Source organism: Mustelus asterias, chromosome 17, assembly GCF_964213995.1.
Source record: "Mustelus asterias chromosome 17, sMusAst1.hap1.1, whole genome shotgun sequence".
Classification (NCBI taxonomy): Eukaryota; Metazoa; Chordata; class Chondrichthyes; order Carcharhiniformes; family Triakidae; genus Mustelus; species Mustelus asterias.
Window position 1 is genome coordinate 10,748,427 of NC_135817.1, and position 144,179 is coordinate 10,892,605.

General features: G+C 48.3%; 2 protein-coding genes across 7 annotated transcripts in view; one reads left to right on the plus strand and one right to left on the minus strand.

Annotated features, from left to right (window-relative positions):
* Positions 1-16,676: 16,676 nt before the first annotated feature.
* pir (pirin) lies at positions 16,677-114,928 on the minus strand. 6 transcript variants are annotated; one of them, XM_078232273.1, is made up of 11 exons: positions 114,752-114,878; positions 106,660-107,058; positions 104,953-105,051; positions 101,553-101,645; positions 93,374-93,454; positions 89,177-89,383; positions 42,388-42,472; positions 36,719-36,763; positions 29,647-29,729; positions 23,294-23,360; positions 16,677-17,050 (listed from the first exon to the last, which is right to left on the minus strand). In XM_078232273.1, exons 3-11 carry the CDS (start codon positions 105,043-105,045, stop codon positions 16,926-16,928), a joined length of 879 nt encoding a protein of 292 aa, XP_078088399.1. In that variant the 5' UTR covers positions 105,046-105,051; positions 106,660-107,058; positions 114,752-114,878; the 3' UTR covers positions 16,677-16,925. The 6 variants fall into 6 exon arrangements, with proteins under 6 accessions (XP_078088399.1, XP_078088401.1, XP_078088397.1 ...); XM_078232275.1 differs by lacking the exon at positions 106,660-107,058 and having other exon boundaries at positions 114,752-114,928; XM_078232271.1 differs by lacking the exon at positions 114,752-114,878 and having other exon boundaries at positions 106,953-107,251.
* A 10,625-nt stretch (positions 114,929-125,553) lies between these two features.
* LOC144506248 (cytoplasmic tyrosine-protein kinase BMX-like) overlaps positions 125,554-144,179 on the plus strand; it is a 77,962-nt gene continuing 59,336 nt past the window's right edge. Inside the window, exons 1-5 of the mRNA XM_078232108.1 lie at positions 125,554-125,636; positions 132,310-132,451; positions 134,734-134,838; positions 137,914-137,995; positions 140,367-140,489. Of these exons, the coding sequence (XP_078088234.1) occupies positions 125,554-125,636; positions 132,310-132,451; positions 134,734-134,838; positions 137,914-137,995; positions 140,367-140,489 (535 nt within the window). The remainder of the gene's footprint in view (positions 125,637-132,309; positions 132,452-134,733; positions 134,839-137,913; positions 137,996-140,366; positions 140,490-144,179) is intronic.

Below are 144,179 nucleotides of genomic sequence, written 5' to 3' on the forward strand. Positions count from 1 at the left end.
ACATCACCCTAATGCAGCACAAATCCACACATCACCCGAATGCAGCAAGAATCCACACATCACCCTAATGCAGCGAGAATCCACTCATCACCCTAATGCAGCGAGAATCCACACATCACCCTAATGCAGCGTGATTCCACACATCACCCTAATGCAGCGAGAATTCACACATCACCCTAATGCAGCGAGAATTCACACATCACCCTAATGCAGTGAGATTCCACACATCACCCTAATGCAGCACAAATCCACACATCACCCTAATGCAGCGAGAATCCACACATCACCCTAATGCAGCAAGAATCCACACATCACCCTAATGCAGCACAAATCCACACATCACCCGAATGCAGCACAAATCCACACATCACCCGAATGCAGCGAGAATCCACACATCACCCTAATGCAGCGAGAATCCACACATCACCCTAATGCAGCGAGAATCCACACATCACCCTAATGCAGCGAGAATCGACACATCACCCTAATGCAGCGAGGATACACCCATCACCCTAATACAGTAAGGATCCACACATCATCCTAATGCAGCGAGGACCCACACATCACCCTAATGCACCGAGATTCCACACATCACCCTAATGCAGCGGGATTCCACACATCACCCTAATGCAGCGGGATTCCACACATCACCCTTATGCAGCAAGGATCCACACATCACCCTAATGCAGCAAGAATCCACACATCACCCAAATGCAGCGAGAATCGACACATCACCCTAATGCAGCAAGAATCGACGCATCACCCTAATGCAGCGAGAATTCACACATCACCCTAATGCAGTGAGATTCCACACATCACCCTAATGCAGCGAGAATCCACACATCACCCTAATGCAGCGAGAATCCACACATCACCCTAATGCAGCGAGGATCCACACATCGCCCTAATGCAGCACAAATCCACACATCACCCTAATGCTGCGAGGATCCACACATCACCCTAATGCAGCGAGAATACACCCATCACCCTAATACAGTAAGGATCCACACATCATCCTAATGCAGCGAGGACCCACACATCACCCTAATGCACCGAGATTCCACACATCACCCTAATGCAGCGAGGATCCACACATCACCCTAATGCAGCGAGATTCCACACATCACCCTAATGCAGCGAGAATCGACACATCACCCTAATGCAGCGAGAATTCACACATCACCCTAATGCAGCGAGGATCCACACATCACCCTAATGCAGCACAAATCCACACATCACCCGAATGCAGCACAAATCCACACATCACCCTAATGCAGCACAAATCCACACATCACCCTAATGCAGCACAAATCCACACATCACCCGAATGCAGCACAAATCCACACATCACCCGAATGCAGCAAGAATCCACACATTACCCTAATGCAGCGAGAATCCACACATCACCCTAATGCAGCGAGAATCGACACATCACCCTAATGCAGCGAGAATCCACTCATCACCCTAATGCAGCGAGAATCCACACATCACCCTAATGCAGCGAGAATCGACACATCACCCTAATGCAGCGAGAATCCACTCATCACCCTAATGCAGCGAGAATCCACACATCACCCTAATGCAGCGAGAATCGACACATCACCCTAATGCAGCGAGGATACACCCATCACCCTAATACAGTAAGGATCCACACATCATCCTAATGCAGCGAGGACCCACACATCACCCTAATGCACCGAGATTCCACACATCACCCTAATGCAGCGGGATTCCACACATCACCCTAATGCAGCGGGATTCCACACATCACCCTAATGCAGCGGGATTCCACACATCACCCGAATGCAGCAAGAATTCACACATCACCCAAATGCAGCGAGAATCGACACATCACCCTAATGCAGCACAAATCCACACATCACCCTAATGCAGCGAGAATTCACACATCACCCTAATGCAGTGAGATTCCACACATCACCCGAATGCAGCGAGGATCCACACATCACCCTAATGCAGCGAGAATCCACACATCACACTAATGCAGCGAGGATCCACACATCGCCCTAATGCAGCACAAATCCACACATCACCCTAATGCTGCGAGGATCCACACATCACCCTAATGCAGCGAGAATCCACACATCACCCTAATGCAGCGAGGATCCACACATCACCCTAATGCAGCGAGAATCCACACATCACCCTAATGCAGCACAAATGCACACATCACCCTAATGCTGCGAGGATCCACACATCACCCTAATGCAGCAAGAATCCACACATCACCCTAATGCAGCGAGAATCGACACATCACCCTAATGCAGCACAAATCCACACATCACCCTAATGCTGCGAGGATCCACACATCACCCTAATGCAGCGAGAATCGACACATCACCCTAATGCAGCACAAATCCACACATCACCCTAATGCTGCGAGGATCCACACATCGCCCTAATGCAGCACAAATCCACACATCACCCTAATGCAGCGAGAATCCACACATCACCCTAATGCAGCGAGGATCCACACATCACCCTAATGCAGCAAGAATCCACACATCACCCTAATGCAGCGAGAATCCACACATCACCCTAATGCAGCGAGGATCCACACATCACCCTAATGCAGCAAGAATCCACACATCACCCTAATGCAGCAAGAATCCACACATCACCCTAATGCAGCGAGGATCCACACATCACCCTAATGCAGCGAGAATCCACACATCACCCTAATGCAGCGAGAATCCACACATCACCCTAATGCAGCACAAATCCACACATCACCCTAATGCAGCGAGGATCCACACATCACCCTAATGCAGCGAGGATCCACACATCACCCTAATGCAGCACAAATCCACACATCACCCGAATGCAGCACAAATCCACACATCACCCGAATGCAGCACAAATCCACACATCACCCTAATGCAGCGGGATTCCACACATCACCCTAATGCAGCGAGAATCGACACATCACCCGAATGCAGCGAGAATCGACACATCACTCTAATGCAGCGAGGATCAACACATCACCCTAATGCAGCGAGAATCGACACATCACCCTAATGCAGCACAAATCCACACATCACCCTAATGCAGCGAGTATCCACACATCATCCTAATGCTGCGAGGATCCACACATCACCCTAATGCAGCGAGAATCCACACATCACCCTAATGCAGCGAGGATCCACACATCACCTTAATGCAGCAAGAATCCACACATTACCTTAATGCAGCAAGAATCGACACATCACCCTAATGCAGCGAGAATTCACACATCACCCTAATGCAGTGAGATTCCACACATCACCCTAATGCAGCGAGATTCCACACATCACCCTAATGCAGCGAGAATCGACACATCACCCTAATGCAGCGAGAATCGACACATCACCCTAATGCAGCGAGAATTCACACATCACCCTAATGCAGTGAGATTCCACACATCACCCTAATGCAGCGAGATTCCACACATCACCCTAATGCAGCGAGAATCGACACATCACCCTAATGCAGCGAGAATTCACACATCACCCTAATGCAGTGAGATTCCACACATCACCCTAATGCAGCGAGGATCCACACATCACCCTAATGCAGCACAAATCCACACATCACCCGAATGCAGCACAAATCCACACATCACCCGAATGCAGCAAGAATCCACACATTACCCTAATGCAGCGAGAATCCACTCATCACCCTAATGCAGCGAGAATCCACACGTCACCCTAATGCAGCGAGATTCCACACATCACCCTAATGCAGCGAGAATTCACACATCACCCTAATGCAGCGAGAATTCACACATCACCCTAATGCAGTGAGATTCCACACATCACCCTAATGCAGCACAAATCCACACATCACCCTAATGCAGCGAGAATCCACACATCACCCTAATGCAGCAAGAATCCACACATCACCCTAATGCAGCACAAATCCACACATCACCCGAATGCAGCACAAATCCACACATCACCCGAATGCAGCAAGAATCCACACATTACCCTAATGCAGCGAGAATCCACTCATCACCCTAATGCAGCGAGAATCCACACATCACCCTAATGCAGCGAGAATCCACACATCACCCTAATGCAGCGAGAATCCACACATCACCCTAATGCAGCGAGAATCGACACATCACCCTAATGCAGCGAGGATACACCCATCACCCTAATACAGTAAGGATCCACACATCATCCTAATGCAGCGAGGACCCACACATCACCCTAATGCACCGAGATTCCACACATCACCCTAATGCAGCGGGATTCCACACATCACCCTAATGCAGCGGGATTCCACACATCACCCTTATGCAGCAAGGATCCACACATCACCCTAATGCAGCAAGAATCCACACATCACCCAAATGCAGCGAGAATCGACACATCACCCTAATGCAGCAAGAATCGACGCATCACCCTAATGCAGCGAGAATTCACACATCACCCTAATGCAGTGAGATTCCACACATCACCCTAATGCAGCGAGAATCCACACATCACCCTAATGCAGCGAGAATCCACACATCACCCTAATGCAGCGAGGATCCACACATCGCCCTAATGCAGCACAAATCCACACATCACCCTAATGCTGCGAGGATCCACACATCACCCTAATGCAGCGGGAATACACCCATCACCCTAATACAGTAAGGATCCACACATCATCCTAATGCAGCGAGGACCCACACATCACCCTAATGCACCGGGATTCCACACATCACCCTAATGCAGCGAGGATCCACACATCACCCTAATGCAGCGAGATTCCACACATCACCCTAATGCAGCGAGAATCGACACATCACCCTAATGCAGCGAGAATTCACACATCACCCTAATGCAGTGAGATTCCACACATCACCCTTATGCAGCGAGGATCCACACATCACCCTAATGCAGCACAAATCCACACATCACCCGAATGCAGCACAAATCCACACATCACCCTAATGCAGCACAAATCCACACATCACCCGAATGCAGCACAAATCCACACATCACCCTAATGCAGCGAGATTCCACACATCACCCTAATGCAGCGAGAATCGACACATCACCCTAATGCTGCGAGGATCCACACATCACCCTAATGCAGCACAAATCCACACATCACCCTAATGCAGCGAGTATCCACACATCACCCTAATGCAGCGAGAATCCACACATCACCCTAATGCAGCGAGAATCCACACATCACCCTAATGCAGCGAGAATCCACACATCACCCTAATGCAGCAAGGATCCACACATCACCCTAATGCAGCGAGATTCCACACATCACCTTAATGCAGCGAGAATCCACACATCACCCTAATGCAGCGAGAATCCACACATCACCCTAATGCAGCGAGAATCCACACATCACCCTAATGCAGCGAGAATCGACACATCACCCTAATGCAGCGAGGATACACCCATCACCCTAATACAGTAAGGATCCACACATCATCCTAATGCAGCGAGGACCCACACATCACCCTAATGCACCGAGATTCCACACATCACCCTAATGCAGCGGGATTCCACACATCACCCTAATGCAGCGGGATTCCACACATCACCCTTATGCAGCAAGGATCCACACATCACCCGAATGCACCGAGATTCCACACATCACCCTAATGCACCGAGATTCCACACATCACCCTAATGCAGCGAGAATTCACACATCACCCTAATGCAGTGAGATTCCACACATCACCCTAATGCAGCGAGAATCCACACATCACCCTAATGCAGCGAGGATCCACACATCGCCCTAATGCAGCACAAATCCACACATCACCCTAATGCTGCGAGGATCCACACATCACCCTAATGCAGCGAGAATACACCCATCACCCTAATACAGTAAGGATCCACACATCATCCTAATGCAGCGAGGACCCACACATCACCCTAATGCACCGAGATTCCACACATCACCCTAATGCAGCGAGGATCCACACATCACCCTAATGCAGCGAGATTCCACACATCACCCTAATGCAGCGAGAATCGACACATCACCCTAATGCAGCGAGAATTCACACATCACCCTAATGCAGTGAGATTCCACACATCACCCTTATGCAGCGAGGATCCACACATCACCCTAATGCAGCACAAATCCACACATCACCCGAATGCAGCACAAATCCACACATCACCCGAATGCAGCACAAATCCACACATCACCCTAATGCAGCACAAATCCACACATCACCCTAATGCAGCACAAATCCACACATCACCCGAATGCAGCACAAATCCACACATCACCCTAATGCAGCGAGATTCCACACATCACCCTAATGCAGCGAGAATCGACACATCACCCTAATGCTGCGAGGATCGACACATCACCCTAATGCAGCACAAATCCACACATCACCCTAATGCTGCGAGGATCCACACATCACCCTAATGCAGCGAGAATCCACACATCACCCTAATGCAGCGAGGATCCACACATCACCCTAATGCAGCGAGAATCCACACATCACCCTAATGCAGCACAAATCCACACATCACCCTAATGCTGCGAGGATCCACACATCACCCTAATGCAGCAAGAATCCACACATCACCCTAATGCAGCACAAATCCACACATCACCCTAATGCAGCGAGGATCCACACATCGCCCTAATGCAGCACAAATCCACACATCACCCTAATGCAGCGAGAATACACACATCACCCTAATGCAGCGAGGATCCACACATCACCCTAATGCAGCAAGAATCCACACATCACCCTAATGCAGCACAAATCCACACATCACCCTAATGCAGCGAGTATCCACACATCACCCTAATGCTGCGAGGATCCACACATCACCCTAATGCAGCACAAATCCACACATCACCCTAATGCAGCGAGGATCCACACATCACCCTAATGCAGCGAGGATCCACACATCACCCTAATGCAGCACAAATCCACACATCACCCGAATGCAGCACAAATCCACACATCACCCGAATGCAGCACAAATCCACACATCACCCTAATGCAGCGGGATTCCACACATCACCCTAATGCAGCGAGAATCGACACATCACCCTAATGCAGCGAGTATCCACACATCATCCTAATGCTGCGAGGATCCACACCTCACCCTAATGCAGCGAGAATCCACACATCACCCTAATGCAGCGAGAATCCACACATCACCCTAATGCAGCGAGAATTCACACATCACCCTAATGCAGTGAGATTCCACACATCACCCTAATGCAGCACAAATCCACACATCACCCGAATGCAGCACAAATCCACACATCACCCTAATGCAGCGAGAATTCACACATCACCCTAATGCAGTGAGATTCCACACATCACCCTAATGCAGCGAGGATCCACACATCACCCTAATGCAGCACAAATCCACACATCACCCGAATGCAGCACAAATCCACACATCACCCGAATGCAGCGGGAATCCACTCATCACCCTAATGCAGCGAGAATCCACACATCACCCTAATGCAGCGAGAATCCACTCATCACCCTAATGCAGCGAGAATCCACACATCACCCTAATGCAGCGAGAATTCACACATCACCCTAATGCAGCGAGAATTCACACATCACCCTAATGCAGTGAGATTCCACACATCACCCTAATGCAGCACAAATCCACACATCACCCTAATGCAGCGAGAATCCACACATCACCCTAATGCAGCGAGAATCCACACATCACCCTAATGCAGCGAGATTCCACACATCACCCTAATGCAGCACAAATCCACACATCACCCGAATGCAGCACAAATCCACACATCACCCGAATGCAGCAAGAATCCACACATTACCCTAATGCAGCGAGAATCCACTCATCACCCTAATGCAGCGAGAATCCACACATCACCCTAATGCAGCGAGAATCCACACATCACCCTAATGCAGCGAGAATCCACACATCACCCTAATGCAGCGAGAATCGACACATCACCCTAATGCAGCACAAATTCACACATCACCCTAATGCAGCGAGATTCCACACATCACCCCAATGCAGCGAGGATCCAGACATCACCCTAATGCAGCGAGATTCCACACATCACCCCAATGCAGCGAGCGTCCACACATCACCCTAATGCAGCGAGATTCCACACATCACCCTAATGCAGTGAGGATCCACACATCACCCTAATACAGTGAGGATCCACACATCACCCTAATGCAGCACAAATCCACACATCACCCTAATGCAGTGAGGATCCACACATCACCCTAATGCAGCACAAATCCACACATCACCCTAATGCAGCGAGATTCCACACATCACCCCAATGCAGTAAGGATCCACACATCACCCTAATGCAGCACAATTCTAACATCACCCGAATGCAGCACAAATCCACACATCACCCTAATGCAGCACAAATCCACACATCACCCTAATGCAGCGAGAATCCACACATCACCCTAATGCAGCGAGAATCCACACATCACCCTAATGCAGCGAGGATCCACACATCATCCTAATGCAGCAAGAATCCACACATTACCCTAATGCAGCGAGGATCCACACATCACCCTAATGCAGCGAGATTCCACACATCACCCTAATGCAGCGAGATTCCACACATCACCCGAATGCAGCGAGAATCGACACATCACTCTAATGCAGCGAGAATCCACACATCACCCTAATGCAGCGAGATTCCACACATCACCCGAATGCAGCGAGAATCGACACATCACTCTAATGCAGCAAGAATCCACACATCACCCTAATGCAGCAAGAATCCACACATTACCCTAATGCAGCGAGAATCCACTCATCACCCTAATGCAGCGAGAATCCACACATCACCCTAATGCAGCAAGAATCCACTCATCACCCTAATGCAGCGAGATTCCACACATCACCCTAATGCAGCGAGAATCCACACATCACCCGAATGCAGCGAGAATCGACACATCACTCTAATGCAGCGAGAATCCACACATCACCCTAATGCAGCAAGAATCCACACATTACCCTAATGCAGCGAGAATCCACTCATCACCCTAATGCAGCGAGAATCCACACATCCTCCTAATGCAGTGAGAATCCACACATCAAACTAATGCAGCGAGATTCCACACACCACCCTAATGCAGCGAGAATCGACACATCACCCTAATGCAGCGAGAATCGACACATCACCCTAATGCAGCGAGAATCCACACATCACCCTAATGCAGCAAGAATCCACACATTACCCTAATGCAGCGAGAATCCACTCATCACCCTAATGCAGCGAGAATCCACACATCCTCCTAATGCAGTGAGAATCCACACATCAAACTAATGCAGCGAGATTCCACACACCACCCTAATGCAGCGAGAATCGACACATCACCCTAATGCAGCGAGATTCCACACATCACCCTAATGCAGCACAAATCCACACATCACCCTAATGCAGCGAGAATCCACACATCACCCTAATGCAGCAAGAATCCACACATCACCCTAATGCAGCGAGATTCCACACATCACCCTAATGCAGCGAGCGTCCACACATCACCCTAATGCAGCGAGATTCCACACATCACCCTAATGCAGTGAGGATCCACACATCACCCTAATGCAGCACAAATCCACACATCACCCTAATGCAGCACAAATCCACACATCACCCTCATGCAGCGAGATTCCACACATCATCCCAATGCAGCGAGGATCCAGACATCACCCTAATGCAGCGAGATTCCACACATCACCCCAATGCAGCGAGCGTCCCCACATCACCCTAATGCAGCGAGATTCCACACATCACCCTAATGCAGAAATGATCCACACATCGCCCTAATGCAGCGAGAATCGACACATCACCCTAATGCAGCACAAATCCACACATCACCCAAATGCAGCGAGAATCCACACATCACCTGAATGCAGCGAGAATCCACACATCACCCTAATGCAGCGAGAATCCACACATAATACATTTTATTTTCAGTGAAATGCAGATTCATTGAAAAATTATGAAATATTTATGTAAATATTCCCCATTGCTCTTCTTCTGTAATACCTTTCATTCTGGATTCCCAATCTATCTTAGCCAGCATCCCTCCCACCACGCCCCACCCCCCGCCTCCCCCCCCCACCGCACCATATAAGTATGTATGTCTCCATAAGTAGACTATCTCTAAGTATATGTCTGTATACTTGTCTTTGTTGAATTTCAATACACTGGTTTTGGACTTGTGTTTATCACTCTCACACTCAAGATGAAATTCTATCACTTTATGATCACTTTTCCTATGGAATCATTACTATGAGATGAATAATTAACCCTGTCTCATTATACAGAACAGGATCTGAAATAGCCACTTTTCTGCTTGAGTGCATGACAGATTATTCTCGGAAATTGCCTTGAGTGCATTCCCTGAACTCATCCTCCAAACTACTTTCGCTAATTTGCTTTGTCCATACTGTATGGAGATTAAAGTCCACATGATTGTTTTGTGTTGTAAGCTTTGTCATGAGTTCATCTTTCTTCCTGATATGTATCGTGTCATCCAATACAACTAATGTTCGGGAGCCCCTAAACTACTCCTATCACTTTTCTGACCCTTGTGTCATGGCTAGAAGACATGAAATAAAAAAATACGTATACATCCAAAAAATCCTGGCTCCTTCATAAAATCATTTAACATAATATAATATATATATATATATCTATTGCACTGACTGAAAGCAAGACTGGTTACGAGTCACATAAAGGAAGTTCAGAAAACCACAACAATCATGTTACCTCTAAAGAGGCACTAATGCTCCCCATGACTGTAGGAATCAAATTTCAAGGACATGCACAAAGTCCCCTTTATGTTTCTGAGGCAAAGTCCTGACGAATGGAGACGGCCTGTCTGCAAAGACAAAGGACTTTGAAAACTCCGGTAAACATATGAATGGATGAAACATTAAGCATCGGAAGAATCCAGACCAGAATACACATACTTTGACCAAAACAAGGGAAAGAAGTAGGTTATGTCACATGGCTCCTTCCCCTCCATCCCAAGCTGCTGGAACCTGTAATATTACTTTCTGAAGCTAAAGGAGGAAGTCTCCCATCTTCCATCAACCACCAACTCTCACCAACCTTTACAGGTGCAGCATGGAAAGCAGTCTTTCTGGTCGTATCACAGCTTGGTATGGCTCCTGCTCTGCCCAATATCGCAAGGAACTACAAAAGGTCGTTAATGTAGCCCAATCCATCACGCAAACCAGCCTCCCATCCATTGACTCTGTGTACACTTTCTGCTACCTCGGCAAAGCAGCCAGCATAATTAAGGACCCCACGCATCCCGGACATTCTCTCTTTCACCTTCTTCCTTCGGGAAAAAGATACAAAAGTCTGAGGTCACGTACCAACCTACTCAAGAACAGCTTCTTTCCTGCTGCTGTCAGACTTTTGAATGGACTTACCTTGCATTATGTTGATCTTTCTCTACACCCTAGCTATGACTGTAACACCAGATTCTGCACTCTCTCGTTTCCTTCTCTATGAACGTTATGTTTTGTCTGTATAGCACGCAAGAAACAATACTTTTCACTGTATGTTAATACATGTGACAATAATAAATCAAATCAAATCAAATCAAATAACAGCAGGACAAGAGGTCTGTACAGGTTTAAATTGTCTGGCCCTCATGCCTGGTATGGAGGGTCTTAGCTATGAGGAGAGATTGGGTAAACTGGGGTTGTTCTCCCTGGAAAGACGGAGAATGAGGGGAGATCTAATAGAGGTGTACAAGATTATGAAGGGGATAGATAGGGTGAACGGTGGGAAGCTTTTTCCCACATCAGAAGTGACGTTCACGAGGGGTCACGGGCTCAAGGTGAGAGGGGCGAAGTATAACTCAGATATTAGAGGGATGTTTTTTACACAGAGGGTGGTGGGGGCCTGGAATGCGCTGCCAAGTAGGGTGGTGGAGGCAGGCACGCTGACATCGTTTAAGACTTACCTGGATAGTCACATGAGTAGCCTGGGAATGGAGGGATACAAACGATTGGTCTAGTTGGACCAAGGAGCGGCACAGACTTGGAAGGCCGAAGGGCCTGTTTCCTGTGCTGTACTGTTCTTTGTTCTTTGTTTGTTCTCATCTACACTGTTTCCACTGTAACATCTTGACTTCTGTACCAGCACTTACTACAAGTCTAATTCATTTCTGCGTACTTCTCCTATTGTCAGCACTACTGGAAAAGTGGATTACGCCATATCAACTTCACCTTGCTAACCTCTCTGAATGATTACACCATTGGATTTACACTTAGGGCATGGCTGAGGTGTTAAATGAATACCCTGTATGTGTCTTTATCATGGAGGTAGATGGTACCTCATAGCGACAGATGGGGAAACTCTATCCCTAGGAGGTTTCGAAATCAATAAGGAGGTGTTGAATAGACAGTCGCTACTGAAAGTTGACAAGGAACCAGGACCACAATGAGATACTTCCAAGGATGTTGAAGGAAGTGAGAGTGGAAATTGCAGAGGTGCTGACCTTAATTTTCTCGTTTTCCCTAGACTCAGGGGAGATGCCAGAGGACTGGAGAATTGCAAATATTACACTCTTGTTTAAAAAAGGTTGTCAGGATAGCCCCAGCAATCATAGGCCAGTCAGTTGGTAGTGAGCAAGCTTCTAGAAGCAATTATTCAGGATAGAATTGGTAGTCACATGGAAAAATGTGGCCTGATTAGGAAAAGCCAGCATGGATTTTAAAAGGGGAGTTTTTGAGGAGGTAACAGAAAGGTGTGACTGTTGATGTGGTGTACATGGACTTTCAGAAGACATTTGATACAGTGCCACAAAATGGACTTGTGAGAAAAGTTAGAGCCCATGGAATAAAAAGGACCGTAGCAATGTGGATACAAAATTGATGGAGTGACAGGAAACAGAAATAATGGCCAATGAATATTTTTTGGACTGGAGGAAGGTTTGTGGTGGAGTTCCTCAGGAGTCAGTGTTGGAACCCTTGCTTTTCCTGATACATATTAATGATCTCAATCTTGGTGTGCAGGGAACAATTTCAAAGTTTGTGGATGATATGAAACTTGGAAGTATTGTAAACTGTGAAGTGGACCATGTAGAACTTCAAAGGACAGAAACAAGTTGGTGGAGTGGGCAGATAGGTGCAGGTGGAGTTCAATGTGGAGATGAATGAGGTGATGCATTTTGGTAGTAAAAACACTGAGATAATATAAGAGGTAAAATTCTTTAGGGACCTGGGTTTATATGTGCACAGAGCAATGAAGGTGGCAGGACAGGTGGAGAGAGCAGCTAATAAAGCCTATAGTATTCTGGGTTTTATTAACAGGGACATAGACTATAAGAGCAAGGAGGTTATGTTGAACTTATACAAGACACTAGTTGGACCTCAGCTGGAATATTGTGTACAGTTCTGGGTGTTACACTATAGGAAGGATGTGAACATATTGGAGAGAGAGTGCAGAAGAGGTTTGCAAGAATGGTTGCAGGGATGAGAAACTTCAGTTATGGGGATAGATTGGAGAGGTTGGGACTGTTCTCCTTGGAGAGAAGAAGGCTAAGAGGAGATTTGCGAGGGATGTTCAAAATCATGAGGAGGCTGGACAGAGTATAGATAGGGAAAAGCTGTTCCTGCTCGTAAAAGTGTCAAGGATGAGAGGGCACAGATTTAAAGCGATTTGCAAAGAAGAAAATGTGATGTGAGAAAAAACTTTGTCACACAGCAAGTGGTTGGGGTTTGGAATTTCTCCGCTTGGAAATGTGGTGGAGGCAAGTTCAATCGAGGCATTCAAGAGGGCATTGGATGATTATTTGAATAGAAACAGGCATTATGTCATGATGCTCCCTTGAAGAACCTGTGCAGATACGATGGGCCAAGTGGCCTTCTTCTGCGCCATAACAATTCTGTAATTCGTGACTTTTGATTCTAGACCCTGAACTCACACGAAACAATACTTGGTATTTTGTTAATGTTCTTTGCCCCATTACTCCCTATTTTCCTTATCCCTCTTTTATCATGTGAATGCAAAATGTGGGTGGCGGTGGTGGGGGCGACATTGCAAATACTCTCTTTAACCGATCTCGAGTTTTCTGGAGGGTTATTAATAGAGGACATGGTCATTCCAGAACTGAAGGTTTGAGGAAAATACCGCTATTCATAAAGGGGAAAATCAAAAAAAAACACGTTTCTGTTTTTGGTGATGAGGGGAGAAATCAGCTTTAAATTAAATCCCCTCCTGTCTGTAATACTTGCTATTTCTTATCATCAGACATACAGGTTCTACTTTTGTTCTTCTGAGTCAAAATCCTTCCTCATTGCTGTCCTTAAATCATTCTTCATTATCAGGGCTACCCTTCACACTCCTGTGTGCCCTGGAATATTAATTCCCCAAATCTTGGTCAACATGTAACCATGTCTCTGCAATTACGATCAGACAAAGCCCACTTATCTAGATTTGTGTCATGTATTTATCTATCCTGTTAGGAATCTGTATGAATTCTGATGATGTGTTTTTAATTTGAACTATTTTCCATGCTTCGACCTTTCCACCAATGCGCTATTACTGATAAACCTTTTGCCCCCTCCTGCCCCACTATCTTTACCCAAATTGCTACACTGTTCTGAGGCCTTGACTTTTCTCTTGAGATTTATAATTTTGCTCTCAGTTGAACTCTCCACTCCCACCTTCACCTGCCACCTTTGAAGCTTACAGCCTGATCCACTAGTTACATGAATATCCAGATCACCGCTCCCAGCACGATTAAAGTGGAGCCCATTCCAACGGAACAGCTATTTCCCCAATATGGATGCCTGTGCCCCAGGAATTAGGGAATAGATTCTGTTCTCTGTAGCCATGACCAGGAGTTTGAAAGGCTATTCTTCCATCACTCTATGAGTCATGCATTTAACTCTCTAATCTATTCAACCCTATGCCAATTTGTATGTGGCTCAGGTAGAAATCCAGAGATTTTTGAGGTTCTACTTTTTAGTTGGGACCCTGGGTGGGTTGGGGCCTGGGTGGGATGGGGCCTGGGTGGGATGCTCTGTTGGGGAGAAGTTGCATTCGATGAGCTGAATGGCTTCCTTCTGCACTGTAGGGATTCTATGGTTCCTCAAACTCAGCAGAACCTCATTCCGCATTCCACCAATGCCATTGGTTCCTACATGGACCAGAATAATTGAATCCTCTCTCTCTGACTCCAAGTCCTTCTCCAGGCTTGAGGTGTCCTTCACCCCAGCACCAGGCAGGCAACACAACCTTTGGAACTCCCGGTCATGGCTACAGAGAACATTGCTGTTTCCATCCCACTGACTATACTGTTCACTGTCACTACCGCACTCTTTCTCACCCCATCACTTGAATATCTTCTTGTTCTTTGATGCTGCAGTCAGATTGACCGACTGCCCTGTAATCCTTGTTCTTGTCCGCACAAGCGGCCAGAACATCAGACCTGTTGGATAAGGGAAAAAGCCAAAGCTTCCCCAGTGCAGCTCCTGAGGTCCCCTTACCCAGCCAACTCACATTCACACCCTTCTGTCCCTGACAATTAACCTGACCTGTACCGCTAACTAACCTAAGGGATTTGACTCTCTCCTGGATCAAATTGTCCAGCTAACTCTTGTTATCTTCCTGATAGCCAGTTAGTGAAGGAAGAATACAAAGCCATCTTTACTTTGGATAGATTTATTCACAAAGTGAAACAATGCAGGTATAAATCTCTTGATTCCACTCAACTCTTTTGTCGGTAAGTGTCTGCTTATGCTCTTTCGACAAAACAAAAACAAATAAATTAAGCAAAAGAGCAAAAATGAGCGTGGGTGGCAGCCCCTGGTGGGGCACTGTAACAGAAAAAGCCAAAGCTTCAAAGGAAACTTACAAAATCAAGTTAAAAATCACTCACGATGCATCCCTGCCTCTGTGGAGCCCACTGGTTGTGGCAGGCTTGAAGCATGCCAGTGGACAATGATGGGGCACACTATCAGGTTGGCCAACCCCCTCCACTGCCTGTTGAGGCCATCTTGGCCCGGCCCACGAGCAGCCTTATCAGCCTCCTCCCTCCCTACACTGGTGAAGAGTCTCCTTACTTCTTTGTCTGCAGAGGGAATTCCAGCAGGCTTGGAAAAAGTCCCTCCAGCTCCCAAGTCCTACATCTCAGGTGCCCTCAGTCGAGGTTTCCAGCTCTATGACTGAACAACAATTAAACTAAATTAGACAAACTGAGGGACAAAGTATAAGAGACAGCCCCTTAAAGGGATACAGCCCTAAATAAAAACAAATCACAAATGAAACTTAGAACATCAAATCAAAATGTGATGAAAAGGGTCAATAAGGCACTCCAGTCCCTGCGGTGCCCAATGGGCACGGAAGGCCTCGAGAGTGCTGGTGAACACCGCATGTTCCCTCATGTGGGCCACACAGCCACTAACATAGCCACGCTAGAGGGGCAGTCAGTTGGGTCGGCCAACTGTTGAGGCCATCTTGGCCAGGCCCTGGAGCAGGCTTAGCAAGAGGTCCTTCTCCCCCCCCCTACACCTGGTGAAGTGTCTCTTTACATGTGTTCAAGCGCCATCCAATCAATGCCCTCACCTCTCTGTACTTATCCCTAATTGATACAATTAGCTCCTGTTTGGCTTCAAGTGTCTACAGCTCGGCCTCCAGCTCAACAACTCTGAGCCTCCTCTTTGAACAGTAAGAAGTCTCCCAACACCAGGTTAAAGTCCAACAGGTTTATTTGGTAGTTTTATTTACTTAATATTTATTTGGTATCCTCTTTGGAGCAGCTTTCGAATTAACCAGAGGATAAAATACTCTTAATAGATTGGGAAATATTGAACTTATAATCAGATATTAAGCTATTAAATAAAAGTATATTCTGATACAGATATAGGCTTTAATCTAAATGTCTTCTTCATCAGGTTAGTAAGCGTCTTGCGTTTCGTCATTTATTTTTTGTTCTGATTTTATGTCTTTCTCTGAGACACAGTTTTCGACCTCCAGTCTCTTGCTTTTTCAAATCCGTTTTTGCCAGTTCTGTAGTCTTCTAAAGCTTCAGCAATTTCCTCTTGAGAATTCATCACAAATGGACCTAGGCACAAAAGGGGAAATGCTTGAAGTGCACGTTATCCATTCTTTCATTGATATGGAATGTTAAAACAAACCTGTTGTTGCTGAAAAAGACATGCTCTCGAAGCTGACCATCTTGCAGTCATTAGGACAGTTCACAAGAATGCCAGTCGTAAAGGGATCAACAATTTATACTGCATGAGAAGAGAGTGTTGATTGGTTGGCCAGTGGACTCTAATTGGTACAGGGTGTTATTGCCATAGGGAATGTACCAAAAAACAGTTAACTGCCAAGATTTTGTTCAAATTCAAACAAGGCAGGTGAACGCCGGTTGGTCAAGGCATTACCATACAGGGAATGGCTTTCCTGAAAACATTTGTTCAGTTGAAAAAGGCACAATGCATGGACATGCTCCTTCTGTCTTCAAAAGATAGCCCCTGTGCGTGAATATATGAAGCCTCTAGCGTGTATAAATGAGTCACACTGGAAACCCGACTGATAATCTTATATTGATTGTCAGCATAATTCTAAGCACAATCAGGATTGTTTAGCAAGTGTTTCCCAGTTGCGGAATGACATCTAATATCGAACTCTAGTTTTCACTTTTGCAAGCATGGGCTGGTTGGGTACATCTGTAGTTTGCCTGTTACGAACAGCCAAAGCGACATGTTGTTTGATACAATCCGCCAGTCAGTGGGATCGCACTGGCACTGAAATTTCTCTACCACATTATTCATTGGTGTGATGAGCAGAATGGCTTTTCTTTGGCTTGATGAGCAGCATCCTGTTAGTAGTGAATACCTGCGGAGTGGCAACACGAAACAACTAGCTTCACCTGTTGCTCAACGTTTCCAGATACCTTGCCCTTCTGAGGTAGACTGGGCACTTTTCAGGACCAAAGATTTGTGTGCCTTTTGTGTGATACATAGTGAGCAATTATTTGATAAAGGTGACCATTATCCTATTGATGCAAGGTATTTCAGCATCAAGCTTGCATGGTGAGCAAATGGCTTGGGTCCGATTTATGAGGTTATCATAGAATCATAGAATCCCTACAGTGCAGAAGGAGGCCATTTGGCCCATCGAGTCTGCACCAATAACAATCCCACCTAGGCCCTACCCCTGTAACCCCACATATTTACCCCACTAACCCCTCTAACCTATGCATCCCAGGCCACTAAGGGGCAATTTAGCATGACCAATGCACCTAACCCACACATCTTTGGACTGTGGGAGGAAACAGGAGCACCCGGAGGAAACCCACGCACACACAGGGAGAATGTGCAAACTCCACATAGACCGTGACCCAAGCCGGGAATTGAACCCAGGTCCCTGGCCTGTGAGGCAGAAGTGCTAACCACTGTGCCACCGTGCCGATGAAGCCAATCCTGTAGCGTGTGGAATCCCAACACATATATTGGCCAGTGAAGGTAGAGAGTGGTAGAAAACCCACTGGCAGGTGTCACATCAAGGAAAGGGAGTTCATTTGACTGCTCCATTTCAAAGGTGAATTTGAGTGCAGGATGGAGCACATTAAAGTGTGTAAAACCGGTAAAGATGTCATAGTCCCAGTTGACCGTAGGCTGCTCTCCCCTTTCAGGGGAGGAGCTGACTGGTGGTATTTTAACCTGAGGGTCACCACAACTAAGGCAAGGAGCAATGTTGGGAAGGTGGGGCCTTCGTGAATAACTTCATGAATTGAGGTTGCATGAAATTCTTGCATGCAACTGCGGATTCAAATATAGCAAACATATCACCCACGTATCAGAAATATGAGAGGGGTAGGAGGTTAGGTGTCATTCCATCAAAGGCCATGACTGGAAAGTGCCCAGTCTACTTCAGAATACCATGGAAGGGTAAGGTGTCACAAAACCTCGTGCAACAGGTGAAACTAGCTATCTCACATTGCTACTCTGTAGTAGCAACCACACCATTAACAGGATGCTGTGCCAAGCCAAAAAGATGTTCTGCCTATCACACCAATGAGTAATGTGGTCTATGAGTAAGGATATGTCTCAATGACTGGCCGATTGTATCAAACAGCACATCCCTTTGGCAGTTCGTAACAGGCAAAGTACAGACTGTAACCAACCAATGCTTGCAAAAATCAAAACATAATGCCCAATATTACATGTGATTCCACGGTTGGCTAACTCCTGCTAAACAATCCTGAATGTGTTAAGAATTACACTATAAACAATTTAAGATTCTCAGTGAGGCTCACAGTGTAACTTATGCATGCTAGAAGTTAAAAATATTCACACAAGGACCCTGTCCTTTGCAGACAGAAAGAGCATGTCTACGCATGGAGACAGCCATTCCCTGGTTCATTTCCCATGGCAATGCCTTGGCAGAGTTGACCTGCCTGGTTTGAATTTAAACAAAATTTAAACAAAAGCTTGGAAGTTAACTGTTCCCTGGTGTATTCTTCGTGGCAACATCTCTACTGGTCAGAAATCACTTAGAATCATAGAATCCCTACAGTATAGAAGGTCCATCGAGCCTGCACTGACAGCAATCCCACCCAGGCTCTATCCTCGTATTTACCCTGCTAATAAGGAGCAATTTTTGCATAGCCAATCAACCTAGCCCACACACCTTTAGAGTGTGGGAGGAAACCGGAGCACCCGGAGGAAATCCACGCAGACACGGGGAGAATGTGCAAACTCCACACGGACAGTCACCCAAGGCTGGAATTGAACCTGGGTCCCTGGCGCGGTGAGGCAGCAGTGCTAACCATTGTGCCACTGTGCTGCCAACTAATTGGCAGTTTCTTCTCAAGCAGTATAATTTGTGGTTCCCTTTGCCACTTATATTTTTGCAAATTGCCCTGATGAGTGCAAGACGAAAAGCTTCAACAGCATGTTTCTTTTTTTTTACACCCAAGTTCTGTGTACCAAATATATTTTTATTTCTATACAAACATGGTATATGATGGTTTCTTCACTAATGTTCCCTTTCAGTTTAAAGAAACATAGATAAGGTGGCTCATTCCACATGCTGAAAAAGGAGTGATTAATGAACAAGCTACAGGCACCATGATTATCTAAAACCTATTGGGATGTAAATCATTTGGAAATGACTGCATGTGTGTTCAGTTTGGAGGTAAACTTGTCCTGTTTGCCTTGTGTTGGGATTCATTTTGCATTTCCTTTGTTACATTGCATCATTCTATTTGCACAGTTGTTTAGAACGGCACAATATGGCTTCTGTCAATTGTTTTACTGTCTACCAAGATAGAGATCTTCAATATTCAAAATACTTGTGCGCTTGAGATAGCAAACACTTTGTGAAAAAAGTCTGGTTTCTAATTAAAGATGTATTTTCTTACTTATCACTCCATCCACTCCTCTACTCTCCCCATTGCTCATTAACTGAAGTTCAATACAATAGTTATGCAAACAATTAAGGAGTTTGTGTGACTTTTTCCTCCTTTTTGCCTTGATCCCACAAGGCGTCGACCTATTTTTTAAAGTCTCCCATTAAAACAGCAGAGAAAGACACTTCTGATGAACATGTTAAAGATTCATATCCCAGCATCCCAGAGCAGAATTTCAAGGCAGTTGATTCCATAAGTAGTATTTATTGGTCGGATTATGCTGACAGCTATTTCCTCCGAGCTGACTGTTGCCATGAGAATGGATCATCTGTCACATCGGAGCACAGTGAAATATATATATATGTATCCAATTTAATCTATACTGGCTTATTAAAAAGTTTTTAAAGCCATAGAATTTCCTGATTGGCTTCATAGAGTTGCAGCACTCATCAATACTCAAAAGAACTGTTATTCCTGCTTTACTTTGACTATGCTGTCTTAGCTGCCCCACCAACCAAAAATAGCCTCTTCATATTTTCCTAGGTTTGTTTTTATCTGCCTCCTCTCAATCCTCTCTCTATTGTATTTTTCCTTTTTGAAAACAGGGATTTCACAGGAGAGAGAGCTGGGCAACGGCACAAACTTTTACAGCTGCACTGTAGAAAGCGTCCTTTCTGGTTGTATCATAGTTTGAAGTCTCACAACACCAGGTTAAAGTCCTACAGGTTTATTTGATATCACGAGAGTGCTGCTCGCACCTGATGAAGGAGCAGTGCTCCGAGAGCTTGTGATACCAAATAAACATGTTGGACTTTAACCTGGTGTTGTGAGACTTCTTACTGTGCCCACCCAGTCCAACACCGGCATCTCCACATCGTGGGTATCACAGGTTGGTATGGCTCCTGCGCTGCCCAAGACCGCAAGAAACTACAAAGGGTTGTGGACGAAGCCCAGTCCATCACTCAAACCAGCCTCCCACCCATTGACACTGTCTACACTTCCCCCTGCCTCCGAAAAGCAGCTAGTATAATCAAGGACCCACGCACCCCAGACATATTCTCTTCCACCTCTTTCTGTTGGGAAAAAGATGCAAAAGTCTGAGGTCACGTACCAACCGACTCAAAAACAGTTTCTTTCCTGCTGCCATCAGACTTTTGAATGGACCTACCTTATATTAAGTTGATCTTTCTCTACACCCTAGCTATGACTGTAACACTACATTCTGCACCTTCTCCTTCTCCCCTGTGTACTCTATGAATGGTATGCTTTTTCTGTGTAGCGCACAAGAAACAATTCTTTTCACAGTATCCCAAAAAATGTGACAATAATAAATCAAATCAAAGTGAATTGCTCATTTGGAGAGCTGGTACAGACATGATGGGCTGAATGGCATCTGTTTGCACTGTAACAGTTTTGAGTGATGGTGATGGTGGAGAGGAAGGCAGGGCCAAGGTTACAGCGTTGCAGGCGAGAGAATGGGTAAAATGTTTGGTGAAAAATCTTCATTTTCAGTAGTCACAATGCAAAGTCTGGCCCACTGGGAGTACTCGTCAGAATTTTAATGTGTGTTCCAAACCCCCCATGGGTTTTCTGCCCCTTGTCTATTCAACCAAGACAAGGACCTTCTCAAAACATCTCCCAAGGATGTCACTAACTTTCTTCCTTTCAAAAGAAGGTCACCCTCAATTCCAGACAGAAAGGCTACCCGTATTCAGTAAGAAAGTGTAAAGGTCCATCACAGGCAGGTAATGGTCCTCCCACAGTCCAAAGATGTATGGGTTAGGTTGATTGGCCATGCTAAATTGTCCCTTAATGTCAGGGGATTAACAGCATAAATACGTGGGGCTATGGGAATAGGGCTTGGGTGGAATTGTGGTTAGTGCAGACTCAATGGGCCAAATGGCTTCCTTTTACACTGTAGGGATTCTATGAATTCTATTCTAAGAAAATTAGGGGATAAATGGAAAGGCATTTCCTTAAAGGGATGTTGCAACAAGGCAAACAGAGCCTCAAAGGAAACTTAAAACATCAAAACAAAACATGATTAAAATGGGGTTGATAAATGCCCCAGTCCCTGCGGTACCCATTGGGCATGGAGTACCTCGATCCAGGGATACCCAGCACTGAACATAGCTGCAGAAGAGGGGCAGGCAGTCACAACGGATAACCCCCTTGACCACCCAGTGAATGGACCAATGGGCAGCTTGGCCAGGCTCAGGAGCAGGCCTACGAGGAGGTCCTCCCCCCAACCCCTGCCACGCGCCCCCACACCCCCATCCCCCTCCACACCGGATGCCCGAAGATCAAGAGTGTGGGGTTGAAGTGCAACCTAAAAGAAAGTAACATATTTTAATTTAAAAAGGGGATGCAGCCTCGGAGAACTTACATATGTGTGGCGCACAGACTCTACAAGGCTGCAATGGGCTGTGTGTGTGTGTGCACGCAGTGGGGGAGGTGTGGACAGGCAGCGCATTGAGTGTGTACAGAGGTGGGCTATGTGTTTGGTGGGTGGGCAGAGCATTGAGTCATTGGCTGAGCCGTCTAGGGAAGGGCTTTGATTAAGCACTGATGTTGGTGACCTTTGAAGAAACTGGCAACTTTCACTGCATTTCCCACAATGCCGCCTGATTTAGTTTTGAGGGCAGTAAACAGTGTAAGACCCTAAGCACCTCCCACAGCTCGTGGCCAATATGACAGAACCCAAAGGCTTTAAACACCTAAATATTGGCCATGCCGGAGAGACGTGGGCCCGAACTCTACCACCTCGCCCGCCATGGAATCGGCGCGGGTGAGGGTCTGACAACGGAAATCTTTGTGGGCCTCGGGCGGGAATTTGCAGTCTCGCCCGAGCGAGGCCATAAAATCTCGTGAGTCACTCTTAAATTACTTCAATACGCACACTCTTCGTTGAATAATAAATACACTTAAACTCTCTTTTGTACTTACCGTGTTTCACAACTGGTTCATTAATAGGTTCACCCGCAATCAGAACAAACCGAGCAACTTCATGGTCCTAAAGAATGAGTGAACAGTGAGCAAATTGCACAGGAATCTCTCTCAGGACTAAATGGATGAAGCAAGCTTGAGAAATATGAGCAACGAATAGTCCAACGTGATGCTGATTGAAAATACACAGGCAGGCACTCTTGGCAAAATTGCTTTTAAAAATACCGGATTATAAAGGATATTCAGGACTAATCTTTCAAATGTTGTAGTTTGCAGTAAAAATCCACAAACTCAGCAAACTTCACTCAGAGGGAGCATTTTAGTTACCTGGGGTTACAGGGCGTGACCCTATCTCTGGACCTGGGGTTACAGGGCGTGACCCTATCTCTGGACCTGGGGTTACAGGGCGTGACCCTATCTCTGGACCTGGGGTCACAGGGCGTGACCCTATCTCTGGACCTGGGGTTACAGGGCGTGACCTTATCTCTGGACCTGGGGTTACAGGGCGTGACCCTATCTCTGGACCTGGGGTTACAGGGCATGACGCTATCTCTGGACCTGGGGTTACAGGGCGTGACCCTATCTCTGGACCTGGGGTTACAGGACATGACCTTATCTCTGGACCTGGGGTTACAGGGCATGACGCTATCTCTGGACCTGGGGTTACAGGGCGTGACCCTATCTCTGGACCTGGGGTTACAGGGCGTGACCCTATCTCTGGACCTGGGGTTACAGGGCGTGACCCTATCTCTGGACCTGGGGTTACAGGACATGACCTTATCTCTGGACCTGGGGTTACAGGGCGTGACCCTATCTCTGGACCTGGGGTTACAGAGCATGACGCTATCTCTGGACCTGGGGTTACAGAGCATGACGCTATCTCTGGACCTGGGGTTACAGGGCGTGACCCTATCTCTGGGCCTGGGGTTACAGAGCGTGACCCTATCTCTGGACCTGGGGTTACAGAGCATGACGCTATCTCTGGACCTGGGGTTACAGGGCATGACGCTATCTCTGGACCTGGGGTTACAGGGCGTGACCCTATCTCTGGACCTGGGGTTACAGGGCATGACCCTATCTCTGGACCTGGGGTTACAGGGCGTGACCCTATCTCTGGACCTGGGGTTACAGGGCGTGACCCTATCTCTGGACCTGGGGTTACAGGGCGTGACCCTATCTCTGGACCTGGGGTTACAGGGCATGATGCTATCTCTGGACCTGGGGTTACAGGGCGTGACCCTATCTCTGGACCTGGGGTTACAGGGCATGATGCTATCTCTGGACCTGGGGTTACAGGGCGTGAACCTATCTCTGGACCTGGGGTTACAGGGCGTGACCCTATCTCTGGACCTGGGGTCACAGGGCGTGACCCTATCTCTGGACCTGGGGTTACAGGGCGTGACCCTATCTCTGGACCTGGTAGCGTGACCCTAGGGGGGCTGGACTTTTGGGGTCCTCCAATGGGCCAAGGGGATTGATTAAAGGGGCACTCCACCCTGGCCCGCCACTAGCCTGCACAGGGAAAGCTACCAGGCTGGATGTTAGCCTCTCCTGCCAGTGGTTAGATCCCAGCAGGGACAAGATGAGGCCCATTAAGGACCTCAGCTAGCCAACAAGTGACTAGGTCGCACAACACCCCACCCATAGCGCTGGTAAAATTGAATGGAGGGAGGGTTGGGTGGCTAGACAGGGGTACATTCTTGGTCTTTTCTGTCCCCTCACATCTTCCTACAAACCCACCACCATGAGGGTCGTACAAAGTGTTTTGTACCTCAATAATTCCTGTTACGACTGAATAAATAATTTAAGTGTTAGTTTAGAAACATAGAAACTAGAAGCAGGAGTAGGCCATTCGGCCCTTTGAGCCTGCTACGCAATTCATTTTGATCATGGTTGATCATCGAATTCAATATCCTGATCCCCCCCTTCCCCCCATATCCCTTGATCCCTTTAGCCCCAAGAGCTATATTTAATTTCTTCTTGAAATCACACAATGTTTTGGCCTCAGCTACCTTGGAGGGCCAAAGGGCCTGTTTCCTGGGCTGTACTGTACATTCTGTGGTAGTGAATTCCACACATTCACCACTCTCTGGGTGAAGAAATTTCTCCTCACTTCAATCTGAAAAGGTTTACCCCTCATCCTCAAACTATGATCCCCAGATCGGGGCTCCCCCACTCTGAGGAGAAAATAGCAAAATAGCAGGGTACAGTTTAGTTAACAACAGTTGCACAATTGCTCTCATATCAAAAGAGTTGAGTTTAATTTTTAATTAGAATAGAGACATCTGCAACCCAGAGCTGACAATTCCCGCATCAAGTGAGGATGTCAGGATGCTTCTTGGGCCCCGGGGGCTTGTGCTTGCAGGAAGTGCTTCCAGCTGTTTGAACTCCGGCTCAGCTGGAATCACTGCGGGATATTCAGGTGGCTGAATGCTTCCTGGAATACAGGCTCCAGGCGGTAATTCCACAGCCAGCTAGCCTTCAGCCAGTTGGGGGCACCTGGAAGGGTAGGGAAGAGGCAGGCACTTGGAGGAGCTCTCTGGGAACGTGGCATTCTGTATTGAGAAGGTGACACAGTGGTTAGCCCTATTGCCTCACAATGCCAGGGACCCGGGTTTGATTCCCGGCTTGGGTCACCATCCGTGCAGAGTCTACACGTTCTCCCCGTGTCTGCGTGGGTTTCCTCCGGGTGCCCTGGTTTCCTCTCACAGTCCAAAAGACGTGCTAGTTAGGTCGATTGGCCATGTTAAATTCTCCCTCAGTGTACCCAAACAGAACAAAGAACAAAGAACAAAGAACAATACAGCACAGGAACAGGCCCTTCGGCCCTCCAAGCCCGCGCCGCTCCCCGGTCCAGGATTGAATCCTGAATCCAGGATCCCCGCCCAATTTTCCAGCCTATCTACATCCTAATATCCTATCCACCGAGCTGTCCCTCACAGCTACGATGCTTTGTTCATCACAGGCACTGGAGTGTGGCGACTAGGGGATTTTCACAGTAATTTCATTGCAGTGTTAATGTAAGCCTACCTGTGACACTAATAAATAAACTTTAAAACGTTAACTTAGGTGCAGAACGTTCTTTGGTCATGGTCCATGAAACAACATAGGGAGGAAAATGGTGGAAGACCCACAGTCAGAGATTAAAGTGTTTGGGAGGAAGTTAAAAAGCAGGAGCTTAATGCTGGAAATCTCAGGATTACTCCCAAACTGCAGTGAGAGTAAAAATAGGAGGACATTGCAGGTTATTGTATGGTTAGAGACACAGGACAGGATTTTCCACTTGCCAAACAACAGCACTTTCTTCTCATACGGCATTAATTGTGTTTGTTACTCCGAACTTTGGTCTTCTTGCAAAGTGTCCTGATGAGTGCAAGGTGAAAAGTTTCAACATGTCGCTTTTTTTTTCAGCAATACTCAGGATCTGTACGACCAAATCACTATCTTTAATTGTTCTTGAGATGTGAGCATTGCTGGCAAGGTCAGCATTTGTTACCAATCACTAATTGCCCTTGGGAAGGAGATGTCTATTGTCCTTGTCCTTCTAGGTAATAGAGGTCATGGGTTTGCAGGTTCTGTTGAAGGAATCTTGGTGAGTAGATGGTGGATTGATTGAGTGGGGCAATGATTGCTTTAAGGGCAGAGAACGTGAAGAATTATTGAAGTGTGTTTAGGAGAATTTTCATGATCAGTATGTTTAAATAATGGATATTGCTGTATCTAGTCCTAGAAAACAACATGGATCAAGCCATGAATGCCACAGTCAGGGAGCACCTTGGCAATAATGATCGTATCATTGTAATTAGAGGGTAAGGTGAAGCAGAAAAAAGAGGCATACAACAGATGTCAGGTGGGTAATGCAAGTGAGAACCAGGCTGAATATAGAAAGGGGAAGTGAAAAAAGGAATAAGAGGGACAAAGATAAAATATGAAAACATATATGTTAATGACTTGGACTTGGGGGTAAGGCATCATTTTAAAATTTGCAGATGAGATGAAACTTAGAAGTGCAGTAAACACTGAGAAAGATAGTGATAGACTTTAAGAGGACATTGACAGGTTAGTGGAATGGGTGGACACATGGAGATGAAATTCAATGCTAACAGTGTGAAGCAATATGTTGAGACAGGGTGGAAGAAGAGACCTGGTGGTATTAGCATACAAATATTTGAAGATGCAGGATAGGTTAACTAAACAGTTCATGCTGAATGTGGGCTCCTGGGCTCTATAAACAGAGGCAGCAAAAACAGAAGCTGAAAAATTATGGTTGGTCTCTAAAATTCCCGACTGGAAAATCATGTCCAATTCTGGACACCGCACCTAAGGAAACACATGAAGGTTTTGAAGAGGGTCCAGAAAATATCTTCCAGAACGGTTCCAGGGATAAGAGGTTACAGTTACACACATAGAGTAAAGAAGCTGGGGTTGTTCTCTTTAGAGTAGGAGAGGGGAGATTTGATGGAAGTGTTTCAAATCATTAAGGGTCCTGATGAGGTAACGGGGACAGAGCCTGGGTGGGATTCTTGTTGGTGCAGACTCAACGGGCCGCCTTCTGCACTGTTGGGATTCTATGATAGCATAAACATAAGAGAAACTTTTTCCAATGGCTGATGGATCGATATGGAGATGCCGGCGTTGGACTGGGGTAAACACAGAAAGAAGTCTAACAACACGCTTTAACCTGGTGTTGTTAGACTTCTTACGATGGATCGATAACCAGGGGATGCAGATTTAAGATGATTGGCAAAGAACCAAATGTGACAAGAGGCAAAACTTTTTGTGTCAACAGTGACTCAGTAAGTAGCACTCCTTCTCTGAGTCTCAAGGCTCTGGGTTCAATTTCCACTCCAGGTTTGAGCACAAAAATCAAGGTTGACATTCCATGGCAGTACTGAGAGAGTGCTGCACTGCCTGAGGGGCCGTCTTTTGCATGAATTGTTAAAATTAAGTGGACGTAAAGGATTCCACGGCACTATTTCAAAGTGAATGGTGCAGAGCTGCCCTATCTTCTGTTAATAAAGCTGGCTTTGTCCTGTCACCTTCTCTAGTTAACATTTATTTTAACCTTTAGTGTTGTCTCCTGGTGCTCCCTGGAAGTTAAACTTATTCCTCCACATCCATGTTTACTTCATGAAGCATTTTGCCCTCTCCAGTGTCTTGGCCAATATTCATTTTCAATCAAAAAAACATTATCGGACGATTGTTGCATTATTATTTGTGGGAGCTTGCTGTGCACAAAGTGACTGCCACATTTCCTGCACTGCAACAGTGACTATCCTTCAAAAGTACCTCAATGGCTGTGAAGTGTTTTGAGATTTCAGTGATAGTGAAAAGGGTACGGAAAAAGTTTACAAAGATGCTGCCTGGTTTGGAGGATATTAGCCATGAGGAGAGATTGGACAAACTTGGTTTGTTTTCACTTGAACATCAGAGGCTGAGGGGCGACCGGATAGAAGTTCACAAAATTATGAGAGGCATGGATAGAATGGGTAGTCAGAGACTTTTTCCCGGGGTAGAAATGTCAATTATTAGGGGACATAGGTTGAAGGTAAAAGCGGGAAAGTTGAGAGGAGATATGAGAGGCAAGTATTTTTACACAGAGGGTGGTAAATGCCTGGAATTCTGCCAGAGGAGGTGATAGAAACAGGTTAAATAGCAACATTTAAGAGGCATCTTGACAATACATGAATAGGCAGGGAATAGAGGGATGCGGATCGTGTAGAAACAAAAGGTCTTTAGTTTAGAAAGGTGTTGAGTCGGCATTGGCTTGGTGGGCCGAAGGGCCTATTCCTGTGCTGTACTGTTCTTTGTTCTTTGTTCTAAGTGCAAGTCTTTTTCTTTTAAGTAACGAGTGGTTAGGGTTTGGAATGCAACGTTTGATCGGGTGCTGTTCTCAATTCTAATTGTCTCCTTCTGAAGGGAATTCAATAAATACTTAATGGGGAAAAACATTAAAGGTACGTGGGGAAAGATCAGGGAAATGGGACCACCTAGTTTAGTTTATTTATTAGTGTCACAAGTAGGCTTACATTAACACTGCAATGAATTTATTGTGAAAATCCTCTAGTCACCACACTCCGGCACCTGTTCGGGTGCACTGAGGGAGAATTTAGCATGGCCAATGCCCCTAACCAACATGTTTTTTGGACCGTGGGAGGAAACCGGAGCATCCGGAGGAAATTCTAGCGGACACGGGAAGAACATGCTGACATTGCACATGCAGTGACGCAACAGCAGTGCTAACCACTGTGCCACCATGTGCTGTGCTTGTGGGGAGATCCAGCAGAATCAAAGGGCTGAATGGCCTCCTCCTGCTCTATGATTCTACATCAGGTTTATCTGAAACGTAATACCTTATTTTCCATTTGGATATGTTCTCCGTCATCAAGTATAGCGACATGGTGAGGCTCAATTCTTCTCTGGTCCTTATCAGGGCCTGTAAGATATTGTTTGTGTTTAAAAAAATCAACATGTTGACAGAGGTTTTTTTTGTAAACCATCGCTAACCATTTTTTTTGGAACTTTTCGTTCTCAAATCTCAGATGAAGACCTTTAATTCTTACAAAGGATAATGTGAAACAATGTAATTGCCTGGGAGGTAAGCTTACAGAGCTGCGGGAGCAAAAACTACAAGGAAATGTTTGTCAGTGCTAGTTGATTATTTTCTTCACCAACTCTGGTGCTACAATAGGTAAGAAAGCATTACTAAAGGAGGAAAGCTTCTTTGTGTAACATTCAATATGATTGCTGGGGAAATATGAGTCACCCTCACAAATCTTTTTTTAAAAACAGACTTAAAAGGTGATTGGCAGTGACTTGTCATTATCAACCTCGGGAAAGTTCTCAATCCTCGATGTAAGGAATAATTATATCTCACTTACTAATGTAAAGCCATTGATAGCATGTTGATGGAACAAGTGCTCAGATCAATTTCTCTTTCCACAGATGACTGAAATTGTGGTTAATTGTCTTGAGGATGGGTTTTGGTCCTTGCTCAGAATCGTGTGGTTGGTGCCATAGTAACAACAGGACCAAACAGTCAGGAAACTAACTTTCACAACACGGTAATTATATGCATCATCTGAATGATCTCATTTTGGTTCAGTATAAATGAAGAAAACAATGGTGGAATGTGGGCAGTATAGGCTGTACTTGTGGCATGGTTATCAAAGTTGGGTTTCATCAATTTAAAATATAAACTTCCTCTTCCTCCTCTTCTCTTTCCTCTTCATTTTGGGTTCCACATCACCTTCTATCTAAGGCCACCAACTCCATCACTACCATGACCACTGGTCAACAGAGCACCATTCAAACATGTGAGATGGGCTGTACATCAGATAATGCCCTACTCGCAACCATTCTGCACGGTTCCATTTAATAGCCTGCTTAAGTATTTGACACTTGTCCAATGGAACCTGAGGAAGATCCTGAATAAAAAAATTGGAGACTGGAAATATATTGGGCCATAACTACAAATCCCAGTGTAAGATTTGGCTGATGGAGGTGGGGGGGTTGGGGGGTGGGGGGGGGGGGGGGTATCCCAATGATGCTTTGGGGAATCACTCCTGGAAGTTACCATGTCAGAGTTTACCTAGTAACTGTCCAGAAGGGGTAACTCGCCCTGGACAATTGCACTGCACTGGGAACCATCGGACAGCGCAATTTAAATCGCTAACTTCAGATAGTTCTGCCAGTCTTACCCTCACAGTTACTCTAAAAGAGTTAGAAGGAAACTTAAAGTTTTCAGAGCATCCATTTTAAAGACCCTGGCAGATCCCTGCACGTGACACCCCCCAGAGGACCATCCACAACCACCAGCCCCCCTCCCCCTCCCAACTATGCACCATCACTCCCCCCTTGCCCAATACCTGTGGGCCTCTGGCCCGGCTCTGCCCTCCCCTACTCCCGATCCGATGTCTGAATCCTCACCCCCACTTAACTCAGAAACTTAGCTCCTCCCTTTCAATGGTCCCTTTAAGCACCTGCTTTACAGCAGAAGTGCCTAAGAATGGGCGGGAGTATGTCCCCTTTGCTGTGCTCCACTTACACTTCATTGCTGCAGCTGGGGGCAAGCTCCGCTGATCCTGTCTCACCTGGCCTGAGCGAGGAAGCTCGGGTGAGATGGGCTTTGCAATCACGATGAAGGTAAGTCTCTCCAGAGTAGCAATGTGCCGGTGATTACCACTCTCAGGAAGTTTTGCCACTTCAAGGAAGCTAAGGGCCATAAGTTGCCTATTCCTTTCATTTGCATTGCAATTATATTAATTATTATAATTGCAATAAATCCACTTATAATTGGACCGGGCATTAAATTCCTGTTATCCCTTCCAGCAGAAATATGATGGAAGAGGCAGGTGATGAACCATTTGAAACAGGAGTTAGCACAAGGGCAGTGTAACTCTAGCTGCTAATCTAAGCTTTGTTCTCCTACCTGTAGCCTTCCTTTAACCTCGCTCTACGTTACAGTCTTTCTCCATTAACAAGACTCAGGCCATGGATCCTCTGAACTTTCATCTTCTGTTCCTTCAAAGGACCCAAAATACCGCCCGTCACATTCGTCCCCCCTATCTTGCATCACCATTGTGTTGAAAGCTCATGTTTCCTAGTCTACTTCATCTTTGGTATGACCTCCAAGTGGTAAAGCTCCTTTATCTAGGCCCCCTTTCACTTTATGTTATAGATGAGTTGTTTTTAAATCCCAAGATTTGCACGACTTGTTCACTTTCCTCATCTTCTCTGTTACTTTTTGCAAGTTTATTGATGTCCAGAACAATGGTGCTTGGTCAACTTGGATTCTGGTTCACTGTGCTGGGGTGGCACGATGGCACAGTGGTTAGCACAGCTGCCCCACAGCGCCAGGGTCCCAGATTTAATTCCGGCCTTGGGTCACTGCCTGTGTGGAGTTTGCACATTCTCCCCGTGTCTGTATGGGTTTCTTCTGGGTGCTCCGGTTTCCTCACACAGTCCAAAGATGTGCGGGTTAGGTTGATTGGCCATGCTAAATTGATCTTGGCGTCAGGGGGATTAGCAGAGTAAATGTTTGGGGTTGCAGGAATAGGGCCTGGGTGGGATTGTGGTCAGTACAGACTCGATGGGCCGAATAGCCTCCTTCTGCACTGTAGGGATTCTATGATTCTCACTGGCAACTGATTAAGAGTTAAGTGCTGTCCACTTGTACTGCTGGACTAGCTTTGGAGTGATGAAATGTACCCCCAGGTTAGAGAAACATTAGGAAATGTGAGGGCAGCCCGGTGGCACAGTGATCAGCACTGCTTCCTCACAGCACCACAGACCCAGGTTCAATTCTGGCCTTGAGTAACTGTCTGTGTGGAGTTTGCGCATTCTCCCCGTGTCTGCGTGGGTTTCCTCCGGGTGCTCCAGTCTCCTCCCACTATCCAAAGATACGCAGGTTAAGTGGACTGGCCACGCTAAATTGCTCTTTAGTGTCCAATGATAAATGGGTTAGGGGGATTAGCGGGGTAAATATGCAGGGTTATATGGTAAGCCTGGGTAAAAGTCATTGCAGACTCGATGGGTCGAATGGCCTCATGCACAGCATGAATCCTATGAAATGACAGGCTTTTTTTTCCCTTTTTATTTTCACTCAAATGGCATCTAAAATGCCAATGGCGAACAGGAGGTGCAGGAAAGTTGGGCTGAAAATACCCTGTTTTATAAAGGCACTGGGTGACAATGATAGAACGTGGAATGGGAGGCTGGACAATGGTCGGGATTTTCCAGCTGCACATGCCCCAAGACCGAAAATTCCCACCTGAGGCTCAACGGACCTTTCAATGATCCGCCGAATTTTCTGTCTCGCCCGCTATGATTCCCGCTGCGGGAGGGATGGGAAATTTCCGGCCAATGTGTTTACTCTGAAGGGTTCACTTGGAGGTCAATGAGAACCCTGGATTGCTCTGATTGACAGGTCGATGGGTTGTTGGAAATATATGGACACATATATTGAGCAGCCTGGGAATGGAGGGATACAAACGATTGGTCTAGTTGGACCAAGGAGCGGCACAGGCTTGGAGGGCCGAAGGGCCTGTTTCCTGTGCTGTACTGTTCTTTGTTCTTTATATGTGGAAGGAGCAAGGGACCTCTTTTTATCGGAGAACTAAGTACAGGAAACATAAGAACATAAGAACATAAGAAATAGGAGCAGGAGTAGGCCATCTAGCCCCTCGAGCCTGCCCCGCCATTCAATAAGATCATGGCTGATCTGACGTGGATCAGTACCACTTACCCGCCTGATCCCCATAACCCTTAATTCCCTTACCGATCAGGAATCCATCCATCCGCGCTTTAAACATATTCAGCGAGGTAGCCTCCACCACCTCAGTGGGCAGAGAATTCCAGAGATTCACCACCCTCTGGGAGAAGAAGTTCCTCCTCAACTCTGTCTTAAACCGACCCCCCTTTATTTTGAGGCTGTGTCCTCTAGTTTTAACTTCCTTACTAAGTGGAAAGAATCTCTCCGCCTCCACCCTATCCAGCCCCCGCATTATCTTATAAGTCTCCATAAGATCCCCCCTCATCCTTCTAAACTCCAACGAGTACAAACCCAATCTCCTCAGCCTCTCCTCATAATCCAAACCCCTCATCTCCAGTATCAACCTGGTGAACCTTCTCTGCACTCCCTCCAATGCCAATATATCCTTCCTCATATAAGGGGACCAATACTGCACACAGTATTCCAGCTGCGGCCTCGCCAATGCCCTGTACAGGTGCATCAAGACATCCCTGCTTTTATATTCTATCCCCCTCGCAATATAGGCCAACATCCCATTTGCCTTCTTGATCACCTGTTGTACCTGCAGACTGGGCTTTTGCGTCTCATGCACAAGGACCCCCAGGCCCCTTTGCACGGTAGCATGTTTTAATTTGTTTCCATTGAGATAGTAATCCCATTTGTTATTATTTCCTCCAAAGTGTATAACCTCGCATTTCTCAACGTTATACTCCATTTGCCATATCCTCGCCCACTCACTCAGCCTGTCCAAATCTCTCTGCAGATCTTCTCCGTCCTCCACACGATTCACTTTTCCACTTATCTTTGTGTCGTCTGCAAACTTTGTTACCCTACACTCCGTCCCCTTCTCCAGATCATCTATATAAATGGTAAACAGTTGCGGCCCGAGTACCGATCCCTGCGGCACGCCACTAGTTACCTTCCTCCAACCGGAAAAACACCCATTTATTCCGACTCTTTGCTTCCTGTCGGATAGCCAGTCCCCAATCCACTTTAACACACTACCCCCAACTCCGTGTGCCCTAATCTTCTTCAGCAGCCTTTTATGGGGCACCTTATCAAACGCCTTTTGGAAATCCAAAAACACCGCATCCACCGGTTCTCCTCCATCAACCGCCCTAGTCACATCTTCATAAAAATCCAACATGTTCGTCAAGCACGACTTTCCCCTCATGAATCCATGCTGCGTCTGATTGATCGAACCATTTCTATCCAGATGCCTTGCTATCTCCTCTTTAATAATGGATTCCAGCATTTTCCCTACTACAGACGTTAAGCTGACCGGCCTATAGTTACCCGCCTTTTGTCTCCTTCCTTTTTTAAACAGCGGCGTAACATTAGCCGTTTTCCAATCAACCGGCACTACCCCAGAATGCAACGAGTTTTGATAAATAATCACTAACGCATCCACTATTACCTCTGACATTTCTTTCAATACCCTGGGATGCATTCCATCCGGACCCGGGGACTTGTCCACCTTCAGTCCCATTAGTCTACCCAGCACTGCCTCTCTGGTAACATTAATTGTATTAAGTATTTCTCCTGCTGCCAACCCTCTATCGTTAATATTTGGCAAACTATTTGTGTCCTCCACCGTGAAGACCGACACAAAAAACTTATTTAAAGACTCAGCCATATCCTCATTTCCCACTATTAACTCCCCCCTCTCGTCCTCCAAGGGTCCAACATTCACTCTAGCCACTCTATTCCTTTTTATATATTTATATAAAACAGGTGTAAATGATCCTAATTGTACAAATCTTTGTTTTGAAGTTACTTTTTAATTCTCTGCTGCAGCTCAGGAAGGTGTGACAGTCAGCGCTGAGTGTACATACACAGGGAAAAGGGCCTGACCAAAAGGGGTAGAACAAGTTTTGGACAATATAGTCAATTTAATGACGATTAAGGGAGATGGGTGATAAAAATATGACAGAGGAGGGACTGAAATTTTGACAGTAAATGTGATAGAAACCAAAGAATGACTGAAAAATGTGAGAGAGAGAATGGCAGAGGACAGAGGTGACTGGAAGTGTGTCTGTGAGTGTTGCAAAAGGGTGACTGAAAGTGTAACGCAAGGATGACTGACGGTAAGTTAGAAACTGTGACTGATGGGTGACAGTAAGGGTGAAGTGTGTTACTGGAAGTTATTGGAAGTGTGACTAAAAGTGTTGTTCATAGAAACCCTACAGTGCAGAAGGAGGCCATTCGGCCCATCGAGTTTGCACAGACAACAATCCCACCCCAGGCCCTATCCCCATAACCCCACATATTTACCCCACTAATCCTTCTAACCTATGCATCCCAGGACACTAAGAGGCAATTTAACATGGCCAATCAACCTAACCCGCACATCTTTGGACTGTGGGAGAAAACTGGAGCACTCGGAGGAAACCCATGCAGACATGGGGAGAATGTGCAAACTCCACACAAACAGTGACCCGAGGCCGGAATTGAACCCGGGTCCCTGGCGCTGTGAGGCAGCAGTGCTAACCACTGTGCCACCGTGCTGCCCCACTCTTGATAGAAGAGTGTTACAGTCAGTGCACTGAATATGAAAGTCCACATCTCTATATGTATATCTGCAGGATTTGAATGCAAAAGTATTTGATAAATTAATGCAAGTTGCTAATCGAAGATATTGGTATATCTTCTCTTCTTATTGTCCAAAAACATTCCGTATTTCAGAAAGGTTTGCAAGTTACCTGTGAAGAACACAAGTAACATTTAGTAAATGTGCGAAGGTTTTAGTGGAAAGCTTGAATTTAACAGCACTGTTTATTGGCTGTCAGTTGAAGTGTTAGCTCTACACTTCTCTGTGATTAAGGAGGTCGGAGAGGGCATCATGAAATGAGCCATTTCGCACATGCAGAGGCACAAGGTTAGTACCAGTGTTGGATTATTCCCTGGCACCATTGTGCCAAGGCATGGTGCTCTAATTTATCGTATTTTGATTCATATTGGACTTGTAAAAGCAATATCGAGTTTAACAACAAAATTTAATTTGACGGGACTTCCGTTTGTTTAACCTTTCAAATGACACAGAAAAATCTACACTGTGACAGGGCACTTAAGCACAACTGACAGAGCAAACAAGAAAATACAATCAGACTAGTACTGGATGCACATGAGGGAGAGACAACGTCAGCAGAGATTGTATGAAGCAATTCCCTTACCCACATGGACATATCCTGCAAGTGTATAAATAAAAGCTGTCCAGCCTGAAAGAGGAAGGAAAAGAAGAACATTAAATTATACTGTAGCTAAATTAAGCTCTATAATATCAGTTTTTAAATTTAATATTGGCATGCACTGTTTAAGTATTCCAGGAAGATTCTTTCATCAGAAGTAAAAAGGAAGCTCAGAACAGTGAATTATGCCATGATTCCTGGGATGAAAATAATCTCATGAAGGGTGTGTAATAGTTGTCACTCCAAAACAGGATCCTCTTGCTTGGTATATTATTCGGAAAGTGGGCTAACAACTTCGCTGAACCATTCTGGAAAATAATACATTGCCTCAAAGCTCTTCAGGAAGCACAATAATCTGACATGCTGAGGCCTGCTGTCCAGTTCAGGAGATGGCAAGGCGGGCAAATGAATTGAGTTAAGCTTCTGGTAACCTTGCTCCTTTTCCTACTGCGGTTAACATCATCTAAACTCACATAGGGATACTCATGATGTGACCATGCCATAAATAGGAAATCTGTAAGGCACTGTTTGTGTACAATATTCACCCAAAGAGCAGAAAAATCAGCATTCACTTTAACATCTGTATTTTGAATAGTTTGGTTACAGTGGTTGGCATTGCTGCCTCACAGCGCCAGGGACCCAGGTTCGATTCCGGTCTTGGACGACTGTCTGTGTGGAGTTTGCATGTTCTCCCCTTGTCTGTGTGGGTTTCCTCCGGGTGCTCCGGTTTCCTCCCACAATCTGAAAGACATGCTAGTTAAATGCATGGGCCATGCTAAATTCTCCCTCAGTGTACCCGAACAGGCGCTGGAGTGTGGCGGCTAGGGGATTTTCACAGTAACTTCATTGCAGTGTTAATGTAAACCTACTTGTGACACTAATAAATAAACTTTAACTTAAACTTTAAATGCGAGTACTCCTGGCATGATTACAGGAAGTGGTGTATGGCAGTGAGAGAGCTGAAAGCACAGCTGAAGACAAACTCTGACTAGAGTTGATGACTTCATAACTTAAAGAAACATTAGTAAGGAAAGGTCAAGCAGCCCAATGAACTCGCGATGAATCTACATCACCATCAGAACTGTTTGATGTTCGTTTACCTGGATGTGTGCGGAAAGCAAAGCCTCAAAAGGCCCAGGAGGATTAGAATCAAAGATTGGCAGTAAAAACAGCAAAGGAGTAATGGGAGGCCTTCAAAGAGGGGATTCTTCGAGTACGGACTGGGCACATTCCTGTGAGGAACATCCAAAGGCAGACTTCAGTGGATGATTAAAGATCCTGGGCGGAATTTTCCATTCTCCGTACCGACTGCTGGCTGAGGCAAGAGGACCAGCGTCCAGCTCACAGTCTGCACAGCCGGCTTTTCCCTCCAGATAATGGAGCAATGTGTGCAGAAAAGAATCTGAAGGCATGGCCCATGCCACCACACCGGCGGGACGCAGCTGGAAAATGCCAGCAGCTGGGAATCCCAAGATCTCTGATATGAAGCACAGGAATCCCCAACACAGAACTCGTCCCCCGGGCAAAGACACATGGGACCCCCCCCTCACCTCGAAATGTACAAGGGGAATCCCCCCACCCTCCACAAGCAGAACATCCCTCTCCCGACTATCAGTGGAGCTTCCAGAGGGCTCCTGGCACTGTCCCGTCACCCGGGCACGTCCCTCTCCTCTAGGGGTTATACTTACCTGTGTGTCCCTTCACCTGGTTCCCGCCTTTGAAAAACAGTTGTAGACCTCGCTGATATGATGTCACACTGACAAGGGGGGGTTTCCAAATGTGGGGGGACAATATGGCGGGGAAGCCCGCTAATGACGTTAAAGTCTATTGAAATGAGGTTCCCCACCTTCCAGGGCCCAAACCTCGTTATTTCACCGGTGAAAGAGGGGGAGAATCAGAAAACATGGAAACATAGAAAATAGGTGCAGGAACAGGCCATTCGGCTCCTCAAACCTGCACTAGAGTCAATATGATCATGGCTGCACTTTCAATATCCCAGTCTCACGTTCTCTCCATACCCCTTGATCCCTTTAGCCACAAGGGCCATATCCAGCTCCCTCTTGAACCTATCTAACGAACTGGCCCCCACAGCTTTCTGTGGTAGGGAATTCTACAGGTTCACAACTCTCTGAAATTCTTTCTCATCTCAGTCCTGAATGGCTTACCCCTTATTCTTAAGCAAGATTCTTGTTTTCTGAGTCATGAAGGATTTTGCGCCATTTGGGCTCGTGGCGAAAGTGGATGCAAAAATCACAGCAATTGAGATTCAAATGAAACAGAAAAAGGAGACTTATGATAAATGTAGGGTTAATAGTCTACCTGAGAATAGAGCAAAATTCAGATGGTGCAGAGTTCCACTCATTCTCTTTCTGGAAGGAAACCTGCTACCCTGGCCTACATGTGACCCCTGACCCACAACAATATCTACAGTCCTAGCATCTGACTAACAATTTGAGGAAAATTGTCCACAAACAGCAGGGCAAATCCAACCTGACCAATTACTGCTCTATTTGTTTACTCTTGTTCGTCAGGAAAATGGAAGTTGTCGGTGCTCTCAACTGACACTTACACTGCAATAGCCTGCTCACCAATATTCAGTACCTGGTCTGCCAAAGTCACTCAGCTCCTGACCTCATTATAGCCTTAGTCCAAACATGGGAGAGAACAGCAAAATTCAAAGGGTGTGGTGTGAGTATCTGCCAATGACATCAAGGTAGTATTTAACCAATGGCATCAATTCCAACCACCATTTTCCTTTGTGCCAGGTATGACTCTAACCAGTGGAGGGTTTTCCCCCAATTCTCATTGACTCCAGTTTTGTTAGAGAACCTTGATACCACACTTGCTCAAATGTTGCCTTGATATCGAGGGCAGTCACTCTCACCTCATCCCTCGAGTTCAGCCCCTGTGGGCTAATGGATAAGCCAGGGATTGTGGGTTCAAGTCTCATCTGGGGTGAAGTAAATTTGGGCGGCATGGTGCACAGTGGTTAGCACTGCTGCCTCACAGCGCCAGGGACCCGGGTTCGATTCCCGGCTTGGGTCATTGTGTGGAGTTTACACATTCCCCCCATGAGTGCGTGGGTTTCCTCCGGGTGCTCCAGTTTCCTCCCACAATCTAAGGATGTGTGGGTTAGGTGGATTGACCATGCTAAATTGCCCCGTAATGTCAGGGGGATTCGCTTGTGTAAATACATGGGGTTATGGGGATAGGGCCTGGGTGGGATTGTGGTCGGTGCAGACGCGATGGGCCCAATGGCCTCCTTCTGCGCTGTAGGGATTCTATGATTCCGTTCTTTTGTCCAAGCTTGAACCAAGGGTATAATGAGGTCAGGAGCAGGAACCCATTCAGGTTACACAGCACCCTGACTTGGGAATTTATCGCTGTTCATGCATTGTCACTGGGTCAAACTCCCCTGCCACCAGCACTGTGGGTGTACCTACACCACATGGACCTTTTTTATTTAATCACAGGATGTGGGCATCACTGGCTAGACCAGCATTTATTGCCCATCTCTAATTAACATTGACAAGGTCGCGGTGTGCTGCCCTCTTGAATTGATACCATGTGGTGTAGCAAAATTGAAGCGCATGTGATTAAAGGAACAGTGAGAATGTGTGAAATTGACAAAGCAAGCAGAGGAGTGGTTTTTTAAACTGGAGGATAATATATGGTAGTGTTTCCCAGCATTCGGTGTTAAAACTGTTGTTCTTTTTTTACATATTTCAATCACTTGGACTTGGTTATACAGGATGTAATTTCAAACATGATGACATGAAATTCAGGAAGGTAATAAATAGTGAGGAGGTTAGTAACCTGCCTTGGAGAGGACACAGACAGACTGGTGAAATGGGCAGACATATAGCAGATGCAGTTTAATGCAGACAAGTGTGAAGTATTTTGAGAGGCAATATAAATCAAACTTTCTGGTGAAACGTCATGACCTGAAACATTGACTCTGTTAAGCTCTCCACAAATGCTATAAGACCTGCTGACTTTTTCCATCTTTTTCTGTTTTTATTTCAGATTTCCAGTATCTGCAGTATTTTGCTCATTCTTCTGACCTTCTTACGACTGCTCAGCTTACTGAATGCCTTTCAGCGTGCTAACCCTGTCCTGTGAGATGGCATCATCCTCCCCTCTGACATTTTCTATCACCAGTGGGAGCTTTCTGCCTCCTGGCATGAAGAGAATGTTCTTTCCCCCCTGCTGACAAGAGAATATCCTCCCTCCCTGACACCATAGCCCCCAGGGAAGCTTCAGAAAAACACAGTCAGCTCACAGTCCTCACTCCACCCGTTTCCCTGTTGTCTGCAGCCAGAGTGCCCTGTCCCTTTAAGAGCTGTTGGCTGACTTTAAGTGAATCACAGAATCATAGAATCCTACAGTGCAGAAGGAGGCAATTCAGCCCATCGAGTCTGCATCGACCACGATCCCACCTAGGCCCTATCCCCATTACTCCATACATTTACCCTAACTAGTCCCCCTGACACTAAGGGACAATTTAGCATGGCCAATCCACCTAACCCGCACATCTTTGGACTGTGGAGACGGAATGGAGACAAGGATGCTCAATACTTGGCACCACCCTGCCCCCCCCCCCCTTCAAAACCCACTACCCACAGATATCCATCGGTTGACTCTTGATAATCAGCACAGCAGCACAATTAGTATGTGTTGCCTGGGCCAACACTGATTGGCATATGTGCTGTGGGCACAGCACCAACCTCGTACTTATTGTGAAGCCAAAATAAACTTCTTGGTTTCTGTTTCACTGCGAGCTGAAAGTTACCACTTGCTGGAAAACTATACACGGCCCAGAAAGTCAACAGCACGAGAAGCCGAACCTTGATTGAAACCAGAATGGAAAAATGGGTCTATAAACACACCACATGGTGAGGCTTATGCTGCAAGTTGATTCTGTGCACCAAGCAAGTAAGAAGCAGTGTCTAGATCCAGATTTATACTGAGATTGCCACTTTAATGAGAACTCGATGTATTACCCACTGAATACAGTGGAAATCGATAGTAAACGCGAGGGTAACTTTGCAGACTAGGCATTTAATTATCAAGAATTCTCAATGTGGGGCTTGAAGATTCATTTAGTAGCCACACTTCGCTAACTAGAGTACCGCTGACAAGTTAAATCTCCCCATTTACAAAGGGATATACTCACTTGCATTGGAGGCAGTTCAAAGAAAGTTCACTCGATTGATGCCTGGAATGAAGGATTGTCTTAAGAGAAACTGGCTGAGCAGCCTGGTGCTCATTGGAATTTAGAAGAACGAGCAGCGACCTTATTAAAACCTAAAATATTCTGAGGGAGTTTGATGGGTGGGTGCTGAGAGGATATTTCCCCTCTTTGGGAAATTGAGAGTTTAAAAAGACGGCTTGATTTGAGGAGGAATTTCTTCTCTCAGAGGGTCTTTAATCTTGGTAATTCTCTTCTCCAGAGAGGGATGGAGATCAAGTCATTGAATATATTCAATGCAGAGTTAGGGTAAGAGATCCAAGGATTCTGAGGCAGGGAAGTGGAGTTAAGGAAACGAATTGGATCAGCCATGATCTATTGAATGGTGCATGCAGGCTTGAGGGCCTTGGCCTACAGATCAGTGGGGCGAAATATCAGATAACTGAATTCAATCGAGACTCACCTTTAGGAACAGGCTGTCTATGGCTGGCTCCTTTCTCCAGTGTGAAGTCCAAGTACATCATTGGGGTGTGGGTGTAGATTTGTGACTGGAAAACAGAGGAAGAAAGATTTACGTCAGTGAAATTGTTGAGTTATTTGTATTGGAACCTAGTACAGGTCAATGTAGGCAACCGTGTAATCATTGGAATCCGGAATCCTTCAGCAACGGGAGTTGAAGAATGACTCTTACATTCTTTAAACACAAAATGTGAACGAAAAACAGGACAAAAATAACATGAAATGAGAGCTAACTCTTCATGCTTGCAATAAATGGAGCAGGACGGGTTAGTGTTTTTGTATCGTTGCATTCTTGCCTTTAAACTGAGGTAACGAAAGGGTTAAGGGGATGATCAACAACCTGCTAGTGGTATTTTTATTGCATTTCCCTTTGAGTATAGAGCGAAGAAGCGTGCAGGCTGATTAACTTAGGATTGAAGCAAGATGTCATGCTATACAGTGTAGAAACACTGATGTTCGCACCGTCACTCCAGAGAGCAAACACCCAGGGATGGAAGTCTTCAGTTGGCACAGCTATCTTTTGGCTATGATGCTGATCCCTATTTCCAGCGCTGATTAGTATCTGCTGTACGGATAACTTCCTCCCTTCAACCACATCCGAAGATGTGGTATTCATTAAATATGAAAGACAAAAGGCAGAGAGCAGATTTTGTTAGGATTCAAACACAACAGCTTTTGGCTTTTATGAGGCGCATTGAGTGAGCTGCCCAGTTCCCTCCTACACGAGACACCTGGATTTGCCGAGTGCCGTGTGTATATTGAATGGTTCGAGTGTGCCGAGTGTTTTGTTGTACGGTTATTTACATTTGTACCATTGCATTCTTTGTAGAACACATTACAAAAAAAAAGAATGAGCTTTTCAAAAGTCAGCTTCCTGTTTCAATACTGGAAAATAAAGCCCTTCAGTAATGAACTTCAAAATTATGGGGAGAAACTGAAAGACTCGCGATAACAGCAAAACGTTGTCCTGGATTTTTAAATCAGGGGCCGGTAACCAAGAATGAGGGCTTTGGACATGCCCGCTGGGACTTTGAAAGCTTCAGCCAATCAAAGGCCAGGGAGCAGGCTTGCCATCCAATCATGTTTTGTTTTACAATCATGTGGCTAACTGACAATGATCTTGGAGGCGAAAGCCTTCCAGGGGATGGCCACTGGCTTCAGCTGTGGCCCAGTGGCCATTATGGGGTGCAGGGTAGGTGCCTCGCATGATCCATCATTCCCCCACCCGCCACACCCCGCCAACCTTCCCACTTTCTGCCCTGAACCCAGCACTTCGGCCTGGTTTATGTGGGCTAGCTGCATTGCAAACTGGAGATCCCAGTCAGCACAGGAATGGGGCCTTTATAGCCTCCTTCATTACAGCAATTGGCTGCTTCCTGTGAGCAGCCAACCTGACCCCGAACCGACCTCTTTCAACATGGCTCGGGGTCAGGATCATGGCGGGGAGCATACATGGAGGCTGGTGGCGCCAACTTGTGTGCCCACTTGCGTCCAATCCTGACCCCCGACCTTTTTTAAAATTCTTCATGTGGTATCTGGTAGTTGGTTAGCAACGGGATGACAGTGCCCTTTCATCAAGAAACACTCACTCGGTGTAACAGATCTGTAAAACACTGTGCATCACACAACAGACACTGCCATGAGAAAATATAATGAAAAGGACAGCAGATGTGAACAACACCATCCAGGGAGGATAGAGGGGACAGTGAACTATCCACCACTCATCGCATTAAGCATCACCCGACAGGACTGAGCGTAAACCGAGTTTGACAACTCCGGGTAATAGAGAGTGGACAAGGAGGAAAACATAGAGCAGGAGTAGGCCATTCAGCCCTTCGAGTCTGCTCTGCCATTCATTCTCATCATCCAATTTCCCGCCATATCCTTTGATCCACTTCGCCCCGAGAGCTATACCTAACTCCTTCTTGAAAATATACAATGTTTTGGCCTCAACTGCTTTCTGTGGTAGTGAATTCTACAGGCTGACCACTCCCTGGGTGAAGACGAGAGTTTGCCTGTGGTGTTTTTTGATTGTGTTCCTGGCCATGGTCGGGTCGGACTGGTGGAGAAGATCAAGAAATCTAAAAGCAGCTACAGACTGATAATGGAGCCCTCTTCCTATCCCACTTGTGAACTGAACCCAGTATCAGGGTGAGCCCTCCACATCATTCACATCCTGCAGTGAGCTGTGCTCACTCCCAACCTTGAGTTTAAACTGGAGTAACCTTTCTCCAACTCTGTTTTAGTTGGCACCATTTCCCTTTTATTTGTTTCTAACACTAATAAACCTTTGCAACTGCCTCCAATCTGATGATTAAAGGGGAAGAAGCGACAAAACTAAATTTCTCTCTTCCCCATATGCCATCACGCCAGCCTTTCTTTTGATGTCTTTTGTTATTGAACAGGACAAATAAACTTGTTCTTTTGTCTAATTCCTGCGATGGATAAAAGTTTCAACCGTTTAGCTTTTGTTTGGAACTTACAGTTAAACAAATAGATTTCACCACCCTCAATGTGAAGTTAATTTTCAAAACATTTCCAAAATTGAAGCACGCATCCATCTTCTGGACAAGGTTAAACAGAACCATCATAAGTCATTGCAAGATGTTACAAGTTAGACAAGGCAGCCCGGTCCCTCTCACAACCACACCCAGGTCTGCAACGCTAACCTTTCCAAAGCAGCTCTCACTATATCATTGTGGTTACTAGTCTTCACAATAGTTTCTCAAAACTCGCCATCAAAACCTATTTGAATATTCCCAGCTGTCAAGCCCATTCCCATTGTATTTTCAATTGGGAAGACAATGATCATCTCTCCCCCCTTCCCCCCCCCCCCCCCCCCCCCCACCCTCCTCAGCAATCTTTCTGAAACGGTTCCATTTAAAATCGAGCCGTGGCCATGCATTGCATGATTCTGAGTGATGAACAATAAAATCTGTCTCTTCCTGACTTGAATGATTGCCAGAACCTACCACACTGACCCTGGATTCAGCTAATCTCTACAAACCCAGTGCTGCTCTTGGAACAGCATAAAAGGCAGAGACTCAGTCCTGCTGTGCAGTTGTCCAGAGAAAGTCCTCTGATTTTACATTCCAGCTGCTTAACAGGATGTTTTTGTAGGTCAGTGCAAACTTATTGCTTTGTTCCCTCCTCATTCTTTTCCTTTCCTTCTGCTCTGAGACACCCACTCCATGGAAAACAGGCAACCTCCAGGACCATCTGGAGTGGACAAGAAGGGAGGAGGACCAGGGGGTCAAGGGTCAGCAGAGGCAGAGGTCAGAGGAATAGGAGCGAGGTCAGGAGAGGAAGTCGGGTGTCAAGGAGGATCATTGGTTGGGAGAGGAGGTCAGAGGTGGAGGTAGGTGTGATTGGATTTGGGAGAGAGAGGGGTTGAGGGGTCTGTTTCTGGAGAATCAAGGGTAAAAAGAGGAAGTTGTGGGAAGATGGAGGTTCATGGTTTGCAAGGAGGAGGTCAGTTGATGGAAGATTTATTAATTTTGCTTCCTCACCTTCACGTGGTCTAGCTCAGATCTTCTGTTACTTGCCCTCTCTGTCTTTATTTCTGGTGATAAATGGATCACCAATATTCATTACTAACCCACCGACTCTCATAGCTACTTCGACTATAATTCTGCTTCCTGTAAGGACCCCATCCCATTCTCCCAGTTTTTCCATCTCTTTCGTGATACTTCCGATGATGCCACCTTCAAAAACCACACTTCTGACATGTCTGCCTTTTTCCTCAACCGAGGATTCTCCCCCACTGTGATTGTCAGGGCACTCAGCCATGTCCAACCCATCTCCCGCACCTCTGCCCTCAACCCTCCCTTCCCTCCCAGAACCAGGATAGGGCCCCCCTCTTGTCTTCAGTTTCCACTCCATCAGCCTCCACATTCAAAGGATGATCCTCCAATATTTCTGGCAGCATGATGCCACCACCAAACACATCTTCCCCTCTGTCCCCTCCCTCTGCTCTGAGGAGCAGAGACCACTCCCTCAGTGACCCCCTGGATCACTCCACCATCCTTTTCCCATGGCATCTTCTCTTGCAATCACTGCCCCTTTACCTCCTCACTGTCAAAGGCCCTAAACGCTCCTTACAGTTTAAGCAGAGTTTCACCCGCATCTCCTTCAATTTGGTCTCCTGTATTTGCTGTTCCCAATGGAGTCTCCTTTACCCTGGGGAGACTAAGCGCAATCCGGGTGACCACTGTTTTTTTAGTCAATCGCTGGCTGACCAGCATTTATTGCCCATCCCAAGTTGCCCTTATTCAGAGGGAAGTTAAGTGTCAACCACATTTCTGTGACTCTGGAGTCACATGTAGTCCAGACCAGGTAAGGACGGCAGATTTCCTTCCCTAAAGGACATTAGTGAACCAGATGGGTTTTTCCGACAATCGACAATGGTTTCATGGTCATCTGTAGTTTCTTAATTCTAGATATTTTTTATTGAAGTCAAATTCCACCATCTGCGGGATTTGAACCTGGGTCCCCAGAACATTAGCTGAGTTTCTGGATTAATAGTCCAGTGATAATACCACTCGGCCATCGCCTCCCCATCGCCTCGCTTTGTGAAACACCTTCTCTCAGTCCCTGACCTTCCTTTCGCTTGCCATTTTAACTCAGTATCCTGCTCTCATGCCCACATGTCCGTCCTTGGCCTGCTGCAATGTTCCAGTGAAGCCCAATGCAAACTGGAGAATCACTTTAAAACCTTCTGGACTCAACGTTGAGTTCAAAAAGTTAGTTAGACAGTAAACTTCCCTCTCCATCTTAACCCCACCCTTCCCCTTTGTAATTTGTCAGTATTTTAGTTCATTGCCTACTCCGCCCCTCCCCCATATCCCTGGCTGCTCAGCCACTCTCAGTGGCACATTCTGCTATCTCACCTTTTACCATCTTTTTTCCTTAATAAACCACTCCCCATTGTCTTATGTCCATGGCAATTTTGCCCACATCTCCTCTGCCCTGACCTATTCTTGATCTTCTATTCTGTCCTACCTCCTCCACCCCCTTTACAACAATATATTCCATACATTTCGACCTTATTTCAATCCTGTAGAAGGCTCACATAGGTCTTAGCTATGAGGAGAGATTGGGTAGACTGGGGTTGTTCTCCTTGGAAAGACGGAGAATGAGGGGAGATCTAATAGAGGTATACAAGATTATGAAGGGTATAGATAGGGTGAACAGTGGGAAGCTTTTTCCCAGGTCGGAGGTGACGATCACGAGGGGTCACGGGCTCAAGCTGAGAGGGGCGAAGTATAACTCAGACATCAGAGGGACGTTTTTTACACAGAGGGTGGTGGGGGCCTGGAATGCGCTGCCAAGTAGGGTGGTGGAGGCAGGCACGCTGACATTGTTTAAGACTTACCTGAGCAGCCTGGGAATGGAGGGATACAAACGATTGGTCTAGTTGGACCAAGGAGCGGCACAGGCTTGGAGGGCCGAAGGGCCTGTTTCCTGTGCTGTACTGTTCTTTGTTCTTTGATCCAAAACGTCAACTCTGTTTCTCTCCACAGATGCTGCCAGACCTGAGTTTATCGGCATTTTTTTGTTTTTATTATGATAGAGATGGGGGTTCGAGGTCAGAGTTCAGCATCAGAGGATTGGGGAGGAAGGTTGGTGGGAAGGGAGAGGCGGTCAAGGGGGTTGGAGATTGGCAGAGGCATCAATAGGAAGGGGATTAAATGTGTTGTTGGGATGAGCAGAATCATTTGCACTTATTTAAAATGAATCACCTCTTTTTTCTAATGATTCCTAGGTCTTTTTTCCCTGAATTCAATCTCGGACAGTGCAGGCTGCCTTGAGTGACACCAAACTTGGAGAACCTCAAAGTGATACGAGATCCCTTATTTGTAAATATGAAGGCAGTAATACTTTCTTCAATCATGGGCAAAGGATGCCTCTGGTTTGTATTTATTTATATGGAATTGGACACGGTCATTCTGGTCCACACTGTGGTGAACCACTGTAATACTGTCTGTATATGGGATATGCCTGGACACGCCCCTGCTGCCTCAATCCGGGGCTCCGCCCTCCTCGGGGTACAAAGGTGGCTGCTCTCCGCCCCTTTTGCCTCAGTTCGGGTTAGCCATTGGTTTGGGAGTGCTTCTGTTCTTGTTAATAAAAGCCTGTTGTTTCACAACATCTAGTCTTTGCGTGAATCAATGGTGCATCAATTTTATTAACAAAGTGTTTGAAATGGAGCAACTCCTGAAACTTAACAAATTGGATTTGGATCCGCAGGCAGTTGGCGCCTCTAACTGTTTTGATCATCGCCTCCTCCTCCTCCGTCGTCGTAACCGACATCGACAAACTGCACGTGCTCCACGCCCGCGTCAGCGCTCACGTCTTCGCGCTGATCCGAGACGCAGAGACTTACCAGGAGGCAATCGATCTCCTCAAGAGCCAGTACAACCGGCAGCCGAACGAGGTCTACGCCAGACACCTATTGGCCACTCGCAGACAGCAGCCCGGGGAATCGACTGAGCAATTCCTGCGCGAACTGCGTGCACTCAGCAGAGCCTGCAACTGCAAGGCCGTTTCAGCCGCCCAAAACGCCGACGACCTGATCAGAGATGCCTTTGTCGCGGGCATCAGGTCGAACTATATCCGGCAGCGCCTGCTGGAACAAGGTGGGCTGGACCTGAAGAAAACTGTGGAACTTGCCGGCTCACTGGAGGTAGCTTTCCGGAACCTCGAGGCCTACACCCCCGACTACGAGGGCGCAATGTGGACACTGCGACCGCAGCCATCGCTGTACTCGGGAGGCCCGCAAACCTATGCCACGCCCCGTCCCGAAGCCGAACTGACCACTGTGGCAGTCCCGGAGGCCCGAGGTGCTACTTCTGCGGCCTGGAGAAGCACCCACGACGACACTGCCCGGCGAAAGACGCGATCTGCTCTGGCTGCGGTAAGAAGGGTCATTACCTGAAAGTTTGCAGGGCAAAATCGGCCCCCAGGCCCAGCAGCGCCGCATGCGATCCGTGGGAGGGACTGCCTTCGACGCCATCGACCGGGTGCGATCCGCAGGTGCCGCCATTTTGGACACCAGCGGCCGCGTGCGACCCACGGAGGCCGCCATCTTGGATGCCATCAGCCACGTGCGACCCACGGGAGCCGCCATCTTGGGTGACGTCAGCTGAGTCAGGGGGGCCGCCATTTTGGGAACGATCCACCGCATCGCCTAATCCGACAGTGGCCTCGGTCGCGTTGGACCAGTCCAGGCCTCACCAGCTCGCCTGGTCGATGATGGACATCAAGGTAAACGGCCACACTACTAACTGCTTATTTGACAGTGGGAGTACGGAGAGTTTCATCCACCCTAACACGGTGAGGCACTACGCACTGCCAGTACTGCCAATGCAGCAATCAATCTCGATGGCTTCAACGTCCCGGTCAGTGAATGTCCTCGGCTACTGTGTAGCAAATCTGACTGTACGGGGCACGGTGTACGAGAAGTGCAGGCTCCTCGTGCTGCCACAGCTCTGCACTGCCGTACTACTGGGACTAGATTTCATGTGCCACCTTGGGAGCGTCACCATGGTGTATAATGGGCCTTTTCCCCCAATCTCAGTCCAAAATCCACAGCTAATAGACCAGCCACCGCGCACCACCTGTGGTCTCTCGACCCTCAAAGTCGCCCCTCCCTCATCTTTGAGCACCTCACCCCTGACTGCAAGCTCATTGCCACCAAAAGCAGACGGTACAGCGCTGGAGATAGAGCGTTCATCAAGTCCGAGGTGTGACGCCTCCTGGGGGAGGGGATCATTGAGGCCAGTACCAGCCCCTGGAGGGCCCAAGTGGTGGTTGTCAAGACTGGGGAGAAACTTCGCATGGTCATTGACTACAGTCAGACCATCAACCGATACACGCAGCTGGACACGTATCCCCTTCCCCGCATCTCTGACATGGTCAATCAGATTGCACAATATCGGGTGTTCTCCACCATTGATTTGAAGTCTGCCTACCACCAGCTCCCTATCCGCCCGGAAGACCGCCAATACACTGCCTTCGAGGCGGATGGCCGTCTCTATCACTTCCTTCGGGTCCCCTTCGGCGTCACCAACGGGGTTTCGGTTTTCCAGCGTGAGATGGACCGAATGGTGCACCAGAACGGGCTGCGGGCCACCTTCCCGTACCTGGATAATGTCACCATCTGCAGCCACGATCAGCAGGGGCACGACGCCAACCTCCAAAAATTCCTCCACACTGCGGCACTCCTCAATCTGACCTACAATAAGGAGAAGTGTGTATTCCGCACGCGCCGCCTCGCCATCCATGGTTGTGTTGTGGAGAACGGGGTCATCGGCCCCGACCCCGACCGCATGCGTCCCCTTCTGGAACTTCCCCTCCCCACCACCCTCAAAGCGCTGAGGAGATGCCTAGGCTTCTTCTCATACTACGCCCAGTGGGTCCCCAATTATGCGGACAAAGCCTGTCCGCTCATCAAATCCACATCTTTTCCCCTAGCGGCGGAGGCTCAGCTGGCCTTTGACCGCATCAAAGCGGATATCGCGAAGGCCACGATGCACACCGTAGACGAATCCACCCCATTCCAGGTGGAGAGCGATGCGTCTGACTTTGCCCTAGCCGCCACTCTTAACCAGGCGGGCAGACCCGTGGCCTTCTTCTCGCGCACCCTCCAGGGCCCTGAAATTCGACACTCCTCTGTCGGAAAAGAGGCACAAGCCATTGTGGAGGCGGTGTGACACTGGCGCCACTACTTAGCTGGCAAATGGTTCACGCTGCTCACGGACCAACGGTCTGTTGCCTTTATGTTCAGTAACGCGCAGCGGGGCAAAATCAAGAACGATAAGATTTTGAGGTGGAGGATCGAGCTCTCCACCGACAATTACGACATTTTATACCGGCCTGGGAAGCTCAATGAGCCCCCCGACGCCCCGTCCCAGGGGACCTGTGCCAGCGTGAACCTAGACCGGCTACAGACCCTCCACGATGACCTCTGCCACCCGGGGGTTACCAGGTTCTTCCATTTCATCAAGGCCCGGAACCTGCCATATTCCATTGAGGAAGTCAGGTCTGTAACCAGGCACTGCCAAGTCTGCGCAGAGTGCAAGCCGCACTTCTATCGGCCGGACAGAGCGCACCTCATCAAAGCCACCCGCCCTTTCGAACGCCTGAGCATTGACTTCAAAGGCCCCCTCCCCTCCTCTGACCGCAACGTATACTTCCTCAACATCGTTGATGAGTATTCGCGGTTCCCCTTTGCTATTCCCTGCCCGGATATGACCTCGGCCCGGTCGTCAGGGCCCTGCACAGCCTCTTCACCCTGTTTGGTTTCCCCAGCTATATTCATAGCGACCGGGGTTCCTCTTTTATGAGTGGCGAGCTGCGCCAGTACCTACTCTCCAAAGGCATAACCTCGAGTAGGACCACCAGCTACAACCCCAGGGGGAATGGACAGGTGGAGAGGGAGAATGCGACAGTCTGGAAGGCCGTTTTATTAGCTCTCCGGTCTAAGGGTCTTCCAGTCTCCCGCTGGCAAGAGGTCCTACCTAATGCGCTACACTCAATTAGGTCACTACTGTGCACGGCTACCAACGCCACCCCTCATGAACGAATGTTTGTTTTCTCTAGGAAGTCCTCCTCGGGGACCTCACTACCGTCGTGGCTGACGTCCCCTGGCCTTGTCCTGCTCCGGAAGCACGTGCGGACCCATAAGTCGGACCCCCTGGTCGAAACTGTCTGGCTCCTCCACGCCAACCCCCAATACGCCTATGTGGCGTATCACGACGGGCGGGAGGACACAGTCTCCATTCGCGATCTGGCCCCCGCAGGTACTACATCCCTCGGCCCCTCACCCCCAGCTCCCAACGTCGTCCATGGTGCACCAGAGTCGCAGCACGCTCATCTATCCCCCATGTACGACACGCCTGAGCCCCAGGAGCAGCCTCCACACACCCGGCAGTTTGAAGGCGCTACGGACGGCTTCACCGGTTATGGACTGGCGTCTGACCCATCACCACAGCCTCCTGAACCGGCACCATGGCTGACATTGTGGCGGTCGCAGCGGCAGATCAAGCCCCCGGAGAGACTGAACTTGTAACTTGAAGCAATAACTTGGGACTGTTGTTCCACCACCTCGCCCCCGCCGAACTCTTTTTTAAACAGGGGGTGAATGTGGTGAACCACTGTAATACTGTCTGTATATGGGATATGCCTGGGCACGCCCCTGCTGTTATACTGTGTATATGGGATATGCCTGGGCATGCCCCTGCTGTTATACTGTCTGTATATGGGATATGCCTGGGCATGCCCCTGCTGTTATACTGTGTATATGGGATATACACAGTAAGAAGTTTAACAACACCAGGTTAAAGTCCAACAGGTTTATTTGGTAGCAAAAGCCACACAAGCTTTCGGAGCTCTTAGCCCCTTCTTCAGGTGAGTGGGAATTCTGTTCACAAACAGAACTTATAAAGACACAGACTCAATTTACATGAATAATGGTTGGAATGCGAATACTTACAACTAATCAAGTCTTTAAGAAACAAAACAATGGGAGTGGAGAGAGCATCAAGACAGGCTAAAAAGATGTGTATTGTCTCCAGACAAGACAGCCAGTGAAACTCTGCAGGTCCACGCAACTGTGGGAGTTACAAATAGTGTGACATGAACCCAATATCCCGGTTGAGGCCGTCCTCGTGTGTGCGCAACTTGGCTATCAGTTTCTGCTCAGCGACTCTGCGCTGTCGTGTGTCGCGAAGGCCGCCTTGGAGAACGCTTACCCGAATATCAGAGGCCGAATGCCCGTGACCGCTGAAGTGCTCCCCAACAGGAAGAGAACAGTCTTGCCTGGTGATTGTCGAGCGGTGTTCATTCATCCGTTGTCGCAGCGTCTGCATAGTTTCCCCAATGTACCATGCCTCGGGACATCCTTTCTTGCAGCGTATCAGGTACACGGTACATACTCTTGCAACTCGGCCAACGTTGTCTACCTGATACGCTGCAAGAAAGGATGTCCCGAGGCATGGTACATTGGGGAAACTATGCAGACGCTGCGACAATGGATGAATGAACACCGCTCGACAATCACCAGGCAAGAGTGTTCTCTTCCTGTTGGGGAGCACTTCAGCGGTCACGGGCATTCGGCCTCTGATATTCGGGTAAGCGTTCTCCAAGGCGGCCTTCGCGACACACGACAGCGCAGAGTCGCTGAGCAGAAACTGATAGCCAAGTTCCGCACACACGAGGACGGCCTCAACCGGGATATTGGGTTCATGTCACACTATTTGTAACTCCCACAGTTGCGTGGACCTGCAGAGTTTCACTGGCTGTCTTGTCTGGAGACAATACACATCTTTTTAACCTGTCTTGATGCTCTCTCCACTCCCATTGTTTTGTTTCTTAAAGACTTGATTAGTTGTAAGTATTCGCATTCCAACCATTATTCATGTAAATTGAGTCTGTGTCTTTATAAGTTCTGTTTGTGAACAGAATTCCCACTCACCTGAAGAAGGGGCTAAGAGCTCCGAAAGCTTGTGTGGCTTTTGCTACCAAATAAACCTGTTGGACTTTAACCTGGTGTTGTTAAACTTCTTACTGTGTTTACCCCAGTCCAACGCCGGCATCTCCACATATATGGGATATGCCTGAGCACGCCCCTGCTGTTATACGGTGTATATGGGATATGCCTGGGCATGCCCCAGCTGTTATACTGTGTATATGGGATATGCCTGGGCACGCCCCAGCTGTTATACTGTGTATATGGGATATGCCTGGGCACGCCCCAGCTGTTATACTGTGTCTATGGGATATGCCTGGGCACGCCCCTGCTGTTATACTGTGTATATAGGATATGCCTGGGCATGCCCCTGCTGTTATACTGTGTATATGGGATATGCCTGGGCATGCCCCAGCTGCCTCAATCCAGGGCTCCGCCCTCCTCGGGGTATAAAGGTGGCTGCTGTCCACCCCTTTTGCCTCAGTTCGGGTTAGCGATCGGTTTGGGAGTGCTTCTGTTCTTGTTAATAAAAGCCTGTTGTTTCGCAACATCTAGTCTTTGTGTGTATCAATGGTGCATCCTTCCTGACGAATTGGGGCCTTAGTAGTCCAAGCAGTGCCTGAAAAATAGATGCTGCAGGGGCCAATCATCCTCGACCACTGCTACACAAATATCAGTAAGAAGTTTAACAACACCAGGTTAAAGTCCAACAGGTTTATTTGGTAGCAAAAGCCACACAAGCTTTCGAGGCTCTGAGCCCCTTCTTCAGGTGAGTGGGAATTCTGTTCACAAACAGAACTTATAAGACACAGACTCAATTTACATGAATAATGGTTGGAATGCGAATACTTACAACTAATCCAGTCTTTAAGAAACAAAACAATGGGAGTGGAGAGAGCATCAAGACAGGCTAAAAAGATGTGTATTGTCTCCAGACAAGACAGCCAGTGAAACTCTGCAGGTCCACGCAACTGTGGGAGTTACAAATAGTGTGACATAAATTCTGATTCTAGGATCGCATGATAAAGACTCAGGAGGAAAAAAGCAGAAATATTTATGTGAAATAGTGTGACATAAACCCAATATCCCGGTTGAGGCCGTCCTTGTGTGTGCGGAACCTGGCTATCAGTTTCTGCTCCGCGACTCTGCGCTGTCGTGTGTCGCGAAGGCCGCCTTGGAGAACGCTTACCCGAATATCAGAGGCCGAATGCCCGTGACCGCTGAAGTGCTCCCCAACAGGAAGAGAACAGTCTTGCCTGGTGATTGTCGAGCGGTGTTCATTCATCCGTTGTCGCAGCGTCTGCATAGTTTCCCCAATGTACCATGCCTCGGGACATCCTTTCTTGCAGCGTATCAGGTAGACAACGTTGGCCGAGTTGCAAGAGTATGTACCGTGTACCTGGTGGATGGTGTTCTCACGTGAGATGATGGCATCTGTGTCGATGATCCGGCACGTCTTGCAGAGGTTGCTGTGGCAGGGTTGTGTGGTGTCTTGGTCACTGTTCTCCTGAAGGCTGGGTAGTTTGCTGCGGACAATGGTCTGTTTGAGGTTGTGCGGTTGTTTGAAGGCAAGAAGTGGGGGTGTGGGGATGGCCTTGGCGAGATGTTCGTCTTCATCAATGACATGTTGAAGGCTCCGGAGGAGATGCCGTAGCTTCTCCGCTCCGGGGAAGTACTGGACAACGAAGGGTACTCTGTCCACTGTGTCCCGTGTTTGTCTTCTGAGGAGGTCGGTGCGGTTTTTCGCTGTGGCGCGTTGGAACTGTTGATCAATGAGTCTAGCGCCATATCCTGTTCTTATGAGGGCATCTTTCAGCGTCTGGAGGTGTCTGTTGCGATCCTCCTCATCCGAGCAGATCCTGTGTATACGGAGGGCTTGTCCGTAGGGGATGGCTTCTTTAACGTGTTTAGGGTGGAAGCTGGAGAAGTGGAGCATCGTGAGGTTATCCGTGGGCTTGCGGTACAGTGAGGTGCTGAGGTGACCGTCCTTAATGGAGATGCGCGTGTCCAAGAATGCAACCGATTCCGGAGAGTAGTCTATGGTGAGCCTGATGGTGGGATGGAACTTGTTGATGTCATCATAGAGTTGTTTCAGTGATTGTTCACCATGAGTCCAAAGGAAGAAAATGTCATCGATGTATCTAGTGTATAGCACCGGTTGAAGGTCCCGTGCGGTGAAGAAGTCTTGTTCGAACCTGTGCATGAAGATGTTGGCATATTGAGGTGCAAATTTGGTCCCCATGGCTGTTCCGTGTGTCTGGATGAAGAACTGGTTGTTGAAGGTGAAGATATTGTGGTCCAGGATGAAGCGGATGAGATGTAAAATTGCATCTGGAAACTGGCAGTTGTTGGCGCTGAGCACTGAGGCCGTTGCAGCAATGCCATCGTCATGGGGGATGCTGGTGTAGAGTGCTGAGACATCCATTGTGACGAGGAGCGCTCCTGGTTCAACTGCTCCATGTGTGCCGAGTTTCTGTAGGAAGTCCGTCGTGTCGCGACAAAAGCTGGGGGTTCTTTGTACAATGGGTTTCAGGATGCCCTCGACATAGCCGGAGAGGTTCTCGCACAGGGTCCCATTGCCCGATACGATGGGACGGCCGGGTGTGTTTGCCTTGTGTATCTTCGGGAGGCAGTAGAGATCTCCAACGCGGGGAGTACGTGGGATGAGAGCACGGAGGGTGTTCTGAAGGTCCGGATCAAAGGTCTTGATCAGAGTGTTGAGTTGACGGGTGTGTTCTTTGGTCGGATCTGCAGGTAACTGTCTGTAGTGTTCCTCGTTGTTGAGTTGTCGGTACACTTCTTTGCAGTAATCCGTTCTGTTCAGTATGACGATGGCCCCTCCTTTGTCTGCTGGTTTGATGACAATGTTGCGGTTGGTCTTGAGAGCGTGGATGGCGTTACGTTGTGCTTGGGTGATGTTCGGGGCTGTCTTGTGAGTGCGGCTGATGAATTTGGTGTTGACGCACCTCCTGACGGCTTGGGCATACATGTCAAGTCGAGGGCAGCGGCCTTCCGGAGGAGTCCAATTCGACTCTTTCCTCTTCGGATGCACTGCGGATCTCTCTGTCGGCTGTTCCAGTTCATTGGCTGTCTCATTGTGTTCGTTGTTGGCCTCTTGGGCATGGTACATTGGGGAAACTATGCAGACGCTGCGACAACGGATGAATGAACACCGCTCGACAATCACCAGGCAAGACTGTTCTCTTCCTGTTGGGGAGCACTTCAGCGGTCACGGGCATTCGGCCTCTGATATTCGGGTAAGCGTTCTCCAAGGCGGCCTTCGCGACACACGACAGCGCAGAGTCGCGGAGCAGAAACTGATAGCCAGGTTCCGCACACACAAGGACGGCCTCAACCGGGATATTGGGTTTATGTCACACTATTTCACATAAATATTTCTGCTTTTTTCCTCCTGAGTCTTTATCATGCGATCCTAGAATCAGAATTTATGTCACACTATTTGTAACTCCCACAGTTGCGTGGACCTGCAGAGTTTCACTGGCTGTCTTGTCTGGAGACAATACACATCTTTTTAGCCTGTCTTGATGCTCTCTCCACTCCCATTGTTTTGTTTCTTAAAGACTGGATTAGTTGTAAGTATTCGCATTCCAACCATTATTCATGTAAATTGAGTCTGTGTCTTATAAGTTCTGTTTGTGAACAGAATTCCCACTCACCTGAAGAAGGGGCTCAGAGCCTCGAAAGCTTGTGTGGCTTTTGCTACCAAATAAACCTGTTGGACTTTAACCTGGTGTTGTTAAACTTCTTACTGTGTTTACCCCAGTCCAACGCCGGCATCTCCACATCATGACACAAATATCAAACATTCCTACTGCTCTATCGCCCGCCCACACTTTGGCAAATCAGATCACAAGGCTGTGCTCCTGCTCCTGGCTTACAAGCAAAAACTGAAGCAGGAGAATCCATCAAAGAGAGTCGTGCAATTTTGGTCTGAGGAAACAGATGATCTCCTACAGGGCTGCTTGGAGTCAGTGGACTGGTCAGTATTTAAAAACTTTGCGACCAGCCTGAACGAGTATCCCACGACAGTAACTGACTTCATTAGTAAGTGTGTAGAAGACTGTGTGCCAAAGAAGCAAATCCGCGTGTTTCCCAACCGGAAACCATGGATGAACAGGGATATCTACTGCTTGCTGAAGCCCAGGTCTGAGGTGTTCAAATCAGACGACCCTGACCTATACAAGAAAGCCAGATATAATCTACAGAGATCCACATACCACAATCAGTAAGGATAGACAACAACACTTCCTCCATGATCATCTTCAACACCGGTGCTCCGCAAGGCTGTGTCCTCAGCCCCTTACTCAACTCCTTATATACTTAAGACTGTGTGGCCAAATTCCCCTCCAACTCAATTTTCAAGTTTGCTGATGACACCATTGTAGTGGGTCAGACCTCAAACAATGACGAGACAGAGTACAGGAAAGAGATAGAGAATCTGGTGAACTGGTGCGATGAAGTAGAAATGGTCGAGAGCTTCAAGTTTTTAGGTGTCCAGATCACCAGCAACCTGTCCTGGTCTCCCCATGCTGACACTATAGTTAAGAAAGCCCACCAATGCCTTTACTTTCTCAGGAGGCTAAGGAAATTTGGCATGTCCATTACAACTCTCATCAACTTTTACAGATACACCTTAGAAAGTATTCCTTCTGGTTGCATCACAGCTTGGTATGGCTCCTGCTCTGTCCAAGACCACAAGAAACTATAAAGGACTGTGAATGAAGTCCAGTCCATCACTCAAACCAGCCCCCCACTCATTGATACTGTCTACACTTCCTGCTGCCTTGGAAAAGCAGCCAGCATAATCAAGGATCCCATGCATCCTGGACATATTCTCTTCCACCTTCTTCCATCAAGAAAAAGGTACAAAAGTCTGAGGACATGTACCAATCGACTCAAGAACAGCTTCTTCCCTTTTGTCATCAGACCTCTGAATGAACCTACCTCGCATTAAGTTGAGATTTCTCTTTTCCCTAGCTATAACTTTAACACCATATTCTGCACTCTCTCCTTTCCTTCTCTACGTACGGTATGCTTTGTCTGTACAGCACGCAAGAAACAATATTTTTCACTGTATACTAATACATGTGATAATAAATCAAATCAATTTCTAGACACCAGATTCTGGGAGTTTAAAATGCACTGATTCTTGGCTAAATGTAACTAATTCTTTCTCACAAATGGTTATGATTTACTGAAGCTGACTGCAGGTCACTCAGGAAACTGAATAAGTCACGGTGAATACAGTGCATGTTGTCTCAAAGAGCTCACTGCCCTTTATTTATCTGAGTTTTCTTACACAATCATATTTCAACAGCACACACTGTGAATGCCAAAGCCAGCTGTTTGCAATTGATGGAGCGCTCCATCAGCCCAATTTCCTGGGCAAACCAAATCCATTGTCATTTTTCCCCCTACCATAAACCCCATTCCCCAGTCAGTGACTCCATTCACTCTCCCCGCCAACTGAGATCAGCCACATTGTTTGCAATCTTGGTCAATGTGAATTCCAACCTCTTATTCACGCCATCATCCAGACCTCCCTTCACCCGCTGAGTAAAACATGGCCTGCCTCCATCCCTGCCTCAGCTCATCTGCTGCTGAAACCCTCATTCATGCTTTGTTACTTTGGGACTTAACTATTCTACTGCGCCAGTGGTCAGCCTCCCATGCTCCAGCCTTCATTGCCTGGAGTTCATCTGAATCGCTGCTGCCCACGTCCGAACTCCCACCTGTTCACCTATTGTCCCCTATCCGTGCTGAATTGCAGTGCCCCCTGGTCAGGCAAGGCCTCGATTTTATAATTGCCATATTTGTTTTCAAATCCCTTCATGAGGCTTGCCTCCTCATTACCACTTTAAAGATGTCGTGTGAATGGAAGTTGTTGCTTTGGGGGAACCAAAAGTAGCCCTGGTCACCATAGCGACGTGTAGAGCCTGGTTCTAGGCCGGCTGGCTCGTGACAGTGAAGACAATGGGTGGAATTTTCCATCCTTATCCAGAGTGCTGGCTGAGATGGGACATCCGGCATGTAGCTCACCGACGACACAGGCGGCTTTTCTCTCCGGATAGTCCGGCACCGAGTGTAGAAAAAAATCTGGAGGCCTGGTCCACACCGTAAATGCTGGTGGGACAAGGCTGGAAAAAAGGGGACGTCCTGGTCTCCAATAGGCAAAACAGGAACACTAGATCTCGCCGGCAAGATTCACGTCTTGCAATAACTTTGCGCCCACATCGCCACAGTGGGCACAGGCAGAAAAATGGCAACAATGGAAAGAAAAGCAGTGAAGAAGTTTGTGGCCAGCAAGATACCTCCCCAAACCTGTGTCCCCAAATTGTACGGACTCTTAAAACCCCAAGCTCAACCCCAAGATACACCACAGCTCGGCTCCATCAAGACATTGCAGGGTCTCAGCAATGTTTGAGCCAACCATGATTCTGAAGATCTCCGTGAAGCAATGAATCAAAGATAATCCTTAATTTTCTTCCCCAGCCTCGAAAAGGAAGATCAGCGACCAAACACGTCAGGGAACCTCTGCGTGCAGAATATTCCGGGCTCTGCCGCTTATCCATTCGTTTCCTTCAAATTCTTTGCTGATAATTCTGTGAATGGTACCGATTAAAGTGAAAAGGTTTCTACAGCCAGATGCACCCCACTGAGTGAAATGGATCCCACAGAGAGTTTAACCGGAAGACAACTGAAAATGCCCTGCTTCCTACAAATTACTATATTTTATGGCTGTTAAAACGGGAGCAGCTGTGGTTAAGTTTCCCAATTAAGACCTGCATTTTAACATTACTTGAACGGACAGACTGATACAGGATGGAATTTTTTACAACGCTGTTACTGTATTGTGTCGGGAAGGCGCTAACTCAGTCTACAGCTCGGTTCTCTGTTTTGATACGGTGGACAGCACCCACACCTCACTCTGCCTCTCCCTCATCAACACATTGGGATTGAACTGCACAGGGCGGGAATAGGGAATTCTGATTCATGATTAGTCCTTCACTCATCTATAGTTTTGCCGACATCCATGCAGCACAACTTCCATTGAATTCCGGACTGCTACAATTGAGTCTCCGAGAGCTGCCATCTTGGTTCTGTACGGAGTTGCACGAGGTCGTATTACAAATCAATCTGCAGTCGCTCCAGTGAAGGTTAATGAATGAGGGATAAATATTAGACATGACACCAGGAAATCTTCCTGGCTCTTCTTCAAAATGGGGACATTTTTCACACCGATCTTAAAGGGCAGATGGGTCCTCAGATTAACATTTGATCTGTGTGGTGAACCATTGTTGGTTCCCACCAGATAGTACTGGCCAGACCCTGGCTCAGTACTACCTGGTGGGAACCAACGATGGTTCACCACAATCTGGAAGATGGCTGCTTCAGCAATGCAGCATCGGTGACATGTCCCAGACTCAGGAGTGGAACCCGCAGCCACAACCTGCTGAATCAGTCAGGCGTGCGACCGACTGGCTCCTTCACAACAGCCGTTCTTCCACACCGGATGGTTGGCAATGGTAAGCGAAAGATGTTTTGAAATGTTGGATACATGGGATGGATCCAATACTTTCCTACCAAGTAGCAATGAATTATTTCAGTGGAAATGGTCCATTTAAAAAAAAAATCAATCTGATCATTTTAAAATTTATTCGTAGGACATGGGTGTCACTGGCTGGCCAGCATTTATCGCCCATCCCACGTTGCCAAGGGCAGTTCAGAGTCAACCACATTGCTGTGGCTCTGGTGTCGCATGTAGGCCAGACCAGTTAAGGACGACAGATTTCCTTCTCTAAAGGACATTAGTGAACCAGATGGGTTTTTCCGACAATCGACAATGGTTTCACGGTCATCAGTAGATTATTAATTCCAGATTTTTTAATTGAATTCAAATTTCACCATCTGCCGTGGTGGGATTCGAACCCCGGGTCCTCAGAACATTAGCTGGGTTTCTGGATTAATAGTCTAGCGAAAATAGACCATCGCCTCCCCTTAAATTACAAAAGATGTAATGGAATTTAAAAAACAGTTTTTAAGGGCAAGATTAGAGCTGTTTTATTTGAGTGTTTTCAGGAATTTCCAGAGATTATTGCTTCAGTGGTGGTTGCAACCCATTTCAAAGCTTGGGTTGGTCTTGTGTTATGATCACCAGTGATGATCCTGACACTCTCCAACGGTAACGTTTTACAGGTTGTGACAAATGGCTGGCACTAATTCACCAGGGTACCTCAGTGTGAATTCAGTACACTTTAACCTAATTAATAGTTTAAATAATTTGTTTATAGGACACAACGAGATAATGGGTGGCACGGTGGCACAGTGGTTAGCACTGCTGCTTCACCATGCCAGGGACCCGGGTTCGATTCCCACTTGGGTCGCCGTCTGTGTGGAGTGTGCAATTTCTCCCCGTGTCTGCGTGGGTTTCCTCCGGGTGTTCCGGTTTCCTCCCACAATCTGAAAGACGTGCTGGTTAGGTGCATTGACCCGAACAGGCACTGGACTGTGGCCACCAGGGGAATTTCACAGTAACTTCATTGCAGTGTTAATGTAAGCCTTACTTATGACTAATAAATAAGCGTTAGCTTTAAACCTATCGACATCCCCAACTTTACTGAACTCTCCTTGCCGCAGATGGGTTTATAATCTGGAACACGTAAAAAAGCATCTGAAATGTGACTGATTTTGATGTGCAGATTTAATTTTATGATGTGGGTGTCGCTAGCTAGGCCCAGTATCTATTGCCCATCCCTAACTGCCCTCGAGAGGATGGTGAGCTGACTTCTTGAACCGCTGCGATCCACGTGGTAAGGGTACACCCGCAATTAAGGAAGGGGTTCCAGGATTATGACCCAGTGACAGGGAAGAAACGACCAATATATTTCCAAATCAGGATGGCGTGCGGCTGGGAGAAAGATGATGTTTCCAATTGCATTGTCGTAATTTATCAACTGGAAATAAACAAAAGATAAATCTTGCTCATGGCTTTGGTAGGTTAGAACTGAGGATAGCAGCTGGATTGCATTACATGTTACCTCTGGCACTTTATGCTATCCCATAGATTTTAGTAACTAACGGAAAGGTACTTTAATCTCCTGTCAGCAATCAAAGTTCAGATTTCAGTCAGAACATTAACACTTTTATTAAAGCCAGACACAAAGAAACTGCTCTCCCTCAGCTCCAGCACACATGCTTCAGTATCTCATCGGCACTGTGAGCCAACAGATGACATTCCAGGACGACATGCAGCTCAAAACATGAAATACACCCAGAGAGTCCAATAGATTGCAGAAACTTCAATCTGTCCTTTTTAAATCAACCGCCTTGTGTAAAGGTGGACAAAAGTTTAGAGTAACTGTACTGAAAGTACTTCTATCTGAAACAAGTGGCTGAACAATGATGCAGCAGGCAAATGGCAAAAAATATTCAAATATCAGGATTACTCAGTGTCCTTGCTTTCAAATCCTTCTGTGGCCTCATCTCTTCCTATCACTGTATTCACCTCCATCTCCGCAAGCCTCCAAGATAGCTGTGCCCCTCTTATTCAGGCCTTTTGAGAGTTTATTGGCTCCACCAGCGGTGACTGTGTCTTCACCTCTGATATCTCCTCCCAAAAGTCTCCCCCGGCTCCAATTTGTCTTCCTCCCTGAAATGCTTCCAATTGCCGACCTCTTTAGCCAAGCTTTTGATCATCTGGTCCAAATATCTCCTTATGTGGCTTGGTGTCTTACTTTGTTTAAGATCGCCCCATTTCGGAGCTCCAACTCACACTCCCCCTTACAAAAGCAAGTTACTGGGGATGCTGAAAGCTTTGACCAAGGGTCACCTGGACTCGAAACGTCAGCCCTTTTCTCTCCTTACAGATGCTGCCAGACCTGCTGAGCACTTCCAGCATTTTCTCTTTCGCTTTCACACTCTCTCTTTAACCTCACACAGCCGAAAACATGCCCAGCAGCAGGGAGGATCCTCAGCTCCGCCCCAGTGCTATTTAAAGGGATCATCACTATTTCAGGTTAGTGGCTGATTGATTTCTTGGCGGGGCTTGCAGTGATGGTAGAAATGTTCAAAGCTTTTCAGAATCCTCTCAAGATACTCTCTGGGGAGTGGTGTGGCAGGTACGAAAGGACTTTGTCCTTCCTGACGGCCTGAACTCAAAGCTTCTGTGGAGACCAGTTGCTGATAGAATTGGGTGCACTACGGAGCATTCCCCTGGGAAATACAGGATGACCGGGAGACGGAGCAGAAGCCGTGACGAGTAGCACAATCTGCTTGAAGAGGGAGGAGGGAGAGAAGCGTTCTCAGGAGGAAGCAGCAGATGGGAAGATAAATGCTATTGTCCTGATAAAACAGCAGATATGTTTGTCCTCATCCTCAACAACCTGCTTGCATCTGTTCACGTCATTATTGATAGGAGTGACCACCGCACAGTCCTTACGTAGACAAAGTTTCATCTTCGCATTGAGGATACCCTCCATCGTGTTGTGTGGCACAACCACCGAACAGATCTAGCAACTCAGGACTGGGTATCTATGAGGCACTGTGTGCCAACAGCAGCAGCAGAAATGACCTCAACCACAATCTGGAACCTCATGGCCTGACATATCCTCCACTCTACCATTACCACCAAGCAGGGGACCAAATCTGGTTCAATGAAGAGTGCAGGAGGTGATGCCAGGAGCAACACCAGGCGAAGCTACAATATAGGACTACTTGCATGCCAAACAGCATAAGCAGCAAGTAATAGATAGAGCTAAGCAATCCCACAACTGACGGGTCAGATCTAAACCCTGCAGTCTTGCCACATCCAGCTGTGAATGGTGGTGGACAATTAAACAACTCACTGGAATAGGAGGCTCCACAAATATCCCCATCCTCAATGATGGAGATCAGTGCAAAAGATAAAGCTGAAGTATTCACAACAATCTTCAGCCAGAAGAGCCGAGTGGATGATTCATCTCAGCCTCCTCCAGAGGTCCCCAGCATCACAGTTGTCAGTCTTCAGCCAATTCGATTCACTCCATGTGATATTAAGCAAGAGCTGAAGGCACTGGATACTGCAAAGACTATGGGCCCTGACAAATATTCCGGCAATAGAAATAAAGACTTGTGCTCCAGAACTTGTTGTGCCCCTAGCCAAACTGTTCCAGTACAGCTACAACACTGGCATCTACCCAACAGTATGGAAAATTGCCCAGGTATGTCCTGTACACGAGAAACAGGACAAATCCAACCAGGCCAATTACTGCCCCATCAGTCTACTCTGCATCATCAGCAAAGTGATGGCACTTACTCAGCAATAACCTGCTCAGTGACGTTCAGCTTGAGTTCTGCCAGGGTCACTCAGCTCCGGGTCTCATTACAGCCTTGGTTCAAACATGGACAAAAGAGCTGAACTCCAGAGGTGAGGTAGAGTGACTGCTCTCGACATCAAGGCAGCATTTGACCGACTATGGCATCAAGGAGCCCGAGTAAAACTGGAGTCAATGGCAATCAGGTGGGAAACTCTCCTCTGGTTGGAGCCATACCCGGCACAAAGGAAGATGGTTGTAGTGGTTAGAGGTCAATCATCTCAGCTCCAGGACATCACTGCAGGAGTCCCTCAGGGTGGTGTCCCAGGTCCAACTATCTTCAACTGCTTCATCAATGACCTTCATCATAAGGTCAGAAGTGGGGGTGTTCGCCGATGACTGCACAATGTTCAACACTATTTGCGACTCAGATATTGAAGCAAGGGGCAACAAGACCTGGACAATAGCCAGGCTTGTGCTCACAGGTAGCAAGTAACATTTGTGCCACGTAAGTACCAGGAAAGGATCATTATAGGAAGGATGTGGAAGCATTGGAAAGGGTGCAGAGGAGATTTACCAGGATGTTGCCTGGTATGGTGGGAAGGTCTTCTGAGGAAAGGCTGAGGGACTTGAGGCTGTTTTCGTTAGAGAGAAGAAGGTTAAGATGGGACTTAATAGAGGCATACAAGATGATCAGAGGATTAGATAGGGTGGATAGCGAGAGCCTTTTTCCTCGGATGGTGATGGCTAGCACGAGGGGACATAACTTTAAATTGTAGGGTGATAGATGTCAGAGGTAGGTTCTTCACTCAGAGACTAGTAAGGGCGTGGAATTCTCTGCCCATTGGAGTGGTGGAGGCTTCCTCGTTGAATATGTTTAAATCACGGGTAGATAGTTTTCTGATCGATAAGGGAATTAGGGGTTATGGGGAGCAGGCGGGTAAGTGGAACTGATTCGCTTCAGATCAGCCATGATCTTGTTGAATGGCGGGGCAGGCTCGAAGGGCCAGATGGCCTACTCCTGCTCCTATTTCTTATGTTCTTATGAAAGGATATATTGGCCTTGGAGGGAGTGCAGAGAAGGTTCACCAGGTGAGATGAGGGGTGTGGCTTATGAGGAGAGATTAAACAGATTGGGTCTGTACTCGTTGGAGTTTAGAAGGATGAGGGGTGATCTTATAGAGACATATAAGATAATGAAGGGGCTGGATAGGGTAGAGGTGGAGAGATTCTTTCCACTTAGAAGGGAAACCAGAACTAGAGGGCACAGCCTCAAAATAAGGGGGGGCCGGTTCAGAACAGAGTTGAGGGGGAACTTCTTCTCTCAGAGGGTAGTGAATCTCTGGAATTCTCTGCCCATTGAAGTGGTGGAGGCTTCCTCGTTGAATATGTTTAAATCACGGGTAGATAGTTTTCTGATCGATAAGGGAATTAGGGGTTATGGGGAGCAGGCAGGTAAGTGGAACTGATTCGCTTCAGATCAGCCATGATCTTGTTGAATGACGGGGCAGGCTCGAAGGGCCAGATGGCCTACTCCTGCTCCTATTTCTTATGTTCTTATGAATGTCCTGCCTGCAGCAGTAGTGGACTCGCCAACATTGAGGGCACTTAAATGGTCATTGGATAAACATATGGATGATATTGGAATAGTGTAGGTTAGATGGGCTTTAGATTGGTTTCACAGGTCAGTGCAACATCGAGGGCCGAAGGGCCTGTACTGCGCTGTAATGTTCTATATACAACAAGAGAGTATCTAACCATTGCCCCTTGACATTCAATGATGTTACCATTGCTGATTCCCCACTATCAATATTCTGGGAATTACCACTGACCAGAAAGTGAAATGGATTAGCCATATAAATACTGTGGCTACAAGAGCAAGTCAAGGCTAGGAATCCTGCAGCAAGTAACTCAACTCCTGACTCCCCAAAGCCTGTCCACCATCTGCAAGGCACAAGTCAGGAGTGTGATGGAATACTCTCCACTTGCCTGGATGACAGCAGCTCCAACAACACTCAAGAAGCTTGACACCATCCAGGACCAAGTAGCTCGCTTGATTGGTAAGTTTGCCGACGACATGAAGGTTGGTGGGGTTGTGGAAAGTCTGGAGGGATGACAGAAGTTACAGAGGGACATAGATAGGATGCAAGACTGGGCGGAGAAGTGGCAGATGGACTTCAACCCAGATAAATGCACAGTGGTCCATTTTGGCAGGTCAAATGGGATGAAGGAGTACAATATAAAGGGAAAGACTCTTCATACTGTAGAGGATCAGAAGGACCTTGGGGTCTGGGTCCATAGGACTCTAAAATCGGCCCCACAGGTGGAGGAGGTGGTTAAGAAGGCGTATGGTGTGCTGGCCTTTATCAATCGAGGGACTGAGTTTAGGAGTCCGGGGATAATGATGCAGCTATATAAGACCCTTGTCAGACCCCACTTGGAGTACTGTGCTCAGTTCTGGTCACCTCATGACAGGAATGTTGTGGAAAAGATTGAAAGGGTGCAGAGGAGATTTACAAGAATGTTGTCTGGATTGAGTGGCATGCCTTATGGGGATAGGCTGAGGAAGCTCGGTCTTTTCTCCTTGGAGAGACGTAGGATGAGAGGAGACCTAATAGAGGTATATAAGATGTTGAGAGGCATAGATCGGGTGGACTCTCAGAGGCTTTTTCCCAGGGTGGAAATGGCTGCTATGAGAGGACACAGGTTTAAGGTGCTGGGGGGTAGGTACAGGGGAGATGTTGGGGAGAGGTTTTTCACACAGAGGGTGGTGGGCGAGTGGAATTGGCTGCCGTCAGTGGTGGTGGAGGCGAACTCAGTAGTGTCTTTTAAGAGACTCCTGGATGAGTCCATGGGACTTAATAGGATGGAGGGTTGTAGGTCGGCCTAAAAGGTAGGGATATGTTCGGCACAACTTGTGGGGCCTAAAGGCCTGTTTGTGCTGTAGTTTTTCTATGTTTCTATGTTGCACATCCACAAACATTCACTCCCTCTACCAGTGACGAACAGTGGCAGCCGTGTATACCATCTACAAGATGTGCTGCAAGAGCTCACCAAAGCTCCTTAAACAACACCTTCCAAACCCACGACCACTACAATCTTGAAAGACAAAAGCAGAAGATACCTGGGAACACACCACCCTGGAAATTCCCCTCCAAGTCGCTCACCATCCTGACTTGGAAACATATCGCCCACTGTCACTGGGTGAAAGTCCTGGAATTCCCTCACTAACTGCACTGTGGGTATACCTACACCTCAGGGACCGCAGCGATTCAAGAAAGCAGCTCACCATCACCTTCTCAAGGCTACTAGGAATGGGCAATAAATGCTGGCCTAGCCAGCGACACCCAAATCCCATGAGTAAATGTTTGAAAAATTCAGAAGAAATGTTGGGATTCAAATTGAATGTTACAATCTATGTGGAATTGAAAGTTCACAGTTCCATGACATTGTAACTGATATTCATTCCTCAATCAAGATATCAAACCTATCACGTTACCGTAGTTCATTATATGTGAGATGTCAGGAAGTCATTGTACAACATCAAAACAATTATTTCTTCATAAAGTATAGGAAATTGGAATATTGAAAACTTTCACCACGTTTTCAAGACAACTTTTTTCCTGAAGCCACTGTGGTGGTAGTGAAAATCCCTGTTTAAAGGGATAATAGTTGGGAGGCTGACGCACTGTTGATGGGGTTAACTGAGTATTTGGCTGGGACGGAGAAAGTTGCTTCAGAGGTTTTATGACATTTCCGGGCGCTGTGCTGAATCATCCACTTCAACTCCCACACAGCAGGACATTGAAAGAAGCCTAAAAATAATAGTGCTGAAAACCAGATGTGAGCAGCCATTGCAAGCCAGTTAAATTGTTGGTGTAACATTGTGCCAAGGCAGGGCAGCTGTTAACTGAGCACAGCCCAGGATGGAAAAGCCAATATTTCGAGCAGGCCTTTGAAAGGCGGTAGGGAAGCAAGGGCACGTTCTGCGGGATTGGTGGATATGCCCACCTCCGGTTACCTTATCCAACAAGTACAGGGAGGTGACAGAGAGTATCAGGGAGCCAGAAAAAAATAACTAATCTCACAAAAACTGCAATGGTAACTCAACAATACTGCTCCACATGACAAACTCCAGGCTCAACAGATGTACAGAAAAAAAGCCCTTTAATCTTGGACAGTGCAAAGCAACAAGGCGAGTTATCGAAGGCAGCTGGAAGTAATTTAACCGATTGGCTCATTGCAAAGAGGCCACAGTATGAATTGTTCGTTTTAAGAACATCGGGGGAGGTGGGGGGGGGGGGGCCTAGGTAATGGTGAGGTTGGAGGCTTTACTGAGCTCATAGTTACTCCAATCAACTTTGCATCATGTCATCTCACGAAAGCAAAATACTGAGGATGTTAGTGATGAGAAATAAATCCTCGGTCCATGGCCAGCCCAAGACGGCACGGTGGCACAGTGGTTAGCACTGCTGCCTCATAGCGCCAGGGACCCGGGTTCAATTCCCGACTTGGGTCACTGTCTGTGCGGAGTTTGCACATTCTCCCCATGTCTGCATGTGTTTCCTCCGGGTGCTCCGGTTTCCTCCCACAGTTCGAAAGACGTGTTTGTTAGGTGCATTGGCCATGCTAAATTCTCCCTCAGTGTACCTGAAAAGGCGCCGGAGTGTGGCGGCTAGGAGATTTTCATAGTAACTCCATTACAGTGTTAATGTAAGTCTACTTTTGATATTAATGAATAAACTGTACTCCCAAGCAACTAAAAATGTAGTTAGCATGGATTTGAAGAGGGAAGGTCATATCTGACAAATTTTATTGAATTCTTTGAAGAAGTAACAAAGAGTAGACAAAGGTAACACAGAAAATGTAATATATTTAGATTTTGAAAAGGCCTCGAATAGTAGACTCAAGAATATGGGCAGAACATGTGGCATCAGGGGACAAGTAGCAGATTGGATAGTAAGCTGACAACGAAATCGAAAACCGGGTATATGGGTCAAAGATCGCTTCTCTGGTGGGAAGTGGTATTCCACAAGCATCAGTGATGGGACCACTGTGATTCATCATTTACAGAAAGAATTTGAACTCAGGAATTGGAAGTACAATTTGACAATTTGCAGATGACACCAAATCGAGGGGTATAGTTAATATAGAGGATAACTGCAAAATAGGACATTAAGAAAGAATGCATGTGCAATTGGAAAATTAACTTCACTATGAATAAGTGTGAGGTGTTACAATTTAGCAGGCAGCAGAAAGGAACCACACATTCCCTGTGGGGAAAAAAATGTGTAAATTGAGTGGAGACATCTGGAAGTGCCAGATGTCACCAATAGGGCGGATTCCCGGGAATCGCAGAGGGAAGGGGCGGATCATACAACGGTCCGTTGAACTTAAGTGGATTTTTCCAGTCTTGGGACGAGCACAGCCAGAAAACTCCACCCATGGACTTTTAAAAGTAGCAACAGAGGTCATTAAGGTCAAATAAACAAAGTGCTGGCATTCATTTCTAAAGGGATAGAATTGAAAAATGGAGACATGTTATATTGGACTACATTTGGAATACTGTACATATCACTGGTTCCTACATTATAAAAAGGATATAGATGCCCCGAAGATGCAAAAAAGATTGACCAGAATGATATCCAGAACTAAGAGCTTATTGGGCAGCACAGTAGAAAGCACTGATCTCTTACCACGAAGTGGAGATGCCGGCGTTGACCACGCCAGTGACCCAGGTTCGATTCCGGCCTCAGGTGACTATCTGTGTGGAGTTTGCACTTTCTCCCCGTGTCTGAGTGGGTTTCCTCCGGGGGCTCAGTTTCCTCCCACAGTCCAAAGATGTGCGGGTTAGGTGGATTGGCCATGCTAAATTGCCCCTTATATGCAAAGATGTGTAGGATGGGAGGGTGGGGGGGGGGAGAAACAGGGTAAATACATGGGGTTAAGGGGATAGGGTCTGGGTGGGATGCTCTATTGGAGGGTCGGTGCAGACTCAACGGGTTGAATGGCCTTCTTCTGCACTGTTGGGACTCTATGGTTCTTATACCCATTATGAACAATTGAGCCATGGAAAATGCACCAGGGAGCAGTTAACTGCCAAGCTTTTGCCTGCAAACTTGCACCCGTATCCGCCACGAGTGCAAATGGCAACAAGGGCACAAAATCTCGGGAGATTTGGAAAACGGGAATCTTGCCAGCGAGATCTCATTTTCTGCTTTTCCCTGCCCCTCATTGGTGACATAATGAGGTTCCCATCCAGGAAAGGCAGGAACCTCATCTCAGTGTATTTTAATATATTTTAATGTATTTTGCAGGCTTCCCCACCATATCGTCCCCCCACTTCTGAAATTCCTAATGTCATGTCGGCCAGGTTTACAACTCACAATGTGAAGCAGTCGAAGGGAACCTGCTGGGGCTGCACAGTTAAGTATACCAGGGGAGAGGGATATACCTGGGCAGTGCCAGGGTGTCAAGGGCCAGGGGCAGTGCCAGGGCAGGCCCTCTAGGGAGTTCCTTGCCGGAGGTATCCCCTTGGATGTAGGCGGCGGGGGGGGGGGTTATATAAGCCAAAGCACTGAGCTTTTCTTTATTGAGAGAGTTTATTTGCCTTGTTCAGTCTCACAGCTCTCCTCCCGTACAGCCCAGTGTCCCCTCTATATATTATTTTTAGATAAACAAAAGAAACAAAAATTCAACTAACAAGACAAGGTGACAGCCCCTGGTGAAACCCTGTAACTACAACTAAACATCAAAGGTTTCCCCTATTTATATATACTCAAAGTCAATTAACACCATCACGAGTTCCTCTTAACCATAACAATATCATTGACAAGGCATTAACAAAGATTTGTGATTTCGGATGATATCACTTCAATAGTAAGAAAGGATATAACTCGAGGTAAGCAAGCAATGGAGATTTAATGGGTAGAATTTAAAAAATAGAAAAGGATTTAGTATTGTGGTGGGAGGTGAGTACAAGTCTCCAGGAGCTGTTGTGCGGTGGTAGACTTTGATGGTGATGGTGTTCCCATGCATGTTGCCCTTGTCTTTCTAAGTGGTTGGGGTTGCAGGTTTGGAAGGTGCTGCCTAAGGAGCCTTGGTGAGTTGCTAAAGGCATCTTGTAGATGGCACACACAGCTGCGACTGCATGCCAGTGGTGGAGGGAATGGATGTTTGTAGATGTGGTGCCAATCAAGTGGGCTGCTTTGTCCTGGATGGTGTCGAGCTTTTTGAATATTTTTGGAGCTGCACCCATCCGACGGGTAGAGAGTGTTCCATCACACTCCTGACCTGTGTCTTGTAGATGGTGGACAGCCTTTTGGGAGTCGGAAGGTGAGTTAATTGCTGCAGGATTCTTAGCCCCCTGACCTGCTCTTGTATCTATTGGATTTATATGGCCAGTCCAGTTCAGTTTCTGGATAATGTTAACTCCCAGGATGTTGAGTTGCAGTATTCAGTGATGGTAATGCTGTTGAATGTCAAGGGGAGATGGTTAGATTCTCTCTTGTTGGAGATGGTCACTGCCTGGCACTTGTGTGACATGAACGTTGCTTACCACCTGTCAGCCTAAGCCTGGATATTGTCCAGATCTTGCTGTTTTTGGCATGAACTGCTAGTGTCTGAGGAGTTGCAAATGGTACTGAACACTGTGCAGTCATCTGCAAACATTCACCGAGGCTGAGCCCAGGTTGCGCCCAGGACACTATCCTAAGGAACTCCTGCAGCAATGTCCCAGGGCTGAGATTACTGACCTCCGACAACCACAATCATCTTCCTTTGTGGTATGCCTCCAATCAGTGGAGTGTTTTCACCATGTTACCCATTGATTCCAGTTTTGCTAGGGCTCCTTGATACTGCACTTGGTCAAATGCTGCCTTGATGTCAAGGGCTGTCACTCTAGCTCACCTCACGAGTTCAACTCTCTTGTCCATGTTTGAACCAAGGCTGTAATGAGGTCAGGAGGTGAGTGACCCTGGCGGAAGCCAAACTGAGAGTCAGTGAGTACATTATTGCTGAGCAAATGCCATTAGATAGCACGGTTAATGACACTTCCCATCATTACTCAATAGTAGGCTGATGGGGCAATAATTGGTCAAGTTGGAACATACCTAGGCTATTTTCCACATTGCCAGGTAGATGCCAGTGTTGTAGCTGCATTGGGACAGCTTGGCTAGGCTTTGAGCTAGTTCTGGAGCAGAAGTCTTCAGTACTATTGCCAGAATGTTGTCAGGGCCTTTGCAGTGTCCAGTGCCTTCAGTCATTCCTTGATATCATATGGAGAGAACTGAATTGGTTGAAGACTGACATCTGTGATGCTGCGGACCTCCAGAGGAGGCCGAGATGGATCATCCACTCGACACTTCTAGCTGAAGCTGGTTTCAAATGCTTCAGCCTTATCTTTTGCCCTGACGTACTGGGCTCACCCATGATTGAAGATGGAGATATTTATGGAGCTTCCTCCTACTGTTAGTTGTTTAATTCTCCACCAGCTTTCACGACTGAGTGTGAGAGGACTGCAGAGCTTAGCTTGGATCATTAGTTGTGGGATCGCTTAGCTCTGTCTGTTACTCGCTGCTTCCACTGTTTGGCATGCGGGTCCTGTGTTGTAACTTCACCAGGCTGACACCTCTTTTTTTTTAGATATACCTGGCGTTGCTCCTGGCATGACCTTCTGCACTCTTCATTGAACCAGGCTTAGTAGTTGTGGTAGAGTTTGATTTTGATTTGATTTGATTTGATTCATCATTGTCACGTGTATTAACATGCAGTGAAAAGTATTGTTTCTTGCCTGCTACAACAGACAAAGCATACCGTTCACAGAGAAGGAAACGAGAGGATGCAGAATGTAGTGTTACAGTCATAGCTGGGGTGTAGAGAAAGATCAACTTAATGTGAGGTAAGTCCATTCAAAAGTCTGACAGCAGCAGGGAAGAAGCTGTTCTTGAATCGGTTGGTACGTGACCTCAGACTTTTGTATCTTTTTCCCGAAGGAAGAAGGTGGAAGAGAGAATGTCCGGGGGGTGTGGGGTCCTTAATTATGCTGGCTGCTTTGCTGTGTTACTAAACAGGAGAGACAAGGTTTCCACCCACACCGGTGTCGTCCAGACTCTGTATCAGAGTCTGGGAGCCTGGTTTGTACAGATGCACTGCAGGGAGACTCAGAGTCTCCAACCCCATGGATGCAAACACATGGGGGACACTTTAAGACAGAGATAGATAGGTTCGTGATTAATGAGGGGATCAGGGGTTATGGGGAAAAGGCAGGAGAATGGGGATGAGAAAAATATCAGCCATGATTGAATGGCGAAGCAGACTCGATGGGCCGAGTGGCCTAATTCTGCTCCGATATCTTATGAAGTGTAGACAGAGTCAATGGATGGGAGGCTGGTTTGCGTGATGGATTGGGCTACATTCATGACCTTTTGTAGTTCCTTGTGGTCTTGGGCAGAGCAGGAGCCATACCAAGCTGCGATACAACCAGAAAGAATGCTTTCTATGGTGCATCTGTAAAAGTTGGTGAGAGTCGTAACTGACATGCCAAATTTCCTTAGTCTTCTGAGAAAGTAGAGGTGGGCTTTCTTAACTATAGTGTCGGCATGTGGGGACCAGGACAGGTTGTCGGTGATCTGGATACCTAAAAACTTTGAAGCTCTCGACCCTTTCTACTTTGTCCCCATTGATGTAAACAGGGACATGTTCTCCTTTACGCTTCCTCAAGTCGATGACAATCTCCTTCGTTTTGTTAATATTGAGGGTTGTTGACATAGAGTGGGGGATATGGTGGGCCATGAGGTTACAGATTGTGGTTGAGGAGAATTCTGCTGCTGCTGACGGCCCAAAACACCTCATAGATGCCCAGTTTTGAGTTGCTAGATATGTTGGAAATCTATCTCATTTAGCACGGTGGCAGTGCCATACAACACGAGGGTTTCTTCAATGACTCCACAAGGACTGTGCGGTGGTCACTCCTACTGTTACTGTCATGGACAGATGCATCTGTGGCAGACAGGTTGGTGAGGATGAGGTCTAGTATGTCTTTCCTTCTTGTTGGTTCCCTCACCACCAGCCGCAGTCCCAGTCTAGCAGTCATGTCCCTTCGGACCTGGCCACTCTGTGGTGGTACTACTGAGCCACTCTTGGTGATGGACATTGAAGTCTCCCACCCAGAGTACATTCTGTGTCCTTACCACCCTCAGTGCTTCCTCCAAGTGGTGTTCAACATGGAGGGGTACTAATTCATCAGTTGAGGGGACAGTACGTGGTAATCAGCAGGAGGTTTCCTTGCCCATGTTCGACCTGATGACATGAGACATGCTGGGGTGTGGAGGATGAATAATGTATCCATGGAGCTTTGCCCTGAATATTGTCAGTGGGGAGAGGTTAGGGATTCCATTTCGCTGAAAGCATCGGCTGACCTTGACAATAGAACACAACTGCTTTTCGGTTCAGCTTCAGATAAAATGGATGAATTGTTCAATGCCGCAGAGATTTGTTTGTCCCAGATGTTGAGGCAGGAACATGAGGGGAACTTGGCAGTTGGCCAGTTTCTGGGTGGATGTTGTTCCTCTGCTCCATCATTCATTTGATTTATCCCCATGGAGACTGCCAATCCATTTCCAAAATGCTGCATTTCGTATTGTGGAGTTAGAAAAGAACAGAATAACTCTGTTTATAGATGGGGACACAGAGTAAACAAGAGGGCGCAGCGAGCAGGCGGAGGGTGCAACAAACGGGCAGAGGGCGCAGCGAGCAGGCAGAGGGCGCAGCGAGCAGGCAGAGGGCGCAGCGAGCAGGCGGAGGGTGCAACAAACGGGCAGAGGGCGCAGCGAGCAGGCAGAGGGCGCAGCGAGCAGGCAGAGGGCGCAGCGAGCAGGCAGAGGGCGCAGCGAGCAGGCAGAGGGCGCAGCGAGCAGGCAGAGGGCGCAGCGAGCAGGCAGAGGGCGCAGCGAGCAGGCAGAGGGCGCAGCGAGCAGGCAGAGGGCGCAGCGAGCAGGCAGAGGGCGCGGCGAGCAGGCGGAGGGTGCAACAAACGGGCAGAGGGCGCAGCGAGCAGGCAGAGGGCGCGGCGAGCAGGCAGAGGGCGCAGCGAGCAGGCAGAGGGCGCAGCGAGCAGGCAGAGGGCGCAGCGAGCAGGCAGAGGGCGCAGCGAGCAGGCAGAGGGCGCAGCGAGCAGGCAGAGGGCGCAGCGAGCAGGCAGAGGGCGCGGCGAGCAGGCGGAGGGCGCGGCGAGCAGGCAGAGGGCGCAGCGAGCAGTCAGAGGGCGCGGTGAGCAGGCGGAGGGCGCAGCGAGCTGGCAGAGGGTGCAACGAGCATGCAGAGGGTGCAACGAGCAGGTGGAGGGCACAGCGAGCAGGCGGAGGGTGCAGCGAGCAGGCGGAGGGCACGGCGAGCAGGCAGAGGGCGCGGCGAGCAGGCGGAGGGCGCGGCGAGCAGGCGGAGGGCACGTCGAGCAGGCAGAGGGCGCGGCGAGCAGGCAGAGGGCGCGGCGAGCAGGCAGAGGGCGCGGCGAGCAGGCAGAGGGCGCGGCGAGCAGGCAGAGGGCGCGGCGAGCAGGCAGAGGGCGCGGCGAGCAGGGAGAGGGCACGGCGAGCAGGTGGAGGGCACGGCGAGCAGGCAGAGGGCGCGGCGAGCAGGCAGAGGGTGCGGCGAGCAGGGAGAGGGCACGGCGAGCAGGGAGAGGGCACGGCGAGCAGGTGGAGGGCACGGCGAGCAGGCAGAGGGCGCGGCGAGCAGGGAGAGGGCACGGCGAGCAGGTGGAGGGCACGGCGAGCAGGCAGAGGGCGCGGCGAGCAGGGAGAGGGCACGGCGAGCAGGTGGAGGGCACGGCGAGCAGGCAGAGGGCGCGGCGAGCAGGCAGAGGGCACGGTGAGCAGGTGGAGGGCACGGCGAGCAGGCAGAGGGTGCAACGAGCAGGTGGAGGGCACAGCGAGCAGGCGGAGGGCACGGCGAGCAGGTGGAGGGCACGGCGAGCAGGCAGAGGGCGCAGCGAGCAGGGAGAGGGCACGGCGAGCAAGCAGAGGGCACGACGAGCAGGCAGAGGGCACGACGAGCAGGCAGAGGGCACGGCGAGCAGGAAGAGGGCGCGGCGAGCAGGCAGAGGGCGCAGCGAGCAGGCAGAGGGCGTGATGAGCAGGGAGAGGGTGCGGTGAGCAGGGAGAGGGTGTGGTGAGCAAGGAGAGGGTGCGGTGAGCAGGGAGAGGGTGCGGTGAGCAGGGAGAGGGTGCTGTGAGCAGGGGGAGGGTGCGGTGAGCAGGCAGAGGGTGCTGTGAGCAGGGAGAGGGTATTGTGAGCAGGGGGAGTGTGCGGTGAGCAGGGGGAGTGTGCGGTGAGCAGGGGGAGTGTGCAGTGAGAAGGGAGAGGGTGCGGTGAGCAGGGAGAGGGTATGGTGAGCAGGGGGAGTGTGCGGTGAGCAGGGAGAGGGTGCGGTGAGCAGGGAGAGGGTATGGTGAGCAGGGGGAGTGTGCGGTGAGCAGGGAGAGGGTGCGGTGAGCAGGGAGAGGGTATTGTGAGCAGGGGGAGTGTGCGGTGAGCAGGGGGAGTGTGCGGTGAGCAGGGGGAGTGTGCGGTGAGCAGGGGGAGTGTGCGGTGAGCAGGGAGAGGGTGCGGTGAGCAGGGAGAGGGTATGGTGAGCAGGGGGAGTGTACGGTGAGCAGGGGGAGTGTACGGTGAGCAGGGGGAGGGTATGGTGAGCAGGGAGAGGGTATGGTGAGCAGGGGGAGTGTACGGTGAGCAGGGAGAGGGTATGGTGAGCAGGGAGAGGGTATGGTGAGCAGGGGGAGTGTGCGGTGAGCAGGGAGAGGGTGCGGTGAGCAGGGAGAGGGTGCGGTGAGCAGGGGGAGGGTGCGGAGAGCAGGGGGAGTGTGCGGTGAGCAGGGAGAGGGTATGGTGAGCAGGGGGAGTGTGCGGTGAGCAGGGGGAGTGTGCGGTGAGCAGGGGGAGTGTGCGGTGAGCAGGGAGAGGGTGCGGTGCGCAGGGAGAGGGTATGGTGAGCAGGGGGAGTGTGCGGTGAACAGGGAGAGTGTGCGGTGAGCAGGGGGAGTGTGCGATGAGCAGGGGGAGGGTGCGGTGAGCAGGGGGAGTGTGCGGTGAGCAGGGGGAGTGTGCGGTGAGCAGGGGGAGTGTGCGGTGAGCAGGGAGAGGGTGCGGTGAGCAGGGGGAGTGTGCGGTGAGCAGGGGGAGTGTGCGGTGAGCAGGGAGAGGGTGCGGTGAGCAGGGAGAGGGTGCGGTGAGCAGGGAGAGGGTGCGGTGAGCAGGGAGAGGGTATTGTGATCAGGGGGAGTGTGCGGTGAGCAGGGGGAGTGTGCGGTGAGCAGGGAGAGGGTGCGGTGAGCAGGGAAAGGGTATGGTGAGCAGGGGGAGTGTGCGGTGAGCAGGGAAAGGGTGCGGTGAGCAGGGAGAAGGTATGGTGAGCAGGGGGAGTGTACGGTGAGCAGGGAGAGGGTATGGTGAGCAGGGAGAGGGTATGGTGAGCAGGGGGAGTGTGCGGTGAGCAGGGAGAGGGTGCGGTGAGCAGGGAGAGGGTGCGGTGAGCAGGGAGAGGGTGCGGTGAGCAGGGGGAGTGTGCGGTGAGCAGGGAAAGGGTGCGGTGAGCAGGGAGAAGGTATGGTGAGCAGGGGGAGTGTACGGTGAGCAGGGAGAGGGTATGGTGAGCAGGGAGAGGGTATGGTGAGCAGGGGGAGTGTGCGGTGAGCAGGGAGAGGGTGCGGTGAGCAGGGAGAGGGTGCGGTGAGCAGGGGGAGTGTGCGGTGAGAAGGGAGAGGGTGCGGTGAGCAGGGAGAGGGTGCTGTGAGCAGGGGGAGGGTGCGGTGAGCAGGGGGAGGGTGCGGTGAGCAGGGGGAGGGTGCGGTGAGCAGGGGGAGGGTGCGGTGAGCAGCGAGAGGGTGCGGTGAGCAGGGAGAGGGTATTGTGAGCAGGGGGAGTGTGCGGTGAGCAGGGGGAGTGTGCGGTGAGCAGGGAGAGGGTGCGGCGAGCAGGGAGAGGGTATGGTGAGCAGGGAGAGGGTACGGTGAGCAGGGAGAGGGTATGGTGAGCAGGGAGAGGGTATGGTGAGCAGGGGGAGTGTGCGGTGAGCAGGGGGAGTGTGCGGTGAGCAGGGGGAGTGTGCGGTGAGCAGGGGGAGTGTGCGGTGAGCAGGGAGAGGGTATGGTGAGCAGGGGGAGTGTGCGGTGAGCAGGGGGAGTGTGCGGTGAGCAGGGGGAGTGTGCGGTGAGCAGGGAGAGGGTGCGGTGTGCAGGGAGAGGGTATGGTGAGCAGGGGGAGTGTGCGGTGAGCAGGGAGAGTGTGCGGTGAGCAGGGGGAGTGTGCGATGAGCAGGGAGAGGGTGCGGTGAGCATGGGGAGTGTGCGGTGAGCAGGGGGAGTGTGCGGTGAGCAGGGGGAGTGTGCGGTGAGCAGGGAGAGGGTGCGGTGAGCAGGGAGAGGGTATTGTGATCAGGGGGAGTGTGCGGTGAGCAGGGGGAGTGTGCGGTGAGCAGGGAGAGGGTGCAGTGAGCAGGGAAAGGGTATGGTGAGCAGGGGGAGTGTGCGGTGAGCAGGGAAAGGGTGCGGTGAGCAGGGAGAGGGTATGGTGAGCAGGGAGAGTGTACGGTGAGCAGGGAGAGGGTATGGTGAGCAGGGAGAGGGTATTGTGAGCAGGGGGAGTGTGCGGTGAGCAGGGAGAGGGTGCGGTGAGCAGGGAGAGGGTATTGTGATCAGGGGGAGTGTGCGGTGAGCAGGGGGAGTGTGCGGTGAGCAGGGAGAGGGTGCAGTGAGCAGGGAAAGGGTATGGTGAGCAGGGGGAGTGTGCGGTGAGCAGGGAAAGGGTGCGGTGAGCAGGGAGAGGGTATGGTGAGCAGGGAGAGTGTACGGTGAGCAGGGAGAGGGTATGGTGAGCAGGGAGAGGGTATTGTGAGCAGGGGGAGTGTGCGGTGAGCAGGGAGAGGGTGCGGTGAGCAGGGAGAGGGTATTGTGATCAGGGGGAGTGTGCGGTGAGCAGGGGGAGTGTGCGGTGAGCAGGGAGAGGGTGCAGTGAGCAGGGAAAGGGTATGGTGAGCAGGGGGAGTGTGCGGTGAGCAGGGAAAGGGTGCGGTGAGCAGGGAGAGGGTATGGTGAGCAGGGGGAGTGTACGGTGAGCAGGGAGAGGGTATGGTGAGCAGGGAGAGGGTATTGTGAGCAGGGGGAGTATGCGGTGAGCAGGGAGAGGGTGCGGTGAGCAGGGAGAGGGTGCGGTGAGCAGGGGGAGTGTGCGGTGAGCAGGGGGAGTGTGCGGTGAGCAGGGGGAGTGTGCGGTGAGCAGGGAGAGGGTGCGGTGAGCAGGGGGAGGGTGCGGTGAGCAGGGGGAGGGATCGGTGAGCAGGGGAGAGTGTGGTGAGCAGGTGGAGAGTGTGGTGAGCAGGGAGAGGGTGCGGTGAGCAGGGGGAGAGTGTGGTGAGCAGGGAGAGGGTGTGGGGAGCAGGGGGAGTGTGCGGTGAGCAGGGAGAGGGTGCGGTGAGCAGGGAGAGGGTGCGCTGAGCAGGGAGAGGGTGCGGTGAGCAGGGGGAGGGTGCGGTGAGCAGGGGGAGGGTGCGGTGAGCAGGGGGAGGGTGCGGTGAGCAGGGGGAGGGTGCGGTGAGCAGGGAGAGGGATCGGTGAGCAGGGGAGAGTGTGGTGAGCAGGTGGAGAGTGTGGTGAGCAGGGAGAGGGTGCGGTGAGCAGGGGGAGAGTGTGGTGAGCAGGGAGAGGGTGTGGGGAGCAGGGGGAGTGTGCGGTGAGCAGGGAGAGGGTGCGGTGAGCAGGGAGAGGGTGCGCTGAGCAGGGAGAGGGTGCGGTGAGCAGGGAGAGGGTGCGGTGAGCAGGGAGAGGGTGCGGTGAGCAGGGAGAGGGTGCGGTGAGCATGGGAAGGGTGCGGTGAGCAGGGGAAGGGTGCGGTGAGCAGGGAGAGGGTGCGGTGAGCAGGGAGAGGGTGCGGTGAGCAGGGGGAGGGTGCGGTGAGCAGGGAGAGGGTGCGGGGAGCAGGGAGAGGGTGCGGTGAGCAGGGATAGGGTGTGGGGAGCAGGGAGAGTTTGCGGTGAGCAGGGGGAGGGTGCGGTGGGCAGGGAGAGGGTGTGGTGAGCAGGGAGAGGGTGCGGTGAGCAGGGAGAGGGTGCGGTGAGCAGGGAGAGGGTGCGGTGAGCAGGGGGAGTGTGCGGTGAGCAGGGAGAGGGATCGGTGAGCAGGGATAGGGTGTGGGGAGCAGGGAGAGGGTGCGGGGAGCAGGGAGAGGGCGTGGGGAGCAGGGAGAGGGCGTGGGGAGCAGGGAGAGGGCGTGGGGAGCAGGGAGAGAGTGCGGAAAGCAGGGAGAGCGTGTGGGGAGCAGGGAGAGGGCGTGGGGAGCAGGGAGAGGGCGTGGGGAGCAGGGAGAGGGCGTGGCGAACAGGCAGTGGGCGCAGTGTGTGGGAAGATGGCACGGCGAGCAGGTGGAGGGCACGGTGAGCAGGTAGAGGGCGCAACAAGCGGGCAGAGGGCACAGCGGGCAGGTGGAGGGCGTGGTGACTGGGCAGATGGTACGGCGAGCATGTGGAGAGTGCGGTGAGCAGGCTGAGCACGCGGCGAGCAGATGGAGGGCCTGGCAAGCGGGCAGAGTGCGTTGCGAGCAGACAGAGGGCACTGCGAACAGGCAGAGTGCGTTGCGAGCAGACAGAGGGCGCATTGAGCAGCCAGAGACTGCGACGAGCAGGCAGAGGGCGCGCCGACTGCCCTAGTGCGCACCCCCCATGACCCCAGTGTGCACCCCCCATGACCCCAGTGTGCACCCCCCATGACCCCAGTGTCCACCCTCCCCTCTACCCCAGTGCGCACCCCCCACTACCCCAGTGCGCACCCCCCACTACCCCAGTGCGCACCTCCCACTACCCCAGTGAGCACCCCCCACTACCCCAGTGCACCCCCTCCACTACCCCAGTGTTCACCCCCTCCCACTACCCCAGCGCGCACCCCCCCACTTCCCCAGTGTGCACCTCCCACTACCCCAGTGTTCACCCCTCACTACCCCAGTGTTCACCCCCTCCTCTACCCCAGTGTTCACCCCCTCCCACTACCCCAGTGTTCACCCCCCACAACCCCAGTGTTCACCCCTCACTACCCCAGTGTTCACCCCTCACTACCCCAGTGTTCACCCCTCACTACCCCAGTGTTCACCCCCTCCTCTACCCCAGTGTTCACCCCCTCCCACTACCCCAGTGTTCACCCCCTCCCACTACCCCAGTGTTCACCCCCCACTACCCCAGTGTTCACCCCTCACTAGCCCAGTGTTCACCCCCCACTACCCCAGTGTTCACCCCTCACTAGCCCAGTGTTCACCCCCTCCCACTACCCCAGTGTTCACCCCCTCCCACTACCCCAGTGCGCACCTCCCACTACCCCAGTGTTCACCCCCCACTACCCCAGTGTTCACCCCTCACTACCCCAGTGTTCACCCCCTCCACTACCCCAGTGTTCACCCCCTCCCACTACCCCAGTGTTCACCCCCCACTACCCCAGTGTGCACCTCCCACTACCCCAGTGTTCACCCCTCACTACCCCAGTGTTCACCCCTCACTACCCCAGTGTTCACCCCCTCCTCTACCCCAGTGTTCACCCCCTCCCACTACCCCAGTGTTCACCCCCCACTACCCCAGTGTTCACCCCCTCCTCTACCCCAGTGTTCACCCCCTCCCACTACCCCAGTGTTCACCCCCTCCCACTACCCCACTGTTCACCCCCACTACCCCAGTGTTCACCCCTCACTACCCCACTGTTCACCCCCCACTACCCCAGTGTTCACCCCTCACTACACCAGTGCGCACCTCCCACTACCCCAGTGTTCACCCCCACTACCCCAGTGTTCACCCCTCACTACCCCAGTGCGCACCTCCCACTACCCCAGTGTTCACCCCCTCCCACTACCCCAGTGCGCACCCCCCACTACCCCAGTGTTCACCCCTCCACTACCCCAGTGTTCACCCACCCACGACCCCAATGCGCACCCCCCACTACCCTAGTGTTCACCCCCTCCCACTACCCCAGTGTTCACCCCCTCCCACTACCCCAGTGTTCACCCCCTCCACTACCCCAGTGTTCACCCCCTCCCACTACCCCAGTGTTCACCCCCCAGTACCCCAGTGTTCACCCCTCACTACCCCAGTGTTCACCCCCTCCACTACCCCAGTGTTCACCCCCTCCCACTACCCCAGTGTTCACCCCTCACTACCCCAGTGCGCAACCCCCACGGCCCCAGTGCGCACCCCCCCCTCTACCCCAGTGTGCACCCCCCCATTACCCCAGTGCGCACCCCCCCACTACCCCAGTGCGCACCCCCCCCACTACCCAGTGTGCACCCCCCCACTACCCCAGTGCGCACCCCCCCACTACCCCAGTGCGCACCCCCCACTACCCCAGTGTGCACCCCCCCCACTACCCCAGTGCGCACCCCCCACTACCCCAGTGTGCACCCCCCCCACTACCCCAGTGCGCACCCCCCACTACCCCAGTGAGCACCCCCCACTACCCCAGTGTTCACCCCCCACTACCCCAGTGTTCACCCCTCACTACCCCAGTGTTCACCCCCCACTACCCCAGTGTTCACCCCCCACTACCCCAGTGTTCACCCCCCACTACCCCAGTGTTCACCCCCCACTACCCCAGTGTTCACCCCCCACTACCCCAGTGCGCACCCCCCACTACCCCAGTGTTCACCCCTCACTACCCCAGTGTTCACCCCTCCACTACCCCAGTGTTCACCCCCCACTACCCCAGTGTTCACCCCCCACTACCCCAGTGCGCACCCCCCACTACCCCAGTGAGCACCCCCCACTACCCCAGTGTTCACCCCTTCACTACCCCAGTGAGCACCCCCCACTACCCCAGTGTCCACCCCCCACTACCCCAGTGAGCACCCCCCACTACCCCAGTGTTCACCCTCCCACTACCCCAGTGAGCACCCCCCACTACCCCAGTGTTCACCCTCCCACTACCCCAGTGAGCACCCCCCACTACCCCAGTGAGCACCCCCCACTACCCCAGTGAGCACCACCTCCCACTACCCCAGTGTTCACCCCTTCACTACCCCAGTGAGCACCCCCCACTACCCCAGTGTTCACCCCTCCAGTACCCCAGTGTTCACCCCTCCACTACCCCAGTGTTCACCCCTCCACTACCCCAGTGTGCACCCCCCACTACCCCAGTGTTCACCCCCCCACTACCCCAGTGCGCACCCCCCACTACCCCAGTGCGCACCCCCCACTACCCCAGTGCGCACCCCCCCACTACCCCAGTGTTCACCCCCACTAGTCCAGTGAGCACCCTCCACGACCCCAGTGTTCACCCCCCACTACCCCAGTGTTCACCCCCCACTACCCCAGTGTTCACCCCCCCATTACCCCAGTGCGCACCCCCACTACCCCAGTGTTCACCCCTCCACTACCCCAGTGCGCACCCCCCCACTACCCCAGTGTGCACCCCCCCATTACCCCAGTGCGCACCCCCCACTACCCCAGTGTTCACCCCCCCACTACCCCAGTGTTCACCCCCCCACTACCCCAGTGTTCACCCCCACTAGCCCAGTGAGCACCCCCCACTACCCCAGTGTTCACCCCCCCACTACCCCAGTGTTCACCCCCCCCACTACCCCAGTGTTCACCCCCCACTACCCCAGTGCGCACCCCCCATTACCCCAGTGTGCACCCCCCACTACCCCGCTGTCCACCCCCCCATTACCCCAGTGTTCACCCCCCCCCCCACTACCCCAGTGCGCACCCCCCATTACCCCAGTGTGCACCCCCCACTACCCCGCTGTCCACCCCCCCACTACCCCAGTGTGCACCCCCCACTACCCCAGTGTGCACCCCCCCCCCACTACCCCGCTGTCCATCCCCCCCCCCCCCCCCCACTACCCCAGTGTGCACCCCCCCACTACCCCAGTGTTCACCCCCCCACTACCCCAGTGTTCACCCCCCCACTACCCCAGTGTTCACCCCCCCCACTACCCCGCTGTCCACCCCCCCCCCCCCCCCCACTACCCCAGTGTACACCCACTCCAGTGTACATGTCCCCACGAGTAGGAGACAGTGTGCCAGAATTTGCTGCCAAGAATCTGCATTGATAGGGTCGTTACCAACACACCACCCTTCCCCACACTCTACCCAGAATGTGTGTTATATATTGTATTATCTGTAAATATCCACAAAAAGCTAGGAACTCATTATAACATGCAAGTGTTCCGGGGGTCACATTTCATGGCTACACTAGAACCTGATGAGATGTGGAATAGAAGAAGTTCAAACCGGTCTTTCTTTTTTGTACAAGGCAGTATGAAAGATAAAGAACTCTCATCTTTCCAAGTGTGATTATTACCAGCATCAGGGATTCAAACAGGCAAAGGAATTCACTAATATGTTTACAGCTGCAGCCTTAGGGGTGGGCATTGCAGGCTTTGAGTACACTGTAGACAGGAGCTGGGAACGGGAGTTACTGGGCATGCTGAAAAAGGGTCTCCACAACTGACATCAGGGCTAGGAGCAGCAGAGAGGGATTATCTAATGCATTACAGCTAGAAATTATCATCAGGCTTCAATATTCGGCTTTAGTTCTCACACATTCGCACGTGTCTGTGTGCACGTGTCCCTTGACTCCCTTTCCATGAAGAAATGTTGTGTTGGCCCATACTGAAGTCAGGAGGTGCATGTTTCTATCTGTCTTCCTCTTGTCACCATGTTTTAATTCCCAACACATCTGAAGGTCTATAGTTTACCACACAACACACACACAGTGATGCACACTGACCCACACACACACACACACAGTGATGCACACTGACCCACACACACAGTGATGCACACTGACCCACACACACAGTGATGCACACTGACCCACACAAACACAGTGATACACACTGGCCCACACACACAGTGATACACACTGACACACACACAGACAAAGCTCCATCCAGAGCGGTCTGGCCAATAACATCACTGGAACATGGAAGAGGTCACTTAGTCCCTCAAGCCTGCCCTGCCATTCAAAGAAATCATGTCTAATCTGTGACCTAATCACTTGATTCAAAAATTACATTTTTTTGTTTGTCAGTGAAGTGATACATTCTGGCAAGAAGAATAAGGAGAGACAATATAAACAAAATGGCGCCATTTTAAACGATGTGTGGGAACAGAGAGATCTGAGAGTTTTTGTGCGCACATCTTTGGAAGTGGCAGAATGAGTTGATCAGGCTGTTTAAAAAAGCATAAGGAATCCTGGTGGTTATAAAGAGGGAACAGAGTACAAAGCAAGAAAATGATGCTGAACTTTCATCAATCATTGATTAGGCCCCAGTTGGAATATTAGGTGGGATTTTACAGCCTTGCTCATCCGAAAACCGTAAAATCCCACCCGAGGTCAATGGACCTTTCCGTTGTCCGTTCCTCTCCCGCTCCAATTCCCGTGAAGGATGGGACAATAAAATTCCGGCCATTGTGTCTAATTGTGGGCACACATTTTAGGAAGGATGGCAAGGTCTTGGAGGGGGTGCTGGGGAGATTTATGAGGATGGTACCAGGGATTGAGGTTAGGGTATGTGGATAGATTAGTCGGGATTGTACTCTGTAAAACAGAGAGGGTTAAGTGGGGACTAAATTGAGGCACGGAGGGTTTTGATCAAGTAAAGAGGAAGGAATGATTTTCACTGGCATTGGTGTCAGTAACCAGAGGATAATTGTCAACAGAACAAACTGGGGAGATGAGGAGTTACTTTGATGCAGCAAGTCCTGTTCTGGATCACTGCCTGAAGGGATGATGGAAACAGATTCAATGATAACTTTCCAAATGGAACTGGATAAATATATGAAGAGCTGAAGAAAAAACGGAGGAGAATGGGACTAATTGGAAGGACTCTGTCAAACAGCCTGCAAAGATGTGATTGGCCAAATGGTCCTCTTTCATACTATAAGATTCTGCAATTCCAAGGCACTCACTGGATACGGGAATACGTGGGGTTACGGGGATAGGGTCTGGGTAAGTTGCTCTTTCAGAGAGTCGGTGCAGACTCGATGGGCTGAATGGCCTCCTTCTACACTGTAGGAATTCTATGAATGAAGGATGTGCTTTCATAATTGGTCAATGTACCTTTTTGTTCAGGCACAAGGACAAATGCCATCTTTCATGGTAATATCAGTATGCATGAAACTGACCAAGAATGGACAGTCTTAAGAGAAGGGGAAGAAGGGGCAATATCTTGCTCCAAGGTACATCAATAATAATGAGAGGATAATAAATAGGAGCAGGAGTACACCACACGGCCATCGAACCTGCTCTGCCATTCTATACAATCATAGTGGATCTTTGGCTTCAACTCCATTTTCCCGCTCAGTCCCCATATCCCTTAATTCCCCGAGAGACCAAAATTCTGCCTGTTCCAGCCTTAAATATATTCAACCCTGGAATTAAGAAGGTTAAGGCTCATGGGATACAAGGAGAACTGGCTTGGCCATAGGAGACAGAGGGTAGCGGTCGAAGGGTCTTTTTCCGGCTGGAGGTCTGTGACCAGTGGTGTTCCGCAGGGCTCTGTACTGGGACCTCTGCTATTTGTGATATATATAAATGATTTGGAAGAAGGTGTAATCAGCAAGTTTGCTGGACTTGCGAATAGCGATGAGCATAAATCCTGGTGTATTTAGCAATACACCAGGATATAGATAGGCTGAAAAATTGGGTGGAGAGGTGGCAGATGGAATTTAATCCAGATAAATGCGAAGTGATGCATTTTGGAAGAAATAATGTCGGGAGGAGTTATACAATAAATGGCAAAGTCATCAAGAGTATAGAAACACAGAGGGACCTAGGTGTGCAAGTCCACAAATCTTTGAAGGTGGCAGCACAGGTGGAGAAGGTGGTGAAGAAGGCATATGATATGCTTGCCTTTATAGGACGGGGTATAGAGTATAAAAGCTGGAGTCTGATGTTGCAGCTGTATAGAACGCTGGTTAGGCCACATTTGGAGTACTGCGCCCAGTTCTGGTCGCCGCACTACCAGAAGGACGTGGAGGTGTTAGAGAAAGTGCAGAGAAGGTTTACCAGGACGTTGCCTGGTATGGAGGATCTTAGCTATGAGGAGAGATTGGGTAAACTGGGGCTGTTCTCCCTGGAAAGACGGAGAATGAGGGGAGATCTAATAGAGGTGTACAAGATTATGAAGGGGATAGATAGGGTGAACGGTGGGAAGCTTTTTCCCAGATCAGAAGTGACGATCACGAGGGGTCACAGGCTCAAGGTGAGAGGGGCGAAGTATAACTCAGCTATTAGAGGGATGTTTTTTACACAGAGGGTGGTGGGGGCCTGGAATGCGCTGCCAAGTAGGGTGGTGGAGGCAGACACGCTGACATCGTTTAAGACTTACCTGGATAGTCACATGAGCAGCCTGGGAATGGAGGGATACAAACGATTGGTCTAATTGGACCACGGAGCGGCACAGCCTTAGAGGGCTGAAGGGCCTGTTTTCTTGTGCTGTACTGTTCTTTGTTCTTTGTTCATCCACAACCCCCTTAAGGTGGAGAATTTCGAAAAGTCAAAACCCTTTGAGTGCAGTAATTTAGAATCATAGAATTGCTACAGTGCAGAAGGAGGCCATTCGGCCCATCAAGCCTGCGTTGACAACAATCCCACCCAGGCCCTATCCCCGTAACCCCACATATTTACCCTGCTAATCCTCCGACCTACACATCTTTGGACTGTGGGAAGAAACCGGATCACCCGGAGGAAACGCACGCAGACATGGGGAGAATGTGCAAACTCCACATAGTCACCTGAGGCTGGAATTGAGCCTGGGTCCCTGGTGCTGTGAGGCAGCAGTGCTAACCAGTGTGCTGCCGTACCATCCAAAATTTCTCTCCATCACAGTCTTAAAGGATTGACGTCTGATCCTGTGCGATCATGCTGATGTCCATTAATCTCAGCGTACGTTCAGTTTAATTCAGTTTAAAAATTTACCTTGCTTCCCAGGGCTTCTCCTGAGATAACAGCCACAGTCACGCCATCCCTGCTGGGTTTGGGAATGCTCTTACTCAGCAGTTCCTGGTACCGAGGCACCACCATTTTCTTCGAACTTTTCAAATTGACCCAAAGCTGGAGTCCTTGTGCGGGCTCATCAGATGATGGCATCTCACAGTGGACTATACCCCGACCAGCAGTCATCCACTGTCAAACAATCAATTATAGAAAGTCACCCAGTGATCCCTCTCTGTTCACTCTTCAGTAGCCGTCGCAACGCTGCAAAGTGTTGCAAAATATTCCAAAGGCTTCGCAAAGGCAGGTTTATCTTTGAAACACAAGCTATTATACTGATTACCATTGGGTGACTGTTATACCTATCAAATATCAATGGACAGAACAAAGTAAACACAGACAGGAGTATCGGGAGGAGAAGGGATGTGCGATTATATTTTTAACTATAAATCATACACCTATTCTGCTGCTCAATTCTTACGGTGCTGCCTCATCTAATTCACCCAGTTATTTCAACATTTCTGGTGGGATTCAGTTTAAATCATAGATTGTTTCATTTTTCTTTAGTTGGAGTTCTCCAATTTATTTTCGGAAACGGAATTCCTCATCCCTGGAATCATTCTCGTGAACCTTTTCTGCACTCTCTCCAATGCCTGGAGTGTGGTTGCCAGAACTGGATGCAACATTCCAGCGGTGACTGAACTAGTGTCTAAAACAAGTTCAACATGACCTCCTTGACCTTGAACTCTATGCCCCTATTAATATAGTCCAGCATAGTGCATCCTTTATTAACCATTCTGTCAACCTGCCCTGCCACCTTCAGTGATTGATGTACATACACACACCCAGGTCCTCTGCTCCTGCACCCCTTTGAGAGTTGTAGCCTTTAAATTATACTGAGGGTGATTCTCCGGAACCGCTAGCCCCATCCAGGATTCCCAATTGCCCATTGAGGGCCAAATCAGGATTCTCGCCGGATGTCAAACTCATTGTGCGGCTCCCAACTCGCTGCGCCTGGCCTGATTAGGTTCTCATCCACAGTAGGCGAGAACCAGATTACAGCTGAGTTCCATTATATGTGTCTAAATACCAGGCTGGAGTCTGATTCAACAGTCTCCTGGGCTGCTCTCCCCCTCCCCCCAAGCAAGACGCCACATGGGCACCAATTAGTCCTTGTCCTGAAAAGCTCCAGGTGCGGTGGACTCCAAGGGGAAGCAAGGGGTGAGCACTGCCCCCAACTGTCCTCATTGGCTCCTCTGCTGTTGCCAGGATGCAGAGGGTGGGGGTCCTTCAAGGGACCTGGGGATTGGGAGGGCTCGGGCATGGGGGGGAAGGGGTTGACTTCAGGGTTCTCCCTTGAGATGGGGTTCTTGTGGCTGGACTTCTCCTTATTGCCCTGGAAAACGTAGAAATCACTGTTAGTCTGGTGATTTCAGGCACCTTTCTGGTAAAAAAATCTTTATTATTGTCTGTGTTCTGTAAAATCTTTGGTCTGGTCTGATTAAAATTCATGCCCCCTGAGCACCTGGAAGCCTTCAGGATCACAGCAGCTCCCTTCTACAGTAGGGAAGCCCTGGCTATTCTGAAGCCTCTTAGAACTGTGTTGAGTGACAGGAGCATTCCATTTCATGAGGGAGATCCTCCTTTCTCACTCAAAGCAGCTCTGAAACCTCTTAGAACTGCTTTGATTGACAGCTCCAGGGCAGATCAAAGAGGGGATTTGAGGTTTGTCTGCACAAGGAACTGATGGTCCATTAGCTGCTGGAAGCTTTTCTAACTGACAGCTTCAGGGCAGATCAAACAGTTCATTGTTGATACAATCAGTTCACGCACCATTAAGCCTGAAGTGCTTCCTCTTTTCACCACATCCATTCTGTCTGGCCCCACTTTTGTTAAATACTGCAGTATTTTTAAAAGTCTCTGACCCTTCCTAGAAAGCAGATATTGGCACTCTGGCAAGTCATGAGGACATGATCAGGTGATTGCAAGAATGCAAATCTTTTTATGATGATTTTCTCATCATTTTCAGCACCTATGAGTGAGATGGTGGGCAGCTGATTCCAGGAGGTATACAAGGGCTGGTATTGGGGTAACTCTCCCTCCTTGTGTGGGGAGCATTTGTCTTCCAATGATTAGATTGGGATTGGAAGCTCATGAAGCTTTGTAGGTGCTAATCTATATATCTCTCTGCTTTATTGTATACAAACTCAAAACCCTAGCGTACCGTGCCACCCTGATACTCCTGCACCGGGTACAATCTCATTCTATTATCATGGGTACGTGTGAAAGATAGAACCATTGAGATGCAGTTGTCATGGGAAAAACTGCAGGTTTGATGCTGTTATGTCACATATTTTAAATGGACATTGCATGGACATTAGTCTTGTGAGGAACTGAATTTGTGGGAAAGAGTTCAGCTACAGCCTTCAGTGATTTTTTTTCTGGGTTCTTGCTGCAGTCGGGACTGTCAGAGGTAAATCCACAAGTTATAACTCCGAAAGATTGATATCATAAAAGATCTAAGAACAAAGAAAATTACAGCACAGGAACAGGCCCTTCGGCCCTCCAAGCCTGCACCAACCATGCTACTGAACTGAACTAAAACCTCCTACCCTTCCAGGGACCATATCCCTCCATTCCCATCCTATTCATGTATTTGTCAAGACGCCCCCTTAAAAGTCACTATCGTATCTGCTTTCACTACCTCTCCCGGCGACGAGTTCCAGGCACCCACCACCCTCTGCGTAAAAAACGTGCCTCGTACATCTCCTTTAAACCTTGCCCCTCGCACCTTAAACCTATGCCCCTAGTAATTGACTCTTCCACCCTGGGAAAAAGCTTCTGACTATCCACTCTGTCCATGCCCCTCATAATCTTGTAGACTTCTATCAGGTCACCCCTCAACCGCCGTCGCTCCAATGAGAACAAACCAAGTTTCTCCAACCTAATGCCCTCCACTCCAGGCAACATCCTGGTAAATCTTTTTCTGTACCCTCTCCAAAACCTCCACATCCTTCTGGTAGTGTGGCGACCAGAATTGAACACTATATTCCAAGTGCAGCCTAACTAAGGTTCTATAAAACCGCAACATGGCTTGACAAATTTTAAATTCAGTGCCCCACTCACTTTCACTTCATCACTCACCTGATGAAGGAGCTGTTGGACTTTAACCTGGTGTTGTGAGACTTCTTACCACAATTATGTTAGCAGCAGGTTACTGATCCTGAATGTGACACTGATCAGACTCCATTTGGAGTATTGTGAGCAGTTGTGGGAAGGATGTGTTGGCCATGGAAAGGGTCCAGAGGAGGTTCACAAGAATGATCCCTGGAATGAAGAGCTTGTCGAATAAGGAACGGTGGAGGACTCTGGGTCTGTACTCATTAGAGTTTAGAAGGATGAGAGGGTATGTTATTGAAACTTACAGGATACTGTGAGTTGTGGAGAGGGTGTTTACATTAGTAGGAAAAACTAGAACCAGAGGGCACAACCTCAGGCTAAAGGGACGATCCTTTAAAACAGAGATGAGGAGGAATTTCTTCAGCCAGAGAGTGGTGAATCTTGGAACACTTTGCCGCAGAAGGCTGTGGAGGCCAGGTCATTGAGTGTCTTTAAGACAGAGATAGATAGGTTCTTGATTAATAAGGGGATCAGGGGTTATGCGAAAAGGCAGGAGAATGGGGATGAGAAAAATATCAGCCATGATTGAATGGCGGAGCAGACTCGATGGGCTGAGTGGCCTAATTCTGCTCCTATGTCTTATGGTCTTACGAGTATGTTAAGGATGTTAAGGAGCCTCTTACTGATCTAGAATTGGACACAATATGAAGCAATGAGTTATTGATCCAGAATGTGACACAGGCATATTAATGTGTGTTACTGACTGTGTTCCACAGGTTTCTGATCCATTAATGTTATGTAATTTTGATGGCAACAATGGCAGTCCCCATAAGAATAACAAAAGTAATTAAGCACTTGGAGAAAAATCCTAGCATCATGTGCAAGATTAAAATGCATTTTATTAACGATTTAAACCATTTATCTCTTAGGCTTAAACAAGTCTGTTATTTAACATTTATTTTTTCTAACCTACATCATTAATTGCAGGGTTCTCCATTCTTGCTTTAGATAGTAATCTTCAATCATATGACAACAAAAACATGTTCCAGACAATTTATTTACCTGTAAATCCCCCGGATTGATGGTTCCTTTATGGCCACAAAAGTCTTCATGATCGAAACTTCCACTCAAAATGTAGGTGACCTTCAAAACACAATCACAAGCTGACCAGGTTGATACTGATGTACCTATAACCCTTTGATCCCATCACTCTGTTCAGACTGGGATGGAATTGGTTTAATAGTTTTACTCTCAAACATTTCAGATGCTAATTCAGGAATATGTACAATGGCCAAAATCTTCCGTCTGCCGCTGGATTCCAGGTACTGCTGAGAGTAAATGGAGTTTTGGCTGAATGGCAAATTTTCCATTCTCGCCTGCAATGGATCCTGCCATGGATGAGACTGGAGAATCCTCCTCAATGTGTTTGGTGACTCATTTTAAACCAAATATTTAAGGCCTTGAGTTGAAGTCTAAAATACCCTTGGGAGCAGATTCAGGGGGAAACAGAAAACCCAAAGGTAAGTTCAGCATGTCTGTCCATCACTTCTCAACTCAGCCTCCTCTTCATCATTTTCCTTCCGGGTGTGAGGTGAGCGTGAAGTCAGAGACGCCCGTGTTATCCGACATGCTCTAACTCCAACCTTTGTAGGTTGAAGGAATTTGGGATTGGGAGAAAGGAAACTCAATTGTGATTATAGACTGGCAGAGGCTAAGCCTCAATGAATAGCTGGAAGATGTGAGGAAATGGAGAGAGATTCTATTCCCAGGAACAGGAGAATGGAACCCACCTCTGCCACCAAGAAGATGTGGCTGGAGATGGCCCAGGAGGTAAGCAGCAGGAGTATTGTACCATACTCCTTGGACTCAGTGCAGGACATTCATTAATGGTCAGATCCTTGCCCATCCACTTCTCCTTCAAATCTACAATTCATCACCCCGCTCAAAACTCACCCTTCATCCCTCCAGCCTTAATATCTGCCATCCCATTCCCAACTCCCTCTCTTCTCCCAAGTTCTTGGATGCGTTGTCACCTCCAAAACTCAGTTCCCATTTTTCCCAGAAATCCATGGTTGAATCCCTCCAATCGGGTTCTGCTCTTGCCACACGAGCGAAACAGCGATGATCAAAGTCACAAATGATTATCCTCTGTGACTGCACAGAACTAAGATTCACCGAAGGTGAACTTTCCCTCCTCATCCTTCTCAACCTGCCTGTAGCCCTTGACCACACTACCCTCCTTCGACTCATCTCCACCTGCACCGTGCTGGTAGAGACTGCTCTCACCTGCTTCCATTCTTGTCCATCCAATCATAGTTAGAGAATCACCTGTAATGACTTCTTTATTAATTGTTAGTGTCACAAGTAGGCTTACATGAACACTGCAATGAAGTTACTGTGAAAATCCCCTAGTCGCCACACTCCAGCACCTGTTTGGGTACACGGAGGGAGAATTTAGCATGGCCAGTGCACTTAATCAGCACGTCTTTTGGACTGTGGGAGGAAATTGGAGCACCCGAAGGAAACCCACGCAGACAAAGGGAGAACGTACAGACTCCGCACAGACAGAGACCCAAGCCAAGAATGAAGCAGGGTCCCTGACGCTGTGAGGCAGCAGTGCCAGCCTACTTCACTTCTGCTCCCACACCATGACTTCTCTTGCCCCACAAGGATCTACCCTTGCACCCCCCCCGTCCTATTTCTTGAAATATATGCTGCTCTTCAGCACCTCAAAACATTTCTGATTCCTGATAACACCACTGCCACTCTGACTTCTCCACTGTCTCTAAGCTATCATGCTGCTGATCCAACATCCAGTGCTCCAGCATCCATGAAGTTTCCTCCAACTAATGAAATCATTGTTTTGGATCTTGGCTATTCTAACACACTCCTGACGGTGTTACACATTCTACCCTCCATAGGCCTCCTTGAGGACATCCAAAACTCTGTTCTCTATGTACAAGTGTCCAAGTACCAAGTCAAATTCACCCTGTCTTTGCTGTCCTACATTGGCTCTGGTTAATAACTCACCATTCCTGGCCTTGCCTAGGACCCAAGCTCTGAAATCCCCTCCCCACATATCTCAGTCTCTCTCCCTTGCTTCCCTGCTTGAAGAAACTGTTTAAAACCTATTCCTTTCAGCAATTCTTCGGTCAGCTAGCCTAATATCTCTTTTTTCTGGCTCAGTGTCAAACTTTGCTTGACAACGCTCCTGTGAAGCACCTTGAGAGATGTCAATATGTTAAGAGATGAAGGCCCCGCCTTCTGAACCTTTCCCCTCACCAGCAATGTATACTATCTACAAGATGCACTGCAGCAATTCACCAAAGATCCTCAGACAGCACCTTCCAAACTCACAACTAATTCCATCTAGAAGGGCAAGGGCAGCAGATAAATGGGAACACCACCACCTGCAAGTTTCCCTCCAAGTCACTCACCATCCTGTCTTGGAAATATATTGCCATTTCTTCACAGTTGCTGGGTCAAAATCCTGGAATTCCCTCCCTAACGTCAACCCACAGCACGTGGACTGCAGCAAGTCAGGAAGGCAGCTCACCACCACCTTCTCAAGGGCAACTAGGGATGGGCAATAAATGCTGGCCAGCCAGTGACGCCCATGTCCCATGAATGAATAAACAAAAGGTGTGGTGATCCTCAGGTTAAATCAGCTGTCCCCCTCAAAGGGGATAGCAGCCTATAGCCATCTGGGACTATGGCGACTTTACCTTTTAAAGACAACACATGAATGGAAGTTGTTGTTGATGGACAGTGTTTAAATAATGGGAGACCTTTAAAGAGGAGGCATCTGAGTACAGATTAAGCACATTCTCGCAAGAGAGAAAGAAAGGAAAGCTAGAGTTCCCGGGATGATTAATGATACAGAGAATAAAATTGGACAGGAAAAGGAGGTTTCTGACAAATGTTAGGCTTATAGTACAGTTGTGAACTCTAGTAGTATGGTCCTTTAAGTGGGGGGGGGGGGGGGGCGGTTCCCAAGGGTCATGTGATCGGTGCGCACCCTATGGATCGTCCTGGCAGGAGGTTGAGCCAATCGGTGATGAAAGGTGGGCGGGGGGGGGGGGGGGGGGGGGGGGGGGGTGCGCTGGGGGTGGTGGCAGGGGGCAGTCGGGGGTGGGGGGAGGAGCAGCTACAAAATCCAAGTGTGAGAACATATGAACCAACCATCTGGCTATGTGGAGCAGCCACTACACTCAAAAGTCTTCATCATCATCAAGCCTATTTCACCGGCACTGGACTTGAATATATTATCTGCAGGAAATGCACCAAATTTACACCAACTCCCAGACCCTCAGCCCCCATGATGAACAAGGCATCAAAGTTACGCCTCTGAGATCCCCAAGTCACACGCCATCAATCACTGTTCCTGCTCTGGACGGGATTCTCCAATCTCATCCGAGCCCACCCGTGTCATGAGCGCGAAGGGGAAATTTGGCGTTCCAGCCAAAACTCCACTCACTCTCAGCAGCACCGGAGAATCCCAGCCACAAACGAGGATGGAGGATTTCAGCGACTGTCACTGGGTCAACGGGCTGAATGCCCCACTCGTATGGGGCACTTTCACACCAGTCATTAACAGACAGCCTTGGCAGCAATGCCCACACCCGGAGAATAACATTCCTGAAAAGTTGTATCCAGACTGTATTGGGTCCATTCATTTGTTTACAGGGATAGGGCCTGGGTGGGATTGTTGTCGGTGCAGACTCAATGGGCCGAATGGTCTCCTTCTGCACGATAGGGTTTCTATGAAGATACAAGAGGACAGCACTGGTATGAGTTTTAAAATGGTTTTCTTTTATTGAGAAGAACTTAAAGAATTAACATTACAGAAGCAAAAAGTGAACTTGGAGACTAGCTTCTCAACCAGGCCCTCTACAAAAAGAAATGTACTGAAATGAGCGGAATCTAAGAACTGAACACACACAAACTCTAAAATCAAAATATATTTCAATCCTTATCTCGTTATTGGAAGTGTTTTTCACAGGCTATCTCCGTCTAGGAAAACAATCCTCGCAGTTGCTGTGATGGGAAACTGTTGTTTGCCTGCACTGTTTACCCTTCAGGAATGCAGTCAATTCTTAGCTAACCCATCATGCCTTCTGATTCTACATGTAGTCGAGTTAGCTACAATTGTTCAGCTTAGCAGAGTTAGTTAACCCCTACAGTCTGGCATTTAAGTTGTACATAGGCAGAAATATCTTAAAATGAAGTCTTTGCAGAGACTGAAGCAAACAGGGCTAAGCATACACAGGATCCCTCAAACAGCATGCTCATTACTGTGGCATTTCTCTGTAATCAGAATGGAGCCAATTAAGACAACATGTTAGACCCACATTTATAGCAGGAATGAGTCAGTTCACATTCTGAACACCACATTTGTTCGTGTCAGTTTCCATGTCTTGAGGCCATTGGGGCACCCACACTGGCTTAAACCCCTCTAGCTTATGTATGTTTATAATATTCTTCATTACTAACATGGACCAGTATGATGAAGAGAAGTTTCAGGCATAATTCATGCAAACGCTCTGTGTGGGGGGAGATTTTATGGAACCTACAAGGAAGGTGATCATAGCGTGTGGTGTGAATTAATTAGGTGGGATGGCGGGTTGAGGTGAGAGATAAAGTCAGTGGCATATTTACAACGTGTCGCACCTCATGCTGGCCTGAGGTGGGTCCATAATTGTAATACTTTTGCCTGCCATGAATACTCATTAGAATGAAATGGGTTTTAATAAAGCACAATCCTCAGGATAAATTCAGGGACCTGTGAGAATCTGGAGACACCCAGTTGACTTTCGCTTCAAGGTGGGTAACAGCACCAGCTGTGTGCAGCTGTGTGTAAGATCAGCTATTATCCATTTAAACTCAGTGAACAAAGGAACGGTATGTGGGAAGTCAGGCAGTTGGGTGCTAGTAAGTGCGGAGGAGGGAAGGGAGGGTGGATGGAGGGGATGTTTGGGTACAGGGCGGCACGGTAGCACAGTGGTTAGCACTGCTGCTTCACAGTTCCAGGGACCTGGGTTCGATTCCCGGCTTGGGTCACTGTCTGTGTGGAGTTTGCACATTCTCCTCGTGTCTGCATGGGTTTCCTCCGGGTGCTCCGGTTTCCTCCCACAGTCCAAAGATGTGCGGGTTAGGTTGATTGGCCATGCTAAAATTGCCCTTAGTGTCCTGAGATGCAGAGGTTAGAGAGATTAGTGGGTAAAAAATATGTAGGGATATGGGGGTAGGGCCTGGGTGGGATTGTGGTCGGTGCAGACTCGATGGGCCGAATGGCCTCTTTCTGTACTGTAGGGTTTCTATGATTTCTATGATTTCTATGAAGCTAGGGTGCAGAGGAGTGAAGGGAGGGTGGATGGAGGGGATGTTTGGGTACAGATAGGGTGCAGAGGAGGGAAGGGAGGGTGGATGGAGGGGATGTTTGGGTGCAGGGGGGGGACGGAGGAGGGAAGGGAGGGTAGATGGAGGGGAGCGTTAGGGTGCAGATAGGTGCAGAGGAGACAATGGAGGGTGGATGGAGGGGAGTCTTTGGGTGCAGATAGGTGCGGAGGAGGGAAGGGAAGGTGGACAGTGGGGTTGTTTGGGTGCAGGTAGGTGCTGAGGAGGGAAGGGCTCAGCATCTTGAGTATGGCGGCCCTCTACAGGGTGGAGGGGGAGCAGTGGGTGTCTCCAGATTCTCGCAGGAATGGAAAGGTGAATGATGGGAGCCTAAAGGGCAGGGTTGGTCCTGTCAATGTTGAGGGTGTTGGAGTGAACAGTCACAGTCACAGGGAACTCCTGGCTTCAGAAGCGGGGACAGATCCAGAATTAGGGTCAGGTATTCAAAAACCTCATGGTTTGGGTCACAGGAGTGGACAAACACATTGTGACCACATCTGGAATAGTGTGTGCAGATTTGGTTTCTATATTTATGAAAGGAAACCCTGGAACACCTAGATAACAAGGACACTTATGTCAGACTCCTATTACCTCAGCTGACTATTATTCCCAAGAAACTCCGTGGCCTGGGCCTCGGCACCTCCCTCCGTGACTGGATCCTGAACTTCCTAACTCACAGACCACAATCAGTAAGGATAGGCAACAACACCTCCTCCACGATCATCCTCAACACTGGTGCCCCACAAGGCTGTGTTCTCAGCCCCCTACTATACTCCTTATACACCCATGACTGTGTGGCCAAATTCCCCTCCAATTCCATTTTCAAGTTTGCTGACGACATCACCGTAGTGGGTCGGATCTCAAAGAATGATGAGACAGAGTACAGGAATGAGAGAGAGAATCTGGTGAACTGGTGCAGCAACAATAATCTCTCCCTCAATGTCAACAAAATGAAGGAGATTTTCATTGACTTCAGGAAGCGTAAAGGAGAACATGCCCCTGTCTACATCAACGGGGACGAAGTAGAAAGGGTCGAGAGCTTCAAGTTTTTAGGTGTCCAGATCACCAACAACCTGTCCTGGTCCCCCCATGCCGACACTATAGTTAAGAAAGCCCACCAATGCCTCTACTTTCTCAGAAGACTAAGGAAATTTGGCATGTCAGTTACGACTCTCACTAACTTTTACTGATGCACCATAGAAAGCATTCTTTTTGGTTGTATCGCAGCTTGGTATGGCTCCTGCTCTGCCCAAGATCGCAAGGAACTACAAAAGGTCGTGAATGTAGCCCAATCCATCACCAAACCAGCCTCCCATCCATTGACTCTGTCTACACTTACCGTTGCCTCGGCAAAGCAGCCAGCATAATTAAGGACCCCACGCACCCTGGACATTCTCTCTTCCACCTTCTTCAGTCGGGAAAAAGATACAAAAGTCTGAGGTCACGTACCAGCCGACTCAAGAACAGCTTCTTCCCTGCTGCTGTCAGACTTTTGAATGGACTTACATTGCATTAAGTTGATTTTTCTCTATACCCTAGCTATGACTGTTACACTACATTCTGCATTCTCTTGTTTCCTTCTCTATGAACGGTATGCTTTGTCTGTATCACGCGCAAGAAACAATACTTTTCACTGTATGCTAATACATGTGACAATAATAAATCAAATCAAATCAAGGATATAATTGCATTGGAGGAGGTACAGTAGGTTGAACCTTGGGATGACGGGGTTGTCCTTTGATGAGAGGCTGGGTAAGGTACGTTAGCTGGAGTTTGGAAGATTGAGATGTAATTTGATTGAAACCTACAAAATTCTGAAGGGATTTGATAGAGTAGACATTGAAAGATTGTTTCTATTAGTCAGGGAATCTAAACATGGGGCACAGTCTTAGGCTAAGGGGCCGATCATTTAGGACTGAGATGAGGAGAAATTTCTTCACTTGTGAATTTTTGGAATTCTCTAGCCCAGAGGGTTGTGATGCTTCATCATTGAATATATTTAAGGCTGCGATAGAGAGAATTTTGGTCTCTCGGGGAATTAGAGGGATAGGGGGAGCGGGCGGGAAAATGGTTGAAGCCCAAGATCAACCATGATTGTGCCAAATGGCGGAGCAGGCTCGACAGGCCGAATGGTCTATTCTTGCTTCTAATTCTTATGTTCGTATGAAGGATTTTAGTTATGTGGAGGGATTGGGGAAATTGGGGTTGTTGTCTTTGGAGAAGTGAATGCCATAGGGATATCTGATGTATGTGTTCAAAATCTTGAAGGGTTTTGATTGAATGGATAAAGAGAAACTGTTTCCAGGGGCAGAAGGGTTCATAACCAGAGGAACAGATTGAAGAGAATTGCCAAAGTCACCTGAGCCAACATGTGAAAACATTTTCTTTTACCCAGCCTGGTATGATTTGGACTTCATTCTCTGAGAGGTAGGTAGTAGCAAATTCAATACTAAATTTCAAAAGGAAAACAGACAAAAAAATTGGAGGAAAACATTTGATTTGATTTATTATTGTCACATGTATTGGTATACAGTGAAAAGTATTGTTTCTTGCGCACTATACAGACAAAGCATACCATTCATTGAGAAGGAAAGGAGAGAGTGCAGAATGTAGTGCTACAGTCATAGCTAGAGTGTAGAGAAAGATCAACTTAATGCAAGGTTGGTCCATTCAAAAGTCTGATGGCAGCAGGGAAGAGGCCATTGCAGAGGAAAGAGCAAAGGATTGGGATTAGCCCATTCAATGAGACAGCACAGGATACGATGGGCTGAATGCTCTCCTGTGTTTCTATAATTCTATTATACTAACGAAAAACACATAGATAGGAAAAGAATGATTTACTCACAGTTTCAAATCCTCTGTGAGGGTGGTCAGGAAATCCTGCAGGCTTGGAAACTTTAAATTCATCCAGCATCAAGAATGGGTCCAGATTATTTAGCTGTCAATAATAAGGATTGTTTAGCAATACTGAGAGAATTGGAAGCACACACGTGATATAATGATGTTCGATGTTTAAACTGAGCAGGGAATGAATTGTTCAATCATTAAGAGTGTTGGTACTATCTGTACAATCACCTCACACATTAGCGCAGTTACCGTGAAGTCAGTCTGTGGAAAGTTAACAAAGATGTGGAGATGCTGGCATTGGGCTGGGGTGGGCACAGTAAGAAGTCTCACAACACCAGGTTAAAGTCCAACAGGTTAATTCAGTAGCACGAGCTTTCGGAGCGCTGCTCCTTCAACAGGTGAGTGGAGAGTTGGTTCAAAAACATGGCATACATAGACACACACTCAATTGCAAGATAAAGTCGGAATGTGAGTCTTTACAAGTGTTTACAGGTACAGACAATGTGAGTGGAGAGAGGGAGAATCACAGATTAAAGAGGTGTGAATTGTCTCAAGCCAGGACAGTTAGTAGGATTTTGCAAGCCCAGGCCAAATGGTGAGGGTTACACGTAGTGTGACATAAACCCAAGATCCTGGTTGAGGCCGTCCTCATGCGCGCGGAATTAACAAGAAAGTTAACAAAGACATTGCAGAAAGCCGTATCCCTAATTCTGTAAACTTTCAAACATTGTGAGCAGTATTTAAATAGACATCAATTTAGGAATTTGCTACCCCAGAGAGCACAGTTAGAAGTCTCACAACTCCAGGTTAAAGTCCAACAAGTTTATTTGGAATCACGAGCTTTCGGAGTGCTGCTCCTTCATCAGATGAGGCTGGATCATTCTATATATTCAAGGCTGAGTTAGACAGGTTTTTGATTGACAAGAGAGTCTAGGGTTATGTTAGGGCGGTTAGTAAAGTGGAGATTATTGGAGCAGGTTCACTCAGCCAATGGCCTTCTCCTGCTCCTATTTATGATCTACATCTTCTCAATCCAAGAGAAACAAAGCCTGAAAGACTGATTGATGCTGATGTGATACCAGACTGGGGTTAAGTGCCAGGACAATATTATGGGATGTGCTGTTGTGATGTGCAGGCAGGGGTGATGTTTGATGATGATGAGCAGGGCTGGCTGTCTTCAGAGTTGCCAGCCCACCGATGGAGGTAACCATTGCTGAGGCTGCAGGTTCCACGTTGAGGCACCCCTTTCCATGTTAGGGTAAGTTCTTTTTAATTATGTTGGGTTAAGGTAAGCAGTGAGGCTTAGGCAATTGGGCGGGGGGGGGGGGGGGGGGGGGGTGGGGGGGTGTGTGCACCCTCCAGAGTGGCATACTGGGGTCAGCCATTGACCCACGAAACCCACTGGGAGGCTGCCAGGGTGTACCTGGCAGTCTGCTAATGCAGCAGCCTGGCCTGAAATTGGCAAATTGCTGACAGGAGGGGGGGAGCAGGGGAGAATGGCTGATAATTGGCCCACATTCAGTCAACACAGCAGCCATGTTGCTGAGGCTCCCACCATGGTGATGGAGTGCCCCTCCCAAAGCACCCATTTTACCAGGCCTCCCACCTCCCACCCTGACTCCAGAGAAAATCCAATCCAAAGAGAAGGAAATAAGAGTGGATTAGAAAGGAAGAGGGAAAGAGACAGAAGGGAAAACAAAAAAAAAGATTTTAAAATGTCACAGTTTTAAAATCACTGAAAGGAATTCACTACTTGAAGAAATGAAACCCCAGAATAACTCTGAGCCAAGAAGGTTGACTGGGACTGAATGAACCATTACCAAGTCATTATAAAGATACTTAAACAGTGAAACTCTGTCTTAATATTCTGCAATGTGTTTAATGGGCCATTAATATGCAAACCCAGCAAGTTCTTAAATATAACAGCGGGCAAAGAGCAGTGGGTGCAAAGCAGCACGTTCTGGAGTTTCATAACTGAGAGGGTTTCTCTTCACCCTACAACTAGTGCTGACTGATTTACAAGGTGCCAAATAAAACAGTCTGTTATTGTTCCAGCTTAGGCTCAGTTTCCATTCCTGGCACTGGATCCATTGGGAACAGCCATTAGGATTTAATAACCAATTTGAGTCAGGGTGGCCGGAGGGTTCTGCCATTGTCCTCAGCTCCCCTCTGTGGTCTGTGGTGGATAAGGGTACAAAGTAAGGTCCCCTTACTTGCGAAAGGATATATTGGCCTTGGAGGGAGTGCAGAGAAGGTTCGCCAGGTTGATACCGGAGATGAGGGGTGTAGATTATGAGGAGAGATTGAGCAGATTAGGTTTGTACTCGTTGGAGTTTAGAAGGCTGAGGGGTGATCTTATAGAGGCATATAAGATAATGAAGGGGCTGGATAGGGTAGAAGTGGAGAGATTCTTTCCACTTAGAAAGGAAACCAGAACTAGAGGGCACAGCCTCAAAATAAAGGGGGGTCAGTTTAGGACAGAGTTGAGGAGGAACTTCTTCTCTCAGAGGGTGGTGAATCTCCGGAATTCTCTGCCCACTGAAGTGGTGGAGGCTACCTCGTTGAATATGTTTAAGTCACGGATGGATGGATTCCTGATCGGTAGGGGAATTAAGGGTTATGGGGAGCAGGCGGGTAAGTGGAACTGATCCACTTCAGATCAGCCGTGATCTTATTGAATGGCGGGGCAGGCTTGAGGGGCTAGATGGCCTACTCCTGCTCCTTGTTCTTATGTTCTTATGTCAGCCTGGATTCCTGTCCCTTATCAGGACAACAGGGACTTGAACTAGAAAGCAGATGCTGGGGAAAGGTCCAACTGAAGTCAGCTCTGAATCTCTGACATCAGAGAACCCACAAAAGGCCTCAATTGCCAACCTCGTGAGTGTGCCTTCAATTCCCGGTGAGCTCGGACGACAAGTGAGGAAGCTGGACATCTGCTCCACAGTCTATCTATCTGTTTAAAGTTTGGGAACGTGTGCCTGAGTTTCCAATCTGGAATACCAGAGGAGGGAACTCGACAGGCCCGCAAAAGAATACGTCTGTTGTTTGAGGTCGACATTCCCCAGCTGTGGCTTTGACCCGAGCCCAACAATTAGCTGCTGGATTATGGAGAGAGCAAACTGCACCAGGGGTTCGGTCGAGACTGCCCAAACTGTTCACTTAACAACTGAACAGTCGTCAAAAACCTGGACTTTAATTCCACCAGTTTGTGCTGGATTTAAGTCAGTTCCTCAAAAGGGTGAAAGGTCAGTTCAGTGTCACAATGCAATCTGCATCCGTGAATTGTGTATTAGAGGCAGAGCCTGATTGTTAAAATTGAAGATATTCGATAAAAGAAACTGCACACCAATAGCTTAGCCTATCCTTTGGTTTGCTCCAAGATCAAGAGTGGGACTTACCTCCCGCCTTCCAATACTCCTTCGAACTCGTGCACCTACACCTTCCGACTGCTCTACAGCCAGCACTATTTGTGTGATCTTTCTACCAGACATAGTGCCCTAAGGAATGAGATACGTACAGTAAAGCAGGAAACACCTATTCTTAATTAACAGCACTCTTATTTCGTGAACACTGAATCACATCGAAAATAAATTCTACTTGCAAGCATAATGATACTTTTGTCAGTTTGCCAGTATTCCGGCTCCTTCCAAACCTCTACCATCTAGAAGGACAAGAGCAGCAGACACATGGGAACTCCACTACCTGGAGGTTCCCCTCCAAGCCACACACCATCCTGATTTGGAAATATATCGCCATTCCTTCACTGTCGCTGGGTCCAAATCCTGGAACTCCCTCCCTAACAGCACTGTGGGTGTACCTATACTTCATGGACTTCCAGAAGGCAGCTCAACACTACCTTCCCAAGGGCAATTAGGGATGGGTAATAATTGCTGGCCTAGACTGCAACATCCTCATTCCTTGAATGAATAAAAACCTAACTCCTTTCCCTTGCATCACCCTGAACCCTGCCTCTCCCATCACCCTGGGAACAGGGTGGGTGAAAAAGTTTCTATATGGAAACGCAGTGTTTGCCAGCTTGCTGTGGTGTTCCTCCACAGCATACAAAGTTTTGCTTTGACACGTGCCCCTGCCTGGGAGTCAGCCTGGTTGACAGGCTTGTCTTCCTGTGTGTTTGGGGGAGCCTTTCGGAGCAGGCCACAGGATCCGGCCTCCCACTGTTGGTGAAAATGTGAGGAAGGGGTTCTGATAGCTGATCCCTTTCGGAGCCTGAACTCTCATCCAATGGAGAAGGACAGGATCTAATCCCAGACGCAGGGAGCAGTGGGATCCATATGGAGAGTGGGGTTCAGATGTGTGGAGGGTCGGAGGAGGAGGCACTTACCCGAAGCTACCTTCACCCCTCCTGAACTGTCCTGACACCTGCAAAACCCAAATTAAAGCTGGAAGACAGGTTAAAGGTGAAGCTCCCAGTTTCATCAATAGTATCTAAATGGCCAACATTGCTGGGAGTGAATTGCCACACATCCCACCTCGGCCACGGTTGAGATTTTTAAATTTTGAACATTTCAGCCAACCCCAAAACACCCATTTCTGAGCTTAAGATTCAGCCCTCTTCCCCCGGCAACTTCCCCTTCCTAAATATTGGAGTAAGTGGCGTATTGGGTTGTTGCTACCTGTGGTGTTTGCTGCTTACACTCCATTAGTCTTGTAGAATCATAGAAACCCTACAGTGCAGAAAGAGCCCATTTGGCCCATCGAGTCTGCACCAACCACAATCCCACCCAGGCCCTACCCCCATATCCCTACATATTTACCCACTAATCCCTCTAACCTGCGCATCTCAAACACTAAGGGGCAATTTTAGCATGGCCAATCAACCTAACCCGCACATCTTTGGACTGTGGGAGGAAACCAGAGCACCCGGAGGAAACCCACACAGACACAAGGAGAATGTACAAACTCCACACAGACAGTGACCCGAGCCGGGAATCGAACCCAGGTCCCTGGAGCAGTGAAGCAGCAGTGCTAACCACTGTGCTACCTTGCCGCCCTTAGAAGTTACCTGGAAGCCTTTATTAACATTACTGAACTGCGTACGTATTTACAGTAGAGGTTATAGAGAGGACTCCGGAGCATGTCCTTACCTGTTACCATTCCTGGCACCACACTGCTGACGTAAGCTTTGGATCAGGTGCCTTCTTACATCACCAGTGGGCGGGCGGTACTCTACTCAGCCTCAGGTTAACCCTTAATGTACCAGGTCCTGCAACCTGCTCTCTCACCCTCCCTAAACAATGGGGTAATGTCAGATTGGTGACTTCCTACAGCTCCTGATAGAAATTGTCAGAATATCAGGACTAACACATCTCTTATTCCACAAAGGGTCTTTCACAAAGGGTCATCTGGACTCGAAACGTCAGCTCATTTCTCTCCTTACAGATGTTGCCAGACCTGCTGAGATTTTCCAGTATTTTTTCTTTTGGTTTCTTATTTCCACGTCTACATCTTTACATCTTCTGTGAGGTCTGGGGGAATTGATCGCACTGGCCGGGGGAAAAGGATAAACCATCATTCCTGGAGATATGTGACTTCTAACTTTCATTATTTTCTTCATTACCATTTAATTAACTTTAACTAAACCCACTCAGAATTTTTCCCTTGACACATTTTCAGGCTCTCTTGTGTCCACTGGTATTTTTCCCTCAGTCTCCACATGAATACCCATGTAATAGGCCACCATTTCCTGCTGTTAATTATATTCTCTGCTGCATCAGTCATTAAGGAACCCAAATCTTATTTTTAACATTTTCTTTCTCAAGATATTTTAAAGACTTTTACTCAAGGTTTCTGATGTGCCTTGCAAATTATTTCCAGGCTCCCTGTTTACGCTCTTAATTACTTTGCCTTCAACGATTCTCCCTGCTTTTGGGAAGTCTTTTAGTTTAGTTTACTTATTAGTGTCACAAGTAGGCTTACATTAACACTGCGGTGAAGTTACTGTGAAAATCTCCTAGTCACCACACTGTGGCTCCTGTTCGGGTAACACTGAGGGAGAATTTAGCATGGCCAATGCACCCTAACCAGCACGTCTCTCAGACTGTGGGAGGAAACTGGAGCACCCGGAGGAAACCCACACAGACACGGGGAGAAAGTGCAGACTCCGCACAGACAGTCACCTGAGGCCAGGAATCGAACCCGGGTCCCTGGTGTTGTAAGGAAGCAGCGCTAACCATTGTGCCACCCTGTTAGGTCGCTTCTGTTGACTGGTGTGATCTGACTGTGCAAGTTGAGCCTTTTAGGGGAAAGTACTGGCTTTGTATCGTATCAATTATGCCTGTGCCTATCTTGCACCATCTGCCTGAAGGTTTACCCAGTAACAGCTCAGTATCTTGTCTTCACTGTGTTGCTCATCAATTTATGGACCTCAATGTGGACCTCTTAGAATATGAGCTCGCTGTTAAGGCAGCAATGGCCTGTCCAATCAGGGAGCCGTGCACATGTACATAATGTGTAGTGCCAGGGTTAGTGGCGCCCCGGGATTATACTCTGTATGAGGAAGTGCCTGTCAGAGTGGTGCTGACTATGTAAATTGGTGAAGGGACACCAGCCTCGGAGGAGTTATTTCAGTTTACCCTTCTGAAATTTCAAATCCTGGTTTAAGAATCTCCCGCTCGAACCTCCTGTCAAATTCCGCTGTTACTGTTCCAAAGATTTATTTCCTGTCTGATTGTTAGTTAATTCTGACTCATTGCTCATTCCAAGTATGGCCTGGACCAGTAGTTTTCAAACTTTTTATCAGGCCACCCATTTTACCAAATGGTTCACCCACACGACCTAATAATAATTAGCTAACTATAAATCTAATTGCAGGTGCAACCAAAAGGCAGTGTCATAAAAACAATGATATTTCATCTCTATTTCACTGTTACACATCTGCATAGAATCCCTACAGTGCAGAAGGAGGCCATTCAACCCATCGAGTCTGCACCAACCACAATCCCACCCCGGCCCTATCCCCATGAAATTACCCTAGCTCGTCCCCCTGACACTAAGGGGCAATTTAGCACGGCCAGTCCACCTAACTCGCACATCCTTGGACTCTGGGAGGAAATCGGAGCACTGGGATGAAACCCATGCTGACATGGGGAGAACGTGCAGACTCCGCACAGACAGTGACCCAAGATGGGAATCGGACCCAGGTCCCTGGTGCTGTGAGGCAGCAGTGCTAACCACTGCGCCACCATGCAGCCCAATGCATGCCACATTCACTTACTTAATGTGACTGCTTAGTCCTCACCATCTCACTCCAAGCAGATTCGCAGGATGAGGGGGCAACAGAGTTCAGCCAGTCCCTTTGCCTTTTTTTCAGGTTTGTCCATACAGAAAATCCCACCCCACACTGTAGATTGTCATGATGGGCAATAGCAACAAGATACTTATTTTACTCAGTGCTGGATACTCCTGGGATATAATAATTCACAATGCTGACAACCACATGGACCTGTGGCATGTTTTTTAGCATGCTATCACAGGTCAGGTGCAGCAGCTCAGTCTCCTCAGTAGAAGTCAGCTTTAAGTCAATCACTGACTCTGGGTTTTCGAACTCAAAATTGGCACCAGTTGCACACAGGCTACACCGACCTGCTTATTGTCTCATGTAGTTACCCTGTGAGCTGCAGAGGGAATGAACAGGATTTTACAGCCTCACTCGGGTGAGACCAGAAATTCCCTCCCGAGGTCAACGGAGATTTCTGTTGCCGGACCCTCACCCGCTCTGATTCTGGACAGGCGAGGTGATAGAGTTCTGGCCAATATTTATTTGACTTACCCAGAGAAAAAAGCTCAAGGAATCTTTGCGAAACCAATTTTGGTGGCCCATTTTCTAACATCCCGCGACACACCCGAGGGTTGCAAGCCCCACTATGAAATTCACTGGCCTAGGCCGTCGACAGCTTTGCAATGTATTGATCTAGAAAATTGACCTCAATTCATTTTCAAAATTCACTGTCTTCACCATGGGAGTGTGATTCTGCTTCTTTCAATCCATCTCCCATTACAACCACCTTGTTTATGTTGTGAGCTTTTTATTTACATCCCTCTTTAACTCACCAATAGATGGTGTTGTGGTGCAATGGGTGCTATCCCTGCCTCTGAGCCAGAAGTTCAGGTTGAGCATCAACCAGTAAATCCTGCCAACACCAACAACTGGCGGGCTATAAGTTCAGGGGAGATTCCTGATCGGCCGCGCAAAGGGAAGAACATCAGAGCCCAATCTACCATCACCATCCATAGCCCCAGGCTACAACATGGTAAGCTTTTGCAGAAAATACGGAGGCATGGGATTGAGGGTGATTTAGTGGTTTGGATCAGGAATTGGCTAGCTGTAAGAAAACAAAGGGTGGTTGTTGATGGGAAATGTTCATCCTGGAGTTCAGTTACTAGTGGTGTACCGCAAGGATCTGTTTTGGGGCCACTGCTGTTTGTCATTTTTATTAATGACTTGGATGAGGGCGTGGAAGGATGGATTAGTAAATTTGCGGATGACACTAAAGTCGGTGGAGTTGTAGACAGTGTGGAGGGAAGTGGCAGGTTACAGAGGGACATAGATAAGCTGCAGAGCTGGGCTGAGAGGTGGCAAATGGAGTTTAATGCGGAAAAGTGTGAGGTGATTCACTTTGGAAGGAGTAACAGGAATACAGAGTACTGGGCTACTGGTAAGATACTTGGTAGTGTGGATGAACAGAGGGATCTGGGTGTCCATGTGCATAAATCCCTGAAAGTTGGCACCCAGGTTGATAGGGTTGTTAAGAAGGCATACGGTGTGTTAGCTTTTATTGGTAGAGGGATTGAGTTTCGGAGCCAGGAGATCATGCTGCAACTGAACAAAACTCTGGTGCGGCCGCATTTGGAGTATTGCGTACAGTTCTGGTCGCCGTATTATAGGAAAGATGTGGAAGTGTTGGAAAGGGTGCAGAGGAGATTTACCAGGATGTTGCCTGGTATGGTGGGAAAATCGTATGAGGAAAGGCTGAGGGGCTTGAGGTTGTTTTCGTTAGAGAGAAGAAGGTTAAGAGGTGACTTAATAGAGGCATCCAAGATGATCAGAGGATTAGATAGGGTGGATAGTGCGAGCCTTTTTCCTCAGATGGTGTTGGCTAGCACGAGGGGACATAGCTTTAAATTGAGGGGTGAGAGATATAGGACAGATGTTAGAGGTAGGTTCTTCACTCAGAGAGTAGTAAGGGCGTGGAATGCCCTGCCTGCAGCAGTGGTGGACTCGTCAACGTTGAGAGCGTTCAAGTGGTTATTGGATAAACATATGGATGATATTGGAATAGTGTAGATTAGAGGGGCTTTAGATTGGTACCACTGGTCGGCGCAACATCGAGGGCCGAAGGGCCTGTACTGCGCTGTAATGTTCTATGTTCTAACAAGCTTGTAAGCTCGATTCCCTGAGTGAACTCAGTGCAACACACCAGAATCACTACTATCAGGAGATGGTGGCATAGTGGTATTGTCACTGGACTAGCAATCCACTGACCCAGGGTAATGATCTGGGCACCCAGATTCAAATCCCACTACGCAGATGGTGAAATGTGAATCCAATAAAAATCTGGAATTAAAAATCTAATGATGAGCATGAAACCATTGTCAATTGTCGTAAGAAAACCCATCTGCTTCACCAATAATATTGCGGTACAGTGCGTGAGCGTTCAGATTGGGGTCTGTGATTTATTTTGTGAAGGGGCAGGATGGTTTTGCGGATTCCGGGTGCCTTCCCCCGGTGTGAAGGCCTACATGTGACTCCCCACCCACAGCAATGTGGTTGACCCTTAAATACCCTCCAAAATGGGCTAGCAAGCAACTCAGTTCAAGGGCAATTAGGGATGGGAAATAAATGCTGACCCAGCCAGTCACACCCACATCCCGTGAATGAATTTTTAAAATACTCCAAGGAGTGCCATCCACCCATTTGAGGCCCTTAATTCATTATTTTCACTGTTTGATCTCCATTAATGTGGTCCCTTCCACTGTTCTCACTGTGCCATAGAATCATAGAATCCTATAGTGCCGAAGGAGGCCGTTTGACCCATCGAGTCTGCACCGACCACAATCCCATACAGGCCCTATCCCCATTTACTCTAGCTAGTCCTCCTGATAATAAGGAGCAATTGAGAACGACTCATCCACCTAACCCGCACATCTTTGGAGTGCGTGAGGAAACCGGAGCACCCGGAGGAAACCCACACTGACATGGAGAAAATGTGCAAACTCCACACAGACATTCACCCAAGCTGGGAATTGAACCTGGGTCTCTGGCGCTGTGAGGCAGCTGTGCTAACTACTGTGCCACCATGCCGCTCCTTTACTAAACAACAACAACTTGCATTCATATAGGGCATTTAATGTACAGGATATCCCAAGGGGCAATTTAGCATGGCGAATCAACCTAGCCTGCACATCTTTGGACTGTGGGAGGAAACCGGAGCACCCGGAGGAAACCCACGCAGACACAGGGAGAATGTGCAAACTCCACACAGACAGTGACCCGAGCCGGGATTTGAACCCAGGTCCCTGGAGCTGTGAAGCAGTAGTGCTAACCACTGTGCTACCGTGCCGCCCTGGAAGGTGTTGGTGAACTGCCTTCTTGAAATGCTGCAGTCCCTGAGGACTTGCGGAGAGCTTCGGGAGGAAAGCGAGGTGCAGGCTGCTGAAAGCACACAGCCACCATGGTGGAGGAGGAATTCAAATCGGAATCAGCGAGTGAAGGGGGATGGATGATTGGGATTTGGGGCTGAATTTTCACCATTGGAAACAGGAGTTGGGTCTGATACTGGGCAGGAACTCACCTCCACCTCCAGTGGGAAACTGATTAAAGTTAAGATTTCAGAGACTTTAATTGGAAAAGAGACCTGCCTCGTGGCAGATTACAGGTGACAGGCGGGCTCTCAAAGCTGGAGAGCCAATCAGAGGCCTTCCAGCTTCAGAGGCCCACCCAGTGCAGTGTAGGTAATTGAGAAGAACAAGGAGGTCATGTTGGATTTGTATAGGACACTGGTTCAGTCACAGCTGGAGTATTGGGTCCAGTTCTGGGATCCACACTTTATGAAGGATGTGAACACATTGCAGAGAGTGCAGGCAAGGTTCACAAGAATGATTCCAGGGATGAGGAACTTCAGTTATGTAGATTGGAGAAATTAGGACGGTTTTCTTTGGAGAAGAGAAGGCTGAGGGGAGCTTTGATAGAGGTGTTCAAAATCATGAGGCGTTTTTACATAAGGAGGAACTTGTCCAATGTTGAAGAGAGGGCACAGATTGAAAATAATTGGCAAAAGAAGTAAAAGCGATACGAGTGGTTAACTTCTGAAGTGCACAGCCTGAGAGTGTGGTGGAAGCAAATTCAATCCAGGCTTTTGAGAGGTAATTAGATTGTTATCTGAAAGGGAAGAATGTACAGGGTGATAGGGAGAAGGCAGGTGGATTCGGGGAGCCGATGTTGACATGGGTGGGTGCTGGGTGGCCTCCTTCTGCGCCGTAACAATTCTGATTTGACAAGAAGGTGCCCTCTGAGACACTTATTAAAAATGTTATCAAAGAAGCAGGAAACACAGCCAGGCCATGACTGTGTCGGGGTTCCCTCTACAGAGCGGTCTGTGGCTGTATCGGCATCCTGCAACTAATACGCCAGCCAGCATTGGTATTTTCAGACCTGCGCCGTCTCCATTCCTGTGGGGGTCACCAAAGATTCAGCTCTTGGTGTTGGTTACGGTAGAGTCAGCAGAGTTTGGATTGACCCCAGGTTCACAGAGGCTCTGTGACCAGGAAAACAGGTGTAACTCAGACTGAATACGCCTTTATCAATGGATTGCTCTTGGTAACAGGACCTTGCCAAATCACGGAAGGTGGGAATACCCCCCTCCGCCCCGTGGCATGTTTTGCAGCAGTAGAGTCAGACCACCATTGGCTGGTGGCAGGATCTTCCAGTCCCACTGCTGTCAAAGATCACACCCTCACGGGTGGGGAATCCGTAGTGAGACTGGAAGATCCCAATGGGCAGGAAGGGCCAGAACATCCCACCCAGAATCTTTACAGTGCAGAAGGAAGCCACTCGGCCCATCAAGTCTGCACTGACTCACTGAAAGAGCATTTCACCGAGTCCCATTCCCCTGCCTTGTCCCCGAATCATAGAACCCAGGGTCCCAGGTTCGATTCCCGGTTCGGGTCACTGTCTGTGTGGAGTTTGCACATTCTCCTCATGTCTGCGTGGGTTTCCTCCAGGTGCTCCGGTTTCCTCCCACAGTCCAAAGATGTGCAAGTTAGGTTGATTGGCCAGGTTAAAAATTGCCCCTTAGAGTCCAGAGATGCGTAGGTTAGAGGGATTAGCAGGTAAAATATGTGGGGGTAGGGCCTGGGTGGGATTGTGGTCGGTGCAGACTCGATGGGCCGAATGGCCTCCTTCTGCACTGTAGGGTTTCTATGATTTCTATGATTTCTATGAATCCCTCCAGTGCAGAAGGAGGACATCGAGTCTACACCGACCACAAGCCCACCCAGGCCCTATTTCCTGTAACCCCACATATTTACCCTAGCTAGTCCCCCTAACACTAAGGGGCAATTTATCATGACCAATCCATCTAACCCACACATCTTTGGATTGTGGGAGGAAACTAGAGCACCCTGAGGAAACCCACACAGACACAGGGAGAACGTGCAAACTCTACACAGACAGTGACCCAAGGCCAGAATTGGACCTGGGTCCCTGGCGCTGTGAGGCGTCGATGGCAGTCATGATGTGGAGATGCCGGCGTTGGACTGGGGTAAACACAGTAAGAACTTCTTGCTGTGAGACAGCAGTGCTACCCACTGTGCCACCCTCTTAAAAACAATGCAGAATATTATGTGCATTCCTATACCGAGAAACTCAAATCGCCTTATCTTAAAGAGTAGCTAAAGTTCCGACTGAATTGTGCTTTGCATTTTGAAGAAAACCTTCACCGAATATTTCTGAGCATTTTAAACAAACTCCTCCTGCAATTTAAAAACAAATTCTGTGAAAATTCGATCATATTTTAGTATAAATGTTATCGTTCAGTTCAAGAATCGGAAACGTAAAACTGTGGCGAACATCAATGTGGCCTAACATTTTGATGACTCACTATCGGCCTCTGAGAGGCAGAGCTCATTTTCACTTCCTGCATTCATTGCATCCCCGTTCTCGGTTTTACACCTTTTTACCTGTTCAAGCAGATGCTACAGCCAGCAAAGCTCGTACTGTTGACCCCTAAGTCAGTAACGTCTCAGAGCATTCAGTCAAGCTGACAGGAAGCGCTGAGAGAGATGTGAAACGCCGGCACTGACTCGGCAGAGAGTGCACTGCCAGGCAAACCTGTTCGGCCAGTTTGCCAGAGGTACAGAGCCGGGGCTTTCATTGCTTGGTTGCAACAGCCCGCTGGCACCCTCCCCACTGGATTGCTTCTCTGCAAAAATATAATTTATTCATTTAAAATCTGAAAGATACATTACAAAATGTTTGGAATTGTCGTAACAGGAAAGTATGATGATATTCACATTGTCTCCAGAGATTCAAATGCACTCTGAGGTGCTTCAATTCACTAATGAGAACATTATAAACACTTCAATAATCTTAGTGCAGGGAGTACAATTCTATATACATCAGTCATGTTGCATTCTGCGCTGCTTCAATGCAGTTACGTACGGTTAGGATTAAACACACACTTCAAGGGGTTTACCCAGTTACTTACTAGTCCCTCGGTTTACACTGGCTGAAAGACCTTAATGTGGAGATGCCGGCGTTGGACTGGGGTAAGCACAGTAAGAAGTCTCACAACACCAGGTTAAAGTCCAACAGGTTTATTTGGTAGCAAAAGCCACTAGCTTTCGTCAGGTAAATGGGAGTTCTGTTCACAAACAGGGTGTATAAAGACACAAACTCAATTTACAAAATAATGGTTGGAATGCAAGTCTTTACAGGTAATCAGGTCTTAAAGGTACTGATAATGTGAGTGGAGAGAGGGTTAAGCACAGGTTAAAGAGATGTGTATTGTCTCCAGCCGGGACAGTTAGTGCGATTTTGCAAGCCCAGGCAAGTCGTGGGGGTTACAGATAGTGTGACATGAACGCAATATCCCGGTTGAGGCCGTCCTCATGTGTGCGGAACTTGGCTATCAGTCTCTGCTCAGCGACTCTGCGTTGTCGTGTGTCATGAAGGCCGCCTTGGAGAACGCTTACCCGAAGATCAGAGGCCGAATGCCCATGACCACTGAAGTGTTCCCCAACAGGAAGAGAACACTCTTGCCTGGTGATTGTCGAGCGGTGTTCATTCATCCGTTGTCGTAGCGTCTGCATGGTCTCCCCAATGTACCATCCCTCGGGACATACTTTCCTGCAGCATATCAGGTAGACAACGTTGGCCGAGTTGCAAGAGTATGTACCGTGTACCTGGTGGATGGTGTTCTCACGTGAGATGATGGCATCTGTGTCGATGATCCGGCACGTCTTGCAGAGGTTGCTGTGGCAGGGTTGTGTGGTGTCATGGTCACTGTTCTCCTGAAGGCTGGGTAGTTTGCTGCGGACCATAGTCTGTTTGAGGTTGTGCGGTTGTTTGAAGGCAAGAAGTGGGAATGTGGGGATGGCGAGATGTTGAAATTTGAATTCAATTTTTATAAATCTGGAATTAAGAATCTACCGATGACCATGAAACCATCGCCGATTATTGGAAAAACCCATCTGGTTCACTAGTGTCCTTTAGGGAAGGAAATCTGCCACCCTTACCTGGTCTGTTCTACATGTGACTCCAGAGCCACAGCAATGTGGTTGACTCTCAACTACCCTCCAAGGGCAACTAGGGATGGACAATAAATATAGGCCTTGCCTATATAGGTGATGCATCCCAAGAGGAAACAAAACACTTCGCCAACAGCTGGCTACAAACATAATGGCAACTGAGGGATCCCAGAGTGTTGGCATCATGTCGTGTATTTTGGGATGATTTCCGTGTGTGGTAAGATCATTACATCTTTCACATGATCATCACATCTGGCACTGAAGTAACCTACTTCTGGTAAACGTGAACTAATTTAGAGCCACTTCTGAAGACAGCCAAACCCACTCCCACTGATGTATTTAATGATTTAAAAGGAACTGGAACTTAAGCAACGCTGAACCACATTTATGTACAGTATATTTATTATAAAGCCATGTGGCGGGAAGTAGCTCAAAGTCTAAAAGGGGTTGGAAGACTAGACAGGAACAGTTACGATTTCCAATTCCAAGAAAATTACACCACAGAAACAGGCCCTTCGGCCCTCTAAGCCTGCACTGACCATGCTGCCCGACTTAACTAAAACCCCCTACCCTTCCAGGGACCATATCCCTCTATTCCCATCCTATTCATGTACTTGTCAAGACGCCCCTTAAAAGTCACTGCCGTATCCGCTTTCACTACATCCCCCGGCAACGAGTTCCAGGCACCCACTACTCCGTGTAAAAAATCTGCCTCGTACATCTCCTTTGAACCTTGCCCCTCGCACCTTAAACCTATGCTCCCTAGTAATTGACTCTTCCACCCTGGGGAAAAAACCTTCTGACTATCCACTCTGTCCATGCCCCTCATAATCTTGTAGACTTCTATCAGGTTGCCCCTCAATCTCCTTCACTTCAGTGAGAACAAACAAAGTTTCTCCAACCTCTCCTCATAGCTAATGCCCTCCATACCAGGCAACATCCTGGTAAATCTTTTCTGTACCCTCTCCAAAGCCTCCACATCCTTCTGGTAGTGTGGCGACCAGAATTGAACACTATATTCCAAGTGCAGCCTAACTAAGGTTCTATAAAGCTGCAACATGACTTGCCAATTTTTAAACTCAATGCCCCGGCCAATGAAGGCAAGCATGCCGTATGCCTTCTTGACTACTTTCTCCACCTGCATTGCCACTTTTAGTGACCTGTGTACCTGTACACCCAGATCCCTTTGCCTATCAATACTCTTAAGGGTTCTGCCATTTACTGTATATTTCCTATCTGTATTAGACCTTCCAAAATGCATTACCTCACATTTGTGTATAGTCCAATAAGACTCTTCATCAGACCTGGAGATTACTGTCTGCTTTGTTCATTTTGGCTGCTGCTGATTTATTTCTGAGTGTTCTGTGGACTGTTTTCTGCCTCTACAATGTAACGTCTGCTCAGTTTTATTCCCTTTTCAAAGGAAAGTCATGGGGGGTCTGAATTTGGGGCTGAGGGTTGACAGTGAAGCAGCTGAGAGGAAGCTGGGTGAGGAGGGAGGAGAACGTCACTGCTCAGGAAACCAGACACCCACTGGCTATTCAGTAAACATCTCCCACTTCTCTTCTGACCTCGCAGTTACTGTGGAGCTCTACGATGCAGCGTCACTTCACCACAGAGGTTGCCTCAGAGCTATATCACCTGCTGCAGCCACTGATCCAACCTCAAACTAGGGCCTTGTCAGCATTGTCCTTCAATGCCAAGGTCACTGTGACCTTTACCCTTTTGCTATAGGCTCCTTCCAGTTTGCAGCAGGTGACATCTCCCGGTTTGCTGTTGTATCCAAGACAACAGAGAGCCTCTAGGCCAGGACAAATCACCTTACCACTGCAGTGAAGCAGGACGAGAGAGCATGAGACTCCCCGGGGTAAAATATGACATAGACACTTCCAGCATTGCCTTCATAGAATTCCTTGCAATACAGAAGGAGGCCATTCGGCCCATCGAGCCTGCACTGACTCTCTGACAGAGCATCGAACCCAAGCCAATCCCCACCCTATACCCATAACCACACATTTAATCCTGTTAACTCACAGATCTTTGGACACTAAGGGGCAATTTAACATGGCCAATCCACCAAACCTGTGGGAGGAAACCGGAGCATCCAGAGGAAACCCACACAGACACAGGGACAACATGTGAACTCCACACAGACGGTGACCCAAGCTGGGAATCGAACCTGCATCCCTAGTGCTGTGAGGCAGCAGTGCTAACCATTGTGCCACCATTACTATTTTACAAATCAGTGTTGTATGATTGGCATGTTTATGTCGAATAGACGAATGCAACAAGTCAGAGAGTATGGCCAAAAGAGAAAATGCTGGAAAATCTCAGCAGGTTAGGCAGCACCTGTAAGGAGGGAAAGGAGCTGATGTTTCGAGTCCAGGTGACCTTTTGTCAAAGCTAAAAGAGAGTATGGTCAGTTTTGGGAAGTGAAGAACAGAACGGATCATGTTGGCCTAGGTTGGTCAGAGTAGGAAAATACATCCAGCGTTAATCAGTGAAGCAGAGGGGTAGCAGTGAGCAGCGCTGGGCAGCATGATCAGTGTTGGCAGTGTCGGGCAGGTTGGGGAGTGTTTGACACTGATGAGCCACATTGAGCGATGGGAGGTGTGCTGTAAAAACAGAAAGCGTCAAAATACTCAGCAGGTCAGGCAGCATCTGTGGAAACAGAAAGAGAGTTAACATTTCAGGCCAATGAACTTTCATCCGAACTGAAAGATATCGGAGAATATGGACATTCGTTGAGAATATGGACATTCGTTAAGCATATGTACATTCCGGGGAAATGACGGGAGGGGCATGAGTGGGGTGGGGGGGGGAGCAAAGAATGAAAGGGGGAAGTCTATGATGGGGTAGGAGCACACCCGCCTCCTCCCCAATGTGTAGAGGAACAGGAAAGAAAAAGGAAAAGAAGTATCACTGTAGAAGGTGGTTGGGGGAGGCGTCAAACAATGAGAAGAGGCCCACATTTGTATATTCAATTATACCATTGTGCATGTTACACTGAAATGTAACACACAAGTAGGTTTAGGCAAAAACATGTAAATTGTTCCACTTCTACATCATGCAAAGTGTACAGATTATATTTCAGTGGGTTTATCCATTCAGATCAGAATAGGATGCATGGCTTGGTTTCCTCAGCCGTGGGGCTATTGGCAAGATAAGCACAAAGACTAATTGTCCCAGTGTCACAGCTCCCTATTTCCCCATCAGTACCCATCTCTAACATGCCATCACTAGGGTGAGATTCTCCAGTCTCGCCCTCTCCTGCTGCCAGCAAGAGTGGCGAATTTGGCGCTCAGCCAAAACTTCGTTCACTGCAGCGGCTCTGGAGTATCCCAGCTGCACACCAAGTCGGAGGGTTTTGGTGATGACTCTAATTTACCCTAGGTCAAGTCGCTTGTGGTTCAGATAGTAATCCAGACAAACAGAACATGCTGGAAAAATCTCAGCAGGTCTGACAGCATCTGAGGAGAGAGAAGAGAGCCAACGTTGTGAGTCTGGATGACCCTGTCAGAGGTAGTAATCCAGAGATTATTACCTTTGTGTTTCTGCTTTTCAATTTACTACCCAAGCTGCTTATGCTCCCTTAGTGAAGCCTCTTTCATTGTCCCACTCCCGTCATTGGCACCCTGGTGGGCCACAACAACTGGATCTTTCCCCGCCCACATTCCTCTCCAGCCCTGAGGAGACTTCCTTAACACGGGCAGCAGGGTGGCACAGTGGTTAGCACTGCTGCTCACAGCACCAGGGACCTGGGTTCAATTCTGGCCTTGGGTCACTGTCTGAGTGGAGTTTGCACATTCTCCCCGTGTCTGCGTGGGTTTCCTCCGGGTGCTCCGGTTTCCTCCCACAGTCCAAGGATATACAGGTTAGGTGGATTGGCCATGCTAAATTGACCCTACTGCCAGGGCGATTAGCAGGGTAAATATGTAGGGTTACGGGGAATAGGGCCTGGGTAGGATTGTGATCGGTGCAGATTTGATGGGCCGAATGGCTCCTTCTATGATTCTATGATTCTGAAACTGGGCAGGTCGGTCAGCCTTGGGTCCTGTGCTCTCGGTCGCAGAAAATAATATCCATCCCTGCTACAACTACATTCCTTCTCACATCCCTGACTTGAATGGTGCCCTGCACCACGATACTGAGGTCAGCTGACCATCCTTCCTCAGCCACACAACCTTATTGGACAATCACAAAGGCTGAGGCCCCTCCATGGCTACTTTCTGGATCTCCAAACCTGCCTCACACTCCGTCACACCAACCCCCTCCCTTCCTCCCCGACTGCAATCCAAACTCCAAACCTGCTTCACACTCCGCCACATCACCTCCCCTCCCTCCCTGACCACAGGGTGACACGGTGGCACAGTGGTTAGCACTGCTGCCTCACAGCACCAGGGACCCAGGTTCGATTCCTGGCTTGGGTAACTGTCTGTGTGGAGTCTGCATGTTCTCCCTGTGTCTGCATGGGTTTCCTCCGGCTGCTCTGCTTTCCTCCCACAGTCCGAAAGACGTGCTGGTTAGGTGCACAGGCTGTGCTAAATTCTCCCTCAGTGTACCCGAACAGGCGCCAGAGTGTGGCGACTAGGGGATGTTCATAGTAACTTCATTGCAGTGTTAATGTAAGCCTACTTGTGACACTAATAAATAAACTTTTAAACTTTAAAACACTTAAACAGTCCAGACCTCCATAGCTGCCTCACTCTGTCACAACCCCTGTCCAAACCTGAAGTACGTAGTCTAAAGGGTGTGACTCTTGGAACCATGATCAGGTAAATTCCCCCCATCCCAACGCATCACAAAGCATGGACGTCAGCTCATTAACTTGGAGCCAGGGTTCAGTTGTAATCAGCCCTGCCATTTTTATTGTGTTTAACTAGTTTCAAGTTTAGAAATATCACTCAACTGTTGTCTGTAGCGAGACCAAATAATTTAACTAATTAAACTATTAACAATGCAATACTAATATCTGAAATCTTTGAAAAAAATAACCACTCACCTATTAAAGCTTTGTACCCTCAGCTTCTAGAGGGTACAAAAAAGTGCAAAAAGCAGCCCCTCCTTCCCTCTGCAGCGAATTCCTTTCTGTGCCATATTCCCAAGATAGCACGCATACCTCGATGCACGCAGGCCTGGTCACACACTGCGCTCCCATTTCCAGCAATTTTTTTTTTATTTTAGATTTTTGCTATTGTACTTTTGGACAGTCTTGGACTGTGTTGGGTCAGGAAGAATGAGAGGTGATGTGACTGAACATAAGATTCTTAAGGGGTTAAACAGGGTAAACAGGGTAAATGTTGGGAGAATGTTGGGAAAAATTGCCCCTGAGTGTCCTGGGATGCGTAGATTAGAGGGGTTAGTGGGTAAAATATGTAGGGATATGGGGGTAGGGCCTGGGTGGGATTGTGGTCGGTGCAGACTCGATGGGCCGAATGGCCTCTTTCTGTACTGTAGGGTTTCTATGATTCTATGATCCATGAATGTTCCCACTCATGGGAGAGTGTAAAATCAGAGGATGGATTTGAGGAAGAATTTCTTCTTTCAAAGATGTTGTACCGGGTGGTCTTTCTGATCCTTCCTCAACTCTGATGTTTGCATGTTATTCAATAATGAAAACAGAGCCGGAGTTATCAAAAGGCATCATGTGATCATTTCTCACGAATAGGAAAATAATCTGCTAAAATAATCCATGCAAATGTCAGATATCAGTAATGTTATTTGAAACATCAGTTCCTGATGGAAAACACTGTTCCACTGGTGCGAGGGATTTAACTTACCAACACACTCGAGATGTTTCCTTCTGGGAAAGCACCGTTCGCCAAGTATGAATTTCTCTAAAAATGTTTTCTTTTTAATTGTTAAGTAATATTGTCAGATGTAGAATTTCTGATTAATGATAAGTAAGGGTACCCTTTAGAAATGTTTGGAAATTGTATTTGTGTACTTGTTATTAAATATAATCTATCATTACGATGCCTAACAAACAGTTAGCACTGCTGCTTCACAGCTCCAGGGACCTGGGTTCGATTCCCGGCTCGGGTCACTGTCTGTGTGGAGTTTGCACATTCTCCTCGTGTCTGCGTGGGTTTCCTCCGGGTGCTCCGGTTTCCTCCCACAGTCCAAAGATGTGCGAGTTAGGTTGATTGGTCAGGTTAAAAATTGTCCCTGAGATGCGTGGTTAGAGGGATTAGTGGGTAAATATGTGGGGGGTAGGGCCTGGGTGGGATTGTGGTCAGTGCAGACTCGATGGGCCGAATGGCCTCCTTCTGCACTGTAGGGTTTCTATGTAACAGTGGTGGGGAGGGATATGAAAACTAGACTAACAGAAGTTTAAAGGGTGAAGGTATTATTCTGAAAACAAACTATTTCTTTTATTCAGTTGTGGGATGAGGGTGTCGCTGTCTGGACCAGTATTTATAGCCCATCCACAGTTGTCCTTGAGAAGGTGGTGGTGAGCTGCCTTCCTGAACCACTGCAGCCTATGCGGTGTTTCCGTCAGATTTTTTTTTTTACAATTATCAACGCTAACTTCATGGTCAGATGCATTTTTAATTCCAGATTTATTAATTAACTGAATCTTAATTCCACCAGCTGCCAGGTCAAGAATTGATCCTGTGTTCCCAGTGTTTTAACCCCTGGCCTCTGGATTACTAGCCCACTGACATCACCATTTCACTACTGTCCCACAGGGTCATAGAAAAAAAGAATCCCTACAGTGCAGAAGGAGGCCATTCGGCCCATCGAGTCTGCATCGACAACAATCCCACCCAGGCGCTATCCCCATAACCCCAGATATCTACCCCGTTAATCCCTCTAATCTACACATCACTGAACACTAAGGGGCAATTTAGCATGGCCAACACACCTAATGTCAATGTTGGTGGAGTCTTTTCTGCAGGAGTCATGATTTGCAAATATACAAGACAACGATCTTAAACATTAGTCTGCAATATGAGCTGTGTAGTCTCGTAAACCAGGAGTAACGTATACGAGATTAGTCGGCTCATAAGAGGTCAGTGTTTATAAGAGGGAACTGAAAAGAGATATAGCTTTCTACTAATGCAATGCAGGCATACATAGAAACCTTTTTAATTTTCTATTGATCTATTTTCAAAGTGGGAGTTAATAAACTTCCCAGCTCTGTCTGTGTGCCTCGGATGAGAGTGCCTGTGAGGATGGGGACTTTAGTTATGGGGATCAGTGGAGAGGGGGCGTGGGGTGTTGCTGTGAATAAGTGTCAGGCCCTTTGCCCCTGGAAAAAGTTCAGAGGCTGTCACAGGGGTCCACCCCAGTGTTCAGGTTCTTCATCCTAGCTAAATTGAAAGCAGAAAGGCCCTCCAGCCCCCACCACCAGATACCCCATTCAAGCCACCTCATGCTCCTCCTCACCCATTGCCTTGTCTCTCATGCCTCCCCGTGCCAAGCTGTCCCCCCCCACCCCATGGCCCTTCATACACGGCATTCCAAGCTGTGGCACTTCCATGTCCATTCACCCACTACACACTTTGTATGGAACCACTGCTTTAACGACAATCCAATAATAATCCAGATCCATTTAACTATCAATGGATGAAATTACAAGCACTTGAAACATTTTTACCTTGACTGAATAAACATTGTGAATGTGACAGAATAGGTCAGAGAGCAAGAGCTCTCAATCAAGCAATGTTTGCCCTGGGGCTCAGCTGTTTCAGCACTCTAATGGATGTTTGGGCTCTTAGCCAAGCCTCATTATGTATTCTTGGTTGAGAATTATGAATGAATGACTATTTTCAAATCTTTGTTTTTCAAAACACATTCTATTGCCACAATAGAGTTCTTTTGCTCCATAGAGTGTATAGTAGGTGAATAAGCCTGCTACCCATAGTTTGGAATAGACTCCATAAGGAGCATGAGTATAACCTTTTGCACTTGCCTTTCAAAAGGTTCCCTCACGCAGATTCTATTTCAAAATAGAATCATAGAATCCTTACAGTGCAGAAGGAAGCCATTCGGCCCATTGAGTCTGCCCGACCATAATCCAACCCAGCCCCTATCCCCATAGCCCCACGTATTTACCCTGCTAGTCCCCCTGACACTAAGTGGCAATTTAGCATGGCCAATCAACCTAACCTGCACATTTTTGGACTGTGGGAGGAGCACCCGGAGGAAATCCACGCAGACACAGGGAGAACATGCAAATTCCACACAGAAAGTGACCCAAGCCGGGAATCAACCCCAGGTCCGTGGCGCTGTGAGGCAGCAGTGCTAACCACTGTGCCAGCGTGCCACCCCAAACATCGTGACATATCAGAGGTGCTACAAACCGCAGTCCTTCAAGAGCTGGCGCAGCTCCAAGAAAACTGTGAGGATGAGTACTAGCCTACCCTGCAATTTTCCAGCCAGGTTGTGGGTGCAGAGTGTAAGCAGAACTCCGAACCCTGAACCTGCACTGGAGAATATCAGAATCTCTGGTAATGGGGTCAGGAATCCGGGAATGGGGCCCCAGCTGCAATTTTCATCCCTCAACTAATCGTCCCCAATTCCATTCCAATGTTCCAATTGTTAAATGGGACTATGTAGAGAGAAAAATGAAATGTTAGTCAGGTATACAATTTCATGTGGAATGACTATTTAAAATTAGTAGTATTCGCAACTAAGTGATATACCCAAATTTTCTTTGGCATATTCAAATGTGTTATTTACTTATGCGGCACACTTGACAGCAATCTGGTGAGATGTTGGATAGATGACCAAGTTCATTTCAAATGAAGGGGTAGTTGTGTATCTACAGCTTAAGTTACAAAATCTGTGACAGTCGTGCACCATTCTTCTTCATTCATAGAAACATCACATCAGAGAATGAATAAAGGAGGCCATTCACCCCTTTGGTGTCTGTGTTGGATTTTTGAAAGTGGCCTGCCCGCTAGCTCTTTCCCCTAGCCCTGTAAATTTTCTCCACTTCCTGTACATTGCCTGTTATCGTTTGAAAGTTATTATTCAAGCTCCAACAGAAGCACTTAAGGCAACGTGTTCTAGAACATAACAGATAGCTGCATAAAGAAATTCTCCTCATCTCATCTCTGGTTCTAGTACTAGTTATCATAACACTGCTTCCTCTGATACTTCAACCAATGAGACACTTGCTTCACATTTAGAATCATAGGGGGCGATTCTCCCATTCCGACCCGATAATTGTTTGGTGGGTGTGTTGGGAGACGCAGGCGTGCGCCGATTCACAGGATTCATGCATGCGTTCCCGACACACGCGTATCTCCCACTGCCGGAGAGCAGGCGTGGTTGGGATGACGCTAAAAACTGGTAGGAAGGCCAGGTAAGTACTTTAAATCTATTTTCAATGTAATTTAAATGTGATTATCGGGCCCGGGACCGAATTCTCCCACCCCACCAGTACAAATTCACGCCCGCCAGTTTTAGAGTAGCTTCCCATTTTTGGGGAACTAGCGGGAGACCCCGCTGGAGTGAAGGGGGGGCAATTGGGGCCCCCCAGGGGATCAGGCAGCGAGGGGATGATGCCGTCTGGGCATGGGCATGCTGGCAGTGCCAGCCTGTGCCCCCAGGGAGCATCTTGGCATTGCCCACCGGGGAGTGTTGGGGCTGGCCTGGGAATGCTTGTGTGGGCCGTGATCGGGCCGTGGGGGGGATGGGGGGGCAGCAGTGCAGGGGTCCCGGGCTGACCAGTGATCAAGCTGGCCAACAAGCTGCAGGCTGACAGTTTGGGGCTACTGCGCATGCACGCAGGTCCGGAACGGTCAGACCCTGGCGTGAATAGGCCCCGCCCTGCGAGATTTTAATGATATTCATGATTGTGACCTCTGCATTGCAAAGAGTGGGGAGATTCGAGTCTAAACTTGCACTGAAAAAACAATTGTGAATTACACCATTTTTCCCACCAATTCAGCACTTAGAATTTTTTTGGGAGAATCGGGCCCTCAGAGAATCCCTACAGTGCAGAAGAGGCCATTCGGTCCATCAAGTCTGCACCAACCACAATCCCACCCAAGCCCTATGCCCATAACCCCACAAGTAACTCACCTCCCGACTCTCCAAATTCTGTCCACCAGATACAAGGCACAAGTCAGGAGTGTGATGGAATACTCCCGACTTGCCTAGATGAGTGCAGCTCCAACAACACTCAAGAAGCTTGACACCATCCAGGGCAATGCAGCCCACTTGATTGGAACCCCATCCACAAAGATTCAATCCCTCCACCACCGATGGACAGTGACAGCAGTGTGCACCATCTACAAGACGCACTGCAGGAACTCAACAAGGCTCCTTAGGCAGCACCGTCCAAGCACATGACCTCCTCAATCTAGAAGGATAAGGGCAGCAGACACATGAGAACATCGCCACCTGGAGGTTCCCCTCCAAGCCACTCATCAACCTGACTTGTAAATATATCACTGTTCCTTCACTGTCACTGGGTCAAAATCCTGGAACTCCCTCCCTAACAGCACTGTGGGTGTACCTACACCTCAGGGGACTGCACCGATTCAAGAAGGCCGCTCACCACCTCCTTCTCAAGGGCAATTAGGGTTGGCTGAGCCAACAATGCCCACATCACACGAATGGATACAAACAGATTTTAAATATCAGTGATGTACAGAATGAGATGTGTGGCCACCTCCTCTTCCCATCCAACCCACCTTTTTAAAACTTCAGACAGAGGGGGTTGTTTCCCCATTTTCACTTTTTTAACATTTCAACTCCCCACCCAACCCAAATCCACCTGTTCCTGTGGGTTAAAATTCCTCTAAGTGTCATAGATTGCCTCTATTCATAAAGTAGAGGTAGCCACACACTCTCACCTTGTCCTGACAGCCACACAGAATTAGACACAAGTTCATGGAGTTGCACCAACCCTCCCTACACTTCCCAAAATGCACCATTTATAGTACAAAGCTGATGTATGTGACTGGGGTGGAGGAGGTAATCGGGCAGTTGGACGTTACGTGGGTTGATTTGGATATTGCAAGGGGAAGTCAGACACCATGAATGGGTTTTGGACATCACAGGGTGAATTCAAATATGGTCAGGGTTCCACCTCCTCAATTCTTAAATCCTTCCCTGTCCCTACCATCACTGTGGAGATGCTGGCGTGTCACTTCCAGACCTACAAGCACCCAGAACTCCCCAACTCTGGTCTTATTGACATTCCTTCCTCATTTTACCCACCATTGGTGGCTGTGTCTTCATCAGTACAGGGTCTAATTTACAATTCTCTTACTAAGCATATCCATCTCATTTTCTTTCTTCTCAACCCTCATTCAAATCCAACTCTTTGATCAAGCCTTTTTTTCACTATCCTCCTTTGGTGTGCAATCTATTGGTGACTGATTATGTTTCTGTAGAGCAACTTGCAATGATGGTTACAGTAAAGTCATTATGCAAATGCAGGCTCTTTTTGTGTTTGATTGTATATTTATCATTCCTTGCAAATTCCAAAAGCAAACAAAAAGGCCTGGCATGGTGTTGGCACAAGAGGTCAGGCAACAAAATAGGCCAGGTTCCAAGACACAGCACAGATACCCAGAAATCCATGTAATAAACAATTGATTAATTAACCTGGTGAAGACACATAGCCAAATTCATGGTTACAAATACAGAAAAGGTCCGAATTACCAAAGAGGTTCTCATCCAGTCCTTAGTCAAATTCTAAATTAGATTCATTGTCCACAAAGCAAAAAGTGAATTTTCACCCAGTCAGTAACTGACACAGACACCCTTAAGTTTATTTATTAGTCACAAGTAAGGCTTACATTAACACTGCAATAAAGTTACTGTGAAAATCCCCTAGTCACCACACTCCGGCACCCGTTTGGGTACACTGAGGGAGAATTTAGCACAGCCAATCCACCTAACCAGCACGTCTTTCAGGAAACCGGAGGAAACCCATGCAGACACAGGGAGAACATACAAACTCCACACAAACTGTCCTGTCCTGTCCTGTCCTGTCCCGTCCCGTCCCGTCCCGTCCCGTCCCGTCCCGTCCCGTCCCGTCCCGTCCCGTCCCGTCCCAACTCAAGCTTCATCTCTTAGCAGCAATCTTCTTATATAGTCTGATAAACCCACACAGCTGATCCTTGCTTGCATTGATTCCTCACCTGCCTGACATATAACTTCCTGTGCACTCAGCAGCCATGTTAAATGAGGGGTGGATATGATCTAGAAAATGGAGGGGTGAGTGTTGGGAATACTGCCTCTGTAATGATGGCCATAAAGGGCATGGGGTGATCGTTAATAGATCTCCTCTATGGTGGCACAGTGGTTAGCACTACTGCCTCACAGTGGCTGGGATCTGAGTTCAATTCTGGCCTTGGGTGTCTGTGTGGAGTTTGCATGTTCTCCCTGTGTCTGTATGCTCCAGTTTCCTCCCACAGTCTAAAGATGTGTCGGTTAGGTGGATTGGCCGTGCTAAATTGCCCCTTATTGTCCCAAGATGTGTAGATTAGGTGGGTTGGCCATGGGAAATACACAGGGTTACAGAATAGGACAGGGGAGTGCGTGGGCATGGGTAAGATGTTCTTTTGGGGAGTTGGTGCAGACTTGATGATCTGAATGGCTTCTTGCTGCCCTGTACGGATTCTATGATTGATTCTATATCTGAGTTAGTGAAGTATGAACCATCAAAAGATGCCCCTTATTGAATTAGTGGAGGCTCGCCCAATGGGAAGTGAGCAGTGGGAGTTTAAAACCTGTTGCTTCAACCCAAACTTATCCTACATATCCCCAGGTCTTGACTTGCACACTCTAATCTGAGGGTGTGGCTCTTTCTTGTGTCATCATTAAGGGGTTTTTGGTGACGGAAGACTGGCCTTAACAGAATTATCACAACATCACTGCATTTATATAGCACCTTTCACAATCTCAGGGCATCTCAAAGCATTTTACAGCTATTAATGTACTTTTGAAATGAAGTCAATTGTAAGGTAGGATACCTGGAGTAGGCCACACTTGGAGTATTGTTTTGGTGTCTGTATCTGAGGAAGGATGTCCTTGCTATAGAGGGAGTACAGCGAAGGTTTACCAAGCTGATTCTTGGGACAGTTCTGTCATATGAGGAGAAACTAAGTCGGTTAGGATTATATTCATTGGAGTTTAGAAGGGTGAGTGGGGATCGCAAAGAAAAGTATAAAATTGGGTTTATTGGGTTTAGGCAGAGTAGATTCAAAAAGAATGTTCCCAATGGTGGGGGAGTCCAGAACTAGGGGTCATAATTTGAGGATAAGGAGTAAACCTTTTCGGACTGAGGTGAGGAGAAATTTCTTCACCCAGAGGGTGGTGAAGTGTGGAATTCACGACCACAGAAAGTAGTTGAGGCCAAAACGTTGTGTGATTTCAAGAAGAGATTAGATATTGCTCTTGGGGCTAAAGGACTCATGGGATATGGAGGGAAAGAGGTGACCAGGATATGGAATTTGATGATGAACCATGATTAAAATGAATAGCGGAACAGGTTCGAAGGGCCGAATGGCCTACTCCTGCTTCTATGTATCAATGAATGAGATAATATGGATTCTCCTCCAATAGCAGCCTCTGGATCATGGACTGACCTTCATGAGGGCAGAGGGAATCTCTCGGCGAGGGTGGCTAATGCCTCCCTGGGCCACAGAGAGTCCAATCAGGAGGAGCCCAGCTTTAATCCCCAGGCGGGGAAGTGCCCCACTGCTATTGGTATTTTCCCAACAGTGGAGAGAGGCCCTTAAGTGGTCATTTATTGGCCACTTTAGAACTTCACTTGGCCAAGGGCAATGAGCCATCCACCTGGGTAAAATATCAGTGGAGGTGAAAAGGCAATGGGCATAAACCTCCACCTGCTATGCCCACAATCATACCCAATTTTAAACCCTCCGCTCATCTCCCAGCCCACTCCTGGGGAGCAGAGTACAATTCCGGCTGTTTTGTCTATATTCCCTCAGTTAGGTCACACATCACCTTCTCTTTTCAATGCAAAAGAGACCCACCACATCCATCCTTTTCTGATAGATGTGACCTTGTAAATCCTTTTCACTTCCCCTCTGTACCTCTATTTTGCTACCAAAGTGGATAACCTCACATTTATCCACATTATACTGCATATGCCATGCAGATGCCCACACACTCAGCCTGTCCAAATCACGCTGAAGCATCTCTGCATCTTCCCCATAGCTCACCCTCCCACCCAACTTTATATCATCTGCAAATTTGAAGATAATACATTCAGTTCCCTGTTCCAAATCACTAATATATAATGTGAACAGTCGGGGTCCTAGCACAGATCCCTGTGGTGTCCCACTAGTCACTGCCTATCAATTGGAAAAAGACCCATCTATGCCAACTCTTTGCTTCCTACCTGCTAACCAGCTTTCTATGCATCACTACCCGCAATCCCATGCACTTAACTTTACATAGTAGTCTGCTATGTGAGGCCTTGTTGAAAGCCTTCTGAAAGTCTAAATAAACCACATCCAACAGTTCTCCTTGGTCAACTCTACTAGTTACATCCTCAAAGAACTCCAATAGATTCGTCAAGCATGATTTCCCCTTGGTAAATCCATGTTGACTGTCTGACTTTACCACTGCCTTCCAAATGCTGAGTTATTAAATCCATGATAATAGACTCTAGCAACTTCCCCAGTACTGGGGAATATTTTCTTCATATTTCAGCCCATATTCATTGAAGTTGAGGTCTTTCTCGACTAGAACCCACAGTGCATGACTTTCAGTGACTTACCCACTAAACAAATTGTAACATCAAAATAACAAGAGGTTCAGTGTCTCACTTAGTAGCACTCTTGCATACAAGAGCACAAGAAACAGGTGCAGGAGTAGGCCACAAGGCCTGTCGAGCCTGCTCCACCATCCAATATCATTGTGGCTGCTCTTGGGTTCAGCTCCATTTCCCTGCCTGCTTCAAAATCTCTCTATCGCAGCCTTAAATGTGTTCGACGATGGAGCATCCTGGGGTTAGAGAATTAGAAAGGTTTACAACTCTTCGAGTGAAGAAATTTCTCCTCATCTCAGTCCTAAGTGATTGACCTCTTATCCTGAGACTGTGCCTTCGAGTTTTAGATTCCCTGACCAGCTGAAACAACTGCTCTGCACCCACCCTATCGAGCCCCCTCAGAAATGTGTAGGTTTCAATGTATCTGAGTCACAAGGTTCTGGGTTCAAGCCCCATGCCAGGACTTGAGGACAAAACTCCAGACCGACACTCCAGTGTAACACTGAGGGAGCTCTGCGCTGATGGAGATGTTCAGGTGGATTTGAGTGGCACTATTTTGAAAAAAGAGAAGGGGAGCTATCACCGGTGTCCTGGCCAACATTCACCCTTCAATTTCAGTGGCGCAGTGATTAGCACGGCTGCCTCACAGCACCAGGAACGTGGGTTCAATTCCGCCCTCAAGTGACTGTCTGTTTGGAGTTTGCATGTTCTCCCCGTGTCTGTGTTGGTTTCCTTTGGGTGCTCCAGTTTCCTCCCACAGTCCAAAGAAGTGCAGGTTAGGTGGATTGGCCATGCAGAAGTGCACCTTAGTGTCCAAACATGTGTCAGGGTAGGTGGATTAACCATGGTAAATGCGTAGGGTTACGGGGATAGGGTGGGGGGATGGGCCTGCGTAAGATGCTCTGTTGGGGAGTTGGTGCAGACTTGATGCACTGTATTCAATTCTATTCTATTCAATTCTAATCCACATCACAAAACACAGATTATCGCATCGTCATCACATTGTTGTTGCGAGATCTTGCTGGGTGCAGATTGTCACATTTTCTACATTACCACAGTGACTGCATTTCAGAAGTATTTTGTTGGCTGTAAAGATGTTGGGGGACTATGAAAGGCGCTGTATGAATGCAGGGCCTTCTGTTCTGTAGATACATGAATGGTTGTAAGATTTAGCTAAGGTTGGTTTCACAGATGTGGGTTTATTCGGTGGGGGGGGGTGGGGGGGGGCATTTAATGAGCGATGAGTCATTCTTCAACTCAACATATGTTCTCTCATTAGCGACGGTCAAACGGAAGAGTCTTTACTGCAGGAAACCTTCTTTAAGCAGTCACAGTGGAAAAGATTGTCATCGATCAAATATAAGCAATACATGTTTGTTTTAACAAGATCAAGCCTGCTGTACTACAATTATAAACATGGGGTAAGACAAACATCCCTCCCAAGCTTCTATTTCTGTGTTTACGATAAGAGTTCCAAAACTGCCCACTTCCGTTTTGTGGCTTCATCAGGTCAAACTCTGTCCTCACCCTCTGTAATGGAGCCAGTCACCTGCCAGCTCAAGTATCTCCACCTCCATGGAGATGAAGGCAATGATGCCACTGGTCTGTGCCCCCTCCCTGGCATTCCGGGCCCTTTGCTCCTGGAGAAACACAGGAGGATGATCAGAGTGGCTGCACTAGACCAAACATGCCTCACAGCGCCAGAGGCCCGGGTTCAATTCTGGGCTTGGGTCACTGTCTGTGCAGAGTTTGCATGCTCTTCCCATGTCTATATGGGTTTCCTCCGGGTGCTCCGGTTTCCACCCACACTCCAAAGGTGTGCTGGATTGGCCATGCTAAATTATTCCTTATTGTTCAAAGATGTGTAGGTTAGGGGGATTAGTCATGGTAAATGTGTAGAGTTACGGGGATAGAGAGGGGGGAGACGGACTGGCTAAGATATTCTGTCAGAGATTCGGTGCAGACTCAATGGGCCAAATGGCCTCCTTCTGCACTGTAGGGATTCTATGAAACACATAGCTGTGAGTCTGGCCTACGTGTGACTCCAGACTCCCAGCAATGTGGTTGACTCTAAAACACCCTCTGAAATGCCCGAGCAACCATTCAGTTAGAGGGCAGTTAGGGATGGGCAATGAATTCTGGCCCAGCTAGCGACACTCACATCCCACAAATGAATACATTTTAAAAACGGAGGATGCAGCAAAGATGACCTTTGCTATCCACATCTGGTTCCACCTCTGCTAATCCACTGGCTCCGGTAAAACACTGGCCATTATCTGGTCAGTCTCACATTGTTGTTTGTCGGAATGTGCTGTGTGTAAACTGGCTGTGGTGTTTCTGATGTTTCTAACAGTCACTATTGGTTTTCATTGACTGTTGTGAAAGGTGCAATATTGGATGAAGAGTCCAGGGAATTAAATATCAGATGTTGCATATCATGGGGGGGGGATGATCCGACCCAATTTCCTCCGTTTGCACCACTATCTGAGCCCTTTTGCTGAATCAGGCTCCCATCCTCTGAGAGGTTAGTCACTACCTGCCCTTGCTGCCCACCCAACGCTGGTGTGGAGGGCATTTATTGTGGAATGCAGACACCAAAAGAGTGCCCCACTGGGGTGTTGTGAGGAGGGAGAGGGTGGGGGCAGGAAACTAGTCAGCCCCTTAGCTGAACATGAACGGACCAATGACTTTGATTCAATGGGTTTGGGAAGAGTGTGTAGCAGGCTTAACTCCTGCTTGTCACCCCCCCCTGGACCAACCCCACAGTATTCACAATTTCACACAAACTGCAATTCAATATTTAGATATTATTTAAAAATTATCTTCTCCTTGATATTTACACAGATCTATAATATCTCACAATTGCAAAAAAGGCCTTGATTAATCTGGAAATTTTACCACTGTGATGCCAAACACAGAACCAAATATCTTAATCCCCAAACTATTCTCATTTGTATTTTAGTCTAATTTGCCCCCGTGAACACCTTTGGAATTAAAATAACAATTTATCTTCCTCAGCCCTAGTTTTTGGGTCCTTGTTGAAACAGGACTTAGCTCAAGGTATATTACTCTCTGCTATCTCACTTTTCTATTTTCATCTAATATGCATTTAGATTTGACCCAGAGTCACTGTTTAACAAGTGGGGGGTGGAGCTCTGGCTGATTCACTGAGACATTCTGTTGTATAATCTCACAGCCACCACTGCAGCCCAGACAAGAACTAGGCCCTGGCCTGTCTGTATGGATCTATACCACAATATGGCATGTAGATAGCCCTGCTGCATTCAAACGTGGCACTTTGCTATAGTCCACCTAGAATTTTGCTCCCACTGTGTATTTCTTCATAAATGTTTGTTCATGGGATGTGGGCGTCACTGGCTAGACCAGCATTCATTACCCATCCCTAATTGCCCCTTGAGGAGGTGGTGGTGAGCTGCCATCTTGAACCGCTGCAGTCCACAGTGCTGTAGGGGAGTTCCATGAATTTGACCCAGCAACAGTGAAGGAACAGAGATATATTTCCAAGTCAGGATGGTAAGTGACTTTGTGGGGAACTTCCAGGTGGTGGTGTTCCCAGGTGGTTGCCTCTCATGTCCTCCGAGATGGGAGTGGTTGTGGGTTTGGAAAGTGCTGTCAACGGAGCCTTGGTGATTTGCTTTATAAAATGATAAGACTAAACAAAATCATTTATTTTACTTGGTAGAAACAAGGAAAACAAAAGGGAGCGATTAATCTGGAAACAATTAAGTGCGTTGAGACTGTAAGTTTGGATGGACCAACGCCAGTGGAGAGACAGTATCCAATTCAGGTAAGATTGGAAACAGTGTCAACTCCAGTCACCCACACAATAAACCACAAGGCAGTAAGATAAGAAGGGCAATTGTTGCACAGAGGTCAGTAGCGACCACTCTACTTCAAATGTCTATCAGGCACCCTTTACCTCAGATGTCTATCAAGAACAAGATTTATGATTCAATCCTGCAAGAAATGTAAGCAGAACATGTTGGATAAACTCAGCAGGTCTGGCAGCATCTGTGGAGAGAAAAACAGTTATTGGCTGGGATTTTCCAGCTGTTCACGCCGCTGGGATCTCCCAGTTACCCCCGATGGCACACCTCTGTCATGGGTTTCCTGGCAGCGCGGGGTGGAGTCAATGGGAAATCCTATTGACAGCGGTGGGACCAGAAGGACCCGCTGCTGGTGAATGGCGGGCTGCCTCCCGCCACGAGAGACGCCACGGCGGGGAGGCAAGATTGTCTCCGCCATTGTGTTGAGTCCTGCCTGCCTTCAGCAAGAGTTGTATGGGACTCAATGTTGTCTCCACAGATGCTGCAAGACTTGCTGAGGTTTACCAACACTTTCTGTTTTTATTTCAGATCTCCAGTATCTGTGGTATTTTGCTTCACTGATTATAATAAAGCAATAGGGCGGCACGGTGGCACAGTGGTTAGCACTGCTGCCTCACAGCATCAACGATCCGGGTTCGATTCCCGGCTTGGGCGACTGTCTGTGTGGAGTTTGCACATTCTCCCTATGTCTGCGTGGGTTTCCTCCGGGTGCTCCAGTTTCCTCCCACAGTTCAAAGATGCACAGGTTAGGTGGATTGGCCAGACTAAATTGCCCCTTAGTGTCAGGGGGATTAGCTAGGGTAAATGCGTGGGGTTACAGGGATAGGGCCTGGGTGGGATTGTGGTCGGTGCAGACTCGATGGGCCGAATGGCCTTCTTCTGCTCTGTAGGGATTCTAGGATTCAATCTGACCAACAATATTGTTATCAAAATACTTTCACTTTGAAAACTGTGCAGCTGTTACCAGAGGCTGGGGAAATTCAGATTGACGGAAGTTTTCCAATTTGCCAAGTGCAGCACAATAAGGGCTAAAGAAACCACGGCTTGTGCTCACACACTAAGCAGAGACCCAGATTAGTCATGGCTACCTCCAAATCCTCAAGGAGGGCCATATTATCCATAGTTAACACTCATAGCATCAACAAGGGCCCAGACTGCACTGCTTTTTTGAGATAACCTCCTTACTTTCATTTTTTAAATTAATTCATGAGATGTGGGGAGTCACTGGCTGGGCCAGCATTTGTTGCCCAACCCTAACTGTCCTTGAACTGAGTGGCTTGCTAGGCCATTTTGGAGGACAGTTGAGAGTCAACCACATTGTTGTGGCTCTGGAGTCACGTGGAGGCCAGACCAGGTAAGGACGGTAGATTTCCTTCCCTAAAGGGCATTAGTGAACCAGATGGGTTTTTACGACAATCAGGAATGGTTGCATGGTTACCGTTAAGCTTTTAAATTCAGATTTTTATTGAATTCAAATTTCACCATCGGCCTGGCGGGATTCGAACCTGGATCTGCAGTGCATCACCCTGGGTCTCTGGATTACTGATCTAGTGACCATACCGGTTGGAATTCTCTGGCCATTCACGCCGACAGGATTCTCTGGTCCTGCTGCAGTGAATGGAGATTTGGCTGAGCGTGGGGCATGAACGGCAGGACAATTCTGGCCATGATTTTGCCAGCACATCTCCACTGACTCCCTGCAAGTGGAAAGTACGTGTGCAAGAACTGTGGGGAAGGTGAACTGGGTGAAAGCAGCTTCATAAGAGAGGGCATTGTGATTGTGATTTATTGTACTTGAGGAGGGCACTGATTTTGATGAGATGATAAGAGTGGTGAGGAAGCCACTGGATATGCTTGCTTTTCAAAGTGTGCAGAATAGAAGTAGCAAAGGTGAATGACCTGGGAAGCTATTAGTCAGAATGTAGTCCCCAGTCTCTCTTAGCTGTGAGTAAACAAGAGTTTTTTAGAGTCCTGGACACCATTGTCCAACCAGCGTGGGCGGCATGGTGGCACAGTGGTTAGCACTGCTGCCTCACAGCGCCAGGGACCTGGGTTAAATTCCAGCCTCGAGTGACTGTCTGTGTGGAGTTTGCACGTTCTCCCCGTGTCTGCTTGGGTTTATTCCCACAGTCCAAAGATGTGCGGGTTAGGTAGATTGGCCATGCTAAATTGACCCTTAGGGCCCTATTTTACCATTTTGATTCTAAGTGCAGGACGGACTTGAAACTGGGAGTATTTCAGATCCGACTTTTAGACCCGGTCTCAGGCACCCCCGTACGCACTCTGCCTGAAAAAATAGCAGCGATTCTGAATCTGTAGAAGCCTGTGGGCGGGGCTTAACATGCCCGAAATTCTGCAGCTCCGATCGGCACCTCCAACTGCACATGCGCAGTAAAAGTAAGATAGAAAAACGCTCCCCTGCCACATTGCTCCCAGGCCGGATAATGCCTCCCCCCCTGGCCCCCACAGATATTGGCCCACCCCCACAACATTACGGACCCCTTCATCCCCCCAACCCCCCCCCCACTACTCAGACTGATCGCGGCCCCTTACCCCCCTTCCCCCCACTATCACACGCAGAGTGGCAGCGGAACCCCCTTCCCCCTCACTGATCACACGCAGAGTGGCAGTGGATCCCCCTTTACCAAGTTTTCACGCCCGAAAAGTTGATGGTAAAATCAGGCCTTAATGTCCAAAGATGTGTAGTTTAGCTGGATTAGTGGGGTAAATGTAGAGATAGGGTGGGGGAGAGGGCGTGGGTGAGGTGCTCTGTCAGAGAGTCAGTGCAGACCCAATGGGTTGAATGGCCTTTTCCGCACTGGAGGGATTCTATGATTCGATCCTCTGGCCTGGTGTCTGGCCAATTAGTGGGGATTCCAGGAATAGTGGAAATGAGGCTTGAGTAATAAGGCTGTATTTAGACTTCCCAGGATTATTATCCCTTAACGGGCTCTCGCAGTCCATACACACCTCCCCTTTACACTCCACCCCACCGAGTTTTAAATATTCTAACTGTAATTGCTTTATATTTCCAGATTCTGTATAATGAGGAGACTCTCTACCTCTATGCGAATGGGAAACAAAGCAGGACAAAGTGGCTGGCTGAATTAAAATATGGTAAATAAATAATTTTGTCCAGAGGGTTTAGTTAAAAACAAATTAATATTCTCCAGCACATTATTGAGATACTTCAAAAAATACCCACATGGAGCCTGAAGCTTCAACAGCTGTAGCGTCTTCCTTCATCGACAGTCAGTCTGCTCCAGCTCCCCCAACCAGCAAAAATACAAACTGAGCTTCTCTTTCCAGCAATGTTTATCTCACTTGATAACCTTTCTATCACTTAAAATACCTGTTTCTGAATCTATCAGCAAGCTATCAGGCCTCCTTTCATCAGTGACCAGGGAAAAGTCTTTAAAATGATCATAGAATCATAGATTCCCTGCAGTGCAGAAGGAGGCCATTCAGCCCATCGAGTCTGCACCGACCACAATCCCACCCAGCTCTTATCCCCACTTATTTATCCTGCTAACCCCCTGACACTAAGGGGCAATTCAGCATGACCAATCCACCTAACCCTCACATCTTTGGGGTTAGGGAGGAAACCGGAGCACCCGGAGGAAGCCCACGCAGACACAGGGAGAAGGTGCAAACTCCACACAGACAGTGACCCGAGGCCGGAATTGAACCCGGGTCCCTGGCGCTGTGAGGCAGCAGTGCTAATCACTGTGCTACCGTGCCACCCAAGATGGAAGATTTCACAAAATAATTACAGAAATAACATGTTCTCACTTGCGGGGAGATTAAAATGATAGCCCAAAGTATAATAGTCAATAGCTGGTGGGACAATGCAGGAGGTGCCAGTGAGTAGAGGGAGAGGCACTGGAGGTCCCAGTGAGTAGAGGGGAGGCACTGGAGTAGCCAATGAGCAGAGGGTGAGGCACTGGAGGAGGTCCCAGTGAGTAGAGAGTGAGGCACTGGAGGTCCCAGTGAGTAGAGGGTGAGGCACCGGAGTAGCCAATGAGCAGAGGGTGAGGCACTGGAGGAGGTGCCAGTGAGTAGAGAGTGAGGCACTGGAATAGCCAATGAGCAGAGGGTGAGGCACTGGAGGAGGTGCCAGTGAGTAGAGGGTGAGGCACTGGAAAAGCTGCCAGTGAGTAGAGGGTGAGGCACTGGAGGAGGTCCCAGTGAGTAGAGGGTGAGGCACTGGAGGAGGTGCCAGTGAGTAGAGGGTGAGGCACTGGAGGAGGTCCCAGTGAGTAGAGGGTGAGGCACCGGAGTAGCCAATGAGCAGAGGGTGAGGCACTGGAGGAGGTGCCAGTGAGTAGAGAGTGAGGCACTGGAATAGCCAATGAGCAGAGGGTGAGGCACTGGAGGAGGTGCCAGTGAGTAGAGGGTGAGGCACTGGAAAAGCTGCCAGTGAGTAGAGGGTGAGGCACTGGAGGAGGTGCCAGTGAGTAGAGGGTGAGGTACTGGAAAAGCTGCCAGTGAGTAGAGGGTGAGGCACTGGAGGAGGTCCCAGTGAGTAGAGGGTGAGGCACTGGAATAGCCAATGAGCAGAGGGTGAGGCACTGGAGGAGGTGCCAGTGAGTAGAGGGTGAGGCACTGGACTAGCCAATGAGCAGAGGGTGAGGCACTGGAGGAGGTGCCATTGAGTAGAAGGTGAGGCACTGGAGGAGGTGCCAGTGAGTAGAGGGTGAGGCACTGGAAAAGCTGCCAGTGAGTAGAGGGTGAGGCACTGGAGGAGGTGCCAGTGAGTAGAGGCTCTGGGATGATGGGAGGCAGACACACTGCTACCCCATGACTGACACTCCCTCCCCTTTCCTTTAGCCATTGCAGCATTTCCCACTTCCTGCTGTCAGCTCATCCCAGGTGAGGAGCCATTGGTGGCTTACCTGCCATAAATCCAATTGGGAAAATGCTGACCTATGGTAGTTTACACAGAGGTACTGACAATGGATGCACACTAAACTGGAGCAAAATTCATAGAATCCGACAATGCAGAAGGAGGCCATTCGGCCCATCGAGTCTGCACTGACCACAATTCCATCCAGCCCCTATCCCCATAGCCCCACGTATTTACCTTGCTAATCCCCCTGACACTAAGGGGCAATTTAGCATGGCCAAACCACCAAACCCACAGAGCTTTGGCCTGTGGGAGAAAACCGGAACACCCGGAGGAAACCCACGCAGACACGGGGAGAACGTGCAGACTCCGCACAGTGACCCAAGCCAGGAATCGAACCCGGGTCCCTGGTGCTGTGAAACAGCAGTGTTAACTACTGTGCCACCGTGCCACCCCTGTGCCACCGCGCTGCCATGTTCAGCACATGATAATTCTGCATTAATAGTGTGGATAATTAGTGGTAAGATTCAATTCTAGAAAATACAACTGAATGATTGATTTGACCATTTGCCACAACGCTAATTGTTTAATTTGTGATTTTAGTGTTGAGCCAACATTAATTTTCCTTGTGTTTTGTTTTAGCAATCAGGAATAATCAGCATCTGATGCTAAAGTACCACAGTGGATTCTGGGAAGATGGCAAATGGCTGTGTTGTTTACAGCGATGTCGAACAGCCTCAGCCTGTACGATTGTGACAGACACAGGTACGTGACATCCATAATCTTTCTGACCTGGAACATCCAGAATACGGTCACCTTATTTGCATTTTCCGTAAACCCGAGCGTCAACAAAAGCCCTGCACTAATTATATACAAAGTAGCTGCTAACACTTACACGCAATGGTTGCCATTCCCAATCAGCCAAGGTATTCGTGTTTTAAATATGCGCATCACAAACGCTGAAATTCAGACCGTAAAACAATTGAGGACACTTTCAGAAATTAGAGGTGGAAAAGGAACAAAATTAAGTTCCAAACAAGTGTAGCATACTTTAAATCAAAATGACGGAATGCTGATGTATATGGAAGAAAGGGGATGAGCATGTACTTGTTTCCATTAGCATTTTGCATAAGAAGAATGAAGCTATTCATTCCCTCCAACATTCATCAAGATCATGGCTGAGTTGGATTTTAACCCCATTCGCCCCATATCCCTTCATCCTCCGCCTTCAGGTACCCAAGTACCCTGGTTACTTGCATTGACCTGAACAGGCGCCGGAGTGTGGCGACCAGGGGATTTTCACAGTAACTTTATTGCAGCGTTAATGTAAGCCCTAATTGTGACTAATAAATAAACTTTAAACTTTTAAGTGGTCAAGAATGGGCATCCATTGGACTGGCCCACGATGATGTTTGGTAAGCTACTGCCGTTGGTTGGCCGCTGCTGTCTGCATCATAACTGACCAGGAAACTCTCCCGCTCTTTACTGCCTGTCGTCAGGCGTATTGGAAAGATTTACAGCAGTGCTGGGCAACCTAGGCTAATGAGTGGGCCTCATGAGTGTCCCCCCCCCACACCCCCACCTCCACCCCCTCCCCGCCACTTCACCTCGGTGGGCCACAAGGTTGAAATCAGGCTTGTTCACTAACCATGACCCCATGAATAAGATTAGGTAAGTTTAATACACAGTAAGAAGTCTCACAACACCAGGTTAAAGTCCAACAAGTTTATTTGGAATCACGAACTTTTGGAGCTGCTCCTTCATCAGGTGAGTGGCTTGATCAGACGAGATGAAGGAGCAGCGCTCCGAAAGCTCGTGATTCCAAATAAACCTGTTGGACTTTAACCTGGTGTTGTGAGACTTCTTACTGTGCTTACCCCAGTCCAACGCCGGCATCTCCACATTGTTAATACACACTGGGTGGGATTTTCCTTCCACGTTCAGTCCAAGGCCGGAAAATCCCGCCCGAGGTCAACGGACATTTGCATGTTCCATGTCTTGTCCGCTACGACTTCCGTGGTGGGCGGGACGATAATTCCGCCTCCTGAATAATTTATAACGAGTTATAGAAAATGCTCAATCATTCATATACTAATAGAACTGTCATCAAATTCGAACGGTAAAAAACAAAGGAAATGTTTATGCTTGTTTGGATGCAGAGTCAATGTTGTGTACATTCAGCACATACCTCACTTCGTGCCCTCTCTTCAGTTGCGCTGGGCAGAAAAGACAGCTCCGCGGATGGAGACCAGCGGAATGTGCCAACTCTCTCTAAAATGTCTTGTGAGCCGCACTCAGAACCCTGATGGGCTGCATGTGCCCCCCCCTTTTAACCGCGATATTATTCTGGTTAATCTGTGCCGTAGCCACTCCAAGATCAATTCATCCTTCCTGAGACTTGGCGCCCAGAAACGAATCCCAGACCCCAGATGTGGTCCAAGCAAAGAATTTATCCAAATTCAATATAACTTCCGCCCCTTTTATATTCCAGCCCCTTTGACATATAGATCAACATATGGGAAGATAATGGCCTATATTGGCACTGGAGCAGTCACCCAGACACCCAGGCCAATGCTCTGTGAACATGGGTTCAAATCCACCATGGCAGCGGGTGGAATTGAAATTCAATTAATAAATAGGGAATTCTAAACTAGACTCAGTAAGCATGGGAGGAATTTTATGGGTCTGTCACAATGGGGAGCAGGACCAGGAAATGCTGCGAGCAGTTCAAATGTCCGTCGACTCCAGAGGGACTGGAAAATCCCACTGTCAGGAGTGGCCAGAAAATTCCGCCTCATAAAATTCCACCTCGTGAAACGAGCATTGTATTGTAAAAACCCATCTGGTTCACTAATGTCCTTTAGGGAAGGAAATCTGCCATCCTTATCTGGTCTGGCCTACATGTGACAGTAACATTGCCACAGAATGACATCTGCAATGGCCTAGCAAATAATTCAGTTCTAGAATCATGAGGGATGGACACCAAACCTTGCCAAAGAGGCCTCCATCCCAAGAAAGAATGAAGAAAAAGAAAGTTCCCTCAGCTTCTTCAGTTGTCAGTTTGCCTCTGTCCAGGGGGGAGCAGAATCTAAGCCAATCCTGACTGTGGAATGAGGTGGATGGTTCCATTCTAGAGTTAATTCATGAGTATTTGTGTTGTGTCTAATTCAGCCATGGGATGGTTTGAATTGGCCTTGCACTTCCCCTCACGACCCATCCATCCATCTTCCAATTTATTTTTTAACCAAGGGCAGCACGGTGGTTCAGTGATTTGCACTGCTGCCTCACAGCGCCAGGAACTCGGGTTCCATTCCCAGCTTGGATCACTGTCTGTGCACAGCCTGCACATTCTCCCCGTGTCTGCACGGGTTTCATCGGGTGCTCCGATTTCCTCCTACATTCCAAATATGTGCAGGTTAGGTTGATTGGCCATGCTAAATTGACCCTAATGTAAAGGGGATTAGCAGAGTAAATAATAAGTGAGGTTACGGGAATAGGGCCTGGGTGGGATTGTGTTCGGTGCAGATTCGACGGGCCAAATGGCCTCGTTCTGCGCTATAGGGATTCTACGATTCTATGAACAGTCTCCCCCTATCAGCTGCCGGTTTTGTGAAGTGTGCATCAGAATCGGTTGGAGGAGCAGAGAAGTCTATACAACACTGAGAAAATGGCAGGACAAACCATGCGACCATGATTGCAATATTAAGGATGCAGGGAGAGAGAGCACACATTTGGTTTTAAACACTCCTGTATTCTGATGTTAACTCACTGTCTTCTTCATCTGATGCACTGGGATTTCTGCTGGTCTTCTCAATTAGATTATGTACATTTTGATCTCAGTTATTAGTGTCAACAAGAACTTTATCCTTGGTTTCAGAGAACAACTCTGAGCGTTGTTTGGAATTGTAGCCTAAGCATCGGGCAGCACAATGGTTAGTTTAGTTTAATTTTATTAGTTTATTTATTAGTGTCACAAGTAGGCTTACATTAACACTGCAATGAAGTTACTGTGAAAATCCCCTAGTCGCCACAGTCCGGCGCCTGTTTGGGTACACTGAGGAGGAATTTAGTGTGGCCAATGCACCGAACCAGCACGTCGTTTGGACTGTGGGTGGAAACCGGAGCACCCGGAGCAAAGCCACGCAGATACGGGGAGACGTGTAAACACCACGTAGACAGTGACCCAAGTCGGGGATTAAACCCTCACAGTGTCAGGGACCCAGGTTCAATTCCAGCCCCACACTGTCTGTGTGGAGTTTGCACCCTCTCCCCGTGTCTGCGTGGGTTTCCTCCGGGTTCTCTGGTTTCCTCCCACAGTCCAAAGATGTGCAGATTAGGTGGATTGGCCATTCTAAATTGCCCCTTGGTGTCCAATGTAGGTTAGAATAATTGGCCTTGCAATGTGCAGTGTTACGGGGATAGGGCAGGGGGAGAGGGCCTGGATAAAACACTCTG

Bases quoted from the DNA above. Each gene is read 5' to 3' on its own strand.
- pir (XM_078232271.1), bottom strand. From the start codon at position 107,135: ATGGTAATGAAGAAAATAATGAAAGTTAGAAGTCACATATCTCCAGGA. The intron at 23,361-29,646 runs GTATTACGTTTC...CTCATTCTTTAG, and splicing joins ATATCCAAATGGAAAATAAG to GACCATGAAGTTGCTCGGTT. The intron at 17,051-23,293 runs GTAAGTACAAAA...TTTTGTGCCTAG, and splicing joins TGAACCAGTTGTGAAACACG to GTCCATTTGTGATGAATTCT.